The 121,896-nt window shown below is 44.8% G+C and overlaps 4 protein-coding genes and 1 long non-coding RNA gene across 10 annotated transcripts; 1 reads left to right on the forward strand and 4 right to left on the reverse strand.

Moving 5' to 3' along the window:
* Positions 1 to 34,489: 34,489 nt before the first annotated feature.
* RRAGC (Ras related GTP binding C) lies at positions 34,490 to 50,246 on the reverse strand. Of its 3 annotated transcripts, XM_026516615.4 has the most exons (9): positions 49,924 to 50,246; positions 47,972 to 48,175; positions 46,809 to 47,008; positions 43,900 to 44,014; positions 42,752 to 42,894; positions 40,016 to 40,164; positions 36,773 to 36,819; positions 36,405 to 36,522; positions 34,490 to 36,014 (listed from the first exon to the last, which is right to left on the reverse strand). In XM_026516615.4, exons 1-9 carry the CDS (start codon positions 50,158 to 50,160, stop codon positions 35,863 to 35,865), a joined length of 1,365 nt encoding a protein of 454 aa, XP_026372400.1. In that variant the 5' UTR covers positions 50,161 to 50,246; the 3' UTR covers positions 34,490 to 35,862. The 3 variants fall into 3 exon arrangements, with proteins under 3 accessions (XP_026372400.1, XP_026372401.1, XP_048077707.1); XM_026516616.4 differs by lacking the exons at positions 36,405 to 36,522; positions 36,773 to 36,819 and having other exon boundaries at positions 49,924 to 50,243; XM_048221750.2 differs by lacking the exons at positions 34,490 to 36,014; positions 36,773 to 36,819 and having other exon boundaries at positions 49,924 to 50,245.
* Positions 50,247 to 53,403: 3,157 nt separating this feature from the next.
* On the reverse strand, positions 53,404 to 60,208 carry MYCBP (MYC binding protein). Of its 2 annotated transcripts, XM_026516613.4 has the most exons (5): positions 60,104 to 60,208; positions 59,836 to 59,908; positions 56,403 to 56,451; positions 56,032 to 56,161; positions 53,404 to 54,639 (listed from the first exon to the last, which is right to left on the reverse strand). In XM_026516613.4, the coding sequence occupies exons 1-5, from the start codon at positions 60,185 to 60,187 to the stop codon at positions 54,595 to 54,597; spliced, it is 381 nt and encodes a 126-aa protein (XP_026372398.1). In that variant the 5' UTR covers positions 60,188 to 60,208; the 3' UTR covers positions 53,404 to 54,594. The 2 variants fall into 2 exon arrangements, with proteins under 2 accessions (XP_026372398.1, XP_057161138.1); XM_057305155.1 differs by having other exon boundaries at positions 53,404 to 56,161.
* On the forward strand, positions 56,155 to 109,484 carry LOC130542273 (uncharacterized). 3 transcript variants are annotated; one of them, XR_008956729.1, is made up of 3 exons: positions 56,155 to 60,633; positions 80,856 to 83,896; positions 108,700 to 109,484. It is a non-coding gene; the product is annotated as an uncharacterized LOC130542273 (long non-coding RNA). The 3 variants fall into 3 exon arrangements; XR_008956730.1 differs by lacking the exon at positions 108,700 to 109,484 and adding an exon at positions 86,485 to 89,049; XR_008956728.1 differs by lacking the exon at positions 108,700 to 109,484 and having other exon boundaries at positions 80,856 to 87,171.
* Positions 61,422 to 62,983, reverse strand: GJA9 (gap junction protein alpha 9). The gene has a single exon (XM_026516612.4). The coding sequence runs from the start codon at positions 62,952 to 62,954 to the stop codon at positions 61,422 to 61,424; it is 1,533 nt and encodes a 510-aa protein (XP_026372397.3). The 5' UTR covers positions 62,955 to 62,983.
* RHBDL2 (rhomboid like 2) lies at positions 68,472 to 119,566 on the reverse strand. Its single transcript, XM_057305154.1, has 8 exons — positions 119,417 to 119,566; positions 97,129 to 97,395; positions 92,922 to 93,070; positions 89,124 to 89,236; positions 76,895 to 76,995; positions 73,741 to 73,801; positions 69,983 to 70,044; positions 68,472 to 69,187 (listed from the first exon to the last, which is right to left on the reverse strand). Exons 2-8 carry the CDS (start codon positions 97,372 to 97,374, stop codon positions 69,008 to 69,010), a joined length of 912 nt encoding a protein of 303 aa, XP_057161137.1. The 5' UTR covers positions 97,375 to 97,395; positions 119,417 to 119,566; the 3' UTR covers positions 68,472 to 69,007.
* Positions 119,567 to 121,896: the final 2,330 nt, after the last annotated feature.

Consider the following 121,896-nt stretch of genomic DNA (forward strand, 5'->3'; position numbering starts at 1 on the left):
AACTATAAAAATACAAAAGAAAACACGAAAAAATTCTGAAATTTTGAAAAGTATTTTAAGATCTAAGTAAGATACACATCGCATGAAATATTTTAAAACCAACAAATACAAGTACGCAAAAATTTGAAAATGTCCTCCAGACAAAATAAAAACAAAACCAAAAGAAAACGGCAGTCTGAGAGAAGACTAATTGCCACATTACGTAAGAACTTTCAGAAATCAAGAAAACGTCCAACAACCCAATAGAAAATGGTGGCAGATTAAAAAAAAAGGGATACAATCACTTTTAAACACTTGAAAAGATGTTCTGCTTCAGTCATCATTAAATAATGCAAAGGATTATTATTTTTCATCCATCAGATCAGCAAAGAAAAATTTTAAGGTAATAAAACCTCGTGTGGGTAAAGAAGGGAGAGGCCAGCGTGCTCAGGGGCTGTCAACAGGAGTATAAATTCATGCAAGTTCTTTGAAGGAAAGATGCAGTAAGTTTCAAATTTTCAACCTACATGTCCTCTGAGCCAGGGATTTTACCTTTAAGAATGTTTCCTACAGATATCCTCACATGCATGTGCGGAAAGCACGCCCGAGAATATTCGTTGTGGCTTTATGCAACCGCCAAAAAAAAAAAGAAAAAAAAAAAAACCTAAACATTCACCAGTAGGCTAGTTAAACACCTAAGTATAGTGAATGTTGTAGAAAGAGACAGTGAAAAATGCAGGTACCCAAGGTGGGAGAGGAACACCCACAGGGGAGACAGGGACTGGAATCGATTTCTCAATCGCTTTCTACTATTTTGATTTTTGAATTCTTTGAATTTATTATCTATTCCAAAAACAAAACTGAATTTTAAAACAAGAAAAGGAATGAGCTCGATCTATACATGCCAATACAGACTGATCTGCAAATATAATGTTAACTGGACAAAGCAAGGTGCAGAAGCCTATGTAGTATGCTACCGTTTGTGTGAGAAAGCATAGGCACTGAAAAGGTCTAGGAAGATACACTAAAAAAAAAAAAAAAAAATGCTGACCAGGGGCACCTGGGTGGCTCAGCTGTTAAGCGTCTGCCTTCGGCTCAGGTCATGATCCCAGGGTCAGCGGATGGAGGCCCGCATCGGGCTCCCTGCTCGGCGGGAAGCCTGCTTCTCCCTCTCACACTCCCCCTTGCTTGTGTTCCCTCTCTCGCTGTCTCTCTTTGTCAAATAAATAAATAAAAACTTAAATTAAAAAAAAAAAAAAACTGCTGACCAGGGCTTCCTCCAAAAGGAAACTGGAAATCTGGAATGAGAGAACCACTTTTCACTTGTTTTTAACCAAGTAAATACAATCTCAATTTTTTAATCCCTAGATCAAAATAATTGGGCTAGAATCACCAGGAAGAAATCAGCAGAATCCCACAGAAACCCTGATGCAGAGTCTGTCTGTGGGAAAAGGAACCAGAGCCGGAAAAGCCCCCCCTACCAATATTCAGTGACCTGAATGATCCGTTCGGCTGGGCACTGAGTCTTGGGATAAGGGCAAGACTTCCAAGTCAGGTCCACCTGGGCTTAAATCCTGCCTTTGCTACTTCACCAGCTGTGTGGCCTCAGGCAAGTTCTTTGCCTCTCTGTGCCTGTTTCGTCATTCATTCAAAGGGAAGTATTACCCTTGCCCGCCTGGTGATGGTGAAATGACACGATCCGGGTAAGGTGCTAATGGAAAGGCCTGGCATGTAGCAGGCATTTAATTGGTAGCAACCGAAGAAAGGTTAACTTGACCACTGGCACCCTGCCACCCTGCCACCCTGCAATAGTATCTAGCTTTCGGAAAGAATTAACTCGAGCTGTCCTGACAACGCCGCCCGCCGTAAGCTCTCCAGTCACATCCTTACATCCAAAACGGAGGTGAGAGACCAGAATGTTTATCAGGATTGCATTTAGGGGTGAGGGAAATAAACTATCGTCCCCTTTTGATGTTCTGGGGGGTTTCTCATCGACATGTAAGGAGTATTAAGAAGTCGGCCAGGCTACCCACCAGTCTGTAAAGGCCGATTCTCTCTGCAGAGGTCTGGGAGCCGGGGGTGGAGGGACGTCGCCGTTTTACTCTCTGCACCGCGGACTGTTGGAGCTTCTCTCCACTAGCATCGGGCGCCCTTGCTTTTCAAAGAAGCCAGTACTTTTTCTGTAGGAGACGCACGGGCAGGGGGAGCCCGGCGCGCGCAGCCCCGAGGACCCCGGCGGCCCTGGCGCCCCCTGCGCCCCCTGCGCCCCCTGCGCCCCCTGCTTCCGCTGCGCCCCCTGCGCCCCCTGCGCCCCCTGCGTCCGCTGCGCCCCCTGCGCCCCCTGCGCCCCCTGCGTCCGCTGCGCCCCCTGCGCCCGCTGCGCTCCCCGGGCCGCGCCTCCGCGCCATCAGCGCCGCCATCAGCCGCGCCGCGTGCGGCCCCGCGCCCCGCTGCTCCCGGCCGCGGGCCCCCGGCGGCAATGACGAGCCGCCGCGCCATGACCGCGGCCCCGGGCTGCGCCGCCGCCAGCCGCGCGGGCTCCGCATTAGCATGTGGGAGGCCTTCCTGTTTGTTCTTTTGTGTGCGTTTCCAGCCCGCACGCTCGGCGCGTCCCAGGCCGCGACTGAGCGCTGGGGCCACCGACGCGGAACGCAGCGGCGCGGCTGCCTCCTGGGGGACCCCTGCCTCCGGCCCGGCCCGGCCAGACCTCCTCCCACCCCCCACCTTTGGGACGGCGTGCCAGGCAAGAAGGGGCTGGAACCCGGGGCAGGGGCAGGCCTCGCCCCACGGTCTGCCCTGCCCGGGGGTCTTCTCCCGGGGAAGCCCCCTGCCCGCGGTCCCTGCCGCTCCGGTCGGGCGCACAGCCTCTGGAGCCAGACTGACGTGCGCTTGAGCGGAATGATACGGGGGCCCTGGTCTGCAGCCTCGGCTATGCGTGCCTCAGTTTCCCCACCTTTATAACTGAAGCTGAGTACATCTCTCATAGGAGTAAAGGCTTGTAAAAGCACTTATCTTAGTGCTTGACACATTATCTAATTTATTCTTCAACAATCCTGAGAGGTGGGTATTAGTACTGTCACAGTAAATGGGGCTCAGAGGGGTGAAGTGGCAGAGGTCTTGACAGCTAGGAAGCTACTGCACTGCTGGGGGAAGCAGCCAAGAGCGAAGTCTTTGTCTCTAGGGTAGACTGAGGTGTGCACTTTGTATGCCACTAAAGTTCTCTGGCCCGGGAAGGCTCTCAGGAACAAATGAATTCAGAAGAGGAGGCTGGAGAAGAAGGCTGTGCTTGGGGTGGCACCTTTTAAGAAGGAGCTAAGAAGCTCCCCACCCCAGGTTCAGGTGTGTGTGTGTGTGTGTGTGTGTGCACCTGATGCCCCAGCATCCAAGGGAGCTGCTGCCTCTTTCTACCCTTCATGCACCTGCAACCGCCTGGGAAGGGGCAGGAGAGGGGAGGAGGCAAGACCTACTAGGAAGCTACAGTAATCAAGACGGTGTGATACTGGCGTAAAGATAGACATATAGGTCAATGTGATCAAGTACGGATGAGGTTCAGTGGGGTGGAGTCCGCAGCCGACGACTGAGAAAGAATTCTTGAGATGTCTTTGGTGCAAAATGGTGGTTTATAAAAGCACGGGGACAGGACCCGTGGGCAGAAAGAGCTGCTGCCCCGGGGTTGTGAGGAATGGCCCATTATATACCCTCAAATTGGGAGGGGGTTAGGGATAGCGTAAGTCTCTAAGGAATTCTGGAAGCAAGGTTTCCAGGACCTTGAGGGGGCTAGCTACTGTTGGGAAAAGATCTAATAAAACCTGAGTCATGAGACCCTTCCGATGTATATCGGTGGGCCATATGCTTGGGGGATGATTGCCAATACATATCTTGGGGGGGGGGGGTTAGAGATAAAGGAAGTTTCCAAAGCAATTTTTTTAAAAGATTTATTTATTTATTTATTTATTTATTTATTTATTTATTTATTTCACAGAGACAGCCAGCGAGAGAGGGAGCACAAGCAGGGGGAGTGGGAGAGGAAGAAGCAGGCTCCTAGCGGAGGAGCCTGATGTGGGGCTCGATCCCACAACGCCGGGATCACGCCCTGAGCCAAGGGCAGATGCTTAACGACTGCGCCACCCAGGCGCCCCCAAAGCAATTTTTATATGTTAAAGTAGACTTACAGGATCTTGGTGGAGGGGAGGGGATCAGGCCAGGACTGCCTTTTGCCCTTAGCAAAGTATTAACATGGAGGCAGCTGAGTTCCTACAGGAATGTCACCATGCCTGTTTCAAGGACTTGTCAATGGGCTGTAGGTAGTAAGGGCTATTTCTTTGTCCTTTAGGGCAGCCAGGAGTGCCTGAGGAATGTTGCATACGTCCCATGGGGGGGGGGGGGTGCAGGGTGTCAGTTTCTGCTTTGTCTTCAGCTTGCCTTCCGTTCCCTCATCAAAAGGAATAGAATTGAAAGTCCAGAATTAAATGTTGATATTTATGGTCAATTGATTTTTGACAAAGGTGTCAAGATAATTCAATGGGGAAAGACTAGTTGTTTCAACAAATGGTGCTGGGACAACTGGACAGTCACAGGGTCATATACAAAAGTTAACTGAAAAAGGGCCATAGGCCTAAAGGTAAGAGCCAAAACTATCGAACTCAGAGGAAAACATAGGAGTAAATCTTTGTGGCCTTGGGTTAGGCAATGGTTCTTAGATATGACACCAAAAGCACATATGCACAAAAAAGATAAGTTGAGTTACACCAAAACTAAAAACTTCCATGCTGAAAAAAGGAAAGGAAAAAAAGAAAAGAAAAGAAAAAAGAAAAGGAAGGGGGAGGGAGGGAGGAAGGAAGGAAGAAAGGAAGGAAGGGAGGGAGGGAGGGAGGGAGGGAGGGAGGGAGGAAAAATGGAAGAAAGGAAGAAAGAAAAGGGGAAAAGAAAAGAGGAAAGGAGAGGAGAGGAAAGACAATCTTCCAAATGGAAAATATTTTGCAAATCATATATCTAGTAAGGAACTTGTATCTAGAATATAAAAAGAACTCTTACAACTCAATAATAAAAAGACAAAGAGCTGAATTTTAAAAATGGGGAAAGAATATGAACAGACACTTCTCTAAAAGGGATCTACAAATGGCCAATAAGCACATGAAAAGAAGGTCGACAGCATTAGCCATCAGGGGAATGCAAATCAAAACCACAGTGAGATACCGCTTCACACCCACTGGGGTGGCAATCACCAAACAGACCCATGTGCAGAAATTACAGCCCTCAACACTGCCAGTAGGAACACAAAATGGTGCAGCCATTGGAAAAGAGTTAAACAGTTACCACCGACCTAACACCTCTACTCGTAGGTATCTACCCAAGACAATTGAAGACATACATCTACGCAAAAACTTGTATGCAAATGCTCATGGCAGCATTATTCATAATAACCAAAATGCAAGAAAAAAATGTCCATCAACAGATGAATGGATAAAGGAAATATGGAATATCTGTACAATGGAATATTATTCAGCCACAATAAGGAATGAAGTTCTGATCCATGCTACAACATGGAAGAATTTTGAAAACACAAAGCTAAGTAGAAGCAGTCAGAAAAGACCACATATGGTATGATTCCACTGATATGAAATGTTCAGAATAGAGCAATCCATAAAGACAGAAAGATTAGTAGTTACCAGGAGTTGGGGAGGGGGGTTATGGAGATGGAGACAAGAACAGATAACAGGAAGTAGCTGCTAATAGGCACAAAGTTTCTTGGGAAACTTTGGTTTGGGTGATGAAAATGTTCTGGAATTAGAGGTGACAGCTCCACAACTCTGTAAATGTATAAAAAACCGCGAAATTGTACACTTTAAAAGAGTGAGTTTTATGGTATGTGAATTATAGCTAAATAAAACTGTTTTTAAAAAGAGAAGGGGTTTGAGCATTACTTGTGCAAAGTGTAAGACATTTTCAAAGTTAGGCAGGTTAGGGTGCAGGAGGACCTGAGTTCCAGGCACAAGGAACAGCGGGTGTGAGAACCTACGATCTGACAGCAAGAGAAGAGCCAGGAGGGGGGACTTGGAGGAAGTCACGAGGGCTAGAGAATGGCATGTGAGGGGGAGAGAGGTACGCACGTGCGTAGACCCGGCTCACTCTCTCCCATACCTTCTCCCGTCTATAGCTGCCCATAACCTTGTCTCCCTCAGATCCCTCAACACACTACACTCTCCGACCTCTGCACCTGCTTTTCCTTCTGCCTGAACCTCCCATCATCCTTTCGTCCACCTGGCTCATACCTTCCTATTCTTCGAGATGCAGCTCAGATGCTGCAGCCTCCGGAAACCAGCCCTCCATCCTCCCCCTGCCCCCCCCCCCCACGCCCTGCTCCACCTCTGTTCTCCCAGAGTTCCCCAGCACGCCTCTGTCCTGGGGGTTCTCTGGCTGGACTGTGAACTGTGAGCACCGTCATGTTCAGTGCTGAGAACCCCGCAGGTTCGGTAGGAAGCGCTCTGTATCTGTGTTGGACAAGGGACTGAAGGAAATGTAGAATGACCGCCGCTGAAAGCCGGCTTCTCAAGGCACGTTTCAGCCATGGCTTTGACCTTCGTCCTGATCCGTCAGCCGTTCCCAGCTGTGCGGTCCATCCACATTCCCCTGTGTCCCTGGCCTCCATCTCTGGGCACAGCAGACCTCTACACTGGAACAGCACGGTCACTGCCAAAAGTAGCCTGGCTCCTCCGCCTCCCGGCGGTGTGCGCATGGGCAGTCCTCTCTGCGCGGGCTTGCTCACCTGTCAGGGGGTCATCGATGCCTGTCTGGCCTCCCTCCCAGGGACATGTGGCTAAAATGGAGTGTGGCAGGGGTTCAGTGCAATCTTCAAACTCAAGTGTCCAAGGGATATTTTTTTTTATGTTCTTTCAGTAAGTCCAAGCCCAGCTCTGAAGACCTAGCCCTCTAAGCCACGGGAAATTTTATCACTCATTATTGGGGTTCTTCCTTGCTCCACGGTAGCCCCAGGATCCTGGAGTCTTGGGCACCACCAAGCTTCAGAGAGGCACCCTTTTTACCAGCAGTCACCTGTACTCCTTGTTCCCAAGGACATGCCCAGGAGGCCCAACCTCACAGCCCCCCCCAGCAGACAGCTTTCCATGCCACACAGCCAGCCTTCTGAGGTCATGTTATCTCTCCTGGAAATGGGTCCCCGCCATTCCCTTGGAGGGATCCACTGCCCTCTCCCCTTCCAGTTCCCTGGTGGCTCAGTCTTCTCCTTCTCCATGCTTTCCAAGGCACTGCCCACTCTTAGGACACGATTTATTCAGGGAGCCTTGGCTTTTACAGAACTTCGGCCTTGTCCTGTGCAAGAATCCGTGAGGCAGAGGAATTCAAAGGGCCGGACTGTTGGCTTGGAGCATAGGGGTTGGGGAATAGGAAAAAAAAAAAAAAAAAGCAAAATGCGTTCGTAGCTCAAAAACAGATCCTGCCACAAGCATGCACCCCAAAGCTTTACTAGATGGCGGAGGGCCGTTTCTCGGGTAGGAGTCACACAGCGCCCAGCCCCGCCTGTGCGGGGCTTCAGTTGCCTCCACGTGCAGACGTCATTAGGGGAACGCCAGGCGCCGCAGGCCACTCACCAACAATAATTTGTAGAATGGACGAAAGAACAGAAAGGTCTGACTTCTTCAGTCCCAAGCAGCAAGCTTTCCTGACTTAAGCAGGGCCGTCAAAATCCAAAATTAGATGCTTAACACCTGACCTCGGCCTTTGGCCCTCTTTGGTTTCTCTGCTGTTCTAGACCATTGGCAGGGTCTGCAACCTGAAGACCCGTGGGGAACGCCCCACCGTGGGGCTGCTGCTGAAATGAAAATATCTTGTTGAGCCATCTTGGGAACACCCACGGTAGACCTAGCATTGAACTAGTGTTTCCCAAGGCCAAGTACCCTCCTTACTTCCATACGGACTTGCACATGATCTGCACCTGAGTCCTACCGCATTCTTCTTTTTACACTGAGAAAACTACAGCACAGAGAGGTGGGTTCCAACCTACACCTGTCTGACTCCAGAGCCTGTGTTCCTAATCACCCTTGCACCTACTGCCTCCAGTTGTTTAAAAAAGAAAAAGAAAAGAAAAAGGTCTGGAAATTTACCCATGATGGAGGAAGCACACTCAGTAGCTTTGCGGGGAGACAATTACTGGCTTCTAGCAGTTCGGGGGGAAGGGGCTGTCCACTCAGCACAGACCCACCGTCCAAACCAGTGTGTGTGTTACTGCCCCTCGACGCCACCCTCATGTCCAAAGTGCCCTGTGGCTCTGGGGCTCAGAATACAAGGTCAAAAGGCCCAGACAGTCCCAACCATGTCATCCCTCAGCCAAAATACCTTCAATGCTTTCCCATCACCCCCACAACCAGACCCTCCACCTTTCCCAACTGCTGTGGACCAAGCACCAGCCTGGAGTCTGAAGACCTGGCTTCAGGTTCCCCCGGGCCCTTGGTTTCTCGTCTGTGAAATGAGAGTCGCATCTCCCAGCGCTTGCCACTCGGATGGCTTGACTCCACGAGTAGCTCTGCAGCCTCACCTCCCAGTGAGTGCCTTTGTACTCCACCTGAAGCCCTTGCCTTGCCCTGGACCCCTCCTGCCTTCTCTGCCTGGGGTCTTTGTTCATGTTGTCCCTTCCCATAAAACCTCCCTCCCCATCTCTGCCCACCCAAATCCTCCCAGCTCCAGCCCAAATAATCACTTCCTCCAAGAAGCCTGCTCTGATCCAAGAGGAGACATCTCATCCCCCTCTGAACCGTCCCAGCACAATGTCTGCCACTCTCCCAAGAGACACAGTTCCCTCACCTTCTTTTTTATGGGGTTTTATGCCCGTGGAGAGGCACAATACTGTTTGGGTAAAGGGCAGGTTCTGAGTCAAACAAGGCTAGGTTCAAATCCCAGGTCGCTTGACTATGATGATCTTGGGCAAGTGACTTAATGGTCCTGAACTTCACTTTCCTTATGTGTAAAACAGGAATAAAGGGGCGCCTGGGTGGCACAGCGGTTGAGCGTCTGCCTTCGGCTCAGGGCGTGATCCCGGTGTTATGGGATCGAGCCCCACATCAGGCTCCTCCGCTAGGAGCCTGCTTCTTCCTCTCCCACTCCCCCTGCTTGTGTTCCCTCCTCGCTGGCTGTCTCTATCTCTGTCAAATAAATAAATAAAATCTTTAAAAAAAAAAAAAGGAATAAAACAACACCTCCCTCAGAGGGTCACAGAGAAGATTGAATAGAACAATGCACATCAGAACTCAGTAAGTAGTGGGTATTACTATCGTCTTTCCTTTTTATGTAAGTTCCCCACGGGCAGACATACCATCTTTCTCATCTCCTTGCAGAAGCTCGGCACACGGTCCTTCCCGAACATGGCTAAACATTTTTAGAATAAATGAAACAATCAGAAGTGATTATAGGCTGTGTACCTATGTCCCTAGCAGCATTATTCACAACAGCCAAAAGGTAGAAGCAACCCAACTGTCCATCAACGGATAAATGGCTAAACGAAATGTGGTATAATCATAAAACAGAATATTATTCAGCCTTTAAAAGGAAGGAAATTCTGACATATGGATGGATGAACCCTGAGGACATTATGCTAAGTGAAATAAGCCAGTCACATACACACACACACACACACACACACACACACACACAAATACTATATGATTCCACCTATACGAGGTATCTAGATAGCCAACTCACAGATGCCTAAGGTGGAAACAGTGGTTTCCAGGGACTGGGGGAGGGAGGAATGGGGAGCTGTTTAATGAGTACAGGGTTTCAGTTTTGCAAGATGAAAAGCATTCTGGCAATTGGCTGCACATTGTAAATGTACTTAATACTACTGATCTGTACACTTAAAAATGAGTAAGATGGTAAATTTTATGTTACGTATATTTTACCACAATGAAAACTAAACAAAACTAAACTAAAATCAAATCAGTAACTTGTTCGGACCTTTAAAAAAAAAAAAAAGTACATTGAGGCTGAATCCCTTAAAGGTCCCAGTAGGAACAGACCAGCTGAAAAGAGTTTAAAATGTTTGGGTATAAATATTTTTTTAATGTCTGTGAACCACCCATGTATAAATACACTCAAAACGAGCTCATTTTTCTTCTCCTTTCTGTTCCGAAGGGTGACATAGAGATCATCAGCACAGGAGGGACCTGAACGACCTACTGATTACAGGATAATATTCATACAATGAGGTTAAAAGCACTGGCTGAAAAGTTCTTTCATAAAACCTGCTACATGAGAAGAGAAAATAATTTATGAGAACATGAACAATTAGCACTTTGTAAAAAAGAAATAATGCACTTAACTTGATCCGTATATTTAACATCAATTAAAGATTATCCTCATGAATGAAACTCGACCTGGAAATTAACAAGGGATTTAAATTGCATTATGCAAGCGACAGAGAGAAGCGCTGCACCAGCTCAGGGTTTCCAATATTCGGCTAAAATGGCATCTGCACAATGAGACCCGGCCACTTCCTCCCATTTCTGCGAGCTCGAGCTCGAAAATATTGTTGCAACATATAGGAACATTTGTTTCAGCTCCAAAATCCCGTGATAGAAAACCCTAGGTAGCTGCAAGCAAAAGGTTGGCATCCTTCATTTTTTAAAAATAACTTCTGGGTCTTTTTTTTTTTTTAACCGATAAAACTAACCAAGAGATTCCCTTAAAAAGCGTGTCTGCACTGCTCCTAGATTTGAATCTGGAGCATTTCCATAGAGCTACCCAAGTGAATGTACAGGGCAAGGCTAGATCAGAAATTATATTCTGGGCCACCTGGTTCCAAGTCGCAGAACATTTTATTCCCTAAAACGAGAAGCTCAAAGGGTGTGAAATGGGTCTTAGAAAACAAGCATGGGCTATATTTACGTGCAGTTTTTTTAAATAGTTATCATGCATTGAGCTCTATGCTAAGCAACCCAAAACCCACGAGGCCAGTCCTATCTCCATTTTATTTTATTTTATTTTTTAAAGATTTTATTTATTTATTTGACAGAGATAGCCAGCGAGAGAGGGAACACAAGCAGGGGGAGTGGGAGAGGAAGAAGCAGGCTCATAGCGGAGGAGCCTGATGTGGGGCTCGATCCCATAACGCCGGGATCACGCCCTGAGCCGAAGGCAGGCGCTTAACCGCTGTGCCACCCAGGCGCCCCCTATCTCCATTTTACAATGAGAAGACCGAGAGGCTCCGAGAGTGCGAATGGGCAGATGTCGAACGGGGACCCAGGTTCCTCCAGAGCTCACTGATAGTCACTACCCTTGAGGGTGGAGGGCAGATATGGCAGAAGCACAGAAACCCTCAGAGCACAGGCACCAGACCCCTTCCCTGAATGCTCCAGAGCATTCTAGAACCAGAGACTGAGCTCTCTCAGTTTGTCTCCTTCTGGTACAAAGCCTCCTGCTGCTTCCCAGGGGACATGTCAGGACCACAGCTCTGACACTGAGTGCTAGGAATTGCCCTGCTGGGAGGAAGCAGAGAGCTTTTTGCCGTCTTCCGGACCCCCTGGAAGAAAGGGTCTTGTTCACAGCCCAGAACGTGCCCGTGAGAGATTTGGCTTTGTGTTTGTGGGGTTTTTTGCCATCACTGTCACTCTTGCCACATCCAAAATTTCTGGTTATTGTTCCCGGCATTGGATCTGGGGACAATTTACCTCTTTGCTGACAGAGAAGAGAGAGAAGCTCAACTCTTACAATCCTGGCTTGGTGTGTGTGTGTGTAGAGCGCGGGTTTCTCCCATTGTTATCTGGGGAAGAGAAAGCAGATGTTAACCACTACCCCTTGAGAATTCACCTTGCTATGCTGTAAAATTCTGCATTATTAACATTCCAAAATCCTTCCACTCTGGTATGCATCTAAGATGGGAGTGAATTTTTGAGAATTCAAAAATGTGGAGAGGCTGGAGGTGGCAGAAGTTTATTAAATTGGCCCAGGGCAGTTTTGAAGTTTGAAAGTTTCTCACTCGCCGTGGCTCTGGGCCAACTCTGCTGAGCGCGTGTGCAGAGCTTGCTCATTGGGTGGCCCTCTGCATCCTCACAGAAGGTGAAAGGCAAGTACGATGCAGGTACCAAGGGAGGACAGGTCTGTCCGGCTCGAGCTGGACCCTGGGGCACCCCGGGAAGAAGGTACAATGGCAAAAGGGAAACTCTCCAGACGACTTCACAGTAAGTGCACTAAATATCCGTTACATTCATGGATAGTTTTTTTAAGACAAATAATTCTAAGGCAACTTCTCTTTTATGTAAGCCAGCAAGGAAACTTAGCAGTTTCTTCTTCCTCTGATCTGGCTGACCCATTGGAAAGTGACAGTTAGGGTGTTTTTGTTTTTGTTTTTCAGTCCGTTTAAAAAAGAGAGAGAGAACTAGCAGGGCCAAATATTCACTCATTGCAACACTGTATAAGAATCTTAAAGGGTATTTCCCAGCCTACAAGTGTGCTTTGCAGCAAGATAGCTGCAAGTTTCTGTAATAATAGAGAAGAGTAGTTAAGTCCAAGGCTTTGAAATCAGAACTTAGGCTGAGTTCTGCCTCTGTCCCTTTCCAGCTGTGTCACCTTAGGCAAGTCAATTAACCTCTCTGAGCTTCAGTGTCCTTCTCTGCCAAATGGGAATAATAATAGCACCGACATTATAGGGTTTGCTCTGAAGATGAAGTAAGATCCTGGAGATTCAGTCCACTGAAAGTATCCAACACATATTAGGTGCCCAAGGAATGTTAGCTGCCTCACATTATTACTTCCATCATCCTTATTGTTGGTGAGGTCAATTTTTAAAGCACCCTGGCCCCCAAGTGCAGTAGCATCCACACATCCTGCCCTAAAGCTACAGCTGGAGTTCGGTTTTGCATCGTGAACTGCACCCCAGGATCCCCTGAATGAGGCAAACTGCAAAATAAAGGCCTCTTCCAACAGGAGAGGCTTCTTCCCCATCTACCCCTCCCAACCCTCACTCCCACCCCCAGATTTTAATTTCAGAATTCCCAACTACAGAAGATACAGAAGAACATTTGGGGGGGGGGGAGGGAGAGAAGAAAGACAAAATAGAATCTAATTCCTATAATTGATTAACTATAGCCTTCCATTAATGGAATTTTTAATGTCCTATCTTTTAATGACGTGATGGACAAATAGCCCGCCTCTGTGATCTGTCTTCCCGGAAGTAAGCTGTTCCCTAACCCAGGCTCAAAATGCCACCCAAAGAAAACTCAGGGGAGTCCTGGCACTTCCTCTGCCTCAGAGGTGCGAGTCAGGAAGACCCACGGCGGGTTTGATGTAAAAGGTCGGGCCAGTCGAGCCTGGAAGACGGGATGGACGTTTGTGCAAGATTGCCACAAAGCAGGAGGCCACCAGACACGGTGGTCTCATTAAGGCGAAACCACCGGCCAGGTTAAGGGACCCAGAGCCCCCACTCCTCGAGCATTTGGGGCCGGGAGTCTGTGGCAGCCGCAGCGCCGGGGGTGGGAGGCTGAGTGCGGCTCCCTGCAGAGGGAGCTGTGTAGGCGCTCCCCCGCCTGAGTAGACAGCCATCCATCACTCCAGGAGAGGCAGCGGTGGGGACGTGAACTCGGTCACCTCCCCCCTCCCCTGCGGGCGCAGAGGAGCCGAGGCGGTGGCGGCAGCGCGGGGAACAGAACGCGCTGCAAACTGCTTGGCTATCGCTTTGCAAGACTGACGCCGCCGCCGACACAAGTTTTGCCATTCCCCCCAACAGCCTCTCCCGCTGCCAGGAAGGACGGCCGCTCTGGGTGCTTGCACGCGGTCAGAGGGGGCCCTGCCCAGGGGGTTCAGAGAGGCCCTCTCCGCGCCAGCGCACCCCGGGGCCTGGGTGACCCTCACCTTCCCCCTCCGTGGCTGGCAGGCTCGCCGCGACCCCGCGGATGGCACGGCCGGGCGGAATAATTACCGAGTAATTTGATGGAGGGCCTGCCAGGTGCCAGATCCGAGTCCCCTTCGAAATCGACATCGGCCTTCTGCGTCCTTGGTGCGCACGGCGCGGTTAACGCCTGGGATCCGGAGCTCGGAGGGCTCTCGGCGGGTGAGCTCTGAGCCATTGCGCCCTGAGCCGACTTGACAAGCCCCATTAGAGAGCGTCTCTTGCATGGAAATCGTAATCTTAACAGAGGGATATGTGGGGGATACTTGCACCTCCCTTCACCGCCAGGCAGGCCGTCTTCCCAGGGTGATGGGAGCAGTGGATGTTCACGCCACCATTCCCTAACTGTGCAGCAGCCCTCATCAGACCAGACCTGCAGGGCCCGGATGGGAAGGCATGGCCTGGAGATCCACAGGAGGGAGAAGAAAGCATCCTTCAAAGCCTAACCCCACTCCTAGGACCCAATGGTCCATGCACTGGGGGACGAAGCCTCAGATGCTTCTGAAAGTCAATGCGAACTGCAGAACTCAGCAAGGACGAAATAGAAAAGTCTTCTGAGCGAGCCTTAGGGCAGCAAGAATCCTAAAGTAACAGACCTGGATGTCCTGGAGTGACCTTGACAAAGGTCTTGCCCCTCTGAGCCTCGCTGTTCCCATCTCCAAGTGCCAAGGCAAGGCCCAGTTTCTCAGAGCCTGAAGTAGTTCAAGTCTGCCACTGACCAATGCATAAAAACAGCCATTAGGCCAAGACAAATTCAGATTGAGCCCCCTTCCTCCTAAAAAGCACAGAAGCCACTTCACTGGAGAAGGGAGGTGAGAGGTGTTTGTAGAGCTCACCTAACTGGGACCCAGCTCCCGGCAGAGTAATGTAGGACCCTTGAAGGCAGAGCCCCTTAAGACTGGAGCCTGAAAGAAAGGGGGCAATGAAATCAAACCATACTTCATATCACACTCTGCGGAGACAAGAGGACTGACCCCAGCCCCTGGGTCCCACCTTCTCTCTACTCCGAGAAAGGCAGTGTTTGTCCCGCCCCCGCCCGCCCCAGGCCACCTCCTCTACACAAACGGCCTTCTCTCTCCAATGGCTGGACCGTGGGGGAGGGGGTGGGGGTGACCCCACCTGCCATGGTAGGCCTTGAGCTCCGGAGGACCTTCGCTGTGGCTAAGAGGCCCGCGGAATTGACCCCAGCTCACTGCGCTGCTAGTACTCGGCTCATCACAAGCAAGTCTGGAGGAGACGGAGGGGGTAAGCCTTAACCGTAGGCCACGTCTAAGGGGACCGGATCTGGTTAGGCCAGGTGGCCTCCCGTCGCGGATTTCACCCCGCTTGGCCTCGCCGACCCGCCCAAGCCGGCCCTGGACGCGCATTGCCCGGGGGGTGCCCAGTGCTGGAAGGGCCCGCCACCCCGTAGCGCTCCCCGGGCCCTCGGACCCCGCGCTGGGAGAGCCTGGACCAAGCCCTCGCTCCAGCTCAGGCACGGCGAGCCTGGACTGCTTCCAGCAACTCTGTTCCTTTGGTCGCATGGACCCTGCAACCCCGGGCTTGGGTACCAACTGCAGCGCCTCCCGTGGAGTCGCCCGCGAGGCCTCCAGCCAGCCCGTCCCGAGCGCGGCGGCGGCGCCCGCAGAGCCCCCGGCGGCGCGCGCGGCGCGGCGGAGACCAAGGCTGCCATCTAGCGGGCGCGGCGGGCAGGCGCCGGAGGGGGTCCGGAGCCCGGCCGGGGCGGAGAGGGCTCCCGGGGTCTGCGGCAGCAAGGCTTGGAGGCCAAGGACTCGGGTGCACACGCAGCACGAGCTGTGTGACCTTGGACAAGTCTCCGGCCCTCTTGGAATCAAACCTCCCTTCCCGATGAAAAGCAGAGGATAGGGCTTCTCCTTTCAGGGTCGTCGGGAAACGCGAGACCCCGGGAGTGGTGCACCCTCGTTCCCACCCCCTCCGTGCGATGTTCCCACCCTGCTCTTGTCCAAATGAGTCTCGCGCTAACCCCTTCCCCCAAAGACGGGAGAGGAAGGAGGCGCTGCGGAAAGGCAGCAAAGCAGGAATCCGCACTGAACAGCAGGATCCTTTTCTAGGAATTGTAAACCCAGAATTGTAAATAAAATGCTAATGATTTATTCGTGCTCAAACTCCGGGGGCTGCATCGCAGCTTTTGAAGACAATTTCAAGCAAGGCTTTCCAGGAAGGCGGGCCTCCCCGCAGCGCCTTCCAGGGCTCTCCGGGGGCTCACGGGCCCTGGTCTCAGCTGAGAGCTCCCAACCATCCTTCACTGAGGCCTGAATGGGGTCAGAGGAGGACGGATCCTTTTTCTTCAATCTACAACTGAGCCAGACCCCTCAGCATTCACCCATCATTCATTCAACAAATATTTACCCATCACCAAGTACCTATTAAGTCCTTAGCTGAATGCTGGTGATCAAAACAGATCTGGGATTCACATCTGGTGGGGAAGGTTGATTCGGCGAACAATCCCACAAATAAATACATACAAATTACAATGAATGCCTTAAAAAAAAAAAAAGTACAGGGCTTGTTTTTTGTTTTTTTGTGGGGTTTTTTGTTTTTTGGGGGTTTTTTTTGGTTTTTGGGTTTTTACTTCCAGTATGGATACCATGAAAGTTCTAAGAGCTTCCATGGGCCCTAAGGATGGCAGAGGAGTGATCCTGCAATAAGCCTTTAGTGTCCTAAATATTTTAAGACATTTATGTAAATAATGAGCTTTAAAAACTTAAAAATAATTCAACAACATGCGTCTGCAGCTGCCATGACAGCTGTCCTGATGTCGGACCTGGCTGGGGAAGGGGAGGGTCACTGAACCCCAGCAGGGGGACGCACAGAATCGGCAGACTACCCTCCATCCAGCCCAACCCACTGAAGCGGCAGAGATGGGCTCACTTCCAGCTCCCTCTCCGGACTAAGCAGGAGGCGCACAAGAGCCTCCTAGAGGCTCGGAGGCACCTGGAGAAGCTTCACAGTGGCCTCAGAGCAGGAGACCTGGAGCAGCCCACCCAGCCCTCCCGCCCCTACCTGCAAATGCTGCTTGAATACTGTGTTTTTAATGAGTGTCTCATCCCACAATCCTTTTTCTGTGATTTCCTGAGAAATGGCAAATCTCTGGTCAACGCTGACCTTTCTAAGGTCCTTTTGAATGTAAGTCACAAACGTACACTCAGGTTGATCAAGATTCCTGCCTCCACCGTTAAGCTGGCTTTTTTGGATTTGGGGGAATCTCCATAAGGCCATCATGAAATAGGTCCTTCATCACTGGTCACTGAAGTCGGAATTGTTGAGGAAATCCAGACTTCCTGCAGAGGGCTGTTCTGAATGACCTTCCTTCTTTCGTTCACTGGACAAATGTTTATTGATCTCCTGCTAGGGACTGACTCTTTACTGGGACTTGGGGATAGAAGACCCATAAAATAGCTCCTACCCCCAGGGGGCTCACAGTCTAGGTGAAGCACCTCATTTGCAAAGCAAGGAATTCTGGGGTTCCCTCTCCTGCCCAGCAGTGTGGAAACCTGGACCCCAGCACAATCCTGCATCCTTTATATTAGTTTATGTTTTGAAGGAATTCATGAAACAAGTCCCTGAAGCTATAAAAAGAGATTGTATTTGGTCAGGGCAAACAGAACCGAAACAAACAAACAAACAAACAACAAAGCCTCTTTGGGGCACCCTTGTCCCCAAACCCACCCCCTAGACTGAACTATATCAAAAATCACACTTTATTTCACAGGGCGGACCTCCAGTGGTTTCTTTAAAATAATTTTCATCTAAAAAAATTACTTGTAATAAAAATGAATAAAATGCAGGGCAACAACACAGATGAATCTCTAATGTTGATTCAGAGAAACACGACACAAAGACAACACGTCTAAAGGATGATTCCATTGATACAAAGTTTAAAAACAGGCAGCAAGAAGCTATTTCGGTTGAAAATTTATGAAGGAAAGCTAGTAACTGGTCATGACAATAGTCGAGATAGGGATTCCTTCTAGGAGGGAGGGGCTTGAGATAAGGGAGGGGCACACAGTGGGCTTTTGCAGTACTCTATTTCTTGCCCCCCATGGTGTTTGCAAAGGTATTTCCTTTCTAAATTATTTGTCAGATTGTATCTGTGTTTCATGAACTTTTCTATGTATGTGCGAAAGCTCACACAAAAATGTGTTCGAGAAAAAGGAAGGAAAGGATCGTCCAGCCTATTTTTTAAATATAATTTTTTCAAACTGAATTCTTCAGCTTGGGGATCTATACCCTGCCTGAATTCTCTAGAACCACGTGTATCAACCCCTTGAGTCTTTCATGGGACTGCAACAGATTGCTGACTCAGTCTTACAGACACACGGAAGGCAAAGTGCTTGGCCCAAGAGCCTCGAATTCTAGTTACGGCATTTCCAAGTCACTGTGTGACCTTGGGCAAGTCTCTTCTCTCCCTCGGCCCATTTCTTCCACTGCACAGTGAGGGGGTTAGAGATGATTCCCCAGGCCTGCTGTTATGTGGGAGGTGCCTAGTATGTTGGGGGAGGTTTTCTCTGTTCTAGAAACCCCTTCCCATCTCCTGCAGGACCCACTCCTGGAGTCCAGCAAATCCTGCAGTGAGGTCACACTGCAGAGCAAGCAAACATCCCCAAAGCAAGGCCATCAAACACCCAAGGTTGCCTAAAACTGCGCAAAGCCTGTTCCTGGGGGGTGAGCACCCCGCCTCTCGCCGCCTCCCAGAACCCGCACACAGAATCAGCTCCATCCGTTCCCAGATCCCTCCCCTCTGCAGAAGCAAAAGCTGTCTTTGGGCCTGATGTCCCTCGGGGACGTGAGCACCGCTAAAATCCCATTGATTAATCGGGTCCCACCCTTGGATCAATGGCTGGCATTAGGCGAGCTTAGCGCAGTTTTATTAGTCTGGCTGCCCTCTTGCAGATGTTATAGATGAAGAAATAAAACGAGGAGGAGAGGGAAAAAGGACAAAATCATTAGTCTGAAAGGAGCAAAAGAGCATCTTCTCTATTTTGTATTCAGATTCAGAGCTGCGCGGGGAGCACACACAACAATCCATTTTTATGCTGTTTCCAGAAGTTCAGCTCAGCCTCCTGATTTCCCATTTTGCCTGATATCTTAGATCCCAGGAGCATTTGGCCAGAAGCATCCGCCAGCGCGGCCTCTGAAGCCATTTTCCAAGGACCCCGAAAACACCTGAGGTCCCACTCGTTCGTTCATCCATTTCTCACCAGGCCGGGAGGCTTCTGCCTGACTCAGGGAAACAGGCCCGACTATCCCCCAGATAATCCATCTTGCAAGTGTCATATCTGCTCTAAGGAGACTGGCCCTTCATGGGCCCTGCAGAGCAGCCTGCCGCACGGTCCCCACCTCGCCAAAGCTTTGGTGCCAACAGAGGAAACCCACAGCCTCTGCTCCCTGAAACTCTCCAGAGAGGTGCTTTGAATTAAGACCAGAAATGCTTTTAAAAGACTTCGGTCCCTGGCCTTCTAACGATGACCTCTTCCTTAATTTTGTGATGGCTTCATCTGCCTCCTTCGATCGTCGAGGTAGCTATAAAAAGCTAAACACCTCCTACTAACCCCATTAGGATGAGAGCGGAGGATTTTATTATTCATTTTGAAGAGGAAGAAGCTGAAACTCCCCCAGGAAGTGTAAAAGGTAGGGTTTTGATGTCTCTGGTACGGAGAGGTAGCAACAAAGCCGACCCCTCGAGAACGGCAAAGCCTTGTCCGAGGACAAACAGGAAAGACTTAGGGTGATGGGTCTCTGCAGAAAGGAAGTGATCTCAGGCAGCCCGGACCCGCCCCTCCAAGGCGCCTGAGCTCCAGGGCGCACACTGATTTCAGCCCCTGCCCGGGAATCCAGGAATAACCCCAATCCCCTAGAACACCGTCTCCTGATAATTGTCTATTAAACATTTGCAACTCACACACAAAGGTAACTAAACGGAATGGTTCCCTCCAGGACCGCACCGTTCATAACAGTAATAAAACCCCTGCCACAGACAGCGTCATTATCCAAACGCCATTAACATCAATATTCGTATCAAATGCCATCTGGCAAAAGCGCTTGCAAACCGAAGCCCCTCCTACTCCGGGACTTCGCAGCCTGGTGGGGAGAGGACGGCTGTGGCCCACTCGGCTCCTGCTTGGGGCGTGCGGGGCTGGGCCTGCCTGGAAGCGGGGGGCCAGGCCCGCGGGCCGATCCCCGGAGGGCACCAAGGTGTACCGGGGAAAGGAAGGACGGGCAGGGCGACAAACCTCCAAGTCTAATTTATTCCCTGTCATTGACTTTTCTTCAGGTCTTAATTATGAAGATGCAACCAGCCGCTCCTCCACATTGTCATAATAAGAAACTGATTGAGTATTTATATAAATCCTCGGAGGGATCATTGTTTTGAAGAGAAACAGAACTTAACCTCCCGCCAGTCCTCAGGGCTGCCTCGCAGACAGCGGCACACGCACAACCCTATACTTAAGTTGAAAGAGATTTCTGCCGGGAGTAATTACCTGACCCAGAACACTGGCTTTTCCTGGAGAGAGAGGCTGCGTGCGTGGGGCACAGCCCCGCTCCTCCTCTGGGCTGGATCCTGCTGCCCCAGCCACAGCCTCTGTGCTACCCAGGCGGCCCCCTGAGGACCAGAGGCCACCCGGCCATGGGGGCCCGCGTCCCTGAGCCTGGGCACGAAAGGAAGAAGGGAGACGGGAGCCTTATGGGGTTGGGGTTTGACAAAGTGATGCTGGGCCCAGGCAGAGAAGTACAGGAGGGGGCTCCCTGGAGACCCTAACAAACCGTGCCGAGCCTCGTCTTCCCCTCTGTCAGTTTCAGCTGTTGTGATTATGAATGTCCATAAATAAGTACCTGCCATGTGGGGTTATGGTGCGGTTCGGATGAAGTCATAGTAATGATAGTAATAGTAATAATGGCCACCATTTATCGAGTTCAGTGTGTGCCAGGTATGAGCCCGAGGGTTTCACATTTTACTCATGCCTTCCTCACCACGGCCATGTGTTAAAAAGCATTTATCCCCATTTCATACAAGATGAAACAGAGGTTCAGAGAAGTTAGGTAACCTACCCAAGCCAAGTAAACTTGTAAGTGGGAGCTGGAGTCTGAGCCCAAATCCACCCCACCCCAGGTTGCCCAAGCTCTTGGCCATCTTGTAAGCTCTGAGAAGCTGAGCACGGGATCTGGAGGCAGAAGGCTGGGGTTCCCACCCCGGCTCCACCGCCGTCTAGCTGTGTGGCCCTGGGTTAGTCACATTACCTCTCTGGCTCTCAGTGTATTCAGCTGCCTCACCAAGAGGCAGTGATGCTCCTATGAGAAGAAGGCTGAGCCTGACCGTTCTTCCTGGTGGGCCAGGGGGTAAAGCCCTGCTCCGCTGAAACGAGCTTCCCTTCCCACGAGGAGCAGTGTGGCTCAGCCCTGAACAGCGGGAAGAGGCAGCAGCAAAGAGGAGTGGCTTTAGAGAAACCCCAGGGCAGGAGGCCCAGGGTCCCGGGCAGCCAGAGAGCAGAGGGACCATTTCCAGAGAGTAACCAAGGACCAGAGAGATGCTGCTTGGGCCACAGGCTAAGGACAGGCCTCTGGCGCCACACAGGCCTACCTGGGGACAATCACACAGTCAGAACCAGGGACCAGGCAGTGGTAAGAGGGTCGTCATTACCCTTCACAGCAGCTGCAGCCTCTTTCAGCCTGAGACGTGACCTTGACCGGCTGCCGGCAGCACTCAGAACGGCTCCGACATGCACTGTCCCGGGGGCCGGGCGGATGGGATGAGGCAGGAAGCTCTTCTCTACCCCCACTGTAAATCCTTTCGGGAAAGAGACAAGACTCCGTAAATTCAAAAGATTTTTTCCAAGTGAGCTCCCCAACATCGGAAGCATCCCCACCCAACTGGCCAGGCATGTCCCAGGAGGAATGCCCACATGGAGAGGGAGGCCTTTCAGTCCTAGAACTTCGGTTCCACAGCAGCCCTTTGTACTCACCCAGCACAAAGCCTCCTCACAGGAGCCGGGGACGTGCTTGGAGAGGGGACAACGCTATTCTCTGGGAGAACGGAAGTGTGGCACCCTCCACACTCTGTGTCCCCTGTGATAACTTCGGATGGTTCCTGCACCCCCCTCACTCTCCACATGCCCCCTGGGGGCTGATGGGGTGGACCCTCACCAAGGGGCTAGAACAGGGTAGGTTCAGAAGCCAGTACAGAGCTGGGGTTCCCCAGTGTGGGAAAGCAGAAGGCAGCACTGTCGGAAGGGGGCAAAGTCAGAATGTAGCCCAGAGTCCAGAGCAAGGAGACGAGGTCCAGCAAGGCAGGCCAGGATCTAATGGGAAATCTTCGTAACTGCGTCAAATGTCAGGCAGCATTTCAAGCTCGCCTTTACGGCCAGTGAGGACATGACTCATGGCTTGGTCCGCCCTGTTCAAAAATGGCCTGGGGAGGGTGGGTGCTTGGAGTGACCAGGAGCAGCTCCGGCCACCAAGTGCCCTAGACTGCCCACAGAACCCTCTGAAAACCTCGGGCACATCTCCTCCGACACCGGTCTACTAATATCACAGCCTTGGCAGAGGGAACTTTTCCCTTTTCTACTTTTCCCTAATGCATTCAGGCAGAAGGGCCATTAATACTTAACAAAGAATGAAAAATCAAAGGAGGAAGACAATTTTTTACTGTATTTTTTAAACATTTGGGTAAGAAAAGTCAGATGTCAAAAAAAAAATCCCCATTTACATCTTTTAAAATGTGAGCAATTAATATTTTCCATGGAGGTTCATGCTCCCTCTCTTCATTCTGTTTGCAGGGTATTGTTAAGCCATGCTTTGTAATTTGTTGCATGTTTAAATATTCAGTCTGTATTTCATTTGGGCTACACATTTAATTCAGCCAACATGTTCATTTTAAGATCAATACTGTCATAACTATGTTGAAAAATTAAATTATTGTAACTTTATTTACATTTCTTAAAAGTACTGTGAAAATTATTCTTAACCAGGACCTAATCAATGTTAGAGTCTAAAAATATGCCACTCTGCATGAAGCTATAAAAAGATTAATGTACATTTTTTTACAAGAAATTAGTAGCTTAATGAAGTGGATAAAAACGCTGTCACAATTTTTATTGGATCTAAATTGCATAGTAGTGGAGGTACAGTAAGTGCCTTCCACATAATGACATAATGAGTCATGACTGGTGCTGGAAGGCTAATTTGCCCTTAACTGACACAAAACCAGGGAATTAACATCCCAGTCGCTCTACGCCAGTAGCAGATGCATTATTTCATTGCACAGCAGGGTTTTTAACTAAACTCTTAACTGTAGAAATATTGATCTATTCTTCTGTGAAATGATGAAATTGAAATTTTTTAAAAGGACGTCTTAAATTATGGCTGCTGCGGTGACATTTGCTTTCACGGTACCATGCCTGTCGACGGAGCAGATGCAATGGGAGAAATTTGGTGAGGCTCATACCTGGCTTTTAAGAGTCTTTACTCAGAGCAGAGAGGAAGGGGATAGTTTTGTAGGAGAGCAAATGGTGGCATTTGAGAAACTGGCAGACCGTCTACAGGTGCCCAGGTTCTGGGCTGAATGCTCTCGAACATTGTCCTAGCCCCTACGCTGGTTTACTTTGAAGACGATCTAGGGCTCCTAGGGTGTTTGCAGCAACCCAGTCTCCAAAACGGTGATATTCAACTTAAGTTCCAAATACAAATTAGGTGGTGAAAAGTAAGATAGGTAGTAGTTAGAGGAGCTAGAAACCCTTCGAAGAGACAAGTATGAAGTTAGAGACATTGTATCGCCCTGGCTTCAGTTTTGTCATTCAGTCATTCCACTAGTCACTCATTCATTCATTTGTCTTCTATTTCTTGGGTACCTATTTAGTGCCAGAGAAGGGGAAATACGGTAACCACCCTTTGGTGGCTAACTGTTGCTTCTGTCAAACAGTGCAATGCAACATACTGCTTTGTTTGACCAAATGAATCAAAATTCATCTTGCTTTGAAATGTTCACAATAAACCTGAAACTAGGGGTGCCTGGGTGGCTCAGTCAGTGAAGCGTCTGCCTTCGGCTCAGGTCATGATCCAGGGTCCTAGGATCAAGGCCTGCATCGGGCTCCCTGCTCCCTGGGGGGAGCCTGCTTCTCCCTTTCCCTCTGCTGCTCCCCCTGATTGTGCGCGCTCTCTCTCTGTCACATAAGTAAATACAATCATAAAAAAAAATGCAATAATTTATTTTTAAAAAAATATGTAACTAATTGCAGGTGCTTTGAGCTATTACAACCCAGGAATTCAGATTTTAAAAGAACGGTGTGCTGACTCACATAGAGATCTGACAGCTCTTAATGCGTCTCTGTTTGACACCTTGGGTTACCATCCAAAAAAAACCAAACCCACAGAAGCAGCAAAATCAGAATTCTTTATGCTGGAGGGCCTGGGAAACCAAGCCTATTTAACCCAATTCAACAAGCCTGTATTCTATCACATGACCTAGACCCAGGCACACAAAATAACGAGACGTACGTAGTTGCAGCCAGCCTACGGGCTCCTGGTTCTCAGCCACACTAGCAGGCAGCCTTAGTTAATTGGTTTGGGACGGACCTGGTATCACTATTTTTCAAAGCACTCCAAGTGGCTCTGGAGTGCAGCCAGGGTTGCAAATCCCCTCTGTGAAGGCACCCAACACAGCAACGGTAGAAACCGCACTCAGGGATTTGGAGGACTTGGTGACCAGGCTCTGCCCAGGAGCTGAAAGGAAGGGAGCCACAGACGGGACAGGTGAGGACACATGAAAGAAGGGCAATCGGATACCCTGGAACCTGCAGATGATGAATTTGCTCCCCTACTCGGAGGCTAGGACCATGCTCTGCTGCTCGGAAAAAAAAAAACCAATAAAATCTCCTCCTCATCTTCTCTTCAATATTTATAGAATTTTTTAAAATGCATATATGTATATTGTTAATTATAGAAAAGGATACATATTCATTGTAGAAAAAAATTGGAAAACACTGTAAAAAAGGTAGGAAAAAAGAGAGGCTTTTCAAATCCCTGTTATTTTAAAGAGGTAGAGGAATCCATCGGTTTGAAAACATCCTAAAATTGATCGCTAAAGCCGGAATGAAAGATCCTGTTCTTGTATCCCCATCAACACTGAGTATCACCCCTTAAAGAAATGCCCAGCCGATAAAGAGAAAGGGAAGCCCATTGCTATGTTAATATACATTTCTTCTCTTCCTCGCGAGGTTTTACCGGTTTTCATGTTTCCGGCTTCTTTGTGTGTACGTGTCACATACTAATATCTTTTCCTCATTTTCTTTTGGAATGTGTTTCTTACTGATTTATAAAAGTGCATTAAAAATGTTAACTTTGGGGGCGCCTGGGTGGCACAGCGGTTAAGCGTCTGCCTTCGGCTCAGGGCGTGATCCCGGCGTTACGGGATCGAGCCCCACATCGGGCTCTTCCGCTATGGGCCTGCTTCTTCCTCTCCCACTCCCCCTGCTTGTGTTCCCTCTCTCGCTGGCTGTCTCTATCTCTGTCGAATAAATAAATAAAATCTTAAAAAAAAAAAAAAAGAATGTTAACTTTGGGGGCACCTGAATGGCTCAATTGGAAGAGCACATGACTCTTGATCTCAGGGTGGTGAGTTCGAGCCCCGCGTCCGGTGTAGAGATTACTTAAATAAATGCATAAATAAATAAACTGAATAAAGGAATGTTAACTTTGTGTATTACACATTAGCAGACATTTTCTCCTAGTTTCTCCTGTTTTGTATATAGTGGTATATTTTGACATAAAGAAGTTTTTCATTGCTATGTAAAAAAGAAAAAGAAGAACAATAAACAGAACTCTCTTGTAAATTGCCTCTGATCTCTTTCAGGTCTCTCTTCCCTCCCCCCTGATGTGTTGACAAGCCCCTGGGACTCAGAGTCAGAAGGTCAACACTCGCTCCCCAGCTGTGTGATTTAGAACATGCCCTCCCCTTCTCTGAGCCTCTACACCCCCCCATGCCCCCACCCCCAGCTGCATCCTAACTTCTGTCACGATGAAATTCAATCACCGCTCTCATGCGGAGAACTTTGCTATCTTACTCACTGATATATCCCCAGAACCTAGAACGGAGCCTTGCACCTCACAGGCATTCAATAAATATTTGTCGATTGAATGAATAAGTGTCTGGCTTGGACCCTCGCCCAGAGCAGGCCATCAGTAAATGTCGGCCACCAACAACAAAGTTCCTAAAAGGTCTTTAAGGATCAGAAGTTGTATCTCCCAGTCCTGCTGCTTGTGTTTTTCCTCTTACACCCCAGCACAGTAAAGTACAGACGGAGGGTGTCGTGTGAGGCCAGGCCTCTCCCGAGCCCCCCGGTGGATACGAAAGAGGTCTAATGCACAGACCCGGCCCTTCGGCCTGGTGATGGCCCTTGCGGGATTTCATTGTACATACAGAATAATTAAGGGAGAAGATGAGATGGGCCAGGAGATCAAGAAGGGAAAAGTAGGATCAGGGAAGGTGTGTTAGAAAAGGAGGAGCCCACAGAGCATCTGGAGGGCCAAGACACTTCCAACACACAGCAGTCCCCTCTTATCCTCCATTTTTCTTTCTGAGGGTTCAGCCTCCCAGGGTCGGCCCTGGGGGGAAGCAGGCGATCCTCCTTTTGCCCTCAGGTCAATAGTAGCCCAACGCACTGTCACAATGCCTGTCATTCCTCTCACTTCATCTCATCACACAGGCATTTTACCATCGCACATCATCACAAGAAGGGTGAGTACAGGACAGTTAGATATGTCTTTTTGAAAAATTTATCTATTTATTTCAGAGAGAGAGAGCATGTGAGTGGGGGGAGGGGCAGAGGGAGAGGGAGAGAAGCAGACTCCCCGCTGAGCTTGGAGCCCACGGCAGGGCTCGAGCTCACAACCCTGAGATCATGACCTGAGCAGAAATCAAGAGTCAGGCGCTTAACCCACTGAGCCACCCACGCGCCCCAGGACTGTAACATATTTTGAGATAGAGAGCACATTGACATTACTTTTATTACGTTATATTATTACAGATGTTCTGTTGTTCTATTTTATTATTAATCTTCTGCTGTGTCTAATTTGTAAATTCAACCTTACCATAGGTATGTGTATATAGGAAAAACACCGTATGTGTAGGGCTGGGTATTATCTACAGTTTCAGGCATCCACTGGGAGTCTTGGAGCGTAGCCCCCGTGGATAAGGGGGACTACTGGTACAGGGGAGAGGAAGCTGGCAGGCCAGCTGGTAAACCGTGATCTCAGCTCACTTTTAGTCCTATGACTGTCAGGTAGCCCAAGGTGCTACTTGACCGCAGGACAATCATATGTCATGTTCATGATTTCCCTCATCCAGACCATTTCACTTGCTCGTTGACACTTGTACCATATGCTAATGTATTGGGTTTAAGAAAAGCTCTCCTTTTATAGTTTGACATATCCAAGTGGGGGAAATGGAAATCCCAAGAAAAAATGTGAAATCCGGAACATTCAGCCAAGTCAAGTTTTCAATTTCTCTTCTAAATAAGCCTCCTATGTGGCTTGTGTTGAGCTTCAGAACTGGGGTTCTTCACTTTTTTGAGTGTAGACCCCTTGGGGATTATGGGGGAAAGGCCAGGTTCCCTTTGTCCACTTGGTCTGTGCAATTTTGCACCCAAATTCAGGACTCTCCAAACCTTTCCACCGACCCCTAGGGTCATACGGTGAACTTCTAGCATTAGAAGTTTGCATTAGAAGAAGAATATCCAGCAAACCCGACCTGAAATTCTGTAATCATTATCATCTCCTTGGCCTGCAAATCATTATTTCTTGGCATTTCGCAACTGGCTACAAAAACCGGATCTTTCTCGTTCACTGCTCTCCAGAGATTAGTTGCCTCCTCACTACCTGACCGAGCTCCGAGCCAAGAATCATGACCTATGTGGTGTGTCGGTGTACTAAGTCAGGGCAACACCAACTGCCATAGCAAAGAAAGCTCATAATCCCAGAGGCTTCGCAGCAGACACGTTCATTCACAGGTAAGAGTCCAACGCAAGTGCCTTGGGTCATCAGATGACCCTTCCAACGAGGTGACCCGGGATCCAGGTTCCTTCCATGTCAAGGCTCCGCATTTCTGACAGTGTTGTTGTGCTCATTGGCAGCTATCTGGTGGAAGGGGAAAGGACTATACATAGAGGATCACACATGAGAAGATTTTATGCGTGAGGCCCGGAAGTGGCGTCCATCGCTTCCAACTTGCATTCTCTTAGCCGGAACTCAACCACATCACCGTCTCTACCTGAATTGCAAGGGAGGCTGGAAATGTTATCCCTGGGCCCGAGAGAGAAAGCTCATTTGTCAAACAGGCATCCTGCCTCTGCCACCAAGGGTGTCTACAGAGTCCCACAGAAGCTGCTCAGAGTCCCCACGTAGCCATTTTCCTTCCTCCTTTTGCAGACTCAGCTCTAAGGCACTCTGCTACTACCAAGAAGGCAGCCCTGTGCTCTGGCATCAGTCCAAGCGCTGCCAATAACTAGCCGTGGGTTCCTGCAAGTTCCTTAGCCTCTCTGTGCCTCAGTTTACTCATCTGTACAATGGACCACAACGACAGCTCTAACCACATGACATTGGGTAGATTATAGAAGGCATAAGTTAACCTCTCAATACAATGTCTGGGGAGTGGTAAGCACTCAAATATTATAGTACCACTACTATTGCTAATAATTAAAATAAAAACAGTTTTACTGGGGGGCCTGGGTGGCTCAGTTGGTTAAGCGACTGCCTTCGGCTCAGGTCATGACCCCAGGATCCTGCGATTGAGCCCCCACATCAGGCTCCCTGATCTGGGGGGGGGGGGGCCTGCTTCTCCCTCTGCTACTCCCCCTGCTTGTGCTCTCTTTCTCTCTCTCTGTCAAATAAATAAAATCTAAAAACAAACAGTACTACTATTATCATAGGCTAGTCCAGACTCCGCAAATGAAGAAAAAAATCCAAGAGACAAACTGAGATTCCTTAGAACTGAGATAAAACATGGGAAGGGTCTGGCCTGGAATAAAACTAAGAAGAATACCAGTTGAACAAGCACTTCTATAACCATTCTGTTGAATCTGAAAGAAATCAAGAATAAATAATTTAAGGATCTAATAAATACATTGGGAGAGGAGAGGAGGGGACCTACAGGAGCATCAGGTGGCCCAGATCTCCAGTTTGGAGGTTTCTCAAAGTCACCAATCCCCCTAAGCAAAATTAAGGTCTCGTCTTCGTTCTCATGCTCCTGTCTCTGGGCTGCGTTTTGCACTGCGCAGTCTACCTGGCGTTCTTCTTGCTGCAAGGATCGTTCCGACTGCTTTCCCAGCCATCCTCCTCTTGCTGATTGACCGTGACCTTCCCCAGGTTCTGCCCGGCCCTCTCGGTGTGCCGGCCCAGTCTTCAGTCAGCTCCATCCTGCTCCAGAGAACACTTCCCCTGAGATCCTGGGCCCCCTGACACCTAAATGAGCTCCTTTTTGCCAAATAGCCTGCCTTTCTCAATTATCCCATTTCCATCAGGAGATGGCCACCGGGGGTCATAGAGTGAGGAAACAGAGCCCAAAGAACCTTCGGGCTTAGACATCTAACCAGGAGGAGCTCCACTGCAGCACGAAAGGATCCTTCAAGCATGGAAATGGCAAACAGTTCCATTTCCCAAGTCAAAACAGGTGTTAGGGAAATGGCCAGTAGGGCTATAAGCTTACTTCTCGGCTCATCTTCCAAAGCTGTAAAACCAATGCCTTTTCTGGGACGAAGCCCTCATCCAGAGAGTTCCGGCACTGCTTTTTCAGAACAAGATAGGTGCAGTCTGTTCAGATAAATTAACACTCCCTTCTCAGCTGCCTTGTTCCCTGGAACACAAAGTTCACGTGCCTATTTGAACAGAGATGGGAGAGCGGACATGGAAAGAAAGGAGGAATAGTTATCATTTACCAAAATGAGTACACCCAGCACCTCTCTTTAAAAGAAAGAAGAAACAAAGAAACAAAGAAAGAAAGAAGAGAAAGAAGGAAGGAAGGAAGGAGAAGAAGGAAGGAAGAAAGAAAGAAGAAAGAAAGAAAGAAAGAAAGAAAGAAAGAAAGAAAGAAAGAAAGAAGAAAGAAAGAAAGAAAGAAAGAAAGAAAGAAAGAAAGAAAGAAAGAAAGGAAGGGAACATTGTCTAAGATTAATATTGCATTTTTGCGGCCCAGGCTTTGTTCTGCAGGCTATGTTGTGTTACACCAAATTAATCGTCCGCCACGTGCCTTCTGATGTTTGATCCCTTTAGCTCAAAAGACCCTTTCTACAGTGTGAGGGTCTTCATGTGGAAGTTGTGACACTTTCACAACACATTGGGAGTAACGGACGCTTTGAAGCGGGGGCCGGGGGGCGCCCACGAGTTTCCTTCCACTCAGTTCCTCATTATAACTGTCCTTCTGCAATGTTCTCAATTATATTTTAAGCAGCTCTGAAGACGCATTGATGTAGCTAGTTCTTTTTACATTAAGATCTGTCTTGGCAGAACAGAGTCACAGCTGGGGACTGTGGAGAGTTGCTATGGCCCCAGAAGAGAGAAAAGCAAGTGCCCGTGGAAGGATAATGTACCCCAGCCTTTTCCTTTGCAGCTTTAGCTCTCAAGAGTGAAATAAAGACAACAGACCTCATTTGAGGCAAAGGAAACTGATGAAAGCAGATATTTTAATTCAAAGATGTGGCTTTTCCTTCCATGGGATCTTTAAGAGCACACACAGCCACAACAGGCGGCTCGGGGAGCAAGTAGTCCCGTCTGTTACAGGATTATGGGTCGAGCCGTCGTCTTAAGGCCCCTTTGTAACCCATAATCCATGAAGCAAATGATGTTATGACTTTTGTCCTATCCCACCCCTTGCTAAAAAGCTGATAACAGATAAAAAAAAAAGTGAAAATTACAAACTGCTCCCCTTCTAAAATGTCTCCGATCAGTCTTGACTATTATTTCAGGAGAAATAACGTCAGCAATTCTTTGGATCTCTAAGCTGGGTGTACACTTGGGTGATTAACAGACAATTTAAACTTTGAGAGCAGAGCAAATACGCAGGAGCCAGAAAGCTAAACCCTGTGTTTAAACAGTACAACACCGCCACCTAGAGGTCAAACACGAAGGCATCGGCCACTACAGTCAACCGGGCGAAAGAGCTAGGCAAGCGCTGCAGGCACCAGAAAGGCATCCATCCCTTCCTTCCCATCAAAGCTGCAATGAAAGGCAATTTAAATGAGTACAAGTGTTCCTCAACGTGTGGGGTATTGAGAAAGTGCTGCCGAGTAGCAAAATATGCCTCCCCCATTGCGACCAACAAGGACAGGTGCTGAGCAAGTCACCGAGAAAGCAGCAGAGAACGGACGCACCCATGTCAAGGTGCAGGGGCAGGGGAGTAGATGAAGGAAAACGGAGTGGGTGGAGGGCTTTTAGGGAGTATATGGCATTTGAGCTGAGCTTAGCAGGATGAATAGAATCTCTACAGGGCACGGGAAGCCAGGTTGAAAGAACAGCAGGAGGGACTAGGCTCAATTGTGAAAATACACAGGCTTTACTCTATTACACAACCAGGTCACTGACAGTTGAATTAAGACACTTGGAAAATGGGGGTGCCCGGGTGGCTCAGTTGGTTAAGCCTCTGATGCTGGATTTCAGTTCAGGTTGTGGTCTCAGAGTCCCGGGATTGAGCCCGGAGTCAAGCCCTGCATGGGCTCTGCTTGAGGATTCTCTCTTCCTCTCCCTCTGCTCGCGGGCACTCTCTCTCTAAATAAATAAACAAATCTTAAAAAAAAAAAAAAAAAGGACACTTAGAAAATGGAATCCTATTTCCAATCCCACGGAAAACATTTCAGTGAAGCGTCCATCAGTGGATTCATTATACAGAGCTTAAACAGGCATTTCCTAGTGTCACACTGACTTAAGAACATAGGGTAAAAACCAAGGCAAGGGGCGCCTGGGTGGCACAGCGGTTGAGCTTCTGCCTTCGGCTCAGGGCATGATCCCGGCGTTATGGGATCGAGCCTCACATCAGGCTCCTCCTATGAGCCTGCTTCTTCCTCTCCTACTCCCCCTGCTTGTGTCCCCTCTCTCGCTGGCTGTCTCTATCTCTGTCGAATAAATAAATAAAATCTTAAAAAAACAAAAAACAAAAAACAAGGCAAAAGGCTTCTCTGTAGAAGTCTTCTCAGAACCTTTAATATCTGACCAAAAACAGTAAATCCCCAAGAGACTACAGAATGCGATTTCCAAAATTTGACTATAGAACTTTTTCTACAAACATCCCATAAGCAGACCCTTCCTCCCTACTTAGGGAAGCAAGGTCAAGTGGTAGTTTAAGGGTGCAAGTTCTAGAATCAAGCTGCATGGATTCCAGTTCTAACACCGCCACTCACAATTGAGTCTCTATGCCTCGGTTTACCCATCCTCAAAATAGGAATATAGTCCCTACTTCACAAGGTACTGTGAAGATTATGTGAGGTAATACATATAAACCACCTAAAGTAATTGCCAGGTTTTTTTAAAAAGAATTATTATTTGCCAGAGAGAGAGAGAGAGAGTGAGCATGAGTGGGGGGCTTAGGGAGAGGGAGAAGCAGGCTCACTGCTGAGCAAGGAGCCCAACATGGGGCTCAATCCCAGGACCCTGGATCATGACCCGAGCTGAAGGCAGACGCTTAACCAGGCACCCCAATAATTGCTAGTAGTTGCTGCCACTTCGTGTCTCTCCTGGCTGCTCTTTAGGTCCACGGGCTCCCAACTCTGTGGGAGCAGTTGAGGGAAAATGCTATTAACAGAAACACACTCCAGCAATGCCTAACTGCTGCCCACGTTCCCTGTAGAGACTATGTTCCTTCGGGGTCTCTGGGGGACGTAGGGGAGTGTTTTAAGTTACTTTACTAGCTTAGATGGAAAACAGTAATGATATTCGCTCATAATCTCTTCTCAATGTAACTAGAAAAGCTTTCAGCATTTGCGAAACAAAATGGGACAAATCCACAAATGACACATGTTGCTTTCCGCCAACTACAAAGCTTGTAACTATCTTAATTTTATCTTTAAAATCATTTCCCTGTAAAAGCAAAGAACTCAAAATGTAGAAGGTAAATTAACTCACAAACACCTTCGGCATTCTATATTGGGACTTCACTGTGTATGTATACGTGCGTGTGGGTGTGTGGGTCTGTGTCTAGGGGACTGAGTGAGTGAATGGGAGAGGAAGTAAATATGAAACGGCTAGAACTCCTTGCTGCAGACTGTAAAGCTTTTATTCAGCCATCTGTAGCAGTGCTCTCCGAGGTAGCCTGGAACTGACCAACGGGAAAACCCCTTAATAGTTTTATAGGATTCTTCCATTTCCTTTCATCTCGAGTTTCCCTCATTCACTTTCTCTATTTCTCCACTTTTCAAGTTTTCTCCTAAATCACCCCCTGAATTTTTAATTTTCCATAGTAAGGGGGAAAAAATCACTCTTGGGCACCAATGTGCCATGGTATACTCATCTTGGGGCATTATTTCCATTGAACCACCGGGAGTGTCAGGCTGAAGATACAGGCAGGCCGCACTGGGCTGCCCCACCTGGAGCGCAGGCCCCACTGTGCACGACTGACATCCAGGACTAGGCTGGTCAGCCTCGGTTTACCAGGACGGTGGCCGTTCACCTGTCGCTCTGGCATCGTTATGAATGGCATCCCTTCACTCTCAACAGCATCCTGGCTTGCAGTTTACTTTATATGGTCCATCCCATCTGTAACTCTAAACCAGCTTCTCTGCTCCTCTGGACTTCACTTGCCCTAATTTGAAAAAGGATACAGAATTAGTTTTTTTTATCTGATTTCCATTTCAAAGTTTTAAAATTGAATTCTAGAAGTGCCTGGGTGGCACAGTGGTTAAGCGCCTGCCTTCGGCTCAGGGCGTGATCCCAGCGTTCTGGGATCGAGCCCCACGTCAGGCTCCTCCGCTGGGAGCCTGCTTCTTCCTCTCCCACTCCCCCTGCTTGTGTTCCCTCTCTCGCTGGCTGTCTCTCTCTGTCAAATAAATAAAATCTTTTAAAAAAAATAAAAAATAAAATTGATTTCTGAAGTAATCCAATTGTGAAAATTAAAAGATCTTTCAACCTCTATCCACCTTTCTCCCTTCTATAAACTAATGTATACTTTACCCCAATCAAATTAGATCCCACCTGACATTTAAAGTCAATAGTGAATATGCCAGGAACTGGAAGAAATGAACAAGCTGGAATTGGTACAAATTTTTTATATGGTGTCTTACTTAATTCACCTCCTTACCCCTTCCTGGTCTGGCTGTAACGCAACAGTTACACCGGGCCCTGGATACTTCTCACCACGAGAGAGATTTGTTGGTATGAAACACCACAATCAAAAAACCATCTTCACCTAGGCCTGGATCACCTACTCTAAGCAGAAATGGGCCAGGAGAGATGTCTGGACGCAAGGCCTGAAATTCCTGCATCAGGACAGAGCCTGAAGTGCTAAAACCTAGAGCCTGTTAACCCTAGGAAGCAGCTAACGAACTGGGCGCTAGAATGATCAAGCGAGACAACCCGTGTCCCATCACCCCACCCTCCTCATATCGGAGGCAAATAAAAAACTGATTTTGGAGTAAATACATTTATTGATACCCATTTTATATAGTTCAGTGAAATAATCTATAAATATAAAAGCATTTTCTTTTGGATATCACCATGGTCCATGTAAATACTCAACAGTCAGAATCATCTGCAGGAAGCACTCCAAGTCACACTGTTAGGTTTACAGACCTGAATATACATATTTCATCGAACAGTGGCACTTATGTACTCAAGTGGTCCAGTGGCTTTGGAATACAGGACTACTGGGCATGTCGAGTAAAAACAATGTGTCACTTTAAATCAATGGACAGGGTATCAACCACCAACAAAAAGAAACAATTATGAATTAATATCCTAGGTGAAGAAAGTACCACAGTTGACACTCGGTGTCAGAATACTGGAGACAAAGTCTGTTTAACGACACATGTTGTGGCGCCATGTGCTCTCTCCAACTCCCAGTGGACAGCCCACCAGTGCCTTAGGGTCATTCGTGGCCAACAAAACAGCAATTCATAAAGAATCTAGATCGCTTAGAATAAAAGGTACGTAGCGGCTGGTACCAAGTCTAAAGAAAAGTGAGCTAAGTATTTCAATGACATAATGAATTTCTCCCCTGGAAGGAGGAGATTGTGGGGAAAACAAATTTTTTAAATTCCCATCGTTACACTGATCATGATCACTAATGGAGGAGAAAGAACCCAGATATCTGGTACCCAAAACACAGGTGCAAACTTTCTCTTCTGTTTTGAAGTTTCTTCAACACTTCCAAGAGAATTAATGCAGCGGCCACTGTTGAGCCTTGCTCTCGACCTGATGCAGCATAAAACTTTCTCGTTTCCTCAGTAACAAATACAGGAATGTCCTTTGCTGCGGTCAGACCATACGTCTTCTGAGTTAGCAAGCAAATGCATTTAAAACGTCTTAGGTGTGCAATGTCCAAAACTGAAATCTGAGAGGCAGTGTTAGAACTTAAGCGAGGCAGGATCCTTAGAGACTACTCAAATGAAAACCTAAGCAAGGCGTCCTTCTATTATTTCCAACTGGTAACTGACAGCAACATTCTCTGGTAGGGATGGGTAAGTGGTGTTATCTCCAGGTCCAAAATATCCCAACTACTTAAAAGAGGACTCCAAAGAGGAGAAAGACACACTGAGTTCTGTAGTCTCTAGAATTCTTTTTTGCCATTAAAAAAAAAAGAGAGAAAAAGAAATAGTAGCTTCAGTTGCACACCACTGGTTGAAGGGGTTTTCATCCGAATGAGAAACTCTACCCCTTGTCTCTAGTGGGACAGGCCCCAGGATTCCCACAAGCGGCAGCTCCCCTGTCCCGCAGCACGTGGCATCTGACCCTGGAGTGAAGAGTAAGCTGGCACAAAGCCCCGACAGCTGGAATTCAGGCTAGATGGCATTTCGCGGCGTGCCATTGTGTGCCAGCGCTTTCAGGCTGGGGGCACTGGTCTGGTGACCACAGCTCCTGTGAGAAGTCACACCCACCTCAAAAACCTCATGAATAGCTTTCCGGAAACAGTGGAAGTTGTAGTCTATTAAACCTTTAAGAGAGAAAAAGAAGATCAGAGACCCCCTTGAATGTCAATTGTGAAATTATCTATTAGGAAATATTTGGTGACAGAAGAAAATAATGGGTTATGTATTAAAAAACACAACCAACTGAGGAACTTTCTATGCTAGAAATGTGATAAAGCATCTACCCAAACTGTTAACACTGGCTATCTCTGGGGCCGGGGAATGTGCTGAGTAAATAAATAAAACAATTAGGAAGGTAAATTTGCCAATAAAATCTAAAGTGAAAGTAAAATACTTTTCAGTTATCAAGGCTTCCCTTTCACAAGTCTTTCCTGCAGCCGGTGAAGAGCTGAAGGGAACGGCTGGAGCAGCAGTCTGGCACACTGCCCAGTGGAGCCCTGGGGTCGGGGAGGTACCTGAGAGGCCCGCCCTGGCCAGAGCCCCAGGCAGCCTACACCTGCTCTCCAGGCAACGCAGCGCCTTCTTCCTCTGTTTCATGAACTGGCTTCCAAGTAAGATTTTGGTCAAACAGCTCTGTTTTGTGAAAGAAATGGCCAGTTGCCTACCAAAACTCCACTTCCCCCTTCTTCCTTAGTAAGGGAAACCCAATTCAGATGAACAGGATGACGCTCAGCTGAAGCACCCCCTTCCCAGGATTCCTTGCAGTGACGTGTGGCCACGTGACCAGTGCTGGCCACCGAGATAGGTGGAAGCATGGGGACCTCTGGGAAATCGCCTTAAAAGGAAAAGGACGTATTCTTTCCCCAGCCTTGTTCCTCCTTACTGTGTGGAATACGGAGCTCCAGGAGCCATTCTGGACCATGAGGTGACCTTGAGAATAGAAGCCAGTGAGAAGAAAGGCAGATCAGAAAAAGCAGCATCAACGCCCTTGAGGATACTGGGACATGAAGACGACCACACAAGAAACAAAACAGTATGCTGCCAAAATGACTACAAATGTCAAAGAAGTCTACAGGAAGGAGAGCCCAGTGCAGGGCAAAAGCAGCCAAGAAAGCCTCAGGGATGCGGCAGGACTTTGGGAGTACAGGAAAGGTTTAACTAGGCAGGAAAGAGGAACCATATTACAAAAAAACAGCAGGGAGCTGGCAATGAGAACACAGCACAGGTGAAAGATGGGAAAGAAACTGGTGTGACTGGAGATAGGGGCAGAGAATTCTCCCTGGGAAGAACTGGCAATCAACTCTGACTAAGGAGATTAGAGCAAATCCAGGAGGTCCTTCAGACCCAGGAAGAAAAAAAAAAACTACAAAAGTTTTGGTAAGTTCACCTACATTAAAAATGACTTCTGTGAAAATGGTAAAATAAAATTGACAATCAGGGAAATCTGAACACTAGCCAGAGATCTGACGATATTATGAAATCGCTGTTCCATTTTTTCATGTTTATTAATGGCACCATTTTATTTTAAAAAGAATGCTAGCTCTTAGAGATACTTGCTAAAATCTGTAGAGACAAAATTATTTGATCAAGTCAGAGCTTTGTTTTAGAATAATCCAGTAGGGAAAGAGGTATAGAAAGAAGTAAGATTGGCTACAATTTTGGTAATTATCCAATCTGGGTGACAGATAAAAGGGGTTCATTCTGTTACCTTCTCTACTTTTTTATGTTTGACAGTTTCCACAACAAAAGGGTAAAAAATAATAACTTAGCTGGTAGGATAAACAGAAAACAGGACTGACCATATGCTGGTGATGGCTGAAGCAGGAGGATGAGTACCTGGACACTCACCGTGTTGCTCTACTTTTGTACCAAAAACTTTTTTTTTTTTTTTTAAGATTTTTATTTATTTACCTGAATGAGAGAGAGAGCGCGAGCAGAGGGAGCGGGAGAAGACGACTCCCTGCTGAGCAGAAAGCCCCATCTGGGCCTCGATCCCAGAACCCTGAGATCATGACCTGAGCCGAAGACAGATGCTTAACAGACTGAGCCCCCCAGGTGCCCCTGTTTTTAATTTTTAAGACTAGAATGGAGAAAAATAAAGAACTCCTAAGAAGTACAAGGATAAAGGTACACGAACAGGTAAATTACCAAAGAACCACCTGACCTGGCAGAAGAAGTACCTGCATGAAGCAAACACCTGCCCCAACTAGTAATTAAAGAAGTAAAAATTAGAACCAAATGAGATACCATTGTACACCTACCAGACTGACAAGCATTATCAAGGACACGAAGTGACAAGAACTCCCACACGGTGCTTCCAGGGGCGAAAATGGGAAAGCCACTTTGAAGAGCAATGTGTAATACGGCTGAAGATGTAGGAACACATCTCTGTAAACTCCACTACTAAATGTATTCTAAGAAACTCTCCACACGTGCAAGGGCAAACGTGTTCATTTGTTACACCTGAGTACTTGCTGCAAAGCTATTTGTGATTTTAAAGATAACCTAAATGTCCAGCAGAAAGAAAATAAATTGTGGTATATTCAGTCCATACAATATGGTGTGGAGTGAAAATGAAAGAATGAACTAAAGCTACATGTTATCAACACAAACACATCTCAAAGAAGACCTTAAGTGAAGAGAGTGAGCAAGCTGCACACTTACAACTTTACACCATTTACATAGAGATGCACAATACAAGACTCTGTATTGGTTAGGAAGATACAAAGTGAAAGAATACACCATACGCGGGAAAACTAAATACTACATTCAACACAGCACCAAAAAGACTTCCAATGGGACACACATAAAAGACAACTGTCTCTGCCATGTTTTAGTTCGGAAGCTCAAAGGTGAATACACACATCTTTGTTTATCCAAAAATTTTGGGTATCTGATGTAGTTCATTAATATTAACATTAGTGAAATAATATTAACTCGTTCAATATTAAATTAACATTAAAAACGCAGACCGCAGAGCAGGCACTTGGTGCAGTGAACAACAGAGAGCTATGACAGATCCTTGAGACCTTAAACAACACGATGAAAGGAACTTTCTGAAAGCTAGTCTGCCTTTGGAATAAAAGACAATACATACTAGCCCCTCAAAACACATGCTGAGCGCATCACCGCAAGCAGGCCATCACTGCGCCACCACGGGCCTGCAGGGATGAGGACCTGAACTGACAGTGGGAATGGAAAGGAAACCCAAGAAACAAATACAATTTGGTGAAAATTCAATGTAAACAATACAGGAAAAGAATGGAAAAAGGGGAACACAGAATGCCCTCTGTGAAATGCCCTGCAAGGGCCCCTTCGCAGTGCCACCACACCATCACCTGACTACAAGATACCTGAGCCCGGACACCGGGCAATGTCGTAACTGGTAACCACGCTAGGGTAGCCAAGAGGGTCAAGAAACAGAGCGGAAAGAGTCATCAGTTTTGACACCATGTACAAGATGATAATCAAATCTTTAAGTGAAAATGTCTTACTAACAGCTGCAAACATGGGACTGGAATATGGGCCCAGTCAGAGCTGGAGAGCTGAATTTTTCAATCAACCACATAGAGAAAATGAACTGACCATGGCTTGGATGAGCGGACCAGGAGAATAAGTGAAGAAGGAAGCAAAAAGACATGGCTCTGAAAAACGCTCAGAACTGAGAAAAACAAAAGAAACAGAAGAGGAGATCAGAGAAACAAATACATAAACTATAACTTGGAGAGCTCAGTTATAGGGAAGCAAAGAGGGACACGTCAAGCGAGGAGGGACTGGCGGGGTGACACGCTTGAGAAGGCCGAAGAGGCTACAGAACGAAGAAAGGCCGCTGCATGTAGCAAGAAGGTAAGCTGGTAACCTGCCCCCCTCCGTAAACAGCCCAACTGCAGGCACTCAGACACGTATTAAAAGGACCCAAAATAAGAAAGGCTGGAATTAAATACCTGATTTAACATAAAAGATCAAAAGAAGGATAAAGTCTGGACTATACATGGAAAGGAAGGGACAAAAGTAGTTTGCGCTGATAATCACCTAACACTGCAATATTATTTTCTCTCATTTTCAAGAACCTAATAAATTATTACGAAGAACTTAACATAGAAACAGCCTTTTAAAACGCCATTACCTTTTCGTTCAAAACTTTCTTCCCTAAGAATGCAGACCAGTGCCAAAAATTTAGTCACTTCTTTTAAATAAAGGACAGTCGTATTATTCAGCTTGATAATTGCCATAGATTCTTTGTCATAAGCACTTCCACTGCCATCTTCCTTTAACCTGTTTTAAAAGAAAGTATTCATTACAGGTTTCCCAACGAGGTATTTTGTCACATTTAATTTGCACAATGACAAGTCTTTCCACCCAGTTTCCCAAGCGTCTTTTAAGAAAAAATATTGGCTTAAATATACAACAACAGAAGTTCTCATTTAAGAAATAGGGCTCCCAGGGACGCCTGGGTGGCTCAGTTGTTTGGGAGTGTGACTCTTGATCTCAGCTCAGGTCTTGATCTCAGAATCATGAGTTCAAACCCCACGTCAGGCTCCACACTGGGCACAAAACCTACTTAAAAAAAAAAAAAAAGAAAGGGCGCCTGGGTAGCACAGTCATTGAGCGTCTGCCTTTGGCTCAGGGCGTGATCCCGGTGTTATGGGATCGAGCCCCACATCGGGCTCCTCCGCTGGGAGCCTGCTTCTTCCTCTCCCACTCCCCCTGCTGTGTTCCCTCTCTCGCTGGCTGTCTTTCTCTGTCAAATAAATAATTAAAATCTTTAAAAAAAAAAAAAAAAAAGAAGAACAAAAAGGAAAGGAAAGGAAAGGAAAGGAAAGGAAAGGAAAGGAAAGGAAAGAAAAGATAGGGTTCCCAGACAAGGATGCAATATTCCATGCGTGCCCACCTTCATCTTGTTTACCCAGCATACACAGAATATAAGTTTCAAATCTTCCCTCATCCTAATCTGTATTGACACAGTATACAAATAAAAAAGGACCTAACATAAGAAAACTGCCATTAGTGAAAAAGGAGTAAGTATAAAACTAAAATTAATACAGTCTATAAAGATACTGTGGACTCCTGATGCTTACAAAGTGAGCCTCCAGGGTCTGAAAGCTATTGTTTTTGCTAGAATTGTCAGAATTATAAGTAGTCCTCCTTCATAAGATGTAAATCAAGAGTCAAGAAGCAAATATTACAAAGTACACCAAACTGCATGCGTGGATTGTGTTAAGAATGAGATAATGGGTATTTTTTCTTCTCTTTTATAATGTGCCATATAATGTATAAAGTATTTTACAACGCACCTTATACTGAAAAAAACTTTGCAACTAAATTTGATATTTTTTTTTTTTTAAGATTTTATTTATTTATTTGACAGAGAAAGACAGCCAGCGAGAGAAGGAACACAAGCAGGGGGAGTGGGAGAGGAAGACGCAGGCTCCTAACAGAGAAGCCTGATGTGGGGCTCGATCCCAGAACGCCAGGATCACGCCCTGAGCCGAAGGCAGACGCTTAATGACTGCGCCACCCAGGCGCCCCAAAATTTGATTTTTAAATTATAAAAAAAGCAGTTATGAAATTTTGATTTCTTTTAAAGAAAACACAAATGTTCTATTCATCCATTTTTAAAATTAGGAATGGGAACATGAAGCTTTACCGAATGATAAACAGAAAAATCACATTTTCATTATGGAAAAAGAGCAAAAGAGAGCATGTAAATCACAAAAGTGAAAAACAAATAGAAGATAGGAACAGACAGGTAAAGAACATGTGAGAGAAATGCATTCTCCTACTCAGTCAGCTGGAGAAAGACACCAACAAGTTAGGCTGAGACCGAGGTGAAGGGCAGGGACAGAAAGATGAAAGAAGAGTTCAGACCGGGTGGAAAAGGGAACAGATAAAGGACACAGAAAGCCAAGGTTATGCAGAGCATCAGAAAGTGCCTTGGGAGTGCTGATGTTAATAATGTGAGGGGGATCAGGGCTATTAGAAGCAACAGAGGTTGTTGGCTTTTGAAATACCAGTTATTCTCCAAAGTTTTCACTCGTCCTCTGGACTATTCCACAAAATCACACCTTTGCTGGCATTTATAAATCTCTGTATGGAGTTCGGTGAATTTACATAAAGAAAGAGTTTACATTTTAGAAACTTATTTTGGGGGGTGCCTGGGTGGCACAGCGGTTAAGCGTCTGCCTTCGGCTCAGGGCGTGATCCCGGCGTTATGGGATCGAGCCCCACATCAGGCTCCTCCGCTATGAGCCTGCTTCTTCCTCTCCCACTCCCCCTGCTTATGTTCCCTCTCTCGCTGGCTGTCTCTCTCTCTAATAAATAAATATAAAAATCTTTAAAAAAAAAAAAGAAAAGAAACTTATTTTGGAAGCTCAGATGTATGGGTCAAATTTTTCTATGTGTAAGTCCTTTTGACACCCAAAATTCTGATTTCCTTGCTTCTTAGCTCTCTGAAAGATTAGGATCCCTCATTTCCATAAAGCCTGAACTTAAATTAGGAACCAGTACTTACTCTGTTATTCAAAATAAATTAATATACTTTTTTGATCTAGCAGAGTCCCTAAGGGAGAAGACACCATGCAAGCCCCCCAAATAATGGCAGGAGAAACCTTCAGTGATGATTAAATCTGGTACTAGCACACTTTTTCAACTGCTCTTATCCATCCTCTGAAGCAGTTAAGACCTAGCAGTCCATCTGCAGGGAAATCAAGCTCCAAGTGGAAACACTATGGTCAGAACGATTCCACCCCACACACTACCTGCTAGAGGCCTCAAAACTAATCCCGCCGACAAACTGAACTGGTAGTCTTCCACCTGTCCGAGATCTTGCAGAAATACATATATCTATATATAAATAACTTACCCATATATACAAGACACATCAATTACAACATCAATCATGTCACAGCAAAGCTCATAAGATTGCATATCCACAGGGGAACTGTCTGTTGCAATGTAGATTTTGCTGACAACATCGAAGAGAAAAGCTTTTTCAATACCTGAATTCTTGGAAAAACAAAATTGGGAAAGTATTCAGTTTTAAGAACCAAAATTTGCAATTTACCTAAGATCTTGAAATTATGGATTAACACACAAGGACATTTGTAATTGTATAACCCAATATCAAAGAAGCAAATAATATTTGGTTGAGAGACACTTCTGTTATCCAAAGAATAAAAGTCGAATCATTTCTCTGCTCTGATTTACTGACTTAATTGCACTAAATCTGTTTTTTCTTTCTCCTCTACTTAAATGAATTATTTGCTAAGACGCCACCAAAAAAATTAACAAAAAAAATCCTCCAAAAATCAAGCCATGCTACATTTTCAATAATCCCTTCTTGTTACAATAATCAACCTCTGATTTGAATAACCTTGCTACCAGAAAGGCTGTCTGTGGCAATTAGCAAAACATAAAAGAATTAAGTTTGATATCAACATCTAGCATAACCCAAAAGCCCAAAAGAACTGGCGATCACTACACCCTGAGTCCTTCAAAGTAATGTCTAGACAATATAATAGTTGAATGTTATATTTATTGAAGGAATATCCTTTTTTATTAAGCTGAATCCTCAAAATAAGAAAGGTGAAATATGATACTACGATTACACTTAGCAAGGAAAGGAAAAGATCAATTTTTCAATGTGACCTCCTATAAAGCACAGATTAAGCAGGATTTAAATTCCCAAAACCCAGACTTTTCCAGTTACTACTCTTCGTTCAGGAAACAGATGTCATGATTTTTTTTATCATGAAGGTTTTTGTTAATTAAGCAAGCATGAAGAAATTTTTCACTTCATTTTAAGATCAAGGGTGACCACTAAGGAAAGAACTCAGAAAATAACTCAAGCCTTTTTTTTTTAACGTTCTTATGATTTATTTCACATGTTTAGTGTGTCAGTGGTCTTTCAGCCTGATTCAGACTAATTCAAGCCATATTTTTGGAGAACCTGGTAACACAAATATATTCAAGAAAATGGAATCAGAAACTATAGTGAATTAGCTCACTTACTGATATAAAGATATTTAATAGGTTTTCCAAGGTCGGCAGTTGTGGGATGAGTTTCTGCACCACCTTACTAAAGGCTTCAAATATTGAATGGTCATAGATACTAGTCAAATAAAAGCTGAAAAACACAACAGAGTTTGATTAATTTGAAAAATACCTTAAGTTCAGTGACAATTATAAAATACAAAATCTTAAGTTTCTTAAATATTTGATTTCACTAAGTTCAAATAAAGCCTTGTTATCTTGCCTATCATCCCCACGTTCGAGAAGACAAATGCAGCTCCCCACCTGGCTTGTAACCATCCGTCTCCTTACAGCATCTACAGAAGAGGGCAATCTCCTAGTACCCAGGAAAGCATTTTCAGATGCAGAAACCTGAATATTCACCTAAGTCTTTGCAGCCTAATCCAAAAAACCCAGTTTCTTAAGCCCACAACTGACAAAGACCACGATAAAAACCAAGAGGGAGCACAGAGAAGGGTGACATTTAGTCAATAAGAATGTAATTCAGCGGGTATCTGGGTGGCTCAATTGGTTAAGTGTCTGCCTTCGGCTTTCAGGTCATGATCCCAGGGTCCTGGGCCCCTGCATCCAGCTGCTTGCTCAGTGGGGAGCCTGCTTCTCCCTCTCCCTCTGCCTCTGCCTGCCACTCCCCCTGTGCTCTCTCTCTCTAATAAATAAAATCTTATTAAAAAAAAAAATATTCACTACAAAAAACAAAAAAAAAAGAATTCAATTCAGGTCTCTACTAAAATGTCATCTCCTCAGAAAGCTCTTTCCTGACCCTCCTACCTAAAACAGCAGCTCTTTCCCCTAATTTTTCTTCATAGCACTGATAAGTACCTAAAATTATACTATACATTTATTTGTAAGTGCTTTTGAGCTGTCTCATTCATCAGAATGTAAGTTCCATGAGGACAGAGACTTTGACGGTCTTGCCATAACTACAACCCTACTCCTGAACAGTGCTCATAAGTATTTGTTCAATAAACAAATGAACACAATTGATGCTCAGAATTTATGTAAATGACAGAATTAGGAGGATAGGAGCTGGGGCCCTATAAAGAAAATGGAACAGGAATCTGCCTAAAAGGACATACAGTGGAGAGGTAACATCCATAGATTTAACAAAACACGTATGAGAAAGAGAGACCTTTCACATTTTAAACAATACAGACACTTTTACCTGCTATTTTTAGCTCAGGGAGTATACTCCTCATTATCTGTTTTATCTGTTTATTTGTAAGTATATATTACAAAGTCAGAAGCACAGAACTGTGGCTATCACACTTTACAGGCAATTTAAAAATACTTTCAAGAAGCTGACCTAGGAATCTAACCCTATACAAGGTAAGTCTCAACTCTAGATGTTTGAGCAATGAAACAAGTATGGCCAAGATGACCCCTTCCTAAAGGCACTAGGGACAAAGGAATATTTTATTGTTTCCTTTAGGCAAAAAGGTTAGCAATGTGGGAAGGTCCTCAGGCTTGGAAGGCCTCTGAGGCTTGGAAGTAGATGGGGACATAGGGAACCTGCGACATACAGGGCATTTTAGTAAGCTGGGTTTCTGGAAACCAGAAATCGAATACAGCCTAATCCACAGGCATGCTGGTAATTAATAAAAGCTGGATGCAAAGATTCTACAGAGATTAACAAGGCCTAGGGCCCTCTGAGGAACTAGAGAAAGGGATGGCGTACACCACTGGGGTGGGACGCCCCAAAAAGGGACAAGGAAGTGGAGTAAAGAGGATTAGGAGAATTCCCATGTGCACTAGGGAAAACAGGACAATCATGGCCTAAAATCCATTGTTAAGAGTAGATTCCCAAAAAGTAAGACTGAGGAATTTCATAGGGAGCCACTTTCACTTTCTCTTACAAATATTGCTGAATTTTTTTAAAGCATGAATTACTGATAAATATTTTAAAATTTCAATTCAGACAAACTACAGATCAATGAGACTTTTTCTACACAACTTCCTAGAAGAATAACTGAAAGACCTTGGAGCCTGAGGCCCTAGGGAATATTAGGGGTAGGAATGGGGGGTGGCTTGAGCCTATGAGGAAGTCACTGTAACAGACCAGGGATAAGGAAATAGCTACACGTGTGTCTCCCCTGCTTCCCCTTTAAGCTGTTTACATCATCAAGAGAACATTTTCTTGGGTACTTTTTATTACTCATATCTACCTATACCACCAAAAAAACACAAAATATAGAAAATATTCCTCATGCACTTTCAGAACACAAGAACATAAATCATCAATCCTATCTAGTAGTTGTTCTTTAATAATAACTCCTTAATGGTATTTAATTATGAATCAGCAGTTCTTTAAACCTAACAGGAACCCTAAACAGAGTTATAGAATAAACCCACCTAACCCAAACGTTAGAGATTCATAAAAGCATACACTGTTTTTAAAAACATACACAAGATACATCAGAGCCCAGGTTTGAAAATGTACCTCTTTAAAAGGCTCTTCCTACTGAAAAAAATACTGTGAAGACTCAAGCTACAGAGTTCTACAACAAATGTGACAGAGTCCTTGAACTGAGGCAAAATGAAAATAAATAAATAAGTAAGTAAATAAATGATGAAATCAAGAGAGGGGAGTCCCAAAGCAGACTTATGCCATGAGGAAACAGGCTGATTCCAATCTCTTGAGATGAATTTCTAAAAGCACCAATGGAAACACTTCACATGACTTCAATCTCCAAGAAAATGCAAAAAACTGGGAAAGTAACTTCTCAAATACCATCGGGCTCCCAAAATGAATTCAACAAAGAAGAGATCAAGAACATTACAGATTTGGGAAGGGTATACCAGTAACAGAAAGCTACGTGTTTGTAATGACAGAGATGGGAATACATTTACACATTTTTCAGGGCTCTCATATCAAACACACATGTTGTTACCTAAGGTGGAGTTTTTCTAGCCCAGCATCTGCAAGGTCATCATTGGCCCTTTGATGAATGTCCCTCTGTGTTTCTATTTTGTGATCATCAGACAGACCATCAACTTTGTGAATAAAAACCTCAAAATTCATGTCTGGGTTAACTTTGTAGGCTTTAGAAACAGTAATGTGAAGTCTTGTTAAAGCCTCCATGTAGTCATCCTGTAAGTCAGAACAAAATATTTTTTAAAAAGAAATCTTATAAAAGTCAGTAACGAGTTAAGAAAGCCTCAAGCCACCTCTTTCCCCAACCACAGAAAATATATTATCCTGATTATTCATGAATACTCCAAACATTCAAATACATTAACTTAATCTAAATCTTTATAATCTCTCCAAATAAAAAATTCATTTACCAAGTTAATGCTTGTAATTTTTAATATTGAAAATATAAGAAAAGGAAAAAGAAAATGGACACTTCTTCCCAACAGAATGTTTTATAAGTAATCCCAGCTCTGCCATTTACTAGATGTGTGACTTTAAGCAGGTTGCTTAAACTTGTGATCTCAGTTTACTCATCCGTAAAATGGGAATTACCGTACCTACCTCACAGTAAAGAATAAAGTAAATTGGATCATGTATGTGAAAGCATCCATTACAGAGCCTCTCAATCAAAAAGCATTCCTAACTAAGGTAGAAGCTTCTTAGGGTCAGGGACATGTCCCATTCATCTCGGGGCTTGTCACGTGCTAGGCCCTCAATAAATGTTTGTCGAGCCAAACTCAATTTGGACAACCAAGAAAACTATTCACTTTAGTATTCACTGACTCAGTTCTCCTATTCCTCATTAGATTATGGGCACCAAGAAGATCTTTCCAGTGAGTGACATCACTGGTGTAATAGTTAATGAAGTTCGGCAATATCCACTCTGAAAAGAGTGGAAAACTGCCCATTAACTAGAACTCAAAGATAATAAGCCACTATCTGCTAACCATCGCACATCCTGTACTTGCACAGTGGCATGCCTGCTCCCAACACACCTCTGCAGTTCCGTCTCCCATGCTGCTGGGAACCTACCCGCAAAGCAGCTGCAGGCAGCACATGATAAAGAAGATAAACACCCTTCCTTTGTGTCTACATCTTTTGACACCAGAAAAAAGAAACAAATGTTATTATTCCCACTACCTGTGCATCAATGACGTATATCAAGGCTCCTGTTCCCCTGAAGATCATCTCGTAGTCAAAAGTTGGGTCAAAAAAGTCCATTTGCCCAGGAAAATCCCATATCTGGAAATTCACAAAGGAGCTATTGGAAATGTCATCTTTATAAATCTTGTTGGTACTTTCCAAAAAGAGAGTCTCGTTGGGTGACATTTTATGAAACACCACCTGTCAAAAGAAAGAAGATAATTTTATACCTATTCAGCTTTGTATTTAAAGTTCAAAATTCCACCCTGAATTAACATAAAAAGAATTTGATCCTATAGCAAAAATTTTTAAAGACATAAAAAGTGAATGGTGTATCATCAGTACTCACTATCCTTTTATTTCTGAGAGATGAGAAGGCACCAAATTACTTTCCATCAAGTCTATTTTGCAGCTGAAACTTTTCTGCTATTTTCTCTGCACATAGTCAATCCTCGTAGTAGCATTGTCTCTCGTATCAATTGATTTTGTTTTCTGTTAAACTGTATTAATTCTGCCAAAATCTGCTTTAAGATTATAAAAGCTTATAGCTAAAGTTTAAGAATTTTTGTTCATTGAAAACTTACTGGAATGCCTTTATCAGGCTCTGAAAATTAGAAAGCTAACTGACTAGACTCTGCCTTCACTAAATTTGCAGTTTTGTGGTAGAAATAAAACAGACAGTAATTATACCAAGTAGAAAATGATACTGCGGGGGCGGGGGGGGGTCAGGAGAGGAATTGACAGGGAAATGACTGCTCCCATGAGAAAAGAAATGGTAAAAGTAACTGTTAAGAATCAGGATAATCACAATCCATACAATTCTAACCTAAAGCTAATTTGTCTCTCACTGTTACTTTCTAGAAAAAGAAATTGGGTAGTTACTACCAAAGTTTAGTCAATGAGTAACAAGTGAGAAAATTAAATTCAGTTTGCTAAAACCCTCCCATGAATTTACTCAAAATATGCTGTAGAGGTGAGAAGATAAATAAAACCCAGCAATCCAGTAAATTCGGAAGTAAATAAAACACAGTAATCCAGTAATTTCAGAAGAAGGCGGCTACTTTTTAAAACCATCATGTTTACAAAATATCACACAGATTTATTTTGGATAGACCTTTGCCAACGGAGTGGAAAGGGCAGCAGACCAGGTATCTGGCGTTTTATTACCAGCTCACTTGGGTGTGAGGGGGATGGTTAATGGAGGAGGCCAACCTTGCCTCAGTTTCCCCCTTACCAGAAAGGGTCTAGCCCTCCATTTGTTCCTGACAGACCCGAAGTGAAAGCAAATGCACTGACAAAGGTCTGCAAATATTCTCGAGGTCTCCTAAGATTTTTGTATCCGCACACATAACAAGAGGGTCAATCACCAGCAATTACACTCGCCCGGCCCCAAGTACTAAAACTGGTGGAATAACAGCTTCCCCATCCCCAGTGAGGTTAAATCCTCCTTCGTAGTAGTAAGCATTAAAACGGCCAGTGACTTAGTCACAGCTCTTCCTGACGCTGCTCCCTGGGGCTCACCTGGGAAGCCCTGCAAACTCAGGTCACCTGAAGTGAGAAAAATACACAAAAACCGGGCAGGAGAGGGAGTCGGACAAGTTATCCAAGTTGGAACTGCAGAGTACGTCTCAGTTTCGGAAAAGACTCTGGGGTTGGGTCCCAGGGGGCGGAGGTCCCGGGCGGTGCCACCGGCACCTGCCTCCCTCCAGCCAGTCTCGCCTTCAGGGACACTCCGCCTCGGCTGACTTGGGCGTGGACTCCGAGTCGGGGTCCTCCGCGGGCCGCGCCTCTGGCCCCGCTCCCCAGAGGACTAGAAATAGCGCGGTGGGACAGCCCTGCCGGCCAGCCCGAGCCGCCGCCCTCCTCCGCCCCCCCCCCCCGTGCCCGGTGGCCACCCGAGCCCCCGCGAGGGGGAGGGGGGCCGGGGGACCCGGCGCGGCCCCACTCACCTTCTGGATGGAGGACTTGCCGCTGCGCCGGAGCCCCATGAGCAGAATCCTCGGCTTGGAGCTGTCAGCGCCCCCCGGGCCACAGCCTCCGCCGGCCCCCGCCCCAACCCCGCCGCCCGCGGCTGCCGCCTCCTCTTCCTCCTCCTCCACGCCGTAGCCGAAGTCCTTCGGAAACGAATCCGCCGCGCCGTAACTGCCGGCCAGGGGCGTCTCCTCCGCCCCGTACTGCAGGGACATGGTGCTCGAGCCGCTGCCGCCCGCGCCCTGACAGGCCAGGCCAGGCCAAGCCAGGCCGCCGCCTCCCCACTCCGCCGCCGCCGCCGCCGCCCCCGGCAGCCGCCACCGCCGCGCGGCCCGCCCCCTAGAGCCCGGCTCTCATAGGCTCCGTACCGAGGCCCAGCCCCTCATTGGCCGCCCGAACTGCCACTCGGAAGCAGCAGGGTAGGTGGTGCCCGTCACGTGCCCGGAATCACCTGACTTGGAGCCGTGGAGGGGGGAGGAGGAGTCACGAGGAGGGTGGCCCGGCCGGCCGAGCCCTCTGCCCTCCGCCCTAGCGAGCACCTCGGTCCTGCCCAGCCACGCGCCTTACTCCTCGCCGCTCCCCTGCCTTCTTGGGAGCTCTGGAGGCCATCGCAACGGGAGATGCTCTCTGGGCATTTGGGGAAAGAACTGATTGTGCTCTTACAATGGTACTCGCCCAACCAGTATTTACTGATGCCCGCGATGCCCTGGGGGGGCAAGGGACACAAAACTGGAACGGACTCGGACCCTGCCAGCCCTCAAGTTGCTCGGAGATTAATAGAGATCGGATCTCTGCGTAAGTAACTTCGGTACGAGATATGAAAGGTCAAAGGTACAGATAAAAATGCTCGGGAGTTGGGAGGGTGAGAAAGTCTGTAAGGAGGTGGCGTCTGAACAGGTCTAGATGGATGGATGTGGTTGGGATATGCAAGGGTAGGAAGGAGGAGCCAGCCTGAGTGAGGGTAAAGCCTCAACCAAAGGCAGAGTCATGGGTGTGATACAGCTGGCTCTAGCAAGTAGCAGGAAAGCAAATGCAGCCAAGCTAGAACAGCTTATCCTCCCTCTTCAGCAAATCAGACGGTTACTACTACCAACCATTACCACTTAAAACTCGAAAGGACTCAATTTCCCCTCCTTCCCACCCAGTCTACTTTTCATGTAACTTATACCCCCCCATAGATTAACATTACATATTCCATGACCTCAGATCACAGACCAAGGGAATGAATAACGAAAGCAAACTAAAATGGTTTCACCAAATACGCCTAAGAAAGCTAGAGGAATTTTCACTCTTGACAGGCTTTAGAATTAGAAATTTGACGAAATAAGGTCCTCCACTTAAAATGGAGGTGATGGCGGTGGCACTGATTTTCCAAAGAAACTAACTTCTCGATTATGAAAAGAAAGCATGTTCTTGCAGGTCTTGGACTTAATTTTGTGTGAATACGTAAGTTAAAGGTAGGACATATCCTTAGAGGTTGTCTAGTCCAGTCTCTCTCCTAAACAGAGTCCACTCTGTAGCACCTCCAGCTGATAGATAATGCAGCATACATTTCAGTGTTCCAAGGGAAGAGAGCTCACTATCTCAGAAGACAGCCACGTCCACTGAGGTAAAACTTTGTTTGAAAGTCTTCTATTTAGACCAAAAATCACACCCACTGGAGCTTAAAATGGAACAATACAGGAGTAGTCTTCATCTTTTTCACGACAGCCCTTCAGATATTAGGTTGCAGTCTTCATGACCCACTAAGTCTTCTCTGTTGACGTTAAACACTCCGTTCCTTTGACCATCCCTTCTCTGCTGATGTCCAGTAGAACTTTCTGTGATGACAGAAATGTACTACAACCGTACCTTTCAAGATAGTAGCCAGTGTGGACTGAGCATTTGAAATGTTGCTACCATGGCTGAGGAACTGAATTTTTTTTTACTTTAGTTGCCAGATGTGGCTTGTGGCTACCATATTGGGCGGCACAACCTTGTATTTTCAAGTGCCTTCTCCCTGTTGATCATTCACTTTTTTACGTGCATTTGAGATTGTCAACATCCACCAAAGGCCTGTCACCTACAATGCACCAATACAGCCTTCGGGATGCCCGTTTAGCACTTGGACAATATTTTCTATTACTGCTTCCCAGAATGGAATTTTTTTTTTTTTTTTTTTTAACTATCAAGAGTATATGTGGTTCACACTGATAATCACTGGAACTAGTATTTTGTCAGCAATCCTAGTGCCTAAACTTGTACCACTGCATTTTTTAACCTAAATATAAGGCTTGACATTTCAGCTTTTTGATTTAGGCCCAGAAGTTTGGGGTACTCCAAGTTAATCATTTTCAAACTTGTTTCAATATAGTTTACCAGCCAGCCAACTTTGTGGCATTTACAGATTTGGCATTACACCATGTGACCCATATGTAGTCCTTTATAATTTACAAGGTACTTTTCGTCCATTATATTTAATTTGATCCTTACAACAACCCTGTGAGGTAGGCAAGATATGAAATCCACATTTTATAGATAAGGCAGCTGAAGCATAGCAGGAACTGAATGGATGACATCTTTTTCTACTCCATTAAGCATCTTCTTGTACCTTCTCTTCATCTATATCCTTGATAGAAATGATGAAGAGAGGACCTCCAGAGGCCAGGCTGACTCTGAATTCTTAAACAGCACTGACTGCTATAGCAGTCTAAACGGGTCAGTTCCCTAGTAAAAGTGTGATTATCCAACCCACTGGTTGCCACGCTGTCCAAAAGGATGGTACAAGAGACAGTAAACTGACTTACATAAACACGAATACCAGTCCCATAGTAGAAAAGCAACTGAGGGCTGGCTGCCAGAAAAAATTCTACTTGTCTGTATTCCACAAAGGGACTGTCATACCAACTGCTTAAAGAAGCCAAGTCTCCCTCTCTTTCAAAATCCCCATGGGGCCATGTTTTATTGTTCTTATGGTTCTGAGCACTTCCTATCCCACATTGTAATTTTTATGTACATGTCTTATAACTAACTTCAAGTCTTTCATCTCTGTAACACCCAGCACTCAGCCTACTGCTGAGCATGTAGGAGGCACTCAAGTTGGTAAAAGATAAACCGATTCAAGTGACTGTTCCTCCAACAGTATCTGGCCCACCTCCAAAAACAAACTTGTGACTAGAAGAGACACAGACCATTGCCACATTCTTGCCAACACGACTGATTAAAATGCCCTTACAATTAGCTTGGTCACAGTTCTGAGCAAGTGCTGAGGCTTTTGCTAGTTAAAGCAGCTTTCATTGGAGCGTTCTGTTTTCTACATGTGTTTTGACCAAAGAGTAAAGACAGGTTCTCTAACAATAGGGTTAGAATACACAAAGTAGGATGATTCTTAATAATGTCAAGTCAATCAGTAAGGAAAATCAGTGACCGATAAAATGAAACATCGGAACCTTAGGTCTTCCAAAAGAAAGGAAAAAGACTAACAAGCAAGAATATAGTGCTTTACCATTTACAGATCTTTCACATACATTCCATTTGACCCTCACAACAACCCTGTGAGGTAGGCAGCACTGATGTTATTCTTCTCATTTAACAGATGAGGAAAGTGAATCTCAGAGCAGTTAACTGAAGTGCCCAAAGTTCTACAGTTAGTAAATAATTTGTATTAGTATCAGTCTTTGGCCTAAAAATTCAGCACCCAGCCTCACCTCATACTTGCCCTACCTACTTCACAGGGATAATGAAGATAAAATGAATTCAAGGCTAGAAAAATACTTTGAGGGAAAAAAGCACTATATAATTATACCCGCAAACTATAGTTTTCCACGATATATGGCTCATTCCCCTTCTTATCCCAGCTTGTGCGTGAACCCAGAATTTTACATTGCCTCAGTTCTGTGCTCAACTAAGCAACTCAGTAAGGCAGGGGAACAGTGTGATCCTGTTTGAAGTTATATAAATTACAGTCAGGGTAACTGCTATACTAATAGCAAATTGAAAAACAACGCAGGCCAATGTGCAGCGAGGACCCACTGAAACACAGCAAAGCAAGGCAACATTATCAGATAGGGCATGATTGCATAGAAGGAAACGTGGTGTCAGAGTTCAAACTGGCACACACATGGTTATCTAAGGCAAAGTGGTGGCAAAGAAGAGTTATTTGTTCCACATTATATAAACAAGGGCAGAAGATTGGTGGGAACCCGTGCAAAAGCATCTTCTGTCACACAGATCCCTCCAGCTGCCTACAGAGGATATGAACAACAGTGTCATCTTCGCTTTAAAGAAGGACTGTACCTGTGCTCATATCCCGCACTAAACCAAGGAACAGCTCCATGCTGAATTTCCTTGGCTAAAATACAACCAGTACCATCATTCCTAGTCAGACTAATACACAGAATGTCTTTTTAGGTAATGAATTAGATGGCTGTGTTTTGATTTTTTTTTTTCCAGGATTCACTTTGGATTCTGCTTTTAAGACCCAAAGAAAGTTATATTGAGTTTTTATTGGTGATTCTAAGTATATGTGTTTATAACAGTTAAAGTGTGATAGGTGAATTCAACATATTAAAAGAGTTCTAGAGCATCTGTTCAGAAAAGATTATATACTATACAAACTATTCAAGTCATACAAAACCATTTTTTCAGTGTCTTTTCAACTGAGAAGAATCCTATTCAGCACGCTTCTCCTCCTGAGGTGGTTCATACTGAGCAAGCTATAGGGCAAAGACAGAGCAGTTTAGGTGAATTTTACTCTAAATTGGGTAAAAAAAACTTAATAGTAACAAAACGAGTAGTTAACTATTATATTCAGTTTAATGACTGAATCAGTAACTTTATATGAATATCCTATCCCTTTTTCAACCATTTAAGATTAATACAATTTAATGTTTAATACAATCAAATGTAGTGAAAATTCTTTTCATATAAACCTTTAAAATTACTGGGAAACCAAAGCTGAATTTCAATTCATGACTGCACTGCTCAAATACTTGATCTGCAGTAATCTATCTGTATCTTCCCAAAGATGTTGGTAAGGTACTTACTCTTTCTCTTTACCAAAAGTTTACTGAACTTTCTCTTAAGAAGCAGAAAAAAAGAATAATGTAACATATATTAACCGAGCCAGTCAACGAAGAGGAGCTCATGTCTTTGACTCAAAAGGTGCCAAAGAGTTAACTGGTATTTGTTTTGTGGGATCTTGGGTAATTTAACATGCTGCATTCTCTATTATGCTAAGCTGTGGTTCCCTGCAAGAACACTAAGGCTAAGATTTAGGTTGTTCCAATTAGCTGTCAGATTTGAGAAGGTAATTAGACTTCACTGTGCGTGAGTTTCCTACCCATAAAATGGTCCGTGCACCTGTTTCGCTTATCTCGCAAGGCTGTTGAGCAGATAAATCCCCTTATGAGAAATGCCTAGAGTAATGTAAAACGTGGTATGTGATTCAGAACGTGGAAGAACCTCAAAGACGTAAACTGGACTAATTTGAAGTTTATGAAAATTCTCAAAGCAGTTTCAACAAAGAAAAAACTTGAGTAGACAAAATTAAGTGCAAACACATTTATAGAGATAAACACATTACAGGGCCAGCACATACGGCCATGCAGGTTGTGCACTGCACAGCTCGAAGAGGAGCCATTCACAAAGCATTGACCTACAATGACCTACTTAGGTCAGTTGCTTATGACTCCCAGAAATCTCCATTTACTCACGAAGTAGCATTAACCAAGGTTCTCATCTTTTTTTTTTTTTTTTTTTTTAAAGTAGGCGCCATGCTCTGCGTGGAGCCCAATGCAGGGACTGAACTCATGACCCTAAGATAAGACCTGAGCTGGGATCAGGAGTCAGCCGCTTAACCGACTGAGCTATCCAGGCGCCCCTCTCATCTTTTTCTTGATGGAGGTTCCCAAGAACCTCTTCTTGACCACACGTTGCTTCTCCTATTCACAATTTGTGGTTTTCTAAATAGGGCATCAGGTCAGCCTTGCAGTGAATTGAGATTATTTATCCTCCTCCCTCCCCTACTATCCATTTTAATGAGGTTTTGATCTTATAATCATTAAGGGTGAAATTATTTTTAACATGAATTCTTTTAAGACATTTACCTTTGTTTTCAGTTTTTTATTTTCTTCTATAATAGCTTCATATTTCTCTTTCATTTCTGCCAATTCTAGGCGAAGCAGCTCTATTTCTGGATTTTCTGGGGTAGCAGCTCCTAAGTGATGCTTTAAAAAACTAATATCAAAGTTAAGAATTTACTTGAGCTGAATGAAACTAATGAAATAGCTCATAGTAGTATCAGTATCTCCGATCATGGTCACCCCACCTTACCACCAACATTTACCCAGAGATCATCGCAAAACATAAAGGAAAGTAACTTTTTCAATCGTCAAAAATATTTTAAATATTATCTATGTGAAAAAATAAGAGTTCCAAAAATAAGTCCTTTTTCTGATTTGAAAGATGAAAAGGATACTCCAAAGCACTATTAGGTTTCTCTGGTTCTTCATATAAGGCTACCAATACTGCAAATCAAAAAGCAGAAAAAAGCAACAATTAAAGTCTTAAATTTGAATGACTGAATTTATATAGCCCAGTAAATATTAAATGCCTATTATACGCCAATCACATTGCTAGGACTGCCATACCATGGTAAACAAGGCAGATAAGGTCCCTGCTCTCAACAGATTTACAGTCTAGTGCAAAAGCAAAGAACTAGACAAAAAAAAAAAAAAAAACCATCAAGCAGCAATACAGGATGATGGATTATGGGAGCACACTGGAAGACCACCTAACTCAGCCTAGGGCACCACGGAAGGCTCCCTAAGGAAGGGAAGTAAGACCTGAGACTTGGCTATGAGGGTTTCAGATAAAATGGGAAGGTGAGGGGGTGGGGAGGGCAAGAGAACAACACATTGAGGAACTGAAAATTCAAGTATGGCTAGATGGAGCTGTGAACAATGTGGCAGGAAAGGAAGCTGGCAAGGTGGTCAGGACGCAGACCAGGGAGGATCCTGCAAGTTCGGTTGGACTTTGATCCTCAGAACAGGCATATAATTAAACAGTTTTAAGCAGGAGAGTGACAGGATCGCTTTTGACTGCTGTGTGGAAGATCCAGAGTGGGACAAGGACGAAGGTAGGAAGAGCAGTTATGAGGCAGGCGTGGTAATCCAGGTGAAAAAGATTGTAACCTGCACTAGAGTGATTTGGGGGTGGGGGGATGAAAACAAAGTAGATAAATTTGAGAAAAATTTTGGAGAGAATCAACAGGGCTATGGTAATTACTTAAAGGAGCTTTGAATTCAAAATGTGCTTCAAGAAGAATTCCATATACAACATGCTAAATAACCACCGACCAAAAACCTTACCAGGAATCAACATGCTCATATCAACATTAAAACAGATGTTTTAGTTTGTATCCAACAGCTTATGTCAGCACTACCTTGCTCATCTTCTATTGAACAATTTCCTCCTAGGATTTACTACTCAGATAAAAATCTCTCTAAACCAGTGCATGGAACCCTTTGAAAAGTGACAAAAGCCAAAAAAGGTAACTACACACAAAAAATGTGCAGCTCTAGACTCCAAGTTAAGAACTGTTGTAAAACAACTTACACGCTTCCTTTTTAGTTTTTAGTTTTAATGGTTCATCAAAATAATATAGACAGTATGAAAAAATTGAATGGCAATGACTTTTTAACAACCTGCTCTGAGTTCTGATAGTTACTATTCTAAGTATACTTAGAACCCTGTTTTTTGAGACATTGGTGTATTTACATCACCACCGCCCTCTCCTTCCAGTATGTTTTTCTTTAAATAACACTCAAACCTATTTCTTCTTCCGTTAATTTCCACTGATCTCTGCCATCTGACTTTATAAGACATGAATACTCTTACCTTTTCTACCTCTTCTTCCCCACCCCATTTCTTTCGGCTTCTAAATTTCTGTCAGTGGTACCATGAGGTTGATAATTACAGAACATAATGTAAATGTCAAGTTTCCTGTGCTTTTCTATAGATGAAATATACTTCCTTTTAATCAGACAAGAACTCGATAGCCAGTGTTTCCCTTTTTGCCTTAGCAGGCGGGATTTTTAGAGGTTGGTATGGTACTCAAAATAAATGCTTCTTTTTCCAAATGACTTATCTTTATCTTTAGCCATCCTTATAGTGTTTTAATGTTAGAAGCAGTTTCAGATCCTCTTGAAAATATGCTGTATTATAATTATAAATTAAATATGTGTCAAGTACCCATGCTTGAAGCTGAAAATCAAATTTTAAATAGGTCACATCAGTAGAGACTTATGTTCAGTTGTCTGATATTATTTAGGAGACTGGAAATCTACAGAGAGTGAGGAGTTAGATGTGAGCAAGGGAAAAGAAGGCTTCAGGGGTTTCCAGCCTCATGAAGGAAGGGCCATGTATGGCCACAAAGCTGTTACCTCCTGCCAAGGTCACTTCTCTGCCTTTCAACATTCTTTTACTCTGTTCAGCCACTCTGGGCTCCTTGCACTTCCTGGAACTCTTGACATCACATTTCATTCAGATCTCAAATGTTACTTCTTAAGAAAGACCTTCCCCCACCACCCCTTATAAATGGCACACCCGTTGCTCTTCATCCCATTTGCTATGTTTTTATTTGTAACACTTCCCACTGGCTGGCACTGTGTATTTATTATCTGTCTCCTCCAACTAGAATATAAGCTCATTCTCCCCCCCCCCGCCCCACTGCTGTATCCCCAGTGCCTAGAACAGAGACATGAATAAGATAATGAAAGAAATGAACTCATGGAGTTTTTTAAGGGGGTGGGGGATCAATGAAATTCCATGCTTCTGTGGCTCTTCAAGAGAGAACAGCACAGCACTTTCATAGAGTACTCCTGTCATGTTTGCTGAAATTTAATTGCAAAGAGATGAGGACACTAGTACCTGAACCTAAGGTAGGTAGCAATTCAAAATTGTCGGCCCATGCATGGGAATTACAAGTCCTGTTTCTGCTAAGACCCAGAGTTAATCTCCCAGAATTTTCTCCTAACCTTTGCTTCTGGCCAAAGAGCGGTTACCAGATTATTTCCCAGACACTTCTCATGTGGACCCAATCATCATCCCTGACAGCTCTTCTCTTCTGTACCCTTGAAAGTCCTAGCCAATGAGTTGAATGATACATAGCAGGCATTCACATTATTGCTGAGTTAATGAAATAAGCAGTACCCCAACTATCTCTTGGAACTCTCCAGTTTCAAGCTCCTTACTCATCTTAGGTCTTGAACCCCCTTGGAGAAAGAGACACAGTGTAACAGCTTCCATCTTAAAAACTGTAAACAATATAACCATTTTCATGTGCCCTCAAGCTCTTTAAACTGTAATTCTACTTATGAAATCTGCACAGAACAGGAATTGGTATAGCCTACGAAACGGGTTAAAAAACCACAGCCAAATGAACTATGAATCGCCTACTTTGGGGATTGGGTTCACTTAGTTATTTGATAGGCAACTTTGAAATCTGGTAATTTCCCCACTTGCCCTTTGTTCGAGGGAAAATGCTTCTTTACGTAATTTTGACTCTGCAAAAACTGTAAGGAGGGAAGAATTGGGATCGCAAGGTCTTTAGCAAACAAGTTCGCTGCGACCGCTCGAGGCAAAGCAACGGAAGTTGGAGGGACTTTGCAACAGCTGCAAGAGTTTCACTCCCCGCCCGGAGAGTGGCAGCGTGAGCGAGGCTACCCCAACTCGGGCGGCGTCCGACAGCCAGACGTGTGCCAGTCCCTGCTGAACCCCGAGGCCCACCTTGCTGGACCCCAGACAAGTCCCACCTGTTCCCCCTCCTTCCCCACGCCTTGGCCGGTCAGAGGCGCAGCGCCGAGGAGCACGGCGTGGACACGAGGAACCCTCTCCTAGCCCATGCTCACCCTTGGTCAGCGTGTCCAGCACCCCCGACTTCTCCAAGTATCTCCGGAACTGCTCGCGCTTCGAGTCGGCGGCCTGAGGAGACACGGCGGGTCAGTGGCCGAAGCCCAGGGGCCGGAGCAGGAAGAAGGCGCTGGGAGTCCGGCAACCCCGCCTCCGCCTCGCTACCTCAGGCCCCCAAAACCTGCGCGCGCGCCCCCTCTCCCACCCCGAGCCGACCAGCGGCTGGCTACCGCCCGCACGCCCCCAGCCACGCCGCGCCCCCCTCACTTTGTAATGGGCCATAGTGACAGCGGCAGCGGCGTAGCTGGCGCCCGAGACCGTGGCTGGCGGGCTCTGAGCAGCACTGCTCATGCGCGGAAGGGCGCGCGCGCCTGCGCACTTGCAAACCAAGGTTCGCGATCGCAGGGGTGTGGCCTGTTTTCATGACGACCAGGACGCTCTGAGGGCCCCATAGTGGGCTAAGCAGAGGGAGGCTGCGTACGCCCGCCTCTCTGTTCCCGGAGCAGCACCTCTCCTTCCTCTTCCGGTCCTCGCCGCGATTCGGTTGCTTAGCGAGGGGCGAGGTTTTAGTAACCGGGAACTAGTGTCCAGGTGGGGCCAAAGATGAGCGTGGCGCACGGGGGCGAGGCCTGCGGAGGCCGTTAGCACTAGGACTGTAGCAGGGTGGGCTCTTCGGACACCGGCCTGGAGCGGACGTGTCTCAACTGGGACCTGAGGAGGTGTGTCACCCTATATGTGCTGACTTCTTGGCTCTCATCCTGAAAAGATGCGCACGACCGACGCAAGGTGGCCCTTGGGTATGCAGTGTCTTGAGAGGAGTGCTTAGAATCGTATGTTTCAGCTCCAGCTTTTACTTTTGGAGTTTGTTTTGTGGCGGGTTTGGTATGGGCCTTTGGAGGGTGAGCAGTAACGTGCTAAGCTTTTGAGCTCTTACTGTGTGCCAGGCACTGTAGTAAACACGTTTCTTACTTTAATTCTCATGCTATTCCTGTAAGGTAGGCACTGTTACTAAAGTGGCGAAGTTAGAGGACGAGGGAGTGTAGAACTACGACTCCAATCTGGGCATTGAATCACGATGCTATGAAGCCATCAATCTTTTTAAGATTTTATTTACTAGATAACGACATTATCATTGTGCTCAGAAGACATCAGGTTGCAGTCAATAAAGAAACTAAATTAAGTCCCAGGGACAAACAATTTAACCATTGTCCAGAAATAAAAGATTAGTAACTAAAAGGGAGAATTCTGTAGAATAAGGACAATCTCCTAAGGCTGTACTCCCTTTCAAGGAAAAACCTTTCCAAACCATTAAGCCCCGATTCTGATCATGTGACTTTCCCAGAATCAGTTTTCATGGGTTCTGAAGGGAGCCTGTGAAAAGGTAATCCTGATTTGGTAACTATGTCTTTGAATTTAAAACTGCCCCTTCACCATTCAGAATTAATCTGTTTTTCCTTTCTGAAATGGGTTTGCAGTTGTCTGCCTAAACACCTGATCTCTAGAGCTCCCTGTCTTGCCGGTGCTCCACCACCACTAGGCTACTTCTATAACATAATATGCAGAATGTCTAGAACCCAACAGCTGCTCAGATCTGAAGGTCTGTGGGAGCCCTCCTACCAGTGAGGTTGTTTGTCAGCAACACCAAGTGATTTGGAGGACAAGCAGTAGGATTATTGCAGCTACTGACCAAATCAGATTCAAAGGACAACTGTCCCAAAGAATCAGGAGTGTCTGGACTGTCAAGTGGTTGGCAGTCTCGCTGTGAAGGAGGAATGGTGCTAATTGTGCCCTCTCTGAACTGGCCCTTGAGGTTTCCTTTAGGAAGTGACACCTGATTTTCATCTTCTGTAGAGGGACCCCATGTAGCACTAAGCCATGACTGTTTCCAGGCACAGTTAGCTGGCAGAGGGAAAGCTGTTTGGGATGACTGCCCCATGTGGTTGTCCAGGTCTATAGCAACACCTGGAATAGAACAGTGACCTCGAGAGTAGTGGTTCCTTTTGCTGTCTTTGTCATCAATTTCTCTCTTTTCCCTTAATGGGTTTCCCACTTCTTTTCTAAATATTTTATGAGTGTCTTCATTATTACATGAGCTGATGTGTTGAAGATGACTACAGGTGCGCATCTCATCAGAAAGTACAGTTTCTTGTTCATCCAAAATGCATTTCTCATCATTTCCACTGTGATTGTCAGGATCTGCGTGAAATGCAGGTGAATTTAAACTAGGGCACACTGCTGTGTGTTTTTGCTTTTCCATTAACAGATAGTAATCAGGTGCAGAAGAGAGTCTCTTCAGTGAATTTGCAGATGTGCTCTGATATTTGGCAAGATTTTGTTTTGACCTGTTCGCAAAGAATTCATTATGTTCATCCTTCCATTTATATTGTCCCCAAAGCCCTCTTTTAATCTTTTTAAAACCTAGGTGGAAAATTTCTAGAACATTTAAGAAAAGCGAAACAGTGGCTATAGATTGCATAAATAATAGGAATATTGTCTTTTCTGTTGGTCTTGAGACAAAACAATCAATTATATTTGGACACGGGTGGCCGTGGCATTTAAATAAAGGCTCTAAATGAAATCCATATAGAAGATACTGTCCAATCATGAACCCAACCTCAACCACAGAGCGAGTGAAAATGTGTACCACGTAAGTGCAAAGCAGGGTTCCTCTGAGTGGAGCTTTATTTAGTTTCCTTTGTTCCAGCTGACAAAGTTCTTGCTCCAGTCTCCTCCGGTCCCCAGGCATTTCAAACTCCACCCCTTCCAGTGCTCCTCTCAGTTGAGCTTTCTTCCTCTGCCTCTCTTTCTCCAGAACCCTCAGTCGGTACAAGGCATGGCCCATATAGACCAGGGATGGTGAAGACACAAATATCACCTGCAAAACCCAGTATCTAACGAGGGAGATAGGAAAGGCCTGGTCATAGCACACGTTTCTGCAGCCGGGTTGTTCTGTATTACAGATGAAGCCGGACTGCTCATCATTCCAGACATCCTCGGCTGCTACACCCAGAACAAGCATTCGAAATATGAACAGGATAGTGAGCCAGATCTTTCCAATTACGGTGGAGTGGATGTGAACTTCCTCCAGGACGCCTCCAAGGAAATTCCAGTTCCCCATGTTTATTTAGTCAGCCATCTTCGCTCCGAACCCCATCAAATAGGAGACAGATAAATTCTTCCATTCTGAAGGGCGTGCTATTTCGTAAAGCAAACCTATGGCCAAACATGAACGAAGCGTCACTCTCTTGCTATGCAGTTGCTCTACTTTTCCCCTAGAGAGTGTGAACATCTTAAGAATTTTAAGATATCAGGAATTCAAAATCACTTATGTTTAGACCTCATAATGCAATGAAGAAAAAAAAAAGAGGGGTGACTGGGTGGCTCAGTTGGTTAGGCCACTGCCTTCAGCTTGGGTCATGATCCCGGGGACCTGGGATGGAGCCCCACATCAGGCTTCCTACTTCTCCCTCTCCCTCTACCTCTCCCCCACCTGTGCTGTCCTGCTCTCTCTCTCTGTCAAATAAATAAATGAAATCTTTTTTAAAAGAAATTCCCGACTATTTTTGTACTAGCAGAATGTTTTTAGATAGTTCTTGAAATAAACAGATGGCTGTTGTGGTAGTGGTATTATAGATATTGTCATTGTAGCAATATTTGACCTATTTAAGACACACAGCTTGCTTTTGTGGAAGGAACAGTGGAGCAAGTTATAATTTAGATGCTTGGATTATCAAGCAGTACATTCCATATTAAGGTAGATAATCCTAGTGTATCTAGGAGGAAATATATCCCACAGGAAAGATCAAAAGAGGAATGTTTTCATAACTTTCATTTAAAACATCAATGTGTGTCCTATATCCCTTATATAAAGGGAAATGTCACACAATTAAATACAGTACTAGGTTTGCAGTTCTAATACTATAGCTATATGATACGTTCATCACAAAAATCTTATGAAGTAGGTATGTTGTTTCCCCAGTTTACAGATGAAGAAACTGAGGCACACGTTAAATTACCCAAGGTCGGGGCACCTGGGTGGCTCAGTGGGCTAAACATCCAACTCTTGATTTGGGCTCAGGTCATGATCTCAGGGTTGTGGGTTCAAGCCCCACGTCTGGCTCCGCCCTGAGCGCAGAGACTGCTTAGGACTCTCTTGCTCCCTCTCCTTCTGCCCTTCTCCCCCCTTCAAATAAATAAGCAAAATCTTTAAATTATCCAAGGTCACATGGCTGGAACTCACATTGAAAATCAGTGTGGCTCTAAAGTCAGCTCCTATTCTACTAAACTGTTATTTTTCCTCTTTGGGTGCACTGAAGATTTGCATGAAAGAAACATTAAGAAATCATCTGTTTTCTCTTAAAAGTTTTTTTAATTAGGTACATCAAATAGTGATAGTTTGGGCTTTTTAAATGACTGGTTCTCATGTCTTTAGTTCCTTTTCTAAAGCTTCATACAGTTGAAAAGATTTACAAAAGCATCAACCTTCTAAAATTTAGTTGTATTTCTGAGATAGAAAAATTTCTATTTGGGGCGCCTGGGTGGCTCAGTCCTTAAGCGTCTGCCTTTGGCTCAGGGCGTGATCCCGGCGTTCTGGGATCGAGCCCCACGTCGGGCTCCTCCGCTAGGAGCCTGCTTCTTCCTCTCCCACTCTCCCTGCTTGTGTTCCCTCTCTCGCTGGCTGTCTCTCTCTCCGTTGAATAAATAAATAAAATCTTTAAAAAAAAAAAAAGAAAGAAAAATTTCTATTTAACGTTTTTATGTTAATAAGAGTATATTCTTTGATCCAACAATCCAAAACACTTTAAAGTGTAAGCAATGGTATCATTCATGTTGTTTATAATAATTACAAATCGAAAATGTCCAAAATAATTACCAATACAAGGAAGACAGTATTAGGGTGCCTGGGTGGCTCAGTCGTTAAGCATCTGCCTTCAGCTCAGGTCATGATCCCAGGGTCCTGGGATGGAGTCCTTTATCAGGCTCTCTGCTCAGCAGGGAGTCTGCTTCTCCCTCTTCCTCTCCCCCTCCCCCCCCCCCCCCGTTTGTGCTCTCTCTCTCTCATGCTCTCTTTCTCTCAAATAAATAAATATTTTTTTTAAAAAAGACAGTATTATACATAATAAATAATAGTGCATCTATAGTGTGGTACTATGCAACCAGTAAAAATGATAAATATATACTAATATAAAAAGACATTTGATATATTGTTTCAGTTTATAAAATAGAACAGTATGACCCCATAATTGTTATTTGTTTATATGTAGAGATGCATACAAAAAAGCCTAGAAGGAGATTCATCAAGATATTAACTATGATAATCTCTGGGTGGTGTGATTACAGTTGACTTTTTTTTATATAATTATATGTATTTTAATTTGTTTTTACCATGAACACTTCTATAATCACAAAAAATATATATTAATTTTTTTCCCATAAGGTACAAAAGCATAGTGTTTCCTGAAAGGAGCAGCAGTAAATTATTTAGCTACAAATCTTAGGGTCTGAAGCTTTCATAAATGACATGAATACTAGTAAACATAGACTCAATTCCATAGAATTCAAAAGCAAAAAATAGAAACATTTCAAGCAACTCTTTCTAAATTTGCTAAAACAGAGATTAACACAAACCTGTTTAGATAAATCTGAGCAGCAGATCCTGTTTGTTCTCTGAATGTGTCCCTTTGCGGGTGTAGAGCGGTTCAGGTCGGTGCAGTGAGTCCGCCATCGGCTAAAATCCATTTGTGTTCATTGTTCGCGCTTCTAAATCCACTCTGTGCAGCAGAACCTTTGCAACAATGTTGAAACAGACTGTCTGCACTGTCCAATAAGGTAGCCACTAGCTACATATAGCCATCGCACTTGCATCGTGACTTGTGTATCACGGGAACTGAGGTTTCTTTTTATCTTGCTTAATTTTAATTGAAATTTAAGAGCTTCGTGTGCCTTGTGGCTACTTTATTGGACAGGACAAATAAAGAATATTTCCAGTATTTCTAATAACACAGCAGTTTAGAAGACTAAAGTTATGAGCCCCAAATTAAGCTGAATAGATGGTTCCTCTATAATTCAGAGACGTCAAATTTAGAACACCAGTTGTTCGTATGCTCTTTTTTTTTAACAGTAATTTTGCCCCCTGGAGAACCCAATTAGATATCATTATTTTGGGTAATGTGAACCATGTTTCTAGTACCAAAAACTCTTTCTGACTAAAAACAGTTTCATAGTTAGATGAATTCTGTTTCTCTGTCAAGTTTTCTGTTACGAACAATTACATTTCCGTTTAGGTCATTAAAGGTCTCTCTTCAGAGCTAGTGACCTGATGGGTTGGCCATGACAGATAATTGTTTCTTCTCTGGGCTTTTTTTTTTTTTTTTCCTTTAAGATGTTTTATTTTTAAGTAATTTTTACTCCCCAACATGGGGCTGGAACTTACACCCCTGAGATCAAGAGTGGCATGCTCTACAGACTGGGCCCACCAGATACCCCTTCTCTGGGCTCTTTGCTAGTTCATAGATACTTTTCAGATCAAATGCAACTATTTCACAGTGAAAAAATTATACACATATATTCATATTTGTATATTATATAAATTACATATATGTAATATATAAATTGCACATAAATTATTAATAAGCTTGAAAAACACTAAGCCTCATTAGTCGTTAGACAAATACAAATTTAAACGAAATATTTTTTTAACTATCAAAGTGCAGATTTTTCAAAGATTTACAATACCTGCTTTTGGCAAAAGTATAAGGAAACTTACTATCTACTATCAGTAAGAATATAAATGGATGCAGCTACTTAAAAGGCAGTTTAAATCTATCAAAATTAACAGCATTTCTGCTTCTGGTTGCTTAAAATATTCTATTCAGCAAACATACTCAAAGGCACCCTACAGGGGCTAGCAAGTTCGCACAGCACTGTTGATAATAGTACATAATCAGCAACAGTGTCCAGCAGAGGCGTGGTTAAATAACCAGAGAACATCTTTATCATTCAGCAACTGAGAGAATGAAGGTTTCGAACGTCACATTGTAAAGCAAGTCACAGAGCAACACGTGGAGTATAATCTCATGTATCCTGTTTTTTAAAACCTACATTTCATATGTATATTTAATTAGCTAGAACAGAGATTAACGCAGATCTTTCTTAGTTGAGGTAAATCGTTCTTAGAAGTTATACCACGGTCACCTTCAACTCGTTCTCTGAACTTGTCCCTTTGGGGGTGCGGAGGCGATTCAGTGCCATTCAGTACAGTGGGAGAGCCGGGCATCAGCTCAAATCCATTTTCCTTTCTGCATATCCTGGATAGAAGAAGGTCTGCGAGAGCAGACCCCCAGCTGTCGACGGCAGTCATCACCAGGGAGAAGAGCAGGTTTGGGATGGGAAGGTAAAAGGGACTCTAGTCGTTTGAGTTCTTATTCAGATCTTTGTTTAACCAAAAACATATGCATATTCTCATACTCAAAAAACTTTTAACATCTCAAATCAGTTTTTCTCAAAATGCTGAAATACTACTTTTCTCAGTATATCTAAGTATGTATGCTCCTTTCAGAATACAGCAACATGTTTAGATAGGTGTTTATAAATAAAAGATATCAATGATGAAAGAAAAAAATGGTATTTCCTGTGTTCAGATTGGCCAAAAGGGAAAAAGGGTGACCAAGGCACCTGGGTGGCTCAGTTGGTTAAGCGTCTGACTCTTGATCTCAGCTCAGGTCTTGATCTCAGGGTTGTGGGTTCAAGCCCCGTGTTGGGCTCCATGCTAGGCATGGAGCCTACTTTTTTTTATCTTTTTTGAAAGGGAGAGAAGAGAGAGTATGAGGGGTGGGGAGGGGCAGAGGGACAAGGGAGAGAGAGAATCCCAAGCAGGCTCCATGCTGAGCTCGGAGCCCAATGTGGGGGCTGGGGGTGCCTTGATCCCATGACCCTGGTATCATGACCTGAGCCAGAATTAAGAGTGAGCCACACAGGTGCCCAGACATGGAGCCTACTTTAAAAAAAAAAAAAAAGGCCAACAATCTGGGTTCTATAATAGGAAAGGAGACAGGCTTCTCAGCTTTCAGATTTGACATTTTACCTTTTGTAAATAAACCCTACCCACTCCCAGGAGAGCCACTAGCCATAAAAAGGATGAAAATCCAGAGTCCAGGTACCCAGTATGCACCAGAAAGCTGTTTCTAGGTTCCTTGGGATCCCAGACACACTCCTCGTATCTTAAAACTTAAATTTTCAGTCTTCTTTTATAAGATAGTTCTACCATTTATGCCGTACTCACAGAAATGTTTGTTCCTATACTCCCACGATACTCTCAGTTTTCAGTATTTGGGGAACACAGCCTCATGAGACCAATAGGGGAGAAGAGTGTGAGCTTTCGAGTCATTATCAACCTTTAAATCCTGTGCCCTCTTATACAAGTTACTTGATTTTTTTTTTTAAGATTTTATTTATTTATTTGACAGAGAGAGAGACAGCCAGCGAGAGAGGAAACACAAGCAGGGGGAGTGGGAGAGGAAGAAGCAGGCTCATAGCGGAAGAGCCTGATGTGGGGCTCGATCCCACAATGCCGGGATCACGCCCTGAGCCAAAGGCAGACGCTTAACCGCTGTGCCACCCAGGTGCCCCAAGTTACTTGATTTTTTAAATGAGTTTCCATGTCCTCCTCTCTAGATACAGAGTAATAGCCACCTTTCTGGGTTGTTGAAAAGATTAGCAAGAATGTATATAAAGAACCTCAGACAGTGGTCCATCCACCCCAACAGTGATAGAAAGTGATTATCAATAGTCTGGCACAGGTATGAAAAGTTTTTATTATCAGCACAGTACAATATCCGTGGATTCCATAAGCAGTCTCTACAACATATCCTTCAAGGAGAGCAAGTCTCTTTTAGAACGTGCATACGATCCATACCACATGTGTGGAAAAGCCAGTCCCTGCTTTTTCCATTCCTCCCCTTTTCTCTCTTCCTTTTCCCTCCCTCTGCGATCAGAAGCCCCTTCCCTAAACCCTAACTCCTTTTGTAAGCAGTCTTTGCAACTGAGGACTTCCGTCATGTTCTGACCTCTTTATGAAACTGTCAGCATTTGCCAGGACTTCTTTGTCTCTTCATAGACTTCAGTTTTTTCCCAGATGGTTCTTTGCAGTACTTGGTTTGTATTGTGAGGCACTCAGTTTGCGGGGGATAGGAAAACATTGAAAAACACGGCAAATAAGACACAAGCGAAGTAAGCTGCAATTGCTATCCAAAATCTCGGATCCTTCAGCAGTGCCTTATCAAAGCAGCTAAACACAGTGTAACCTATGGACATTCCAGCGAATCCACCTGCGATGTGGGCTGCAAAAGACACCTTGGGAGGAAATGGGGAGAAACGAAAATAAGTGAAGAAAATGCTAATTGCATATTTCAGCTGCATCCCTCTTCCTAAACCACAAATACCATCAGAGTCAAACAAGAGTCTTCAAAGCCTGAAGAACAAGGAGGTGAGGCACGAGACACAAAACTCCCATGTGCACAGAGAGATGTTCTGAAAACATGCAGAGCTAAAAAATGTCATTTCATCAACTCTCCGAGTGCCCAGGACCGAGCCATTGTTTCTCATGCTCTGTCCCCATCACATTCAGGATGGTTCTATATAACATGTTGCATTATGACAAGGGACCTCTGTAGGAGCTGCGTCTGACCCCGCATAAACGGAATGTCAGAATGAAAACACAGAGGACATATACACGCAAATATGCAACAGGAACTACCCAATTCAAAGACTAATAACCACAAAACTGGAAATCTCTGTCAGTTTTGTTTTATTTTTTTAATCCTGCAAATCCATCTGGACCCAAATTTTCATTGCTGTTTTCCGATCTGCTTCTTATTCTCTGTGGATGGTGAAATCCCTTCTCTCCTGCTTTGCTGCCAGTAGCCACCAGGAGAGCAGGTGCAGAGAACGAGAGGCGGCAGTCAGGGCTCTGGGAGAGTCAAGTGAAAAGGACAATCCAAAAGTCTGATTTCCTCAGGAATTTGCTTACCTTTGAAATGGAAATTTGGCTGCCCTCAGTCACAGAATTCTCGCCCCTATTGGATGACCCTTTTAGCTATTGATATGATAGGTAAGCAAGTTCTTGTTGAAAAAATAAGCTGAACTCACCGGCGACCCGTTTGCAGGGACGAAGAACCTTCTGTAGAGAGCAAATCCCATATCCGACATAACTAGAAAGAAACACAAACTGATGAAGCCCCAGCGTCGCCACAGCAATGCACCAGGTGTTTTGGGGTCTCTCCCAGTAACGGCAGCAGCTAACACTGACGGAGACTCACTCTGCACCAGGTGCTGCTGTAGGAGCTTGATGAGTATCGATTCACTAATCCCCCCAAGGACCCTATGAAATGAGTATATCATGATCCCATGTGACAGGTGTATTCGCCCCCCATGTATGTAGTGGTTATCTTCTGCGTGCCAGGCACGGTGCTAGGTGGAGATACTGCAGTGAGCGGATGAAACGGCCCTGCCCCACGGAGCTGACAGTCTGGCTGGGGGAGGCACGCAAACAAATCAGTAAAACAAAGCATGACAGCACAGCAAATGGCGCTAAGTGCTCTGTCAAATGGACAAAATGCAAAGAGGACAAGATGCAGAGAGGAAGGAGGATTCGGAATGCTGGGAATGAGGTGTGATTTTTATTCGAGTCAGGGACAGTCTCACTGAGAATATGACATTCGACGAAGAAAAGAGCAAGCGATGCTGACATCCGAAGTAAGAGTCTTCCAGGCAGACGGAAGGGCAAGTGCAAAATCCCTGTGGCAGGAACGTGCCCGACGTGCTGGAGGCAGACCCAGAGCAGCTGTGCTGGCTGGATGGGTGGTTTTCAACGTGTGACTCCCTGCCCCTCCAAGAGCAGCAGTAACATTCACCTGGGAACTTACTGGAAATTAAACTTCTCAGGCCCACGCCAGACTTCTTGAACCAGAAACTCTGAAGATGAGGTCAGAAGTCTGTGTTTTAACAAGACCCGCAGGTGATTCTGGAGTACGGTTAGGGATAAAATGATAGGCGAGGAACAGGGAACAAATCACGCAGAGGCTTTATGGGCCACTGTAAGGACTTTGATCCCAAGTGGTAGGAAATCTTGGAAGGCTTTTGAGCACAGGAGTGATATGATTCAATTTACATTTTTAGAAGATCATTCTGGCTGCGATACAGGAAGGAATGTAGGGGAGCAGGGACAGGAGGAGAGCAGCTCGATCACTGATACGGCCCCCATCCAAGGGAGGCATGACGGTGGCATCTTACCCATCAGGAAACCAGAACACAGAGGGTGAGTACTTGCCCCAGGCCACACAGCTCAGAGGCAGGGACAGGATTTGAACCTTAGGAAGTGTGGCTATGGAGGCTCCCCTCTCACACACCGCACTAACCGCCTCTAAGTACCGCCAGGAGTACTGGTGATGGGCCAAGAAAGGAGATGAGTCCACATTCTCCAGTGGAACAGTGAGAGCCAGAATTCAGACCTTCTTCCAGTAAGTCAGATCCATGATGCAAAAGGAGCTTCTGCGGTTTCTTGGCCTAGAAGAGCTCTGCCCTCCATGTGCCCTGCACTTGGAAACCTCTCGTGCAGCTGTCACAGTCCACACCCATCCCCCAACTGCCTGCACTGCACTCAGTGAGCCACCGTGCCCTCGGAGATGGAAAGACCTAGTCCTTGCCTTTGGGAAAATAGCATCAGGACCATGTGTGGTGGCTAGTTTCTCTTTCAATACCGTATTGATTGATGTTCAAGTGACTAGACAGGAATTGAGGTCGAGGAAGTGCTCAATGTTAATTTAACTGTGAATGACTGTTACACAACATAGCTGGATAAGTTTGGCTGTGTTGTGTTTTCAGTCATCATTTGTATTTCCTAATCCAGTGTAAATAAATAACACAGAGACGGAACTGGGGAAGTTCTTGTAACCCTTAGCACGTCCGTTCCTCCAACCTCTTTCTCTCTGATCGTGCCCTTTCTCTGAATCCCCGCCTGGCTCCTCCTGCCTCCTAGGTTTGCTGCTACGTCCCCGGCAGTATCTCCATTGAGATGTGGCTTCCCACCTGAAAAGCCTCTATTGCAAGAAACCCAGTTATTGTCCTTGCTAAAAATTTGACACTGATTTTAAGAGAGTTGCCTCTCTATGGATTTTTTTTTTTTTTGATGGGTGAAAATGTGAGAGTTCCTCTTTCAAAAGGGAAGCTCCGTTGCTTTGTTAGAAGACACATCCAACAATAATGCTTCATGAAGGAAGGTCCTTCGGGCCAACTGTCCTTCACAATTCAGAATAATAATTTACCTTTTTTTTTTTTACCAGTTTAAAAAAAAACTACATTTTCCCAATATTTTGTTAATCTGGCGTGTGTTTTAACTTTCCTCATCTTCAGTAGTAAGTAAACCAGGTTAAAGAACTTTTAGAAATGGCCCGTGCCAGGGAGTGGGGAAGGTTAACGTCAACGGGCCTTAACTACTCTGTAAAATAAAATGACTTTATTACTTACCTCAGGAATGACCTAATGTTACATAAACTATTTTTGGCGACTCCCTGTGCATAAGGAAAGGGTTTTTACTCCAACATTGAAGGGTATTAAAACCCTTTTCCCATCAAGGGTTTGAGGCTCATTTTACAAAGTCATTCATAATTACCTAAAAGAAACATTGAAAACCAGGTAACTTGTGTGTTGCAACATGTTTTGGTCATAGGACTTGTCCCTTGGTCCCGGTTGTGACACTTAACAGCCCAGGTGGCAGCTCTGCTCCCCGGTGACTCTCCTCAAGCCCCAGACACTTGCTCTCCTTCCTGTGCTCACAACTTTCCCTCACATTTTCAATTTCTTGTGGACAAAAATATTATATCGAGTATGTGTAACCTAAAAACAAGTCACTTATCTTCTCTCAGGATGAAATACTGTTTTTACAGCTAAACTGTCCATAAACTGGATTTAGTCTCTTTCCTCAGAGGTAGTTGGCCCTATTCCCAGCGATGTGGATAATTGAACTCTTGATACCAATTAGCAGAACCATTTCTTCTTACCATGTGGACAGCCAAAATCTCAGGTTTTATCAAGTAATGCCTCCATCTTGGCCTACAAGTGCGACCTGCCGTCTGCCCACAGGGTCTGCCTTCTCCCCGCCTCCTCTACGCAGCTACGGCTTCAGCCGGAGCAGGTCCGGAAATACGAGTTACTAGCCCTGCCTTGGCTCCTTTTTCTTCTACCCAGTGTGGCCTGCCACCACCCAAAATCTACCATGACATTCAGACTCAGCTAAAATTCCGCCTCCTCTCCAGATTGAGCACTCTTCCTAAATTCCATCAGCATGTGGTTCTCTGCTATAATGCTTGGAGATTTCAAAAGCCACCTTCGCCATCCTGCTAGTTCCTTGACCTCTCTGTTCCTTCACCCTCCCCTGCTCCTGCCTCAGCCACCCTCAGCCACCACTCCATGCTTAGATCCTCGATCAGTTCTTTTTAAATCCAAAAATGTATAAATTAAGGAAGAAACTAGACCATGTCAGTGGTTTTCAAGCTTTCCCATTTCAGACAAAATCATATACAGAGTCCAATATATGAATGAGAACAATCCAGAATCCAATGTATGAATGAGAAAAACGTAAATGAAGCTATTGTGGTTAAAGTGGACCATAGAGCTCTACTCTCTTGACTTCCCCCACTCCAGAAAGAAACAAAAGGCAAAAACTCATTACTGAGGCACCTCTGAAAACCACCCACGGGGGTTTGTGAAAACTCCTCCCTGTACCTTTCTGCTTAGGGCTGTGGAGCCACAATTCTTTGTCACTCCGTGCTAGTGTTAGGAAAAGTGAGGCCCTCTGGGGGTCAAACCGATAACATGATAGGCGCGAAGCGTTCACAAAACAAACTTACTTATAAGGATGATGATCAGTAGTCTGACAATTCCAAAGACAGGAATCATTTCTCGAAAATTCTTGCAAAGAGATAAATAAAAATAATGTAAGTAGTCTTTTGGCAAATGAAACCTCACCTGTACTCTCTTCACCTGCTTTTTCATTTAAAGTTTGAGTATCAAATATTTACAAAATAAAGCAATGCTGTTACAGCCCAGCTTTCAAATGTATTTGGGAAGTACAATGCTGGTGCACTTGAAGACAAAATGAATATTTAATTCCATGATATGAACTAGACATAACTGTATTAGCAGGAAAAAAATCTAAACATAAATAATATGAAATCAATACTTAACATGTCATAGAGATATGACGATGATAGATGATAGATGATAGATAGATAGATAGATAGATAGATAGATAGATAGATAGATTCTGTCAAACTAAGTCTGATGAAATATGTCTAAGGTTTTTTTGGTTAACATTCATTTAACACTTTATCCTCTTTCCAAATAGGAGTTAGTTAAAATTTGAGTATTACCTTAATTCTTTTAGATAATTTCAAAAAAATTTAAAATATTGGTTAAAAAAATAAAGTTTCATTTTAGCTTTGAAAAAAATCTCAGTCCAGGGGCACCTGGATGGCTCAGTCAGTTGGGTGTCCGACTCTTGATTTCAGCTCAGGCCATGAATGATCTCCGGGTCATGAGATCAAGCTGTGTGGTGCTCTATGCTCAGCAGGGGAGTCTGCTTGAGATTCTCTCTCCCTCTGTCCCTCCACCTGTTCTTTCTCTCTCTCTCTCTCTCCAAAATAAATAAATAAATCTTTTAAAAAGATAATCTCAGTCCAGCTTACAGTACCCTCTGCGTTACTAAAGAACTATTGAGTCAGGGGGGCGCCTGGGTGGCACAGCGGTTAAGCATCTGCCTTCGGCTCAGGGCGTGATCCCGGCGTTCTGGGATCGAGCCCCACATCAGGCTCCTCTGCTATGAGCCTGCTTCTTCCTCTCCCACTCCCCCTGCTTGTGTTCCCTCTCTCGCTGGCTGTCTCTATCTGTGTTAAATAAATAAATAAAATCTTTAAAAAAAAAAAACCTATTGAGTCAGGGGCACTGGGGTGGCTCAGTCAGTTAAGTGTCTGCCTTCAGCTCAGGTCATGATCTTGGGGTCCTGGGCTCAAGCCCTCCGTTGGGCTCCCTGCTCAGTGGGGAGTTTGCTGCCCCTCTCCTTCTGTCCCTTCCCGCCCCTCATGCTCTCTCTCTCTCAAATAAATAAATTAAATCTTAAAAAAGAAAAAAAAGAACTGAGTAAGAAAGACATCTCCACTTTAATTTATTGAGTTACTTCTCCCTTCCCTTTCAGTTTATTAACTCTCTTCCCAAAGAGTAAAGACACTGAAATACCCATGTTTATTCTAAATCAATTATTTTTAAACTGTTGTGGTCACAACCTACAGTAAGAAACAATTTACATAAAAATCTAGTACATAAACAGTATTACATGGGATACATACTGAAAATTTTCTAATTTTTTTCTTTTTAATTTTAAAAAAAATTTTTTATTAGTTTAAGCAGGCTCCATGCCCAATATGGGGCTGGACCTCAAGACCCCAAGATAAAGAGTTGCATGCTCTGTGTACTGAGCCTGCCACGTGCCCCTCTTTTTGTTTAATTTTTGGTTACAATTCCTTAAACTGTTATTCATGGACTGCAATCCAAAGCTCGAAAAACATTTTTCTTTTTTCTTTTTTTTAAGATTTTACTTATTTATTTGACTTAGAGAGACACAGTGAGAGAAGGAACACAAGCAGGGGGAGTGAGAGAGGGAGAAGCAGGCTTCCCGCTGAGCAGGGACGTGGGATCATGACCTGAGCCAAAGGCGGATGCTTAAGAATTGAGCCACCCAGGCATCTCTGAAAAACATTTTTCTAAATCACTTCTCTTTTTGGAATAGTTTTTTAATTGCTTCATATTTTCCTCCTAGAGTATTTTTAAAGTATATCTACATGGTTAAAGGGTTAAGAACTAGTCAGGATTTAACATTATAGGCTATTTTAAAAGTGGTTGACATTCTTACATACCATACATGGGCATATAAAATGGTATGCCAGCTTTGGAGGGCAATTTGGCATTTATGCAGATTTAAAGCCTTCATCCAGTAAATCCACTTCTAGGAATTTTTTTTTTTTAAGATTTTATTTATTTATTTGACAAAGAGAGAGACAGCCAGTGAGAGAGGGAACACCAGCAGGGGGAGTGGATGAGGAAGAAGCAGGCTCCCAGCAGAGGAGCCTGATGTGGGGCTCGATCCCATTACGCCGGGATCACGCCCTGAGCCAAAGGCAGACGCTTAACGACTGCGCCACCCAGGCGCCCCCATTTCTAGGAATTTATCCTACCAAAATACATACACACACACACACACACACACACACACAAATGCAAAAAGATAAATGCGAGAGAACATCCTTACAGCATTGTCTACAAGAGTGAATAGGTGGAGTTACCCCAATTTTTTTTTCTTTGAAGAATTAAATCAGGCTACGGTTCTATGGTGTGCTGTGGAGCACTTGAAGAGGTTGAAGTGGATTTCTGTGCAGTGATATGAGTAGTTGGGGTCAAGATAACTCTATGTTAAGATGTAGAACAGTATCTTTAAGAGTGGGTCCATTTTTGTAGCCTTAATTTTGGCAGGATTTTGAGTACAAATAGAAAAAGGTCTGAAAGGGTGTGTATCAAACTGTTAACACATGCTATATTTGAGATTTTGACTTTCTCAACTTAAAATATTTTTTTAGTATTCATCACTTTTGAGATCAGGAAAAAAAAAATAGGGGCACCTCGGTGGCTCAGTCATTAAGCGTCTGTCTTCAGCTCAGGTCATGATCCCGGGGTCCTGGGATCGAGCCCCATCGGGCTCCCTGCTCAGCGGGAAGCCTGCTTCTCCCTCTCCCACTCCCCCTGCTTGTGTTCCCTCTCTCGCTGAGTCTCTCTCTGTCAAATAAATAAAATCTTTTAAAAAATAAAATAAAATAAAGATAAAATATGAAAGGAAAATTCTAGTGCCCAGAAGATGAGTGCTCAGTAAGTATGATGAAGATTCCCTAATCCAAATACCAGTTATTCTTTAAAAGAAAAAAAAAATCCGTAGATTCCATTGCCAAAAGTTCTTACCACCAGAACATTCATAAAATAGCCTCCCATGAGAGCATAGACTCCTCCGGAAGCACCCACAAGATACCTGAGCGGGTCAAAAATGGAGCTGGCGAGGGACCCTAAAGAAAGAAAACACAAAGGATCACACGTAACTGTAAGAATCATGAAAGACGCATCTTTCTAATCTAAGACCGCAGTTGGGTAGTTTGGACCGTTATGATATTAACAAGCAACAAGTTTATTTTGTTTGTCCCTTCCATACTGTAAAAGCATAGCTATGGGAACTAACCACCTCAATTTTCCTGAAATATTAAATGTTCAATATGAGGACCGTATAACAGGGACAAAGAGCACAAGCTCTAGAGCCAAAATTACCAGCTGGGTGACTTGAGCAAGTCTCTTAACCTCTCCGTGCCCTAGTTTCCCTACATAAAGAGGATATTAATAGAACTTACCTCAATGCATCGTCAGGGGAAATAAATGAATTGATACTTGCATCGTGCTTAGAACACTGCCTGACATGCGTTATGTGCTTGTTAACTATTGTTTCAAAATACTGCACAGGTTTAGCCAAAACTATCAAAATACCTGAGGCATTCCAACATCTTATTAGCTAATGGCTTGGTTTCTCCTGGAGTCAGAACCCTTCTCGACATAGTATTCGATCAGAGTAACCAAACAACAGGACACCTATTTGCCAACCAATCTTAGATTGCCTGAACCAAAATAGGACTTTAAAACCACCTTATGCAAACTCTCAGATGTTCTCTACTCCTTTTTCTACTACTTAGTTTTTTGCTTTTAAGGCTCTCCTTCATTCCTTAGGATACAATGTAATACCTGCTTCCTGCAAGAAAGACAAAGTGGCCTTAGGAATCTTACAAACAGATGAGTAAACAGTAAGATGCAGAATAGACAACTACTGCGGCTTCTTAAATGTAATGAATTTGCTATGGAGGCACGTAGGAAGGAAGGATTTTTTTTTTCAGCAGAGAGGTGGAGGCCTTGCTACTCTGAGAAGGAGGAGATAGCATTTTGATTAAACTCTAAAATATCTTTAAGATTTGGCAGGAAAACAAAGAAGGGGAAAGCATTCAGGACTTAGGGAACTGGAAAAGCAAAGACACAGAAATGAAGATATATGGATGACTAAAAATCAGTGAGTAGTCCAATAGGTTTAGGGCAATGGTCCTCAAGTGTCAACCTTCAGGCTAGGGCTGGAGTGGTTGCATCTTAATGATATGAGTAATTTATTTTTAAAGCACAGATACAAATGTCCACTTCTGGCTATGATGGATTTTCTCTCCCACTTGAAATAGCTAAAAGCACTGGACAAAATATATGAAGCAGTGATCCCCAAGATACTGGACATCAGATAACAAAGGAGAGTGAACCCCGAGAGACAAAAGATAAATGAAGTGAGTTGTCTGCCCAGTTTACTGCCTTGAGAGAGATTACAGGCTACAACGCATACACACGAAGGGGGAACCCAGGTAGATCTCAGTAAACTTTAAGTTGATCAGACAGAGTTTAAAGTCCCGATAGTCCTAGGAAGCTGGAGTTTGCAAGACAGTGCACCAGAGAGGAAGGAGCAGCACAGAGAGAACTCCGGAGAAGAGCATGTGAGGAAATTACCTGAGCCAAGGGAAGAACCACCAGAAAGGAGTAGAGGGAAGAGCAAGTAGCTTTGCTTACACAGCACCAGAGAGGCTAAGTAAATTTCCAAACAAGAAAACTTCAGAATTCATGGGGCATTGGGTAAAGTACACAGAAGGGTCCTACACCAGTAGTGGGTAATAATTAGCACTAAACATGACTCAAAAACACAGTTTCACCTAGCAAATCTTTCTTTTTTGTAATTTTATTTATTCATTTGAGAGAGAGAGAGACAGCCAGCGAGAGAGGGAACACAGGCAGGGGGAGTGGGAGAGGAAGAAGCAGGCTCCCAGCAGAGGAGCCTGATGCGGGGCTCGATCCCAGAATGCCGGGATCACGCCCTGAGCCAAAGGCAGATGCTTAACGACTGAGCCACCCAGGCGCCCCTAGCAAATATTTTTTTTTTTTAAAGATTTTATTTATTTGACAGGTAAAGCAAGAGAGAGAAAGAGAGCATGAGCAGGGGGAGCAGCAGAGGGAGAGGGAGAAGCAGGCTCCCCACTGAGCAGGGAGCCCCACATGGGGCTCGATCCCAGGACCCTGAGATCATGACCTGAGCCAAAGGCAGATCCTTAACCAACTGAGCCACCCAGGCACTCCTCGCCTAGCAAATCTTGCCAGAAAGTTTCAAACTACTTCCAAGTAACTGTGTTCCAGAACAAATTTAAGGAATATTTATAGGAATACAATAATATCCACCATCCAAAGGTTAAATGTCTAACATCCAAACAAAAATGGTCAGACAGGCAAAGAAACAGGAAAATATGATCCATAATAAAAAGAAAAATCGATCAATTAAAACCTTCCAAACCAGGGGCGCCTGGGTGGCACAGCGGTTAAGCGTCTGCCTTCGGCTCAGGGTGTGATCCCGGCGTTGTGGGATCGGGCCCCACATCAGGCTCCTCTGCTATGAGCCTGCTTCTTCCTCTCCCACTCCCCCTGCTTGTGTTCCCTCTCTCGCTGGCTGTCTCTATCTCTGTCAAATAAATAAATAAAATCTTTAAAAAAAAAAAAAACAAAATAAAAAAAACCTTCCAAACTGACACAAGTGTAAGTTTTAGCAGATTATGGCAATAAATAATGATTACAACTGTATGCTATATGTTCAAAAATTAAGTAGAGACACACAAGATATAAAACACTCAAATCAAATTTCTAAAGATGAAAACTATAATGTCTAAGATGAAAAAAATACACTGGTTAAGTTTAATGGCACATTAGTGCAGAAGAAAAGATTAGTCAACATGAAGACATGGCAGTAAAAGTATCCAACATGAAACACATAGAGAAGAATATTTTAAAAAATAAATACAGTGGGGGGCACCCAGGTGGCTCAGTCGGTTAAGCGTCTGCCTTTAGCTCAGGTCATGATCCCAGGGTCCTGGGATTGAACCCCACGTCAGGCTCCATGCTCCATGGGGAGTCTGCTTCAAGATTCTCTCTCTCCCTGTGCCCCTCTGGTCACTTACGCATGCTCTCTCTCTGTCTCTCTCTCTCAAATAAATAAATAAATCTTTAATTAAAAAAATGTTAAAGGAAATCCTCAGGCAGAAGGAAAAAATATCAGATGAAAATATGGAGTTACACAGAGGAATGGAGGGCACTGGAAGTGGTGAGAATGTGGGCAAACCCATAAGATTTTGCCTTATTGCTTAAATTCTTATAGAAGATAACTGTTTAACTACTAGAAATAATAAGTGAATTAAGTTGGAGGATAGAAGATAAATGTACAAAAAAATCGAGTTTATTTCCACGTCATAGCAGTGAAGAATTGGAAATAGAAAATTTTTAAATAGTACCATTTACAGCACATCAAAAACATGAAATACGGAGATAAACCTGATCCCTCCGCACAAATGTGCAAGAGCGGACGCTGAAAGCACAGTCCCTAAAATTTACAAAGTGATAAATCATACTCCAGCAAAACTTTAAAGCTCCTATTCTTCAAAAGATACTATTGAGAACATGAAAAGACAAGCAACAGACTAGGAGAAAATATTTGCAAGTCATATATCTGATAAAGGACTTATAATCAGAATATACATTATTATATATGGTAAAGAATATAATCCAATTTTTAAATGGGCAAAGATTTAAACATACTTTACCAAAGAAGATATGTGGATAGCAAACAAGCACATGAAAAGATAATCGCCATCATTGTTAGGAAATGCAAATTAAAAGCCAGCGGGAGGGGCACCTGGCTGACTCAGTCAGTGGAGCATGCAACTTTGGATCTCAAGGTTGTGAGTCTGAGTGCTGTGTTGGATATAGAGATTACTCAAAAATAAAATATTTATTTTTTATTTTTTAATTTTTTAAGTAGGCTCTACACCCAGCATGGAGCCCAACCCGGGACTTGAACTCACAACCCTGAGATGAAGACCTGAGCTGAGATCAAGAGTCAGCTGCTTAACCAATTGAGCCACCCAGGTGCCCCCAAAATAAAGTTTTTTAATATAAATCCATCCATCCATCCATCCATCCATCCATCCCAGTGAGATACCATCATACACCCAACAGACTGGCTGAAATTAAAAAGACTGATGATAGCAAGTGTTGTTGAGAATGTAGAGGACCTGGAACTCCTGGTGAAGGTGTAAAACGACCCTTGAACAACACGGGTTTGCATTGCTCAGGTCCACCCTTACACAGATTTTTTCCCAATAAATACAGTACAGTACTGTAAACGTCTTTTATCTTCCCTATGATTTTCTTTCTTTCTTTTTTTAGTAATCATACCCAACATGGGGCTCATGACCCCAAGATCAAGAGTCACATGCTCTTCTGACTGAGCCAGCAAGATGCCTCCTTTATGGTATTTTTTGTTTGGTTTTTTTTTTTTTTTAAGATTTTATTTATTTATTTGACAGAGAGAGACAGCCAGCGAGAGAGGGAACACAAGCAGGGGGAGTGGGAGAGGAAGAAGCAGTCTCCTAGCGGAGGAGCCTGATGTGGGGCTCGATCCCATAACGCCTGGGATCACACCCTGAGCGGAAGGCAGACGCTTAACGACTGCGCCACCCAGGCGCCCCTCTTTATGGTTTTCTTAACAATTTTTTTTCTAGCTTACTTTATTGTAAGAACACAGTACCTAATAACGTATACAAAATATGCGTTAATCAACTAGGTTATCGGTAAGGCTTTGGGTCGACAGTAGGCTGTTAGTAGTTAAGTTTTGGGAGAGTCAAACATTACATGCGGATTTTCAACTGTGTGGGGAGAATCAGTGCCCCTAACCCCCATGTTGTTCAAAGGTGAACTGTACTTTGTACCATATAACCTAACAATCCCACTTATAGATATATGTCCAAGAGATCAACACAGAAACTTCTACACAAATATTCATAGCAGTGTTATTCATAATAGCCAAAAAGTGAAGACAGCCCAAATGCCCATCAGGTGGCGAATGTGTAGAGAGAACGTGTAGCCACACCATGGAATATTGTCTAAGACTAAAAGGGAATGACGCACTGACATGTGCTACAGCGTCAACGAGCAATGAAAACAGTACACCAAGTGAAAAACGCCAATCAGAAGAGACCATATTTTGCACAATTCCGCTTGTATGAAATGTCCAGAATGGGCAAATCTGAAGAGACAGAAAGATTAGTGGTTGCCTAAGGCTGGGGAAGGGAGAATGGGGTGAAGAGTGGGGAGGGGTACAGGGTTTCTTTGGGGTACAAAAATGTTGTAAAATTCAATTGTGATGATAGGTATATAATCCTGTGAATTAAGCTTAAAAAATTGAATTAAATACTTAAATGAGTGAATTGTATGATATATGACTTATATCTCAGTAAAGCTATTTTAAAATGTTGGCGGTTTCTTAAAATTTAAACATACCCTCTGATAAGATCCGGCCATTCCATTCCTAGGTATTTACCCAGGAAAGCTGAAAACATTTGACTACACAAATACTTACACACAAATGTTCACAGAAGTTTCTTTGCAATAGCCCCAAACTGGAAACAACCCTAATGTCCATCAGTAAGTAGAAGGGACAATTTGTGGTATATGCCCACAATGAAATACCACTTGGCAATAAAAAGGAATCAACTGTTGATACACATAATAACAGGGATAAATCTCAAAATAATTATGCTGACAGAAGCCAGACAAAAATAGAGTACATGCTCTATGATTGCACTTACATAAAATTCTAGAAAAAACAAATTAATCTACAATGATCAGTAGTTGCCAGGGAAAGGACAGGGAGGGGCAGTAGAGAGCAATTCTCAGGGGTCACAAAGAAACTTTTTGGGGAGCGATGGATACATTAATTATCTTGATTGTGGTGACAGTTTCATGATTGTATACGCGCATCAAAATTATCACATACACTTTGAATATGTGCAGCTTATCATATGTCAGTTATCCCTCACCAAACAGAACGCAAAACAAAACAATAACAGATGCCGGGGCCGCATCCTCCAGGATCTGACTCAGTACGTCAGGGTGGGATCTGGAGGCTGTAGCTGTGACAAGCCCTCCAGGCGACCGTGGTCATCAGTCCGACTGGGGAACGCTGGGTGGGATTGCAGACAGACCAGCACTTCTGTCTTTAACATGCATACAGATCACTCTGGATTTGTTCACAGCAGATCTGGGTAGTGGGTCTGGTGTGGGGCCCAATACTCTGCATTTCTAGCGAGCTCCCGGGTGATACCAATGAGGCTAATCCACGGACCACGCTTTGCCAGGAGCAAGGATGGGGAAACTAAAGTTATCTGACATATCCAGGAATCTAGAAAAAAAGCAAAGCAAGAAAGACAGCGGGCAAGAGGAAACTTTAGAGGTGGTGGGTATGTTTATGAAACAGACTGCAGTGAGGATCTCATAGGTGTGTACGTATCTCCAAACTCCTCAAGTCATGCACATTAAATATGTACAGATTTGGGTATGTCAGTCATATGTCAGAAAAGTTAATAAAACATTTTACATCGAGTTCCCCTTAACCTCTTTATGTCTAACTTCTTTTTTGAACATTAGTAAGGATTATGCTTCCAAGATAAGGAAAGAAAAGAAAGGCAATGGGGCCACGTAGTGGAGGGTAATGAGCAATCTTGAATGTTTTGGCTTGCTTCTGGGCTCTGTGTTTTACGAAGGATCTAATCTGTGCTTGAGGAAGGTGACCCGGGCAGCAGTGTGAAGACCAGAATAGCAAAGACACACACCTGCCAGGAAGCTCCTGCAAAAATAGGCAGAGGGTGGGACAGATTCATCACGCTCTCTCCTCTCTCTCTCCGAAACTGGGGCAGGGCTGATTCCACAGGTCGAAATCAAGCTGCGGGGAAACCGTGCAGATGCCAGAGCCAGGAAGGACCTCACCAGTGCGGAGGCTTCCAAGGGCAGGAAAAACAGGTGCGTGCAGGACCCGAAGTAGAAGGTTGAAAAACAGGTTCCGCAAAAGTAGGAGGGAAGCAGACTGGGGAGCTATGTCACTGAGCATTGCCAAGTCTATCTCCTAAAGGCTTCCTGCTCTCCGGCCCCACTGCTCTAGGAGGCTAATAACAGTTTCATCAGTTAAAAAATGTTGAGCCCTGCAAAAGGTCGGATTGTGTCCCCCAAAAAAGATGTGTTGACGTTCTAACCCCAGCACCTAGAATGTGATATTATGTGGGAAGGGGATTGTTGCAGATATGATTAAGATGAGGTCATACTGGAGTATAGTGGGCCCCTCAACCTATATGACTGTGTCCTCATTAGAGGAAACAGGGAATGTGAAGGGAGAACTCTATGTGACGATGGAGGCAGAGCTCGAAGGGCTGCAGCTGCCAGCCAGGGAATGCCAAGGACTGACGGCCACCACCAGCAGCAGCTAGGGAGAAGCGAGGAAGGATTCTCCCACACAGGATCAGAGGAGGGAGCATGGCCCCATTGACACCTTGATTTCAGACTTCCACCCTAACTGTGAGATGGTACAGTTCTCTTGTTTAAACGACGCAGTCTGTGGTTCGTTATAGGAGCCCTAGGAAACGGATACAACCAGCCACACTGCAACATAGGTGTATTAACTTATTTGTAGGTTACATATATAAGTTCTACTGTACTAATGTGGTTTTTTTGATGGCAGGTACATTTTCTTGGTTTTCTTTCATATACTAATATGTTTTTTAATATAAAAATAGATTTTTTTAAGATTTTATTTATTTATTTGACAGAGAGAGCACAGCAGGGGGAGCAGCAGAGGGAGAGGGAGAAGCAGGCTCTCTTGTTGGGCAGATAGCCCAATGTGGAGCCGGATCCCAGGACCCTGGGATCATGACCTGAGCCGAAGGCAGACGCTTAACCAACTGAGCCACCCAGGCGTCCCTAGAAATAGAATTTTTAAAGGATGAAACATTGATTATACAATATTTTTAAAACATTTTTACTTTATTAATGGTACCAAAAAATGTGGGGGTTTTTTAAGATTTATTTTAGAGAGAGTGTGTGCGAGCGGGGAGAAGGGCAGAGGAAGACGGAGAAGCCTCAAGCAGAGTCCCCGCTGAGCATGGAGCCTAATATGGGACTCGATCTCACAACCCTGAGATCATAACCTGAGCGGAAATCAAGAGTCAGAGGCTTAACTGACTGAGCCACTCAGGCGCCCCTGGTACAAAAAGATGTTATCAACCATGAAAAGACAAGGAAGAGGGGCACCTCGATGGCTCAGATGGTTGGGCATCTGCCTTCGGCTCAGGTCATGATCCCGGGGACCTGAGATCGAGCCCTAGTCAAGTTCCTTGCTCAGCGGGGAGCCTGCTTCTTTCTCTCCCTCTGCCATTCCCTCCACTTGTGCCCTCTGGCTATCTCTGTCAAATAAATAAATAAAATCTTACAAAAGAAAAGAAAAGACAAGGGAGAAATTTAAATGCATGTTACTAAGTGAAAGCAGCCAATCTGACAAGGCGGTATGCTGTATGATTCCCACCATATGACATTCTGGAGAAGGCAAAACTACGGAGGCAGTGAAAGGATCAGGGGTTGCCAGGGAGTGGGTGTGGGGATGAACAGGTAGAACACAGAGGATTTTTAGGACAGTGGGAATACTCCGTATGATGCTGTAATGATGGATACATGTCATTACACATTTGTCCCAAACCATCGAATGTACTGTGCCAAGCGTGAACTTCTTTATGGACTTTGGGGGATTATGATGTGCCAGTGGAGGATTCATCCATCCATTGTAACAAATGCCCATCTGTTGGGGGATGTCGATAAAGGGGGGGGCGGGCTGTGCATGTTGTGGGGGCAGGGGGTTATGGGGACTCTCTGTGCCTTCCTCTCCATTTTTCTGTGAAGCTAAAACTGCTCTAAAAAAATAGTCTTTAATTTAAAAAAATCTTTCAATGAGCAGATTTATAAAATAAGCTTCATTATTTGTTTGAAAATCCTCATTAAATATCATAACCCTAAAGTACAAATATATACCTCTAAATTCAGGTATTTTCTATAGAAATGTTCTCTTACTCACTGTCATAGCCAAAATGTAAAGTTTAAAAATGACATGTAGTTTCCAATGGGAGAATTACATCATTGACTCTGCTTACTCCAATTATGAAAAAAAAAAAGTGTGTTGAAATTTAACTATTAATCCCCACCTTTCCTAGCATCAGTCATTTGTTCTTGCAAACTAATCATAAAGTGTTATGAGATATGTTTAAAACCCACTAAAACTCTTAACTGAGAAATTATAAAACCAATGAGGAAATTGTTTCCCCGCATTGTGTGAATTTCTAAGACTTGTTGCATCATTCCCAGCAGCAAAATCACACAATGAGAGAACGATTTCCAATTATTAGCTTTTAAAATGCCCTTTCAGAGCGTAAGTATTTTTGGAAAAGCAGTTACGTTCTTTCTGCTTGTATGAAAAATGCTATTATGTCGTCAAAGGAACATACTTTGCATTTGCTTTTTCAACAACGTCTGTTCGGTAGCATCCTACGGAAAGCCTTTTGTTACCACAGGGGGAGAAAAGTCAGCAAATCAGACACTCATCTTCTTGTAAAAGAAAAATGCACAGACTTTAAAATGAGCAAAAGATGAGAGGAATCTCTCTAACTGATTTCAAGACGTAACTGCATAGCTGCAGTGGTACTGGTGACATGGTACTGGCGCAGGGTAACACAGCGGTCCGTGGGACAAACAGAACCCGGGAAGAGCGCTCTCCAAACACAGCCAACTGACTTTTTCAAAGGTGCAAAAAATTTCAATGAAGGAAACAGAATTTTTAATAGATTGTTGCAAAGTCACTGGCTATTGAAAAAAAACCCAAAAGAACCTCAGTCTAAAGCTCACACCTTACACAAAAATGAGCCGACTCAAAACAGATCACACATTCCCTGTAAAGCATAAAACTGTAACTTTGACAGATAACGTAAGAGACAATCTTCAGGACCTCGGGCTCAGTCAAGAGTTCTTAGACATCACCAAGAGCACAATGCATAAAGGAAAAATTGGTAAATCAGACTTCATCAAAATTAAAAACTTTTGCTCCATGAAAGACTCCTTAAAACAGTGCAAAGACAACCGCACATCGAGAAAACTGTATCTGTCAACGACATATTCAATAAAGGACTGGGATCTAGGATATGTAAAGAACTCTCAGAACGCAATGGTTTAAAAAAAATCTAGTTAGAAAAAAAAGAAAGAAATCTAATGAGGAAGCGGGCAAAAGACATGAGCAGGCGTCTCACGAACGAGGTTATGCACAGTAAAAGGAGTTCAGCATCATTAGGCATTTGAGTAAAGCAAATTCAGGCCTCGGCGAGAGATCACCGCACGCTTCTGAGCACAACTGAAATGAGAAACGGCGACAACATGAATGCTGGTGAGGATGTGGAAAACGGAATTACTTCTACACTATTGGGGGGAATGTAAAATGGAACAGCCATTCTGGAAAACATGTTGGCTGGTTCTTAAAAAATTCAGTAGGCACTACCATACAACCTAAGAACTGTGCTCTGGGGCATTTATCCCAGAGAAATGAAAACTTCTGTTCATAAAACTCTGTACTTCTGTTCACAAAAACCTGTACACAAAGGTTTATAACAGCTTTATTTGTAATAGCCCCAAACTGGAAACAACCCAGACAGTCTCCAGTGAGTGAAGGGTTAAACAAACGGTGGTCCACCCATACCACGGGACAGAACTCCGATAAAAAGGAATGAAGTCTTGATGCATGCAACAACCTAGGCGGGTCTCCAGAGAGTCACGCTGCGTGAAGACAGCCAATCCCAGAGGCAATATCCTGTCATTCCATTTATACAACATGCTTGAAGTGAGAATTACAGAAACAGAGAACAGATTAGTGGTTGTCGGGGCGAAGGAGGGTGTAGGGGTGCGAAAGAAGAGCGTATGGCTGTAAAAATACAACGTGAGGTATCCTTGTTTTGCACCTTAATAGTATCAAGGTGGATATCCTGGTGGGGCTACTGTACTCGAATTTTGCAAGCTGTTACCATGGAGGGTAACTGGTTAAAGGATACGTGGGACCCCCCAGGCACTGATTTCTTACAACTGCAATATAAAAAAGTTTAATTTCCAGTAAATAAATAAATGGATGGATGGGTATTCTAGTATTTTCTGCTCAGACCAAAGTGGATCGTCTTAAGGCACACCCAATTTCGGAAATCACTGTGTAGTCCCTACTGAGCCTTTGGGCCCCTCTAGCTCTTCTCTACATTCTCTTCAAGCTGTCTCTCTTAAATGCAGATTTGCTCATATGACTTCCTAAGAACACTAGTCTGACACACTGGGCCTTCATGATCTGGCTGTTAAGTCTCCACCCGGATACCAAGTACACACAGCTTCCAGTTGGGCAAAACCCAGTCTGACTCGAGATACCTGAGGACAGGCACAATGACCTATCTCTATCTGCTGATCTTATCTCAAATATTTTAACTCTATTTTTTTAATGTTTTTTGTTTGTTCTGGTTTTTTTCAGTAATCTCTACAGCCAATGTGGGGCTCAAACTCACCATCCTAATATCAAGAGTAGCATGTTGTTCTGACTGAGCCAGCCAGGCACCCTTCTAACTTTCTTTCTTTCTTTCTTTCTTTCTTTCTTTCTTTCTTTCTTTCTTTCTTTCTTCTTTCTTTCTTTCTTTCTTTCTTTCTTTCTTTCTTTCTTTCTTTCTTTCTTTTTCTTTCTTTCTTTTTTAAAGCTTTATTTATTTAAGTAATCTCTACACCCTACGTGGGGCTTGAACTCATGACCCCGAGATCAAGAGTCGCATGCTTTTCTGATGGAGCCAGCCAGCTGCCCCTCATTAACTTATTTCTAATGCTTATCAGGTTCCCTAGCACATATTAGGAGCGCACTAAACCTTGATTTAAATGTTTATTACTCTTGGGGCGCCTGGGTGGCTCAGTCGTTAAGCGTCTGCCTTCAGCTCAGGGCGTGATCCCAGCGTTCTGGGATCGAGCCTGCTTCTTCCTCTCCCACTCCCCCTGCTTGTGTTCCCTCTCTCACTGGCTGTCTCTCTGTCTCTCAAATGAATAAATAAAATCTTTAAAAAAATAAAAATAAATGTTTATTACTCTTGCTTTGTGCATTGCCTAAGAGTGTGGAGGCACTGATTGTGTGTTACCCTAGGACACTAACCTGCAATCACTCCCGCCAGGTACACCAGCCCTACTCGGAGCCCTTTGTGGACCATTTCCAGGGGAATACCCAAAGCGAGCTGCATAATGAGATTCCCCACGATGTGCTGCACTCTGCGGAGACAAACACAGTAGTCAAACATCATGACGAACCCACACAGTTCCTTCTCTGGCACATGAACAAGCATTGGTGTATTGTTACCAGTTCAAATTCTATTTTCTAATTTTTTAGGTGACTTTTTTTTTTTTAAATAAAATCTCAACAGGGAGCCTCAATATGTAAAACAGATAAAAGGACATTTTGGGCGTATACACTTATTTTATAAGTTCTCTTTTAGAACAGTGACTGACAACATCAAACAGAGGGATGAGGAGGGCTTAAGGAACAGAAACCTGAAATTAGGCATAGATGACAACTGCCATCTTATGTCAGCCCTGCATCTGATTTTGTTTCGGTTGCACAGTATTGAGAAAATCCTAATTCACGCATATCGAGTTTAAGTTTCGGTAGTTTTGTTTTGTTTTTTTAAAGTAGGCTCCACACCCAACATGGGGCTGGAACTCTCGACCCTGAGATCCAGAGTCGCCCGTGCTACCATCTAAGCCAGCCGGGCACCCCAAATTTCAATAGGGTTTTAAACAAGTGCTCTTGCGATCTTAGGATATTCTTTAATAAAACAGAGATGGCAAGAGAAGCCCCATCCCTGGTTCTACATTACAAAGTTGAGGGGTGCCTGGGTGGCTCAGTTGGTGAAGCGTCAGCCTTCGGCTGGGGTTGTGATCCTAGGGTCCTGGGATCGAGCCCTGCATCGGGCTCCCGGCTAAGCAGGGAGACTGCTTCTCTCCCTCTGCTGCTCCCCCTGCTTGTGCTCTCTCTTGCGCGCTATCTATCTTTGTCAAATAAATAATTAAAATCTTAAAAAAAAAGGTTGAAAAAGCAGTTTGCCAAAATGAAAAAGAAAATTCATCCAGTAACACTAGCTAAAGTTAGTATCTCCCATGTACTACCGTTTGGTATAGAAGTTATTTGCATGTAGGTGATTTTTTATTCCAGTTTTTAAAGAGGTAAAAATATTTTTAAATAAAGCTCATGCTCTTTTACCTGTCAAACCCCACAGGTGTCTCTGCAGATTCTCTGAATGTATTTTGGCACATTCCCACAGTACAGTCATCCTTAATTTACTTGCTATATAGCACAAGGCTTTTTTTTTTTTTTTAAGATTTTATTTATCCATCTGACAGAGATAGAGACAGCCAGCAAGAGAGGGAACACAAGCAGGGGGAGCGGGAGAGGAAGAAGCAGGCTCCCAGCAGAGGAGCCCGATGTGGGGCTCGATCCCAGAACGCCGGGACCACGCCCTGAGCCGAAGGCAGACGCTTAACCGCTGTGCCACCCAGGCGCCCCAAGTCTTTTTTTTTTAATAAGATTTTATCTATTTATTTGACAGAGAGAGACAGCCAGCGAGAGAGGGAACACAAGCCAGGGGAATGGGAGAGGAAGCAGCAGGCTCCCAGCAGGGCAGGGAGCCCGATGCGGGGCTCAATCCCAGGACTCTGGGACCACGCCCTGGGCCGAAGGCAGACGCTTAACGACTGAGCCACCCAGGTGCCCCAAGGCTTTTTTTTTTTTTTTTAAGAGATTTCAGGTTAAACCAAAAAGTTAAAAAACGAAATAGGTGTCGGATATTTCACAATGTGTAGCAGCTTTCATACTAGCCTTAAGGATTGTGTTTTGCATTATAATTTACTTAACAAATACCCAGCAGAGGTTCTGTGGGCAGAGCCTACAAAACAGATTACTTACCTTCATGGCCACATGCACACGCAGCCACCACTATCACTGCCCAAGTCATCTTCAAAGACACACAAGAAGTAACATGTAATTCACAAAATAGTCCAGCAAGGGCAGTTACGCTAGTCTTACAGAGACGTCGGACATAAAGAGTATTTGGAAATATGTGCACTTTGTGAATTTGAGCCAAGTCAGTGGAAGCCATCCCATTCTGTCCTTTGGGAACAGCTTGAGAACGAAGTGACCAGTAGCACCAAAAACCCCAAAGAATCACCCTCAGCATTCTTTCTGCTAACTCAAGAGTAGAAATGGCATAAGGACGAGATCCTGTCATATACCGGAATAGAAGTACTAACTTTTTTCATCCAAATTGTATCTGCCCTTCCAGGTCCAGCTTGAATCCATGTCATCTGGAAAACCATCACCATTCTGAGCTTTCTGTCTTTCTGTCTGTATTGCAGTAACTAATCCCACATTCATCTCCTTACCACCTGCCTGCCTCCTCTAGTGAGGCCCCAAGAGCTCACGGTTGACTCCGCCAGCCTCTCCTAGCTAGGGGTAGCCATGGCCGTGGTTCTGGCCAATGAAATGCAGGTCAGAGCAGCACCAATGAGAAACTAGTAAGAGAGCTTCTTTCCTGACAAAAGGGATGGATGTCCCCAGTACCTGGTCCTACCCTTCCCCTTCCTGCTTTTAATACCCAGCTACAGCTGCCAACTTGCAACCATGAGAGAAAGGTCAAGGGAAAAGCCGAGATACCAGCACAGAACCAAGAGTCTCGGCTTCATGAAACTGATGAGCTAACCGCATACGTCGGGGCTGCTTATATGATAAAGAATTAACCTCCACTTGTTTAGGCCCCCGTTAGGTTTTTTGGTTACTTTCGGGCAAAAGCCTTCAGAACTTCTACAACCGCACGTGTGAGCTGTCCCACACAGCCTTGAGAATTCCTTCTGAGGGCCTTACTATGTGTCAGGCACTGCAAAAATTACATTATAACCACTGTCTCATTTAATCACAGCAACCTTATGAGGTAGGTACTAGTACCTCCTTTTACAGATGTGGAAACTGAGGCACAAAGAAGTTAAGTCACTACTGCATGGCCTCGCATTACTATTTAACTGGCTGTTCGCCCTTGTAATTCTAAAGTCCTTGAGTGCAGGAACCACATTTGTTCAGAACATGTTAAATGAAAAACCAAACTGAAAGTATCCATAGAAACTGGGCAACGAGCAATTTTGTCCTTATTTGTCAAGCCTCTGAGCCCTGTGCCCTGCCGCGGATGCCTATTTAGCCAGTGGCCAGAGTCATCCTTCAAGGTCCAGGGCTGGGTAGGTCACACAGACGAAGCTGGCCTCATCTGAACCCCCAGGAGTCCACTGGAGAGGGGGACCAGCAGCAAGCTGCTCACTGCCTGCAGTGGGCATAGCGAATCCTGGGTTCTGAGCAAATTCGTAGAAGACTATTAGCATATAAGGAGCTATAACTGAAAGGCGGGCACTGCATTGCCCATTGCTCGTATTATTCCAGATGGACAACAGTATTATACACTCAACAAAGTGCTCACGAATTAATTCTTTTTAAGCGTGTGGCGGGGGTAGGGAGGGAGGGACTCATGATTCATATCGTGAAAGGAACACCAAACAACTAGGGGAACAGAAGTGTGGTTTAGTAATGATTGGGTCTCTTCTCATTGAAATCCCTATATAAATACCAGTATCAGGCAGTCATAACACAATATAAAGGACGCCGGACCGGAAGTTAGCACGAAGGGGCTGAGGTTCCAGCTCTTCAACTTAGCCACGTGACATGGAGCGAGAGTAACCACATCCCCAAAGCCTCAAACACAGAACGGCAGGAGTGATACCTGCCTCCTAGGGTTGCTGAGGATCAAACAAGATTCGGGACATGGACGTGCCTTATCAATAAGAAAGCACCGACCAAATGTTGGGGGTTACGAGTGCTCGCGGTCACCTCCGACATCAGCGACTTAATATCATTCCTTACCCAGCATGGACCAGCATATAGGAGACAAACCTCCAGGCTTGCTCCCTCTTCTCGGGACTGTAGATAAAGGGGCTCTCCAGGATGCCTGTGTCCAGGGTGATCCACTGTTTCTGAGGCTTCCACACAGCATAGTATATAAACACTGCCAGCTGCCAGGGAGGGCACACAGGAATGTTAGCCACCATCTGCAGAGGGGGGCCCTACTAAAGCCCACCGGCACTACTGCCTTGCTTTCAAAGGATCAGCTCCGAAGCGGGCCCCGCTGTAGCATGTGCTCGGAAGATGACGGGACTTAAACGTCCTTGCCATGTATCTGACCACGTACCTGTGGTCATATCCCACTTCCTCCAGTGATGAGGAGCAGCCCTAGACCAAACATAACGAAGACTCTTTCGGGACCCCCCGACCCCCTTAAACACCCTCATCTTCCCACTCCCACCATTTCGTCTTTCACTTACAAGTTAATATGGAATTAAGTCGCTGCTGGCTTCCAAGGAAGAGAAGAGGGAGAGGGAACGATAACTCTACAGCACAGAAGCCCGGTGAACACGACCTTAACCAAGTGATGAAGGCTCATGTCGCCCGGGATGTCATGTGGATGACCCGTACTCCCCGATGTGACGTGTTGAGAAAGGCACTTCGCCTCTGTGTGTTCCTCCCCCGTAACTCCAATCTAACCATGAGGAAAACATCAGACAAGCCCAGATTGGGGGATCGTCTACAGAAACCTGGCCCATACCCCTCAAGGCCATCAAAGTCATGACAAAGACAGACTAAGAAACGGTTACAGATTAGAGGATGCTGGGGGGGGGGCACGGAGCAAAATTCAATGTGATCCTCAGGGCTGGAGGGTACAGAAGGGACAGAGAGAGAGAAGACATTAATGGAAAAGCTGGTAAAGACACATATTAAAAGCTCCAAATGAAGCCTGGAGTTTAGTTAATAATACTATACCCATGTCAGTTTCTTCATTTTGACAAGTGTACTATGGAAACGTAAGGTATTAATAATGGGAGAAATTAAGTGAGACGTATACAGAAACTCTCTGTACTATCTTGGCAACTTTTCTATAAAGCTCAAATTAATCCAAAATAAAAAGTTTATGTCAAAAATTTTATTTGAAAAACTGATCTTTCTTTGAGAGACAGATATCTCAACACCGGCTCCACAACCCTTGTATAGAAAACTGCCCTCCCCACAGCACGGACTACAGCAGTCATGTTTAGTATCATGTGACCTTATCCTATTATTCCCCGATTCCCACACTCACCAAGCCCTCACGCACCCGAGTGGACCGTGGGTAGGCCCGCCAACCTACGGGCTGGAAGGATAACATGATAGAGTGTGCCAGAAATGTTGATACGTTAGCCTTTTCTTTATCGGAGCCACGAGAGGCTAGGTCCCTATGCTGGTTAATGTTCTGTGTCAACTTGGCTAGACCATGATACCCAGATATTTGATCAAACATCATTCTGGATGTTTCTGTGAAGATATTTTTTAGATGAGATCAACATTTAAATCAACCGACTTTGAGTAAAGCAGATTACCCTCCATAACATGGGGTCACATCATAACAGTTGAAAGCCTTAAAAGAACAGACTGACCTTCTCTGAGGGAAAGGGAATTCTGCCAGAAGACTGTCTCTGAACTCCAACTGCAATTCTTACCCCTAGGTCTCCAGTCTGCTGGCCCACCCTAGATTTTGAACTTGCCAAGCTTCCATAATAGCATGAGCCAATTCCTTAAAATGAATCAATCTCTCTCTCAATATACATGTGTAGATAGGTGGATGGATGGATGGATGGATAGATAAATATAGATAGATGATGGATGGATGGATAGATAGATAGATGATAGATAGATAGATAGATAGATAGATAGATAGATGATAGATAGATGATAGATAGATGATAGATAGATAGATAGATAGATGATAGATAGATAGATAGATAGATAGATAGATAGATGATAGATAGATAGATAGATAGATGATAGATAGAGAGATGATAGATAGATAGATGATAGATAGATAGATAGATAGATAGATAGATAGATAGATAGATGATAGATAGAGAGATGATAGATAGATAGATGATAGATAGATAGATAGATAGATGATAGATAGATAGATAGATAGATAGATAGATAGATAGATAGAGAGATGATAGATAGATAGATGATAGATAGATGATAGATAGATAGATAGATGATAGATAGATGATAGATGATAGATAGATAGATAGATGATAGATAGATAGATAGATAGATAGATGATAGATAGATAGATAGATAGATGATAGATAGATAGATAGATAGATGATAGATAGATAGAGAGATGATAGATAGATGATAGATAGATAGATAGATAGATAGATGATAGATAGATGATAGATAGATAGATAGATAGATAGATGATAGATAGATGATAGATAGATAGATAGATAGATAGATAGATAGATGATAGATGATAGATAGATAGATGATAGATAGATAGATAGATAGATGATAGATAGATGATAGATAGATGATAGATAGATAGATAGATAGATAGATAGATAGATAGATGATAGATAGATGATAGATAGATAGATAGATAGATGATAGATAGATGATAGATAGATAGATAGATAGATAGATAGATAGATAGATGATAGATGATAGATAGATAGATGATAGATAGATAGATAGATAGATAGATAGATAGATGATAGATAGATAGATAGATAGATGATAGATAGATAGATAGATAGATAGATAGATGATAGATAGATGATAGATAGATAGATAGATAGATAGATGATAGATAGATAGATAGATAGATAGATGATAGATAGATGATAGATAGATAGATAGATAGATAGATAGATAGATAGATGATAGATAGATAGATGATAGATAGATGATAGATAGATAGATAGATAGATAGATAGATAGATAGATAGATGATAGATAGATGATAGATAGATAGATAGATAGATGATAGATAGATGATAGATGATAGATAGATAGATAGATAGATAGATAGATAGATAGATGATAGATAGATGATAGATAGATAGATAGATAGATAGATAGATAGATAGATAGATGATAGATAGATAGATGATAGATAGATAGATGATAGATAGATAGATAGATAGATAGATAGATAGATAGATAGATGATAGATAGATAGATAGATAGATAGATAGATGATAGATAGATAGATAGATAGATAGATAGATAGATGATAGATAGATAGATAGATGATAGATGATAGATAGATAGATAGATAGATAGATAGATAGATAGATAGATAGATGATAGATGATAGATAGATGATAGATGATAGATAGATAGATAGATAGATAGATAGATGATAGATAGATAGACAGATACAAGAGAGAATGTGTGTATTTGTGCATGTACACACCCTACGGGTTCCGTTTTTCTAAAGAACCCTAATATGGTCTTTGATAAGGAAATTGACACATCTGGGAATTAAGAGGATTACATGAGAGACTTCCTAATGTCCCTGAAGTCACACCCCATACATATCCAGCCCCTGCCAATTCTTTTATGAGACATCATGGCAGGTGCGATGAGGCTTAGGAGAAGCCCAGTCCTGGCCCAGTCACTAAATGTAACCTTGGGCAAGTCATTCCACCTCCCTGGGCCTTCTACTCTTTTTCTGGAAAATAAAAGGGCTGATGAGATCAGATTCTGAAAACACACCACAGGCTGCCCACAACAGACATCAGCAGGGGATCCCATTTTTCCCCTCCTGAAACCTGGAGGCAGCCCATAGCTGTTCTGGTTAGTCTTCCATGTTGGCTCCACAAAAAGACCTTACCAATCAATCTAAGTTCGTTCATGAGATCAAACCAATTTGTGACCCCAAGATCATTTGGTTTCTAAAGCCCCAGCAACTAAAATGAAACAAAGCCACTGAAAGCCATTGTGGTCACTGCTGGGCAGGGGACTTGCTTGAAAAATAAAACTCAACCCTTGGCTGATAGTGACTGCGATCATAGGAAAGACCGAAGGGGGCTCCGGAGAGGGTGAGGTTGAGTTCCGTGTGTGCTGGACTTGCCACCGCCAAGCCGTCTTCCTATGTGTTCTCCAGTCTCTTCTCTGGATGTGATCAAAGCCCCCCGCCATGCTCCCTCCAGTCTTTTTGCAACTCCCAGTGGTACTCGGTCTAGTGCCCAGCACCCAACATACTCACCTCGGCAAGGCTGATGGAGATGATGAACACGGGGGGTGGGAGGCAGTTAGCTCTCTCCAAGTATGTTCTTCGGACCTTTTCAGGAAGCATCCATTTTGAGACAACCCTGTGGACCTTTTTATTCTTGAAGGTATCTTTACCTCCCCTGTCCTCTCTCATTTCCTTCTCTTCTTCCAGCTCTCCTTTCATGTCTCTATCCATATTCAGATTCATATCCTCCATCTCCAAATCGTGACCAGCAGCCATTGTCCTGAATCCTCCCGCCACCTGAAAGGGCCATGAATGTCAAGGAAACATGGATAACCCTAGAGTCCTGGGCTCTCTGGTATAACCACTGGTTTCCAAGGCCTTTCCTGTATATTAATAGAAGGCAATTGAAGATCTGGTGTCCAAATACTCATAATATCCACACCCTATCATCTGTGTTCAATTGTGACAAAGCACTAGGGTCTCCCCAAATGAGGGAGAGGACTTTCAGGGGTCACTTCTGGCTTCATCTATGTCCACTGCCTAAAGGACGGACTAGAGCCTTGGAAGAAGAAACTCTGCCTGGTATACCCCTCCCCTCCCCTCTGCCACTGACTGTCAAGTCAACCATCAGTGAAGAGAGAGCTCTGTTGTAAGGTGACGCGTCTCAGAGCTTAAACCATGCACTCTGCATAACTGCACCCAGCCTGGTCCAGCTAAAGTAAACGGTCTCCTTTCCCTTCTTAGTTTTATCTTGCTTCGACTCAAGGGCCAAACATAGGTCTCTGATTTCTGATTCAGAATCAAAAACAATTTACTGAACATCTATTGTGTATCAGGAACCACACTGGGGGCTTCCACATCTATTGACTCATTGGACTTCCACAATAACCCGAGAAGGAAGGGATTTGTAGTCCCAATTATAGATAAAAAACTGAGCTGCCCACTCTGCCCCCCTCCCCAGGAAGATTCAAACCCACACGTTCTCTAAATTACCAGGGTCCTTTCTAAAATACCGCACTGCCCATTCTGTAGCATACTTGGGGTGTTAGGGTTAGGGTAAGGAACCAGAAACTTCCTTACTGGTTCTCCAAGCACAAAGTCAATACCTTGCTGAAACACCTCTTCCCAACAACTCTCTGACATCTGAAGCTCTTGGCTGAGTTCCTACGAATTTCCATATCCAGTATTCCCTTGAACTCAATCCTCAACATTCACTTATCGAAGCATTTATTCAGTAAATATCTATGGAACACCTACTACGTATCAGGCCACCATCTACCCCAGAGTGTTTACAAAGTGTAATGGAAGAGACAGAGGTCAATAAAAATCATACACATAATTGTCATTACACTATGATAGAGGACACCAAGCAGGTGCATAAGACACCAAGGCTGTAACAGTGAGGACAGATCCATATACTATTTCCTTTCCCCGTGCCATGCCCTGTGCCATGTTCTATCCTTTTCCTGTTGGTCTGGTTCTGTTTTTTTTTTTTTAAGATTTTTTTTTTTTTTTTGAGAGAGAGAGAGAGAGAGAGAGAGAAAGTGTGAGAGAGAGCATGAGAGAGGGTCGAGGGAGAATCAGACTCCCCGCTGAGCAGGGAGCCTTATCTGGGACTCGATCCCACGACTCCAGGATCATGACCTAAGCCGAAAGCAGTCGCTTAACCAACTGAGCCACCCAGGCGCCCCAAGGTTCTGTTATTTTTTTTACTCCTGGTTAAACTACTTAAATCATTCGAATGTTTCTGTGGTCAAAGGGGGGGGGCCTCAAAAATGAAGGGAAAAACATAATAAAGATAATGTTGCACCATAGTACATACAGTCCAACCCAGTTTTTGTAAAAAGTAATGTACTGACACACGTACCGGAAGAAATCTGGAGAAGGAACCATGATCATATCTGCGTGGTGGAATTTCACTGGATCTTTGCCCTGCATGCAGGGATGGATCCAGATTTTGTGGAGCCTGAAGTGTAAACAATTTGGGGGGTTTTCTTTGGAAAAAATAATATAAAATTAAAATTACAAAATATAAAAATTGCAAAAGTGGATACACAGCCTTTGAAGGAGCCCATGCAAGCGAGAGACCTGAAGTTAAAGCTTTACTAGCTTCAGAGAAAATCCACCTCTGTTCGTATGTGTTGTCTTCCTTTTTATTTCATTTTTCAGTAATCTCTACATCTGATGTGGATCTGGAACTTACAACCCGGAGATCAAGAGTGACACACTCTACCAACTGAGCCAGCCAGGCACCCTTATTTGATTGTTTTAAAGTATGTATTTTAATTTAAAAAAAACTAATAAAGCCACATCTATGAAATCTGTACCTGATTCTAAAATCTCAACTACTGGGGCGCCTGGGTGGCTCAGTCGTTAAGCGTCTGCCTTCGGCTCAGGGCGTGATCCCAGCATTGTGGGATCGAGCCCCACATCAGGGTCCTCTGCTGGGAGCCTGCTGCTTCCTCTCCCACTCCCCCTGCTTGTGTTCCCTCTCTCGCTGGCTGTCCATCTCTGTCAAATAATAAAAAAAAATCTTTAAAATCTCAACTACTGTACTATTTCTCCCCTCCCCTTTGTGGCCCAGTGTCTTTTTTTTTTTTTTTTAAGATTTTATTTATTTATTTGATAGACGGCGAGAGAGGGACCACAGCAGGGGGAGCGCGAGAGGGAGAAGCGGGCTCCCCGCTGCGCAAGCAGCCCAACGCGGGCTCGATGCCAGGGCCCCAGGATCATGACGGAGCGGACGGCAGCTGCTTCCCTGCGCCACCCCGGCGCCCTGGCAGGCATCTATACCCTAACCAGCTGGGTGTGCCCCATTGAAACTGATCTCCTGCGTTCGGCCCTTCAAACCAATCCGCTTCCAGAGCCATGCGAGTCCCAACCACGTCGGCAGAGCACGCTTGGCATTTCAAAGCATGACCCCACTACAAAATCGCACGTACTCCTCAGAATTATCTGAAGTAAAAAGAAGGCAATGCTAGGTTCCCAATTCTCCTCATCTTCCACCTTCCTAACAGACTTTCCTGTTGGAATCTCTTCCTCCATCTTTCATCTCCACTCTCTTCCTTCTCCTGCTCCCCAGCCACAGGCATCCCCTCTGCACGCCTCAACCACACCCTTGTCCTGCCACCGGACTCCTCTAACTCGGTGAAGAGGAGCGGGTAGCAAGGTCGCTAGAGGACAGGAACCCAGGCTTTGACACTGGACAGACTGGGGGAAATGGCCTCGTCTTCTTTACCTTTGCAGCCCCAGGCAATGGGCCTGGGCCTGGTACCGCAAACAGTAGAATAGTGGTTGCCAGGGGGTGGAGGAAGGGGGGGGGGATGGGGAGTTACATGTTTAATGAGTGCAGAGATTCAGTTTGGGAAGACAAAAAAGTTCAGGAGATGGATGCAGCGAGAGTGTCACGACAATGTAACGTAGTTAATGCCACGGAACTGTATGTGCACTTAAAAATGGTTAAAATGGTAAATTTTAAGTATGTCTATTTCACGCACACACAAAATAATGAGAAACTTTCAAAGTCATTGTGGCGATCAGATCTAGTGTTTGTGTCACCAAAACGTGCTTCACCAATGACATAATACTGATATTTTCAGCTTAGGTTAATGTATCTAAATGTCCTAAATGACCCCAAATAAAGTTTTTCACTGTAATTTTTTTAAAAAAATGCGATCCATGGAGCCAGATCACTGGCATTAGAATACAGCTCTACCACATGTCAACTGTAAACGTAGGTAAGTCGCTTAAATTCTCTGAGCCGCAAATTACAGTTTTTTAAATTGTGCTAAAATACCCATAACATAAAATTTATCGCTTTAACCATTTTAAACTGTACAATTCAAGAGCATTAAGTACACTTACAACGTGATGTAACCATCACCACTGTCTCGTTCAGGAACTTTTTCATCGCCCCAGACAAAAACCCCATACCCATTAAGCAATCTCTCTATGGCCACCTCCCTCCAGCCCAGGGCAGCCACTAATCTGCTTTCTGTCTCTAGGGATTTACTTACTCTGCATAGTTCATGAAATTGGAATCATACAGTATGGGGCCTTTTGAGTCTGGCTTCTCTCAGTAGTAGTAAGTCTTCCAGGTTCATCTGGGTTGTGGCCTGTTTCAGTACTTCTTTCCGTTTTTGTTTTGTTTTTTTTAAGTAGGTGCCGCACCCAAATGTGGGGCTTGAACTCACGACCCTGAGATCAACAGTCGCAGGAAGGGGTGGGGGCAATGGGTGAAAGAGGTGATGGGGATTAAGGAGTGCACCTGTTGGGATGACCACTGGGTATTGTACGTAAGTGACGAATCACTGAGTTCTACACCAGAAACTAGTATTATGCTGTATGTTAACTAACTGGAATTTAATAAAATCTTGAAAAAAAAAAAAAAGAGTCACATGCTCCACAGACTGAGCCAGCCAGGCACCCCAGTATTTCATTCCTTTTTATGGCTGAATAATACCGCATTGTATAGATATATAAACACATTGTTTATACATTCATCTGCTGAAGGACATTTACATTGTTTCCGTCTTTGGCTACTGTGAAAAGTGCTGCTGTGAACATCCCTGTGCATTGTTTGAATATCTGTCTTCAGTTATTTGGGGTATATACTTAGGAGTGGAATTGCTGAGCTATAGAGTAATTCTATATTTAACTTATTGGGAAACTCTCAGATTCCATTTTAAACTGGGGATAATTTTAAAAAATGAAAATAAAAATAAGGTGGGGACAATGACAGAACTTACCTTGTAGCATTGTCGGAAAGATTGTTGGAGGTAATGCATGTAAAGCACTTAGAATAGTATCTGGCACATAGTAAACACTCCGTAATTGTTATTATTAGCTATGGATGGATGAGTGGGCGTGTGGTTGGATGGATGGATGGATGGATGGATGGATGGATGGATGAGGCTGAGTATAGGGCCTATTTTCACACTGCAAGCTACTGGGAATCACTCCTATTGAATTTATTCTTAAAAATATTTCATTAGGCAATTTCCACGTTACAATAGATTATATCCAGTAAATTTAGGGAAGAAAAGAATTCCCCTTTTCTGTCACTTTTCCCCAGCAACTTTTCTGAGAAGAAAGCTCCCTCCTCTAGATTTTCCATCCTCCCACTCAACCAACCTCCCAGGGTCAGACACTAGGTCCGTAGACCTAACTATTTCACTAATATTCCCTGAATGTTGTCGATTATTTCTAGATTCACTTGTCATAATTGGCAAAACACAATGTGGCTTTAAGATCTGTAGCTTTTAACAGCAAATATTAAAGCATTTTAAAAATAAGTTCAGGAGGTGCCTGGGGGACTCAGTCAGTTAGGCATCTGCCTTCGGCACAGGTCATGATCCCAGGGTCCTGCGAGGGAGCCCCGCATCGGGCTCCCTGCTCAGTGGGGAGTCTGCTTCTGCCTCTCCCGCTCCCCCTGCTTGTGCTCTCTCTCTGTCAGATAAATAAAATATTTTATAAATAAATAAATAAATAAATAAATAAATAAATAAAAATAAGTTCAGGGGCCCCTGGTGGCTCAGTAGGTTGAGCGCGCAACTCTTGGTTTCGGCTCAGGTCATGATCTCAGCATTGTGGGATCGAGCCCCATGTCAAGCTCTGCACTCAGTGCGGAAACTCCTTGTCCTTTTCCCTGCCCCCCACCCCCATACTTTTCCTCTCTCTAAAATAAATAAATAAATAAAATCTTTAAAAAATAATAAGTTCAAGGGCACCTGGTTAGCTCAGTCAGTAGAGCATGCAACTGTAAGTTTGAGCCCCATGTTGGCTGTAGAGATTACTTTTTAAAAAAATAAACTAAAATCTTTAAGTAAATAAATAAAAATAAGTTCCGTTAGGGATGATCAACATTGTATTAAGCTCTACTGTGAATTCAAATACCATATACAATCACTTTACGAGGAAAGAAAATTCTACATTGTTAATACAATTTTATAGCTAAAAAGGAGCTAAAAAATATACGAAGGATTGCATTTCCTCAAATCTTTCTCTTTTCTCTAGATTTCAAGTTTTCTAGAAATTTTACGAAGTCAAGCCCAGCATTTTGGGTAGTTTAGAGAAACATATTTCCCACGCTGCAAAGGTATCTGACCCATTCGGCTTCTCCAGCGCTCACTGGGGGGTCTGCTTTCTTCCACGGCGTGCACAGCAAAGAGATCTGACGTGTAGTTCTAGCTACTTCAGGCTCTGGCAACAGACGAACATGTTGGTAGCAACCGTACCGTGTGGGTTTTACCTCTCTTCTCAGTGACGGTCACACTCTGACTTCGAGCCCTGTCTGTGGGCCCTGTTCCTTGGAGACGGGGGCCCCTCCTTGATTAAGCAATGCTCCAACATCTGCTGCTCGATGCTCACGGGTGTGCTCCCCGACTCTGGCATTCCCTGTCCCTCCCACTCCCGTTTCTCTTCTGCTCCCACACCTGAATTCCTGAGCCCAGTTCACCACCTTGGAAACATTCCTGATCAAACAATGAAAAAGATTATCCAAAAAAAAGAGAAAGAAAGAAAAGGATTATCCATACTCATGAGGCTGTGGGAAATGGTACAGTTTTGGAAGGCAATCGGGCAGTACCCAGAAAATGCAAAAAGCATATACCTTTCAACAGAATCACCCGACTCCTAGAAATCTATCCTGCAAATGTATTTGAGCAAGTGCACAAAGCTCTATTTCAAAGATGTTCGGTGCAGAACTGCTTATAGTAGTGACAGATTACAAAGAACAGGAACGTACTTCAATAGGGTGGTTGCGTTTTCTGACAGTTTTCATTCTTAGGTGCTTCTTCCTTATGCTGTGCTGAAATCTGCTCCTGGGTCCAAGGTTTTCCTCCTTGGGCTAATCTCAGGTTATACCATTATTTTGCCCTTGCATGGGTGTGGTCTAGGTACTCCATAGGCTCTACAGGTCAGAGGTGGGACAGAGTCTCTGGAAGCATACTTTAGATGACCAGAACTTTTGAAGGCCCATTTAAATAAAGCAAGAGTCTCAAAACATCTCAGCAATGATTACAACACATCATAGCCGAACAGAGATATAAAAGCATCGCAGCTGTCACATTATTCACTTGGTCACTCTCATCACGGTGTTATGTATGGAGTGGAATTATTTACTGCACTCACTGACTGTGCCTTCTTACTCACTAAGCAAAGATCATCCAAGTTTCTAGAGCTTTCTTTAATGTTGGCTTGATGTTATGCCTTACCTCCTACCTTCTATCTTTAGCAGGTGTCTGTCAACTCTTTGTTGAAAACAATCTCTCTGTCTCTCTGTCTCTGTCTCTGTCTCTGTCTCTCTCTCTCTCTCTCTCACACACACACACACACACACACACACACAGAAACACACACACACACAGACCAAAACTGGGTGACACTGCTGTAATAAATTCTCATCCTACTTATAGGGAACAATGAGGGTAGACTGATCAACAGAATTTTGGAGGAGTAGAAAAGACTCACGGCCTTCGAGTTAAAAATGAAAAAAAAAAAAAAATGAAGATGTTCCCCTGTGCACCAAAAGCCAAAGACCCTCCCTTTTTTTTTTTAAGTAGGCTCCACACCCAGCATGGGGCTCAAATGCACAACCCTGAGATCAAGAGTCACATGCTCTACCAACTGAGCCGGCCAGGCGCCCCAGAAAGTATTCTTAAGAGGAAAAGTGGAAAGAACTTCCCTACATCCTGATTTTATCTGGGATAAGCACTGCTCATAGTATGAATCATGAAGCCATTGTTTCGGCCCAGGAGTAGAAAGGGCAGGGCCTTGCTCATTTACCCAAAACACTCTTCTGCTTAAAAAAAAAAAGAAAAGAAAAGAAAAAAGAAATGAAGAAAAAGAGATTTCCATTAGGAGAGTTACACCGGAGATCCTTGACAATGGCAAGGGATTTTTCCAAAGACCTTTTAGGAGCCTTAATATACCACATAGTGTCTCCCAAAATTATGTTACAAATTACAGCCAGAAAATTTTAAGTGATTGCATTTCAGACCCTAAATGATTCCATAAATGCAGGTGTAAGGTTATTTATAAAGTCTGTCATGTGAGGAGTATTAATTAACCATGTTTAACATTTTGCACCCAAGGTCCCAAAGAAGAAAAGAAAACAGAACCTCAGTGAGTTAATTGTGCCCCTTCATCTTTAAGTAAAGCTTAACCTCTCTCTCGAAGACCAGTTTCTGCACTTTAATGAGCTGAAGCACTCATGAAAACAACTTCCCAAAGCACTTTTCCTTGTATCTGTGTGACACACAGATAGATCGCTTGGTGTCAAAGATCCTAGGCACCGCTGAACTTGACGTTCCATGCCAAGTTTATCCAAAACTTCTGTTTGTGGTCACACACACACAAAAATTTTTTTAAAAGTCACTTTCTCAAGCTTCTTCACTTTCTTCTCATTTCTATTTCTGGCACTATCAAGTGATTTATTTTTACGAGTCTTTTCTACTCCTCAAACAAGAAACAAAGATTTTAGTCACTGCATGCAGATTACCTAGAAGCCGGAACTTGTGGAGAAGAGAAATCACGGGAGACGTCAAAGTGGCAGGGCAGGCCTGCTCACTCCCTGGTCAATGACGGCTCCAGCGAAGTCCTTCGGTTCACATCCATCTATAACGGGCCTCTGGGAGCAGCTAATGACATGCAAAACTGTAAGCGTTGAAGCTGCCAATGTCAAGGGCTCCCAGAGTCTTCTCTTGATTAACACTTATATAATGGCCATTTGTCAGGGTTCTGGGGGAATTCTTCATCTCATGAATCCTGGCAGGCAGCAAGGACCACTTCCCGGTACGGAAGGTAAAAATCCCCAGTCCTCTCGGTTCCAGGTCCCTAGGCAGCTAAGGTTCCGGTCGTGACTTGGGCGTCACCGATCAGCCACACTTGCTTAGGATTTTTGAGGCTGGAGCTTGAAGACTGGCCACGTTCTTCACAGCGGTGCACTGCAAGCAGCACGTCCAGTGTCCATGCCGCTCAGGTCAGAGTGGCATCCGGCACCCAAGGCCCACCGAATCTTCCATGCAGGCTGCCGCAATGAGCACACAGTGCAGCCCCAGCAACGGGGCCATCTTCACCGACCTGGCCTGCGATGTGATTTCGGCGTAGTTCTAGACGCCTGGTTTCCTTTTGTCTCAGCGTATTTTCCAAACCTTGTTTCTGCAGCCTTCCAGTGATTTTGTAACCTCCCTGGGATACTGTGATATACTAAGATATTTTTGCTCTTCCTCCCCAGTTCCTGGCACAGAGCTCCTAAAACCCTTGGAATTTCCAGAGTGACAAGGGTGGGAGGGGCATCTTCTGTTATTTATAATAAGCCCTTTTTAACCAGACCTGAGCTTCAGCTCAGGAAGTGACTTGGAGGATGGGGGCTGGTTGCCCAAGGAAATAACGATGGGATTAGAGGGTTGGAACTTTCAGCCCCACCTCTGGGAAGGGAAGAAGGGCTAGAGATTGAGGTGTATCAGCAATGGTCAATCACCAATCCCGCCTATGTTATGGAACTTCCATGAAAACTCTACACAGAAGATTCAGAGAGCTTCCAGCTTGGTAAACACAGAGAGGCGCTGGGAGAATGAAACACTCAGAGAGGGCGTGGAAGCTCTGTATCCTTTCCCATCCACGCTGCCCCATGCATCGCTCCCATTTGGCTGTTCTTGAGTTGTATACTTTATATAAAAAACCAGTAATAATAAGTACAGCCCTCTCGTAAGTTCTGAGAGCTGTTCTAGCAAATTACTAAGCCCAAGAAGGGGGTCACAGAAACCCCAACTTATAGCCAGTTGATCAGAAGCCCGGACTCGCAACTGGCATCTGGGGTGGGGAGCAGTCACAGGGTACTGAGCCCTTAACCAGTGGGGTAGTTAGTGTCAGAATTGCTTGGTGTGAAAAACCCACATATTTGGTGTCAGAAGTGTGAGCAGGAGTTGAGAAATAGTTTTTCTTTCCTTACCCAATGTGCGTTCAATCAAATTCATTTACTGGAGTAATTAGCCAGAATCAGTTTCTGTGCCTTGTAGCCAAAAACCTAAGTAATAACACCTCAGTACGCAAGAAACTCTTCTCAACTCTACCTGGGGTCTTCTTTTTGCAAGTTAAACTCAATTCTTGCTCTGCAGCAGGGAGACACAGTGTAAGGAGAGCGCAGAACCAGGAGACCTGCTTTCTGGTCTAGACCTCTGCCACTTCCTGGCTGTGTGAGCTGAAGCCAGTCCCTTCCATGCGCTGAGCCATGACTCTCTCACCTGCACAGTGAAATGAAGAGTCTGCACCAGACCAGTCGTTCCCCAAACTAGTTCTGCCTTAGAATCCCCTCAAGAGTTTCTTTTTCAACATTTGTTTTTATACAGCCTCCTGGGCCCCACTCCTGAAAAAACTAATTTAATCGATTCAGCAGATCTCTGACAAGCGACACGGAGGCAGGAACACTTTTGAGAACCACAAACTAAGGCCTCCAGGGTCCACTCCTCTCACAAACTCTGTGATCTTCCAGAGGAAAGCAGAGACAGTTTTATTGCCGTATTTCTTGTGCCCAGAAAGTTCCTGGCACACAGGAGGTGTTCGGAAAATACTAGCATCTGTGTAAAGGGTAAACAAACTCTGCAACTTTTCTGTAAATCTAAAATTACTCCAAAATATAAAAAGTTTATTTAAAAGAATACTGGAAGGAAGGGAAAGGGAATTCTATCCAGACAACATTAACCAAGAGTCTTATATCACTTTGTGTTGAAAAGTGCCTTCCACCACCCCAATCCCCCCCACCCCATTATCATTCTGCCATCACTGCGCCATCAGAGGAGACCGGCAAAGCCACTATTCTGTCATGGCTACAAAAAGGTTTGTCACCTGTCTTTGTGCTAGACACTGTGAAGACTCAAGTTCTGCTCCCAGCACACCCCTTAATTTTACTGTGCCTCAGTTTCCTTGGCTATAAAATAGACCCCCTTCCTCCCCTCCGTATCGTACAGAATTATTGTAAGAAGCAAATGAAAGAATAAGAGTGGCCGTAATAGTGAGCACTTACTAGGGGCGCCTGGGTGGCTCAGTCAGTTAAGCGGCTGCTTTTGGCTCAGGTCATAATCCCCGGGTCCTGGGATGGAGCCCCAGGTCAGGCTCCCTGCTCAGGGGGAGTCTGCTTCTCCCTCTGCCCCTCCTCTTGCTCCTTCTCCCTTTCTCTCGTGCTCTCTCTCTCAAACAAATAAATAAATCTTTAAAAAACAAAAACAGTGAGCACCAACTACATGCCAGATTCTATGCTAAGCACTTGACGAGCATTCTCTTCATTAATTTTCACAACAACCTTATAAAACAGGATAATAACAAAAAATGAAAATAAAAAAATAAAATAAGATAGTAATATCCCCACTGTATAGGTAAGGAAACTCGGGCTTCCGAAGGAACTTGATCCGGGTAGCACAGCTGGTGAGGGAAGAGCTGGGAGAGGAGCCCAAGGTGTCTGAGTCCACAGACCTTGCGTGTTCCTCTGCCCTGAGATTTCTATGCACCAGGGGTTAAAGAGGTATACATCTGTATTTTGATTATTTTCATCCCATTCTTCCCTCTACCCTAATCCCCCTCTTCTTCCTCCTGCTCCCCAAACAGACCCAGACCAGAGCCCGGGAGTTTCCAAATGGGGGCCGTGGAAGTGGCAGGTCATCGGCCCAGAGTCTGGGGTCGGGAATCCCCAGCATTCCCACTGAAGCCGCAGGGAGTCGAGATGGACACGGGCACCCAGGAAAGGAAAAGCATTTGCCTCTCTGAGAACCCAAATGTCTACGTCAGGCTCACCTTCCCTTCTTCACCTCACCCAGGAGAGCACAGGCGAGGCCACCCACCTCAGGCCAACTCCTCTTTGGCAGAAGAGACTTTTGATCATCAGTTTGTGCTGCTTTCCTAGTTGCATTCACATGAGTAGGTTGTAAATATCTGAATTGTTTCTTTAAACAGCTGGCCCCACCCATTCATTGGTACCAGGCGGGCCCCTGCCAAGGCTGAGTCCAGCCTTGATGTGGCCTGGGAGCCCAGGAGGCTGGGCGGCAGGCTGTGCTGGGTGTACCCGATTTTTGCCCAGCCGGGCCTGGTGGGGAGGTTTTTGGTGGTGTTGCTAGGCAACCTGGGTAATTGGAGAGGCCATGGATTGGGCTTCTGGGCCACAGAGATTAACAGCCTCCTTCATCACACTGCAAGCCATCATTATCCCCTGTTCCAGAGGCCTGCAGCAATCTCTGTGGTTATAGCCTGAAAGAGTGCTTTTTTAGCTACAGAAATTAAGAACCAGCTTTTCAATATTACGGGTTTGTGGCTGTGGTTGTTTTCTTTTTGCTGCATCTCTGCGGATACACTTGGAACAAATAAGCGAACGATGAAAAAATAAATGTCTCCACAAACCCCCTTCTCCAAAAGTTTTTCTTACTTCTAACGCAAAGCAAACTTGCACTCCCCGCGAAGGCAGCTAAGGTAGAGACACGTCCTCCCGAGGTCCGTGCGTGCCCACGCCACGTTCAAAGCTGCTGCCTTGGGATCCCGCACAACTGGGGCTGTGGTTCGGGGTGGGGAAGCCAGGGCCTTGCTCCTGAGCAAAGCCTTTCAGCAGAATAATTTCTGTCTCTCCCACTCAACAACAATCACAACACCCCCCTTCCCAGTCTCCAGCCACTTTCACTTATACTATTTCAATGCCTCCTCCCGGCTGCCCTGTAACGATGACGTCACCCCTACTTGCATTTTACGGATGAACAATTAAACAAGAGGCACCCGTGATCATATACCTGGCTAGTCACACCAAAGCTGAGACACAAACCCATTTTTCTGAAGCTAGATGGGCTCTCCACGATCCACACTGATTCCCCCCGACATAGAACTTCGTACCTGATTACAACATGTGTAATAGTAATAACAATACTCACCGGTGTAGAGACACAAGCACTTCATCCTGTATCTCATATCATCCTCCACACAGCATCCTTGCTGATTGTGGTCAGGCTTTCAAAGCTGCCTCGTGTACACTAAGGAACACAGTCTGGAAGAAGTCCCAGAGCTGGACACCCTGCTTAAGTAGGTTAACAGTCTACCAGCGTACAGGGCTGAAGGGAAACACTGACCCTGCGCCATCGCCGCCTTCATTCGAGGAGTTGACTCAGCTGGGCAGCATTACGATACTACTGTCAGTCCCCTGAGTAAGGAGGCAGAAACACTGCTTTCATTAGATATTTGTAGTTATTCTTCCAAAGGGCTTTCGCTGCCTCATCTACAATGTTTCTTGAATAGTGGTCCGTCGATAGTGACCAACTGTGTGAGTTTGCAGAGGACTAGGGATTTCCTGGGATGTGGGACTTGGGGTTTTAAAATCAGGACAGTCCTGGGCAAACCGAGGGGAGTCACCTCTCCTAGACCACCTACATTAGAATCATCTGGGGAGGCCAGGGGACGATGCCTGGTTTGCATAGGATTACTATGGCAGTGGTTCCTAACCTTGGCTACACATCCGAATTCCCTGAGAAGATTGTAAAAAAAATACTAACTCTGGGCTCATGCACCAATGGGATCAGAGCCCCTGGAGCAAGGGCCTGAAGACTGGTGTATTTTAATGTACAGCCCAGACTAAAAACCCCTACCCTAGAGATTTGGATTCAGAGGGTCTGGGCTGGGGTCTTACCCAGGAATCTGCATATGCCTTTTTGACAGCTCCGCAGGGAATTCTTATGTATACTGTGGTTTGATAAGCAATGATTCTTATGTGATGTGTGCATTCATTGGACAGGCATTCCCTGAATGTCTTCTGTATGTTGGGCTCTGGAATCATAAGGAAAAAACAAACAAAAAAAACTACTTTCTATTCCTAGGTCCTCCCTATCCAGGGAGGAATAAAGAGCTATAAATTGTCCCAACGCAGTATGCTGTGGTTTAGCTTTATACGTGACTCAGCCCCATCAGGGTGATTATGGTTAATCAGTTCCCAGAAGCCTAGTGTGATAGATTAAAGATGGAGTATATTATTTGCCATTCCTCCCACTAAGAGGTGGGGTTCGTTTCTCCTGCCCTTGAATCTGGGCTAGCCCTGTGACTGGCTTTGACCAGTAATAGGTGGCAGAAGTCGTACAATCCAAGGCCAGGCCTTAAGAGATCGGCAGCCCCACTGTCGTTCTTCTTGGAAGCCTAAGACCATAAAGAAGGTTGACTCCTGGGGTGCCCGGCTGGCTTAGTCAGTAGAGCATGCAACTCTGGATCTCGGGGTGGTGAGTTCAAGCCCCACATTGGGCATAGAGCTTACTTTGAAAAAATATAAATAAATAATAATTTAAAAAGAAGGTTGGATGGCACATGATGTAATGAGTACTGGGTATTATGTTATATAAGACTGATGAATCACTGACCTCCACCTCTGAAACTTATAATGCATTATATATAAATTAATTGAATTTAAATTAAAGAATAAAGTTCTTGTGAAAATAAAAAAAAGTGAAAAGAAAAATCATGGAAATAAATAAATAAATAAATAAATAGATAGATAGATAAATAAATAAATTAATTAAAAAAGAACGTTGATTACCCTGCATGCTCTGATGAAGCCCGATCTATTCGTATGGAGAGAGAGGCCATGCAGAAGAGCCCCGGGGTGCCAGACCCAAGCGTAAGTGAAGCCTTTTTTTTTTTTTTTTAGATTTATTTATTTGATGATAAGGCAAGAAACAACAAATATTGGAGAGGATGTGGAGAAAGGGAAACCCTTTACACTGTTGGTAGGAATTCAAGTTGGTACAGCCACTCTGGAAAACAGTGTGGAGGACCCTCAAAAAGTTAAAAATAGAGCTACCCTATGACCCAGCAATTGCACTACTGGGTATTTACCCCAAAGATACAGACGTAGTGAAGAGAAGGGCCATATGCACCCCAATATTCATAGCAGCATTGTCCACAATAGCTAAACTCTGGAAGGAGCCGAGATGCCCTTCAACAGATGACTGGATTAAGAAGATGTGGTCCATATATACAATGGAATATTACTCAGCTATCAGAAAGAACGATTACCCAACATTTGCAGCAACATGGACAGGACTGGAGGAGATTATGCTAAGTGAAATTGGTCAAGCAGAGAAAGACAATTATCATATGGTTTCACTCATTTGTAGAACATAAGGAATAGCAGGGAGATCAGTAGGGGAAGGAAGGGAAGAATGAAGGAGGGGTAAACAGAAGGGGAATGAACCATGAGAGACTATGGACTCTGGGAAACAAACTGAGCGTTTCAGAGGGGAGGGGAGTGGGGGATTGGGTTAGGCCGGTGATGGGTAGTAAGGAGGGCACTATTGCGTGGAGCACTGGGTGTTACACGCAAACAATGAATCATGGAACACTACATCAAAAACTAATGATGAACTATATGGTGAATAATATAGCATAATAAAAAATTTTTTTAAAAAAGGTTTATTTATTCGAGAGAGAGAATGCATCCAAGTGCAAGTAGGGGGAAGGGCAGGGGGAGAGGGAGAGAATTTCCAAGCAGACTCCCCGCTGAGCAGAGCCCACGGGGCGGGGGGGGGGGGGGGGGGGGCTCGCTCTCACAACCCTGACTGAGATCATGACCTGAGCCGAAACCAAAGGTCTGATGCTCAACCAACCGAGCCACCCGGGCGCCCCTGAGTCAAGCCTTCCTAGACCTCAGAGCCCAGCTCGTCCACCAACTGAAGACAGCCAGCTTGGTGACCCCAGCCGACTCCACACAGAGCAGAAGAACTACTCAGCAGGACTCTGCCCAAATTCCAGACCCACAGAAGCATGGCAAGATAAAATGATTGCTGTTTGAAGCTGCCACACTTTAGAGTGATTTGTTAATACAGCACTAGCTACCAACATATCTCATCAGAAGTAGAAGGCAGAATGGCATCCCATACCATTCTGCCTTCCCGTTGCCATTGCTCATCTTGGTAGCCCTCCACGGAGTAGACCGCTGGTGCCTACCTGAAAAGTTCTCCATCTCGGACTCTATTCCTGCCCCCCTCCAAAACCAACACACACAACCATAAATCAGAGGAGAGCAACTCTCTGCTTAAAGCCTCTCAACGGTTGCTCACTGTCATCGAGATAAACACAGGATCCTTACCAGGGCTGGTGAGGTCCTGCATGACCTAGCTCCTGCCTTCTTTGTGGAATTTTACCGCTCTCCCCCCACCATCTCTGTTCTGTCTTTTCTATACAAATATACGTAGCTTTTTATTGAAGTTGAGTTGACGTACAATATGATATTAGTCTCAGGTGTATAATAGAATGATTTGACAATTACATACGTTACAAAAGGCCCACCACAACAGGTGTCGTTACCGACTATCACCGTACGTTATCACAGTCGTACTGACTATATTCCCTCTGCTGGACTTCTCATCCCATGACTTACTTATTTTATAAGTGGAAGTCTGGCTCCTTAATCCCCTTCACTTTTTTCGCCTATTCCCTCACCCCCCTCTCCTCTGGCAACCATCAGTTTCTTCTCTGTATTTACGAGTCTGTTTCTGTTTGCTTGTTATCCATTTGCTTTGCTGTTTAGATTCCACATATAAGAGAAATCATATGGTCATTGCCTTTCTGTCTGACTGACTTCACTTAGCCTAACACACTCTAGGTCCATCCACGTTGTTACAAATGGCAAGGTTGCGTTCATTTTTATGGCGGAGTAGAATCCCATTATATATATGCCACATCTTCTTTACCCACTCAGGTTGCTTCCGTATCATGGCTATTGTAAATAATGCTACAATTAACATATGGGTGCATACATCCGTTTGAATTAGTGTTTTTTTTTTCTTCAAGAAAATACCCAGAATTAGAATTACTGGATCATATGCTATTTCCATTTTTAATTTTTTAAGGAACCTCCATATTGTTTTCCACAAGTTCTTCTTCCCATCCCAAGAACACCCCAAGCTCTCTCCTGCCTCAGGGTCTTTGCACTTGCTGTTCGGTTGACCTAAACCTCTCTCCTCCATCCCTGCCATGCACTCTAACATATATACACAAGGCTACCTCCCTCATGACAAAGAGCACCTCCCTAGGAAGTCTTCCCTAACCCACCCCTCTGCCCACCCCATATATTCTAGCAGATTCCCCTGCTTATTTGCTCCCAGCACTTGTTACTATCTAAAAATATCCGATGTGTTTATTCGCTATCTTTTCTACTAGAACATAAATTCCAGAAAAAGTAGAACGTGTGTAGTTTTTACTCCATTCGTAGGTGCCCAGTAAATGTTTGCTGAATAAACCGTCAAGAAATGAAGAACGCAGGAAGTACGGAGTAATAGAAATCACAGCAGCAGAAATGCCTGATCCTGCTTCACTTCTGCCTCTGCTTACCTGTGGACCCCTTCGGCTCTCCTGACCAGGAGCCTCGTCCCCAGCACGACACGCACGGCCAGGATGTGTACGGGAGCCGTATGCCAGAAGTCCCCACACTGCTTTGCTCACGAATCCCCATTCGATTTTGAAAAAGCTATGACCCTCGCACACATTTTACGATAATAACTAAAATTATTTTTCACAAGTTAAAATAGGTTCCGAGACACAATTTTCTGGTATAGTCATATTAGAAACATGCTTTCGATATGTTTTCATCTAAACCTTGGAGTTACAGATTTAGTTTGTTCAGTTTCTGGAAAATGTCTGCCATGTAATCCAATTGTCAAAGCCAGTGCTCACTGTCAAACCGATTAGCCATACCAGAAAAATTTTGTCTGTAAGAAAACCCACTTTCGTTTTTAAAAATGTCTATAAATGAGTTTATCTGTATCCCCATGACAACCAATTCAGGTCCCAATTAATCCTATAATACACAGATGAAGAGCTAAGGCACTTCAATTTAAAAAGTAGAGTAGCGTAATGGTTAAGAGCACAAATTCTAGAGGGGAGGTTCTGGAGTTCAAGTCCGGATTCTGCCACTCGATAGCTCTGTGACCTTGGGCAACCTCTTAAACCTCTGGCTGCTGGGACACCTGGCTGGCTCAGTCGGTAGAGCGTGTGGCCCTCGATCTCAGGCTCATGAGTTGAAGCCCATTGGGTGTGGAGCTCACTTAAAAAATAATAATAAAATAAAATGAAAAGTAAATTCTACGAGTCTGCAGTGAGGTACCACCCCTTCCGTTTATCTGATCTAATCTCGCAGGAACCAAGCATTCTCCAGTTGTCCTTCTGGTTTTTCTAGCCCTGAGCAAGGCACCACAGAAAGATTCAGGACAAATCTAGGAAAGCTAGAGAAGGGAAATACTGAACGCAGAGTTAGGGGCTCCTGGCTGGCTCAGCAGGGGAGCATGCAACTCTCCACCTCAGCTCTTAAATTCAAGCTGCAAGTTGGGCCTGAAGGAATGAGGGGAAGGAAGGAAGGAAGGAAGGAAGGAAGGAAGGAAGGAAGGGAGGGAGGAGGGAAGGAAGGGAGGGAGGAGGGAAGGAAGGAGAGAAAGAAAGAAAGAAAGAAAGAAAGAAAGAAAGAAAGAAAGAAAAAGGAAGAAAGGAAGAAAGAGACGGGGAAGAGTTCATAAGGAGAACTTAAAAGAATCCAGTCAGGGGCGCCTGGGTGGCTCAACTGGTTAAGTGTGGGACTCTTGATTTCAGCTCAGGTCTTGATCTCAGAGTCATGCGTTCAAGTCCCACATTGGGTTCCATGCTGGCTGTGGAGCCTACTTAAAAATAGTAATAATAAAACAAAAATAATAGTAATAAAACAAAAATAATAGTAATAAAACAAAAATAATAATAATAAAACAAAATCTAAAAGAAAAAAAGAAAAAAGAAAAAAAATCCAGTCAAGCAGATTGCTTTCAGGAAAGAACACCTGTGGAATCTGAGGGTCTGGAAACGGATTCTCTGAAAGCTATCCACATCCATAAACCCCCAGTTCCATACTCAACACAAACTCCCAGGGCACATTCGGAGCCCAACATAATTCCTGGTGCCCCCCCTGCAACTCCATCTCTCTCCTTCACATAACAAAGCCCGAATCAGTGAGCAGCACACCCCAGAATTTGCTCCAGGTTATACAAATGTAAATCATTTGTAAATTTCAGGTGCTTCTTTTTTTTTTTTTTAAAGATTTTATTTATTTATTTTGACAGAGAGAGACAGCCAGCGAGAGAGGGAACACAAGCAGGGGGAGTGGGAGAGGAAGAAGCAGGCTCCCAGCGGAGGAGCCCGATGTGGGGCTTGATCCCAGCACTCTGGGATCACGCCCTGAGCCGAAGGCAGATGCTTAACGACTGAACCACCCAGGCGCCCCCAGAGGAAAAAGCAGGCTCCTAGCGGAGAAGCCCGATGTGGGGCTCGATCCCAGAACGCCAGGATCACGCCCTGAGCCGAAGGCAGAAGCTTAACGACTGCACCACCCAGGCGCCCCTCAGGTGCTTCTATTAGAAAGAATAAATTAGCGGTAACCAGCACACAGCTGATGACCAAGCACAGTAGATCAGGACACAAGGCAAGTTCGGAGGCACTTCACGAACCATTATGAAGTCCTAAAAAGGAAGTCCTAACCCGGGTCCTAAGGAGGAAGGCTCATTTCCTCAGAAAGGAACCCTGTCAGGCCTAGAGATCTTGGTGCCATTTCCCTGACCCCCATGCATCAGCCATACTTCTGAAATACAAGTCAGATGGTGTCCTCCTTTCGCTAAATCCCTTCAGTGGTTACCCAATACCCTTGGTGTAAAATCTAGTTTCCTTAACAGGCTCATGGCCTGAACCCTGCCCATTTATCCTTCCTTCTTCCGTAGACACTCTACATGTCAGCCATACTGAGCCCCTAGCAATTCCAGCTCCCACCCTCCACTAGGCCTTTTCATGGGCATCTCTCTCTGCTAGAATATCTTCCTTCCCCAATATGTTCTCCCGGTGAAATTTTTTTTTTTAAGATTTTATTTTTTTATTTGAAAGAGAGAGAGAGACATGGGGCGGGGGAGGGGGAAAGGGAAAGAGAGAGAATCTCCAGCAGACTCCATGCTGAGCATGGAGCCCAACACAGGGCTCAATTCCACAACCCTCAGATTATGACCTGAGCAGAAACCAAGAGTTGGACACTTAACCTGACCGAGCCACCCAGTTGCCCCTCTCCTGGTGAACTTCTAACACCCCCTTCAAGACTCTGTCCTAAACACCTGCTCTGCAAAGCCTTATAAGCACTACCATGAGCCTGCCATTGGCTAGGCCCTGGATACAGTAGAGAACAACGCAGACATGGTGAAATTAAATGCCCCTCACAGTCCCCTCTGCAGCCTCTGCTCCTGTCTAGGGTACCATGTCTTCTTTGTATTATCACCATCTCCTCCACGAGGCCGTGCGGGTCTTGAGGATAGCACTTCTGTTTCATTCCTCTATGAACCCCTATGAGGGAGCCCACAGAATACATCAAAAAATGTTTGTCGGACCCATTTACTCCCACAGGATTCATTGAACAGTCCTGTATTAGGGACATACAAGGTGCTGTGAACACACGGACATGGTCCCTGCCCTCCTGGGACCAACAGGGCACTTGACTGAACGAATGATGAATGAGTGAAGGAATTAATGCATCAGAAAGGAGTGTGCTTCTCCCATGCGGATGAAGCCACCCAGAGCAGGAGATGGACAGGAAGTGAGAAGCTGGTGTCTAGGAAGTTGGGAGAAATTTGGGAGAATGATGATGTCCTTTGTTCTTTCTGATACCAGGAACTGGAAAGATAGCCAGGAGTTGAACAAAGAGCATGGAGTCTAGAGTCTGACCTAGCCTTGAACCATGGATCCACTGCTTACTAGCCGTGTGACTGTAGGCAATCCCTTAGCCTTAGCCTGTTTGTATCTCCATTTCCTCATCTGTAAAATGGGGATAACAATATCATAACAGGGTTATGATTCAGTGAGATAACGCATTTACAAGCCCTTAGCCTGAGGCCGGGCAGAGCTGGTTTTAGGAATTGGTACTTCCCATCACTTGCTCAGTGTCAGTGCAAATTCAGAAACACCGCAAGAGAACCCGCTGGTAACTTCATCTCCCTCCACTGGGGTCCCGGCCCGGGTCCTGTGTTCTTACCTCAGACCCACGGGAGGCCCCTTCCCCATCCAATCCACCCCCAGCCCTTCTGAGTCTCCCTCTCCCTTCTCCACCTCTCCCTTCACTACCCATTCTGGGTTTGCACGTTTGTCTCAGTGCTTTCAAGACCAGGGGTTTTCTTTTAGATCTTTACAAGCCTGTAGAGAGGGGAAGGTGGTGGTAGGAGGGGTGTGGCAGGAAGGGAGGGGGAGACGCCAAATTAGAAGGGAAGAGCACTGGTGTTTACTGAAGCCCCACTGTGTGCCACTGCGGGGGGGGGGGGGGGGTGGGGCGGCTTGGTGCCTGACGCGCATTGTCCCATGTCATCTTCATAACAATACCACTTTACAGACCAGGAAACCGGGCTCAGGAAGTGAACAGGAGAGATGGGACAGGAATCCAAGTGTCTGGACAACTCCAAAATAATCTTACGCTATGCCACACGGCCCACCAGCTTACAATTATTAAATGTGTGTGAAATAAAGGTCAGTTTTCCTCTTCCCTGGAAGAGCAGAGATGGTGCGTCCCCTCCCCCAGAATACAGGTTGATGCTCAAACAGTGAGGAATAAACAAGTGAATAATAACAAATGAATGAGTGAAATCCCTCAAATACCGGCACCAGGAAGGAGGAAACAACCCTGGGGGAGGCGCCTAGCAGGCAGAAGCGGAGAGAACGTCTTCCCTGGCGGTGGTCTCCAGTGCGGGGCAGGGGAGAGGTCAGCCGACCCAGGAGGGCTAGGAACTGGCTCAGCTGGAGAGGGGGGGAAGAGTTGGGGGACAAAGGTGGGGAGGGGCTTTGGTTATTGTTGAAAATGGGATGAAGGGAGAGAAGACTGACCAGGGCTGGGAAGGAGAATGGCATTACCTGGTCCCCCCACCATGTCCTGGGGGAGAAGCCAGAGACAGCTTCCCCCCCTCCACTCCTGACTCAACATGCTACTTTTTTTTTTTACATTATTTATTTATTTATTTGTTTGTTTGTTTGTTTGTTTATTTAATCTCTACACCCACCCTGGGGCTCGAACTCAGGAGTCCCATGCTCCTTGGACTGAGCCAGCCAGACGCCCCTCAACATGCTACTTTTAAAATGAAAGTTGCAGGATCCCAAGCGGCCATCCTGAAGGCTAGTCCGGAAGGGAGGTTGCCAAGAGTGTCCCAAGGCCGACTCCTTGCCGCTCCCGCCCGGGGACTCGGGCTGTTCTACCCCGGGGCGCTTCCTGCCCCGCCCCCTTCTCCCCCAGGAGGGCCTCCCTCCGCGGGTCCGCGCTCCCGCCGCTTACCTCGGGACGTGGTCCCAGCCAGGACAGGCTGCCCACCGCGTTCCAGGCTGCCCGGGCCGAGGGGCTGCCTCTGCTGCCCTGAAGTTCCCGCCCTGCCAGCAGCTCCTCGGTCCCTCCCCAAACTAAAATCGTCCCAACAGGTTCCCAGCTGCCCGGCCCTGGGGGAGGGAGCCTGATGAAATCCCCTCCCCGCCTTGACACCCGGCCTGGGCCGGGCCACGCAGCTCTGCAGTCTCACTCCTGGGCTGGCCCTGAATGAATGAGTCCTCCCCTCCGACAGCCTGGGTCTGAGCCAGGGAGCCGGTAACAGTCTCTGATCTTTCTCCGTGGCCCTGGCACCGAACTCCATTCCTCCTCCAAGTCTTACCTTCCTGCCTAGGTCTGAGTCTTCTTCCTTCCCCGCTCAGCCCCCTGGGGAAAGACCTCGGCAGGGTGGTCTCTGTCACTCTGCCTTTGGTGGTGCTGTGGTGGGAAGCCGGATCTGGCGCTGGACACCAGAGGGGGGTGACTTGGTGACCCTCGGCAGAGATATAGTCACAAGCCCCCTGGATTCTGTCCACCAGACTGGTTCTACCTTGGCCCTGGTGAAATAGGTTTGCCAGTTTCTGATTATTCATTCAATGCATTTTGAGACTAATTCCCATTGCACTAGGCCCTGGAGAGTGCTGAGATGCCCTTAAGTATTTTTTGTAAATTAATAAATTCTCATTTAGGATGTGTACATCAGCTGCTTGTGAACCTCGTTAATGTGAATCAGTACCTACAAAATCTCAGTTCTGAGATTTTTTTTTTTTTTTTTTTTTTAGATTTTATTTATTTATTTGAGAGAGCAAGAAAGCTCGTGAGTCTGCGCAGGGGGAAGGGGTAGGGGCAGAGGGAGAAGCAGACTCCCTGCTGAGCAGAGAGCCCAACTCGGGACTCTATCCCAGGACCCCAGAATCATGACCTGAGCAAAGGCAGATGCTTAACCAACTGAGCCACCCAGGCTCCCATGAGATTTCTTTTTTTTTTTTTTTAAGATTTTATTTTAAAGTAATCTCTGCACCTGATATGGGGTTCAAACGCACAACCTTGACATCAAGGGTCGTATGTTCTACCGACTGAGCCAGCCAGGTGCCCCTTGGTTCTGAGATATTAAGCTCATGTTTCTAGCTTGCAAAATTCAGAGCCTGCCCCTGAACTTGGTGAATTCACCAAGATCATGTCCCTGTGGGACCATCAAATCAGTCTTTTTTTTTTTTTTTTAAGATTTTATTTATTTATTTGAGGGCACCTGGGTGGCTCAGTCAGTTAGGAATTTGCCTTCAGCTCAGGTCATGATCCCAGGGTTCTGGGATCGAGCCCCACATTGGGTTCCCTGCTCAGCGGGAAGCCTGCTTCTCCCTCTCCCACTCCCCCTGCTTGTGTTCTCTCTCTCACTGCCTCTCTCTCTGCCAAATAAATAAATAAGATCTTAAAAAAAAAAAGATTTTATATTTATTTCAGGGCTCCTGGGTGGCTCAATCAGTTAAGCATTTGCCTTCGGCTCAGGTCATGATCTCAGGGTCGTGGGATCGAGTCCCACATCATGTTATCTGCTCAGCGGGTAGTCTGCTTCTCCCTCTCCTTCTTCTCTGCTCTCCCTCTCTCTAAAAAAAAAAAAAAAAAAAAAAAAAATATTTTATTTATTTATTTGAGAGAGAGAGAGAGAGAGAGAATGAGTGTGGGGAGAGGGACAAGCAGACCTCCTGCTGAGCAGGGAGCCCAACATGGGCTCCACCCCAGAACCCTGAGATCATGACCTGAGCTGAAATCAGATGCTTAACCAACTGAGCCACCCAGGCACGCCCCGCCCCGCATCAAATCAGTCTTTGCAATGTTACCCCACCTAGCACTATCCCTTCCCACCCAACCACCATCATGAAGCCTAGGGGGCCTTTTCCTGTTTGGGTGGTCCATTTGAAATTTCTACAAATGTTTGTGTGGCTTTTTTTTCTCCAGCCCCTCTTAGCTGCTCAGGCAAAGAAGGTAGCAGGATAGATTCAGATTTGAGTGCCACAGAAAGACAAGAGCCAAGCATCCTGCCAGCTCAGCGCAGCACCATTTCTCTGAGCACTGCTCCTACCCACACCATCCCTTGGGACTTTGGCTGCCACATATATTCTGTGCCAACACTGGTCACGATGATTGGACCAGAGAAGGACATTTCACTGGGGGTGGGGGGAAGAAGGGCAAGTTAATTTCCTTTTCCTAAAAATTTGCATGGCGGGGGGCGGGGCACAGAAAAACTCTATGCTCTATCCGCCTGTAGCTGAAATGAAAAGCAGTAAATCTGGGAGCTACAGAGAGTTTCTCCTGCGGAGACGCAGAGTAAATTAACCTCCCTGCACTCTGCGCTGACCACAAGCTACGGGGGAGTAAATACAGTCCCCCTGTGTGTCTCCTTTACTACTCACATACAACACTTCCCTTTGGACACTTCTGGTCACCAAGTGTGTGGC

The sequence above is a fragment of the Ursus arctos genome, unplaced genomic scaffold (genome assembly GCF_023065955.2).
Source record: "Ursus arctos isolate Adak ecotype North America unplaced genomic scaffold, UrsArc2.0 scaffold_32, whole genome shotgun sequence".
Taxonomy (NCBI): Eukaryota; Metazoa; Chordata; class Mammalia; order Carnivora; family Ursidae; genus Ursus; species Ursus arctos.

Coding starts and splice junctions, on each gene's coding strand:
- GJA9 (XM_026516612.4), bottom strand. CDS start 62,954: ATGGGGAACTGGAATTTCCTTGGAGGCGTCCTGGAGGAAGTTCACATC.
- RHBDL2 (XM_057305154.1), bottom strand. CDS start 97,374: ATGGCTGCTGGTCACGATTTGGAGATGGAGGATATGAATCTGAATATG. Junction 76,996..89,123: donor CCTGGCGGGAGTGATTGCAG/GTTAGTGTCCTA, acceptor TTCTTTCTTTAG/GGTCCCTCGCCAGCTCCATT. Junction 73,802..76,894: donor ATTTTATGAATGTTCTGGTG/GTAAGAACTTTT, acceptor TCTCTTTGCAAG/AATTTTCGAGAAATGATTCC.
- RRAGC (XM_026516615.4), bottom strand. CDS start 50,160: ATGTCCCTGCAGTACGGGGCGGAGGAGACGCCCCTGGCCGGCAGTTAC. Junction 44,015..46,808: donor CTAGAAAAACTCCACCTTAG/GTAACAACATGT, acceptor TGTGTTTTTCAG/CTTTTATTTGACTAGTATCT. Junction 36,820..40,015: donor AGAAAGTTTTGAACGAAAAG/GTAATGGCGTTT, acceptor TCTATTCTCAAG/GTCACCTCATGGTCCAGAAT.
- MYCBP (XM_057305155.1), bottom strand. CDS start 60,187: ATGAGCAGTGCTGCTCAGAGCCCGCCAGCCACGGTCTCGGGCGCCAGC. Junction 59,909..60,103: donor TCACTATGGCCCATTACAAA/GTGAGGGGGGCG, acceptor GTGTCTCCTCAG/GCCGCCGACTCGAAGCGCGA. Junction 56,452..59,835: donor GCTGGACACGCTGACCAAGG/GTGAGCATGGGC, acceptor TTTGATTTGCAG/TATTGGTAGCCTTATATGAA.